Source organism: Xiphophorus hellerii, chromosome 7 (genome assembly GCF_003331165.1).
Source record: "Xiphophorus hellerii strain 12219 chromosome 7, Xiphophorus_hellerii-4.1, whole genome shotgun sequence".
Lineage (NCBI taxonomy): Eukaryota > Metazoa > Chordata > Actinopteri > Cyprinodontiformes > Poeciliidae > Xiphophorus > Xiphophorus hellerii.
The window spans coordinates 31959217-32103395 of NC_045678.1; the positions used below are offsets into that span (position 1 = coordinate 31959217).

A 144179-nucleotide genomic window follows, 5' to 3' on the forward strand; every position below is an offset into this window, starting at 1 on the left:
CATCAGAGCGGATAAGGACGTTGGTGACCCCAGACTGTTCCTGGATCGTTGGCGGACGTTTGGTTCCGACTGTCTGGTTCTAGGCAGACGTGGGAGGAAGCCCGGTCCTCCGGAGGGGAACCAACCACACTGGACCGGACCGGACCAGAACCAGGACGTTTCTGTGGAGGCGGAGATCCCAGGCATCAGGAGTTCTCATCACAGAAATCATCTCTGCTCCAGTCAGAGAACCAGAACAGGTCCTGGAGGCGGTTTGGACCCAAACCGTGCTGCAGAAGAACTTCATCAGAACCTGATTTTATTTTTCAGAAATTTGACAAATTAAACTGAAACTGAAGCTATTTATGACCTTCTGAGGATATTTAAAGTGTGATATTTATTATTATTCCCCTGGTTTGTGTCCAGATTAACAACGTTTTGCTACAACCTGCTTCTGCCTTCCGAGTTTAGAAAGTTTATAAATGTTATAAAATGTTTTATTCAGAAAATCTCAGGCATCGTTTCCTGAGCTGCAGCTTCACTTCGTATTCAGCTGCAGCTTCCAGCGTCTGAACGTCCAGATGGTTTCACCGCCGCAGGAAATGAAGAGGCAGCCTTCATCCTCCTCTTCCTCACTGGATCTGTGGCTGGTTCACAGGCCTTTGACTAGGCAGGAAGTTGAATCTCGGGAAGCTCAGAGGTGACGATTCGTCTCGATCCAGAATCAGTAAATCTGAAGCTGGAAGCTTCGGCTTTATGATGAATCTTCGTTCTTCTTCCTGTTTACATTATTAAAATTGGAAACCAAAGTTCACTCAGGGATTTTAGTGAAAATAAAAACATTTAGCGACGGACGGTCATGACGGGTTAAATGATTTCTGAGACATCAAAACGAGAACGGCAGCGACTCCATCCCAACATTTAATTTATCGATCTCAGCCCGTTTATCTCAGTACATAAAATAAATAATAATCAGGAGGAAATGTGACGTTAAAATCTGTTTTCACCTAAAAGAGGCATTTTAATGTATTGTTTTCTGAAGGTGCCTGTTTCTACATATTAGTATCACTTTAAGACAAAAAACTGAAAAATGTTTGCTTGCTCTGTTTTTCCCTAAAATAAACTGCTTTCTAAAGATTTTAACTTTGTTATTTGAAGTTTAAACCTGGACTTCTTCACAAGAAGAAAAAAGATTACCGTATTTTCCGGACTATGAGACGCTACTTTTTTCCCACGTTTTGAACCAGGCGGTTTGTAGCTTTCCTGTGGATTTTTCTTCCACCACCAGGGGGCTCTGCAGCAGGAAGTGAATCATTGGAAGTCAAAATTAGAAATCAAAGAAGAAAGCGCTGATTTTCATTTAGAACAAGCTCATGCTAGCAGCAGGAACGACGGAGAAATGTATTCAAACTCATTTCCTCTCACCATGGAAACAACAGGAAGACGTTCATATGATGCAGCTTTTAAGTTGAAGGTTATCGATGTGGCAGGACAGGAGGGGAAAAGAGCCGCTGCAGTAAACTCAGCGTGAACGAATCCATGGTTCGGCGTTGGAGACGGAGGGCTGCGTCTTTAACAGCAGATTATTAGGATGCTGCCCTCTGCTGGGCCCTTGAGGAAAACCCAGAGCGGCGGAGAGACCTGCGGCTTGTAGTGAGGCGCTTATAGTCTGGAAAATACGGTACTAGGATCTGTTGGCACTTCTAAGATATATTTTACTCTGAAGTTTCTGTTTTAATCTGAATAGTAATTTCATTTATTTACCTGGAACTTCTTTTAAAAATGGTAAAACAACTTTTGTTCGTCGTAAGGTTCTGATCGTCATCAGAGAAAAGGAGCAGAAAAAAAAAGATTGGTGTTGTGATCTATGTGTTTCTGTGTATTTATTTCAAGTTTCCTGGGTCTCTGTGTTGTCCTATCTTCCTTTTGATTACTCCCAGGTGTGTCTCGTTCCCTGATTACCTCTTGTGTATTTAGTGTCACCTGTGTCTCTGTGTCTTGGTCGGGCCCTTGTCGGTATTTGCCGCTCTTGGCGTTTGTTCGTTCCAGGTGCCCAGTCTGTTTTCTTGTCCCTCGTTTACCGGTTGCTACCGGCGTCGAGCCCTGGCTTCAGTTCGGCTGTGCTGCCCAGCTTTGGGACCGTTTTTGGGCTGTGTTTATTTCCTGGATTATTATTAAACCACCATATCTCATCTCATCCTGAGCCTGCTGCGTTTTCCTCACCACCATACACCACCATTTCATGACAATTGGAGGAACTTTAACTACATCGACCTCAGTGAGTTTTACTGAGCTCTGGTAAAACGCATCCAAGATGGCGTCGCTAAAAACGCATCCAAGATGGCGTCGCTCCAAAGTTTGGTTGCGTCTCATGGAGAGACGTCCCGGGTTCAGCAGAACTTTAATCGAAGGAGGAGATTTGGCCCACAGCTGATCGCCAGGCATCGACGGTTTGATGCGTTGCTTAGCAACAGACGGGGGAGCTCACCTTAAACGTCTCAGGTAAAGTTAAACTGCATCTTGACGACTGGCGTCAGATTTCATATTAAAATGTTTAAATATTAAATGTAAATCTGTATCTCTAGATTATTATATCTGAGCCTCAAATACAAACTTTCTGCACCAATCAACAGGCTCCTGGCTCATATCTGACCTTTGACCTGTTCATTTTTGAAGCTGCTTATGCTGATTGGTTTTTAGTTTTTATTTAGTCATTAAAAATGCTGCACATAAAGTTATTTTGTTTTAAAGCTCTGGTTCCATGTTAGAAATGTTAAATTAAAACCTGAACTTCCTCTGAAGCGGTTCTGAAGTTCTGTCCGGCGCCGGAGCAGCAGAACCGACCCGCAATCTGGAAATAAAATCCACAGGAAGGATTTCAGTGCTGATCAGAACCGCGCTCTCCTGATGAGGAACATGGCCGCCGTCATGTGACCAGAGGAAAACAGTTTGACCCTCTGCAGACCTCTGGACTTCTGGACCCGACCTCTCTGCAAAAACGCCATAATTCATCCCTGCTGGACGCTCACACGCCTCCCGGTTCTCTTCACACGCCGACTTCAGTGGAAAACAGACAATTATTCTCAGCTGAATTTTTTACTCTACATTTTTACAGGACAGGCAGTGAGGTCCAGAGGCCCGGTTTGAGTCCACTGATCTCTTAATCATTTTCATGTGGCTTCATGTTCTTTCAGGGGTCCAGGAAACGGGACGTCCTGTTACCATGGCAACTGATTCCTGGTGGTTAGCCTGGCGTCTTCATGCTGACGAAGCCTCAGCTACACATAACGGGATTTCTGGGAAACCAAATGGATTTTTATGCGTTTTGGCCTTTAATTCACATAAACTCTGTTTTATATCACTAAAATTAAAAATGAATAAAAACGTCGACCAAAGAGATTTGAGAATTTTCCTTATTTGTGTCTGAAAGAGGAAAATGGAGGCCAAAGGTTGAGAGGTCAGAGCCTGACAGTCTGCACCACATACTGCGACCATGACGACCGTTTGGCCAAGATGGCCGCTGTCAGAGGGCTGCTGATTTCTACGTTGGCTCAGCTTTACAAACCCAACTCAGAGCAAAATGACTGGATGAATTATACGGTTGTAAATTAACGGTTTTAATAGTTTCTACATGCGACCGGAGCGCTGCCTCCAACGTCCCATTTATTTAACCAACTAACTTTTTACAGTGTGCAATGTCAATGCTTTATGCTATTTTCTTCCCTAAATTTTGTTTACTTTTCTCAGAAGTAATAATCAACTTGAACACATTACCATCCTTCACTTTATTAATCCTGGTTAACACAATTTACAGTTTTTAAAGCTCTGACTGACTTTGACTTAATGATCAAATTACAAGACAAATATAAAATTAAAATGACATTATTCCAACTTTAACCTCTGAATTCCCACGCTTACTGAACAAAGAATAGTTTCTCTAGCTCACTTTACTCTCAGCTACTTTATGAGTCACTAAATAATAGAAACGGAATATTACTCAAAAACTTTTAAAACGAGTTAATCCTGAACCTCGGCTGATAAAAAATAACGCTGTTAGCAGGAAGGTGAAGAGAAACCGCGCCACAGCGCCACCTACTGATAAATAGGAAAACATCTTACAGAGAAGCTCTGGTGCAGGGGTCTCAAACTCCAGGCCTGGAGGGCCGCAGTCCTGCAGTTTTTAGATGTGCCACAGGTACAAAACCCTGGAATGAAATGGCTTAATGACCTCCTCCTTGTGTAGATCAGTTCTCCAGAACCTTAATGACCTAATTATTCTATTCAGGTGGTTCAGCAGAGGCTCATCTAAAAGTTGCAGGACTGCGGCCCTCGAGGACTGGAGTTTGAGACCCCTGCTCTGGTGTGTTTTTATGCTGAGCTGACCTGAGGAATAATGAAACAGGAGAGCGATGACGACCCAGCGCTGCCTTTAGCATCCATGTTGCGTCTGAGTCAAACAGGAAGTGCGCCCAAAACCGACCTGGAAGCAACGCTCCCCAAACAAAGGTTCCGCCTCGCCACTTCTGTTCCCCCATTAACCTCAGGAAAGCATTAATGCAAACAAAATATAAATCGTTCATTTCGCTCACATGAGCCAGCAGCCTGGATCCACCTGGATGTGATATTTGTGCTCAAGCTGTGTGTGTCTGTAGGGGTGTACTTATTTTTCATGGTGCTGTAGGGTTATTCTTCACAGATAAACTTTATACAAACTCCTTACAGCTGCTCTAACAAACAAACTCACCAAAACACAATTTTCCACTTTCCATAATTTATTGAACTGCTTTGATGTTTCAGTTTTAACTGGTTTATTTTTCTGTTAGCCTTTAATTTATTTTATTCTATTAGCCTTTAACTAACTAGGAATGTTTTTTGTGGCCAGTCGTCTGAACGCTCGACGTTTCGCTCAGGAAGATGATTGGTGGCGCGCTGCCTGCTGACCTGACACTTCATTGAGAAATGTAATAAAAGCTGTTAGTTTAGCTTCTAATATGGATTTTATTACTATTAATGCTTTCTTCATCAAATTTGGTGCAAATGAAGCCAGTCATTCATCTCTCACTGATTGATGCTTGAGTGGAAATAAGAGCTGGTGGAACCACACACAGATTTTCCTGGGCAGCTGCTGAGCCGTTTGTTCCAGCGCTAACGTCCTTCCAGGCTGGATGAATCGTGTCGTTATGCGGAAGCTTTTATTTGGGAGCAGAATAAACACCGACTCTGTGTGATGTTTCTTTCCCAAACCGAGATCCCCACCTGAGGCCCAGGAAACGTTTTACCTGCTTGGACGACGAGAAAACAATCATATCATCGATTGTAGCTGCTGTCAGTGCAACATTAACATCTGCAGACATAAACATCAGACATGAAATATTGGTTCTGTTTGGTCAACATGTTCCCTCTGCTGGGAGCAGCAGAGCTCTGAGGCTGAAACTGAAAATCAGATCTGATGGGGGAATGTTGGAGGATCTGCAGCTGCAGGCGGTGGCAGCATCATGGTGGGGGGTGGAGGTGATCTCCCGTCTCTCTGGGAGAACATGAGGTGTTTCTGTAAACCTGGTGATGTCAGTGGAGTACCTCAGGGCTCAGTATCAGAACTCATTGCATTTATTTTGAAAATTTCCCTGGAGGACAAATAATACAACTTTTTTCATGTGTTTTATCATTTCTATGTTGATGATATTCATCTATATTGTTCCTTCAAACCTTCTGAATATCTCAGGTTCTCCTCTCTGATTCTGTGATATTTTCTTAATTGTGAAACTTTAACTTTTGCTCCTGAGAACCAGACAGCAGAAACGCCTCAGCACTTCGCCTCTTCCATCAAACCAAACCTCAGGAAGCTGGCCGTTGACGCTGCTGCGCCGGTTCTGTTGGATTCATCAGAAACTGTTTTATCTTTTACTAATAAATATTTCTATCCGTAAATCTGTTGGATCCGGAGCAGAAACAGAGACGATTCTCCTTCCTCTCGTCTCGTCTGGATTGTTGAAACTGTCTTCATGTGTTTGAACCTGAACCATCAGCAGATTGTTTAACCATAAAACACAGAACAGAAAGAGATCTAGAACCTGATCTAGAACCTGATCTAGAACTTCAGCTCCTCTCCGAGACCTCAGGAAAATCCTTCAGACTTTGTGCTGCTTCTCTCTTTTCTTTTCTTTTGATTTAAACTTGGTTTCGCTCTGATATGAGCATCAGGAACATTTAACCTCAGCTTGTCACAAAAACAGAAAAACCAGTTTAACTCCAACAAGTCGTTTCACTGAGAGATGAAAAATATGGTTGTGCTTCAGGTTAGGAGCATTTTAATTCACAGGTCAAAGGTCAGAGAGTTAACAGAAATCTGACACTGAAACAGTTTTAGTTCTGAACCGAAACTGACAAAAACACAGAAAACCTCCAGAAAAACAGCAACGAGTGAGAGAGGAAACTAGAAACTATACTAAATACTATAGTACTACTATAGTAGTACTACACTACTACTATAGTAGTAGTACTACTAGTCCTATTACTAGTAGTCTTATTACTACTAGTGCTGCTGCTGCTGCTGTTTGTTTCTAAGTAACATTTTAACTCCTGAACTTTAAACTATAAAACATTAAATCAGTCTCTGAGTTTTCTTCATGGTTCTGTCTTCAGGGTTCTGGCGGGTCGGTCCAGCTGCTGATCATCATGTTTTCCCCTCACAGCTGGTTGCCTAGCAACACCATAACAGAGCAGGAAACCGGCGCGGTGAGTAATGGGCCTCAGACAGCAGAACACGGATGAACCGGGTCTCTGTTCTGAACGCGCTGCAGTCGCTTAATCAGCTGTCTGTGACCCGATGGGCCGACCCGTTTTCAGGTTTCAGGTTCCATCCGAGGTGAACTCGCGACCCGCTGACCTGTGGGAACCACAGAGAGTCGCCCGGTCTGTTTGGGCCGGCGAGGCGTCCTCTGGGTCAGAACCGGCTGCAGTCCAGTGAATGCGTCACACAGATGGTCGTGTTTACTTTCACACATGAAACGAGCAAAACCTCCACAGCTCAGCTAAAAGCCCAAACTGGATTTATCAGCGGCTGGTTTCACTAAAACCTCCAGATGATTTAACGTCAGCAGGTCGTCGTGATTCTGGATCCTCTGAACAGAACCAGCTGTTTCATTTGCTCTGAACCCACTTTAAGACCAGAGGGGACAAAGCTTGTGGAGCAGCAGGTTGGGCAATGATCAGTGGGGGCTACAGCTAACTGCAAAGCTAGCTGCGCTAACGCTAAAAGGCAAATCATAAGTAAATTCCAAGTAAATTAGTGCTTTGTAATTTATCTAGAGACTCTAAGTGCTAAATGTTTAAACATAAACTCTAAACAGAAAATTAGCTCTGCTGCTAGCAGATTAGCAGAGGTTCGCTCTTTGCCTCCATCTTGATTCTGTTGAATCTTTAAAGAGACGGTTCATTCGTACAGACTGGCTGGTTTGTTTTTATCTTGTGATTTTAATGTTTGTTTTTGAGATTTATAAAAACGTATTTCACTTCTTCTTTTCAGAAAACTGGAACATAAAATCACGTTTCCTGGGAAATCTCCATGTTTTCCAAAAGCTGCTCAAACCTCTGACCTCTGACCTCTGAGTCTGCAATCATCTGTAAACAGTTATTAATCCTTTTGGTCAGAAATTGGCTTCAGATCTGCCTGCTGCACACAACGCTTTGCCAAAGTAGCTTTACTCTTTAAACATTTGATATTTTGACACTTTTATTAATATTTTATGACAAACTGACACAAAGTCCTGCAGAACAAAGAAGAGGAAAGAAAACTAACTTATCTCTGCTTTGGATTCGAACCCACAACCTTTTCTCTGCAAGGCGGGGAAGGAAATGTTTCATGATTCCCAAATTATCTTTTACATTAACTAATCTAAAAGCTGCATTTGTATTCAGCCCCTTTACTCTGATACCCCGAAACAAAATCTACCAAGACCTGAGCATCAACCTGGGCTGACAGGAGATTCAACCTTCAGAGGAGAGAAAACTTCTGCTAATCCTCTGTTAGCTCATTCTTAGCTTATCGCATTAGCACTTTTGCTAACATTTAGCACACTTTGTTCTCCTAAATTAAATTTTCCAAAAAAATTCTTGAGCATAATTTACTTTGCTGGTCTTTAAACTTTCAGTTGAATGTCTGTGTTGAAGTTTTGATTGAACTGAAGTTAGCAGTGCGTTAGCATTAGCGGGACTAGAGTTTATGACTGCAGCGTTAGCATTAGCAGAGCTAGCTGTTTAGTTAGCGTTGCCCACTACGGTTACCTGGGATGTTTTAATCTCTTTATGACTTTTTCAAATCAAAACTGATCAAATCCTGATTCAAATAAAACAAACTCTATAAAGTCGGGTGAAAAAATGATTTGTGTAACGTTTTCAGGCTGCAGCAGCTTTTATCTGATTGTTCCATCTCCATCATGAACGGCTCTTCAGGTTCTGGTTCTGCTTTACCAAACTTCCTGCTTTAATAACTGGGCATCGTGTTAAAATGAGAATCCTGGAGGTTGATATGAATGAAGAGTAAAATGTGGCTCCCTGACCTCAGCCTGCTCTGCTCAGATCTTCACCAAACAGGGAGATGTGTCTGGTTTCATTTACCCCGCTCTCCCTCCTCTTCACATTTTTCCTGTTTCTGCAGAGAAAGTGGGAGGAGAGGATCAGGATGGCAAACCTCCAGGCCGTTGAAGTTTGTCCCGTCCCAGCCGCGGACTCTGCCCCACTCCTCCTCTGGCTGCAGAGCGGGACGCTGCTGCCTCCGTCTGTCTGCATCTTCATCGGCGCTCAGCTCCGTCCCAGCAGGGAGCCGCAGGATTTCACCAGGAGGATAATGACCACAGGTCCAGCCTGCTGCCGTTTCTCATAGCTCTGGTCTCTGTTCTTCACGAAGCGGCCCGGTCCGGTCCGGTGGAGCGGCTGTGCTTCGGCTCAGGGTGAGTCCTGCTGCAGAGCTTCGGCTCCGTGTGAACTCAGGATGGTTGTGATAATTACAGCTCTGAGACGTTTCTGGTTTATAGCCCATAAAAGACGCGGCAGCGACGTTTAGCGCTGAAAGCTGTACTTTGGGTTGAGCGTCAGGCCAAGAGGTGAAGAGGAGGAAGTTCTGCTGCGGACGGTAAAACCAGCAGATGGTTCTGCTGTGGCGCTGATCCGTAATGAGCAGCAGGAAAAACTCTGAGGATGATCAGGAACAAGTTTCCACAGCAGCAGCAGCAGCAGCTGCAGCAGCAGCCACACCCTGAGTCAGCGCAGGAAGACGCTCCCAAACCACTGGGATGGTTTTACTGGTTTTACTGGGCCAGGTTTGAGTCATGGACCCCCGGTTGGTCTGATTGAAAGCAGCTGATGGTCACAGAAGCTGAAAGTTGAACTGTTTCTGTTTTCAGAGGTCAATCAGCTGCAGCGTCATGATTAACCGTTTTCAGCTTTTCAGGTTTTGTGTTCATGGCGACGGCGGTTTCCACGGTTTCCATGTTTTGATGCAGCTGCAGTTTAAAAACAGGGCAGTAAAAATAGTTTTGTGTCTCTGCTGATAATTTATGATCCCGGCTCTGATTGGCTGCAGAACATCTGTCAGGTGTCAGACAGACTAACAGGCTCCAGATGTCAGCCTCCTCCTCCTCATCCTCCTCCTTCATCCTGCAGCATCTGCAGCACATGTGGCCCGGCAGCCGCTGGGTTTGTGGTTCATGGGATCAGAGAGCAGAGCTGCTCCGTTTCTCTCTGACTCGGTTCAGCAGCTTTTCTGTGACTTTCAAATTCCTGAAAACTGGAACACAAAGTTTCTTTCTCCTGGATTATCAGCGTTTCTGTTCCTCACAGATTTAATCATCCAATCACAGAGTTTTTATTCAAGAGTGACTCACAGGTCAAAGGTCAGGCGTTTACTGGAGAAGAAGCTGAAACTGGTCCTGGACCAGAGAGAAGCAGATCTGGATCCGTTTAAAGGAATAAAGACGGTTCGGCTGCTGGCAGGGAAAATCCAGAGTTCAGGTTCTGTTCAGGTTCTGTTCAGGTTCTGTTCAGTAGCTCAAAATCTTTATGCCATGAAAACGTTGCATCAGTTATGAAATAATAAAAATTTCACATCTCGTCAAATAAACATCAAAATCAATTTTTATTTATTATCAATAACCAGATAAACTCCGCCCAGCTGCTCTGTGTTTCAGCTGTTTTTCTGTTTTCTGGAAGTTTGTTCCAGATTTGGGTTCATTTGGTTCTGGTTCTGGAAGCAGAGCAGAATCAGAACCAGAACCAGAACCAGCCGTTTGATCCAGTTCTGTCGAGTCTCTGTGTTTGCAGCGGCTGCAGGAGCCGTCCAGCCTGAGAAAGCCTGCTGCTAGTGGGGCTGATGGAGGGGTGTGTGTGTGTGTGTTGGTGTGGGTGCGTGTTGGTGTGTGTGTGTGTTGGTGGGGGTGTGTTGGTGTGTGTGTGTGTTGGTGTGTGTGTGTGTTGGTGTGTGTGGGTGTTGGTGTGTGTGTGTGGGTGTGTGTGCGTGTGTTGGTGTGTGTGTGTGTTTGCGTGTGTGGGTGTGTTTGCGTGGGTGTGTGTTGGTGTGTGTGTGTGTTGGTGTGTGTGTGTGTTGGTGTGTGTGTGTGTCGGTGTGTGTGTGTGTTGGTGTGTGTGTGTTGGTGTGTGTGTGTGTGTTGGTGTGTGTGTGTGTTTGCGTGTGTGTGTGTGTGTTTACTCAGACACACAGCAGACATCCAGCTCTTCCCCTGCAGGACAGAAACTGATGTCGTTGTAAACCTGGAGGTTTCTGCTGTTCATGAATAAAAATGTTTGAAGTTGAAAGTTTTAATCTGACCAGATTAGAACCAACAACTGAAACAACCTCCAGAATTCCTGCTAACCCGCTGAAAGACGAGCTAAGTTTTAGCTTAGCGCCTTAGCGTGTTTGCTAACCTTGAAAACATTTAGCGCGTTTAGCTTACCCTAAACTTTATTTCCTCAATAAATTCTAAAGTTTGTGTTGAAGTTTAGATTTTAGATGATCTAAAACATAAACATTGAACTTCTTACTTTGAAGGGGAGAGGACTGTTAATGCAGCGGTTCTGTTCGACCCATTAGCTTTATAAAAAAGAAGAAACAAAACTGACAGTAAAGATATAAAATTAATAATCAGTCTTTGTAGTTTTTAGTCTTTCAAGGGCAGAAATAATCTGAACTGAAGTTATCGCTTTAGAATTAGCCTCCGCTAAGTACTGTGATGCTAACGTTAGCCGTGGTTTCCCATGATGATGTTGATTCAGGATGGTTCCGACCCGATGCAGGTCTGGACCAATGACCAAAATCTGATGGTTCTGGTTCTGGTGCTTCTGTTGGTTCTGTTGGATCTGATGGTTCTGTTGGTTCTGGTTCTGGTGGTTCTGGTGTGAATGAATGAATTCCTGCAGTGTGTGGATGTTTTGCTGACACTCTGACCCAAACCCGGATCAGAACCGCAGTTCTGAGGAAACAAGCAGCCTAGATTCCTTGAGACGATGTGGTTCCTGCGTTTGGACCGGCTGCAGCCGGGTCAGAACCAGTCTTCAGGGACAAATTGAAGCCATATTTGGTTTTCTTTTAGTTCTAAATTAGTTCATTTAATCTGCAGGTTTGGTTTTAAACTCCAATCAGAAATATTTTAATTTCACTGCAGCTGAAATTCTGCTCATAACTTTGAATCTCATTTCAGCGTTTACAGATTATTAATCTTCAAATTCTAAAGATTCTATTTGTTAAAAATTTGGTACCTTGCAGCTTCTTTCAAGATGCTGGTTCTTTTATTTTATTCAATCTTTTTCTATTTTCAGTGAACAGTTCTTTCTGGTTTGAATCATGAATCCTTTGTGCTTAAAAGGCTCCGAGCTCCAGGATGGAACCATGTTGTAGCCAAACATCCCAGAGAGAGCAGGCTCCGCCCGCCAGGCTGATGGACAGACCGCCAGGCTGATGGCTAGCTCCTGTTTCTGTAAATTAAAGACGTTCAGAGGAATCCTCCAGAGCAGATCTACTTTTCTCAAACATTGGAGGAAAATGAGACGAAAAGCAGCCAAACTGCTGAAAGCTCAAAGTAAAACCAGAAGAACAAAGCAGGTTTAAAACTTTTGCACAGTATGTAGGATAAAAACTGGCTCCTCATTCAGGATGAGGAAAGAAACAGAAAGCTGCTGCTTCCCTGAGTCTCCACTAGAGGTCAGCGCTTCTTTCTGAGCAGCAAATGGAAACTTCTCTGCTGAGAAACCAATAAAGATCCAAATCTCCGTTTCTCAGCAGACCGATGCCGACTCATCGTCCCGCAGCATCACTTTTACTGTGTGCTGTTACTGTGAAGCATCTTTACTCCCAAACCGTAGCCAACACTTTGGTTTTACTGCCTCATAAAAACTCCTCCTAATGGCTAAAATCACATGTCTGCTGATTACAAGCAGAACTTTGGTTTCATTTAGGAAGTAAAAGGAATAAATTTGTTTTAAAAAGTGTTAGAAATGCCAGGCCTTGGCTCTCGGTGTGAAGGTTTAATTTTGTCTGAAAAAGAAGTAGAAAGAGCCTCTTTTATTTCCTGGGACATGACTTCACATCCTGCTGTAGGAAAAAGTGAGTCTCCTGCAAGCAGCAGCGGCCTGCTGTCCTCCTAAAAAACACAGAATAATGTGAGAGGAAAGTGCAGCGTTTCCCCAGGAGAGCGAATTACTAAACTTCTCCATCTGGCAGCTCAAACAGCTGCTTCCAATCATCGCCCTCTGACTACCGAACCCGCTCCGCCTCACACCCACAGACTCCGGCTCAATGCATAAACGCCTGATTATAAGCAGATAAAACACCAAAGTCAAAGATTGTCATCTAAATCTCTCCAAACATGCAGCCGCGTTCCCCAGACTGACAGGTTCTCTAGGAATATCCTCCAGATACTTTCTGAGGACCAACAGGGAGCTTAGAGTTTCTGACCCAATCGGTTGGTCTGACGATGCAACGCCGCGTTTCCATCGTTTCTTTAAGCACGTTTTAGATTTCGCTTTAGAAAAGCTACATGGAAATGGAGAAATTTTAGATAACTGACTAAATTACACAACAAGGGTTTTATGTTTCCTTCAGGTTGTTTTTAGCTTTTCTGAAAAACATTTCATTGAAACTTTGCAGAATAAAATCTGATGTAGCGAATGTTTACGTCACATGACTGAGCAGCTGCTTCCTGTTCTCTGTACGTCTCCAAACATCCTGTAGCATCAGCAGCAGACAGAACGATTCCAGCCTGTCCCATAGAAACCTCTCTGTTGTTGTGAGCCGAGCCTCATGCTAACCAGCCTCCACTTCCTGTTTATCGGCGCCATCAGTAGCGATCCGCTCTGCCGCCTGCTTGATTGGCTACAGACCAGCAGACTGAATTCAGGTTATTTTATTTTTTGCGTTGTTTAAAAGGCTGGAAGCAGAGAGAAACATGGCGGCCAGGAAGAGCGGCGGGAAAATCCCGGTGACGGGAAACGGGAGAGACGAGGCTCTTCCTGTCCAGAAGCTCTTGAATCATAGCAGACATTACATTTTACAATCAGGTTTTCTTATCATGTGACACAGAAAATGTTACTTTCTGGAGCTTTCAGGTTCCAGGTTACCTTCTCTGAACCTTCAGGCCGCACCTGTAACCTGCAACCTGTTACTTTCCTAAACTTACTGTATGTGGCTACATTAGCCAATGGAGGAATCGACTTCTTCCCATTACTCTCAGACACTTTCAGGAAGCTGCAGGTTACTTTCTAGAGCCTTCTGTAACTTGCCAAACTAACAAAATACTTTCAGGTACCGTTTTAAGTGGAGAGACTACTGTCCAGAACTTACAGGATGTTGTAAGAAATATTAAAATGACATTCATAAAACTGCAGGATGCTGTGTTATGTGGCGACTTGCTGCTTTCCAAAGCTCTGAGTCTTTCTGAAACATGCAGGAGGTTTTGTTAAACATCTAACTTCCTGAAACTTACAGATCACTTTCTCTGAGACTAAAAGTGCAAAGTTACTTCTGGTCACTTATAATCCTTTTATAACTTATTTTCCAGAACCTGCAGTGTAGTTTTAGCGCTAGCTCTGCTATAACTTGCTACTTCCTGGCAGAAGCGTGTTGCCTTCAGGAACAAAAGGACAACTTAGTTTAATTTATGGAGCTTGAAAAGTTTCTGGAACAAAAAAATAGATTTTTTCTCTTTTGTTTGGACTATTGAAGATGATTTGCTTCAGGGTTGTGGGTTTAAATCTAAACAGAAATAATTAAAGACCAGAAACGTCTCAAGGGCCAAACTGAAAGCAGAAAATTAAAGTGAATATTTTGATGTTTCGCTCGGCTCAGTTTTTCTGTTTTTCTGTTTCTCAGGTGCGTGCTAGTTTCACCTGAAGATGGGGTGGCAGCGCTTGTTGCCCCTGTGTGTCCTCCTGGGGGCGCTGTTCGCAGGGCTCCCCACTGAACTCCATGCTCAGGACGGTAAGCTGAACCATCTCACCTTTTCTCCAAACAAACCTGTTTCCTCCCCTCAGCCATGCTTACAAAACGTTGATGATGAGAACTTTAAATAAAAACTTGCAGGTGCTGCATTTTATGAAACTGCATAAAATGCAGTTTCATAAAACTGCATTTCACATTTATTTCATGAATGTGAAATAAATGAACCGACTCAAACTGAAGTCGATAAAAACTCACTAGATCCACAAAGTCAAACCTGGAAACATTCAGAAACATTCCTGGCTAAATCATCTTGTTTTCATTTAAATTTTAATGGACTTTTTTGTAAAGCTGGTTGTAAAGTTTACCAAATTGATCCATATTAGCTGATTGATCAGATGATTGGGTAATTCTGTCCCTCTCAAAAAGAGCAGAGTGAACAGATCAATTTAATGTGAAGCCTTGTCACATAATAAACACACCCAGTGCCTTTTCTCGGTCGGTCTTCTGTCCTGTGAAGACTCGGCAGCTGACGTGTACTTTCTAGTGGACTCGTCGTGGAGCCTGGGGCCGGAGAACTTTGACCTGATCAGAACGTTTCTGTACAGCCTGATAAAATCGCTGCAGGCTGGAGGTTTAAGTTCGCCCTCACGCAGTACAGTAGCAAACCCCGAACCGAGTTCCACCTCAACACCTACCCAACCCTCGGCGGCGGCAGCCGGACCGGCCTGGGCCTGGACTTCCTGATCCAAACACACCTGACGTCTGCGGCGGGGAGCCGCGCGGCCGACGGGGCGGCCCAGGTGGTGCTGGTGCTGACCGACGGGCGCTCGCAGGACGACGTGGCCGAGCCGGCCCAGGCGCTGCGCATGGCGGGCGTGGAGATGTTTGCGGTCGGCGTTTAGGACGCGGTGGACTGGGAGCTCTGGGAGCTCTGGGAGCTGGCCAGCCAGCCACAGGAAACTCACATGTTCAATGTAGACTCCTTCCTCAAGTTGCGGGATATAATTCAAGATTTGGTAGAGAGTGTGTGGTGCAGTGAGCCGGGTGGGGGGCCCTCCGCTGGCCAGTGAGGCCCCAGTGGCTGGATGAGGGACAGGTAACCAACGGTCCCACCTCAACTACCACACTAACCTGCACACATGTGCAGGAAGAAGCTGCTGCTGAGATCAGGAACCTCCTATTAACACCACCCAGTTTTTAATTCCATTTTAGCACCATAACTTTTCCACCTGCAACATTAACCTGATGCTGAGTGCAACTCATACTTTCCTGGTGCTAACAGGTTATTTTCTGCAACTAACAGTTACTTTTACAGAGTTTACATGACACGGAAATTACTGGGTCATTTTCCAAAACTTACAGAATAATTCCCAAAACGTCTCAGAGGAACGGAGCTGAAGTGACTTCAACGTCCTTCAACCAGAACCCATAAGGTCTCTAAACGAAGTCCGGTTCCGGTACTGGAACTGACAGAAAATGAGACGGACCGCTTTAACCAACAGAACCAGGCAGTGCTTTGTAACTTATACTGAACTATTATCAGAAACCGTTTGCAAAATTACAGTCAAACATTAACAGCAACGTTTTCATAACAGGAAGAAGTTGGGTTTCACCAAGATATTCATTCATTTAGAAATGTTTATAACTGAATTTATAAACATTTAATTAGCAAACTAACTACCTATTTGGCTACAAACTAAATGTTTAGTTTGTAGCCAAATATTAAGAAAGTTAGCTAATTGTTGGTAATTTTGTTTGAAAAATGATTGAAGGAAAAACCCGAGTCAATCTGAATTAAATCTGATTCGTCGTCATTGAGCTTCAAGAAATTTTAGGCTAGTCAGGATTTTTAGTAACAAAGTGAGTTTGAAGAAAAATCTGCTGGGTTTTACTGGCCTCTAGAAAAAATAATCAGATGAAACATAAAAACGTTCCTGAAATTAGAAGAGAAAGGAGCAGAGGTGCGCCACAAACAAGTCTACTGCTTTTTGATAAAGTTCCAGTTTGGAGATCATAAACAGCAAAAAGATTTTTTAAACTCCTCAGATTAACACAACTTAATCTGACCAACCTGCGGATGGAAGCCTGATTTCCTGGATGCTTTTACTTTGAAAACGTCCCAACCTGAAATCATGGAGCTCCTAACCAAAGCTAACCACGCTCCACTGCTTATGTGTCCTGCACATGTTTGTCTGTCTTTATCAGCCACGATGTCTCTGTGAAACATGTTCAGGAAATGAAACAGCTATGAACCTGGCAGGAACCGACCCGACCTGCTGCAGTACTGGACCTGGCCAGTAGAGGGGGGGAGTTAAAATGTACAGTTATTGACAGGAAAAATGATTCTGAACAAAGCATCACCTGAACCAATAAGGTCTGAATGCAATAAGACTGAATCAGCTGTAAGGTGCTGCAGCAGGAAGCAGGGCGACCGCCGGTTCATGACTGGTCAGCTCACCTCAGGTCTGTAACAAGAGTCTGCATGAGAGGCTGAACGCAACGGAGCTCACAACGGGACAGGTGGTTACCCCGTCACGGGTTACCCCAGTCACAGGTTACCCTAGTCAAAAGTTACCCAGTCACAGGTACCCCAGTACAGGTTACCCCAGTCAAAAGTTACCCAGTACAGGTTACCCAGTCACAGGTTACCCAGTCACAGGTTACCCCAGTCAAAAGTTACCCAGTACAGGTTACCCCAGTCACAGGTTACCCAGTACAGGTTACCCCAGTCACAGGTTACCCAGTCACAGGTTACCCAGTACAGGTTACCCAGTACAGGTTACCCAGTCACAGGTTACCCAGTACAGGTTACCCAGTACAGGTTACCCCAGTCACAGGTTACCCCAGTCAAAAGTTACCCAGTACAGGTTACCCCAGTCACAGGTTACCCCAGTCAAAAGTTACCCAGTACAGCTTACCCCAGTCAAAAGTTACCCAGTACAGGTTACCCAGTCACAGGTTACCCAGTACAGGTTACCCCAGTCACAGGTTACCCAGTACAGGTTACCCCAGTCACAGGTTACCCCAGTCACAGGTTACCCCAGTCAAAAGTTACCCAGTACAGGTTACCCCAGTCACAGGTTACCCCAGTCAAAAGTTACCCAGTACATGTTACCCAGTACAGGTTACCCCAGTCACAGGTTACCCCAGTCAAAAGTTACCCAGTACAGGTTACCCAGTACAGGTTACCCCAGTCAAAAGTTACCCAGTACAGGTTACCCCAGTCACAGGTTACCCCAGTCAAAAGTTACCCAGTACAGGTTACCCAGTACAGGTTACCCCAGTCAAAAGTTACCCCAGTCAAAAGTTACCCAGTACAGGTTACCCAGTACAGGTTACCCCAGTCAAAAGTTACCCAGTACAGGTTACCCCAGTCACAGGTTACCCAGTAAAGGTTACCCCAGTCAAAAGTTACCCAGTACAGGTTACCCAGTACAGGTTACCCCAGTCAAAAGTTACCCCAGTCAAAAGTTACCCAGTATAGGTTACCCCAGTCAAAAGTTACCCAGTACAGGTTACCCCAGTCACAGGTTACCCAGTAAAGGTTACCCCAGTCACAGGTTACCCAGTACAGGTTACCCCAGTCAAAAGTTACCCAGTACAGGTTACCCAGTACAGGTTACCCCAGGACTCAGAATATTTTAGCAGCTGCCATCTGAAAGCCAAAATGGATACAAATATCTGGTGTTTAATAAAGTCACCAACAGCAGAACTTATAATAATAACATTTGTAATGAACAATAATCTGGCTAAGATGCAACGTGTTTGGGAACAGTTCAGCTGTGAGTTTCCACAGAAGGTGCACCTCAGAGTGTTGTGTTAGGAAACCTCTAAAATACTTTCTATGTTGTAGTTTTACACATCAATCTGTGGACAGGGATGTTCATCGCCATGGAAACGGCTAAACAAACAGAAATTAGCAGGAGGCCTTCAGATCTAACACCTTAGGAATCCTCCTTGGTTCAGCCTACATGCAGTATGATGTTTTGTTGTTGATTCATTCACTCTGAGTGTTTCGTCACACATGCAGTGATTTTCTAACTCGGTTGATGTCTTTGTCTCACTAGATTATTTGCTTTCACTATTTCCATTTGTTCTGTTTTTTCTCTTTCTCTCCTTAAAGCACCAGATTCAACTGACCTAATATTCTTAATTGATGGATCACTGAACGTTGGAGCAGCTAACTTCCCCTATGTGCGTGATTTGGTTACGAGAATCGTTGAGCGCCTGTCTGTGAGCAGGGACGGCATTAGGGTGGCCTTGGTCCAGTACAACGCCGACCCACAAATAAAGTTCTATCTGAATAGCTATTATGAGAAGTCGTCGGTCCTGGAGGCGGTGAAGGGTCTGAGCTTCTCGGGCGAGGATGAGTCCAACCTGGGGGCGGCCCTGGAGGAGGTGGCTGACAGCCTGCTGGGCGAGTCGGCCGGAGGCCGGGCAGAGGAGGGCGCGCCCCAGGTTTTGGTGGTCATCAGTGCCGGAGCGTCCAGTGACGACACCGGCGCCGGCCACCGGGCCCTCATCAGGGCCGGTGTGGTCACTTTAGGGGTGGCGGTCGGTGCCGATGCTGCTGCAGAGCTGGAAGAGGTGGCCACAGATAAAAGCTTTGTGCTGAAAGCTGACAGTTTCAGAGATCTGACCGCCGCCGATGATAATCTCTATGGCTACATTAACGGCTTGGCGACGCGCTCCATTATATTTCACAATGAATTCACTGAAGGTATGTAACTTCTTCTGGTGTTGGTGGGTTGGTGGGTTTATAAAGCTGGAGGGTTTCATGAACTGTTTGACAGGTTCAGGTAGGTTAAGATGAATAATGTCAGGATTTCAGTAATTCTGCTGCTGAAGCTTTTTAACATCCGTTCATAACTGCAGATTATTAATATTTAATAATCTGCTACATTAATATTAATGTATTAATATTACCTTAATATTTCAAGGTAATATCACTACTTTTATTTCCACATTAAGTTCACATAACGACCAGCTATGAACAGAGAACCTGGTGACAGCATGATGTCACTTCCTGTTTTCTGACTGCAGACAGGACAGCTGAGAAGTTTAATGGCGTCTGTTGCTCATGTGAGCAGGTAGAATAAAAATATCCTTTATCAGTCAAACACTGGCAAAATTCATCAAGGTATATGTAGGTTGTTAAAATATATATAAACAAGACGAATAATAATATTGATGTATACTGAAGATTAAAACACAAAAATACTGTACAGTTATCAGAAATATATCAGATTAAAGGTACAACTCAGAAGGATAACTTTTCTTAATTTAGGTGTAGAAAATTTGCAGACTCAGAAGTCAGATTATTTACAATATCTGAAAAACAGAAATTTTATTTAAAATGAATGAAACTGCAAATACAGCAGGGATGTAAACTTTGCAGCAACGCATTTAGAAAGGTCTGCATTCAACTGATGAGCTTCAGTATGAACACATGAATCTAAACCAGTTCAACCTTCACCAGTGAGGAAGAGGAGGATGAATCACCACAGGGCCTCGGTTTGTTCGGCTCACAGATGAAAACATTCAGACACAATGTGCCATCAGTTCATGATCTACGGGGATAAATAAATACCAAGAAAGAGGCAGCTGCACACGCTGCTGCTAAAACGCTAATTCCTCATTTAGCGCTTTTGCTAACACTGTAAACCAGAGGGGCCCAAAGTGGGTCCCTGAGGGCCGAATCCTGCATGTTCTAGTCTCTCCCTGGTTTAACACACCTGGATCCAATGATGGATCATTAGAGGCCGAAGGAGAACGTGGACCTGCTGAGAGGTTGTTACTAAAACCAGGACGGGACTAAAACATGCAGGATCCGGCCCTCAGGGACCCTTTGGCTCCCCTGATGTAAACGTTTAACACACTTCAGATCATTTTACAGATAAATTCAAAAGCACTAATTTGCTGGGCTGCTTTATAAACTTTCAGCTGAATAAAGTTCAAAATCTGTATTAAAGGTTGGATTGTATTAAGAATTCAAGTAGCTTGATGTTTATATTCATGCTCTTAATTTGAAGTGGCTGAAGACTGTATTTCTGTTTCCTCCCATTTTAAACAATAAACATACAAAAGCAAATTAAAATAGAGAAAAATATATAAACAACAATAAGAGCATTATGAAACATTTATATTATGTCAAAATTACATTAATTTTTAAAGGTTGTAGTTTTAATGGCAGATATAATTTGAATGGCTTCAGCATTTAAACCTGATTTTAAGAACGCTGAAGATATTAAAATACAATTAAATCTGTAAATTGCACACGTTTGGAGGTGTTAATAAAAAAGTTAAATTATAAAAGTTCTGCATCACATCTGCAGATCAACATTTATTCTTTTTTTCTGTTTTCAGTCGTAACGGTTGGAGAACGAGACATCATTTTCCTGATCGACAGCACAATGGGAACGGCGGTCATCAACACTGTGAAGGAATACATCAGGCGCTTCGTCAGCACCAAGGAAATCGGTCCGAACGCAGTCCAAGTGGGCATCGCCCAGTTCACCACTGACACCAGGCTGGTCATGGACCTCCAAACCCATGCGACCAAAGAATCGCTGCTCAGCGGTTTGGCGACTATCAGACCCAGACAGGGACAGACCATCAACATCGGAGCAGCCTTGGACTTCGTGCGGCTGAACATGCTGAGGCCTGAGAAGGGCAGCCGCATGGGCCGCGGCGTTCCTCAGCTCCTGTTGCTGATTGTCAGCAAGCGGTCCAGCGACAGCGTGGCGGGGCCGGCTCAGGCTCTGGAGAACCTGCGCGTTCTGACGCTGGCCGCGGGCTCCAGGGCCGCCGCTGAGGCCGAGTTGAAACAGATCGCCTTTCCCGAAAGCATGGTGTTCATATCAAAGGACTTCAGACAGCTGTTTCGCAACGCCAGGGAGATAACCGATGCCCTCTCAACGCTTTCTGGGCGGATGGTTGAACCTCCCACTGATCCAGGTAATTCCTCATTTTACTAACCACCTTCCCAAAATTGGTCAATTAGTAAAACTGTAACATCCCAGCCAATAAAACTGAAACAAAAGGCACATCGAAACATTTACACTTGAACAAAATTCACTTGGGTGAATCTGCATGGTTGTTTCCTAGTTCCAACAAATCCCTCTTAATTTGAAGTGTTTAAAGAGAAACAAAACTCCAAATCCACATTTCTTTGCAGATATGCTGACTACATTGGCCCTTCAGGGTTATACCTTCATCTTTATGTGCAAATTGTGCCATTTAAAAAAAAAAAATTCCAGTTCATTCAAACGGTCCAGCTTGGTTGATGTCATCGCTGCCCCATGCTCTGGACTAAAATATTGTAATTCATGATTTGCCCCCTTGTTCCTCCGCTTCATGTGTGATTGATTAGCAATATGGAGACGGAGTGGAACGGGTCCGCTCCGCTCCGACGGACCGACCGCGGCGCTGCAGGTCCAGGGAAGGGCTGGCGGCAGCACTCGCTGCTCGCTCAGCTGCTGCAGAGTCTCTGGTGCTTTCATGTGTTGTTGCCATAAAAGTTTCCAGTAACAGAAAAGATTCGTCGCTTGTCGCATTTGTGAAAATAGTTGCTAAACATAGCTACAAAATTGCTAAGTTGGTAACAGTGCTTTCCCTCATCTGGAGCACTGCAACACTAACCCCATCTCTCATCCCCACTATGTGGCTTGGCTCCGCCCACTTTGGTGGAGTTTTTTTTTTTATTTCTGCCTTGGTTTTCACAGGGGGTTTATAGTTACACTTTAAAATAACAAATCTCTATGCATTTCAATTAAACTAATTTTATTCACATTGCATCAAATTTATTAAAGAAAAGACAAGGCCATGAGGAATGACCTCACTGAGGACCACAACTGTTCATCAGTGGTATAAATGGGTTAAAAGTTGCTGATACCAAAGCTAGAAAAGTTGCCCTGAAATAACATTTGTGTTTTTGTGCTTTAGTGGTGATCACCACGGTGCAGACGCAGAGAGTGTTTCGAGACATCGTGTTCCTTGTGGATGGATCAAACTACGTGGGGAGCAACAACTTGCCATTTGTGAGAGACTTCATGATCAACATCGTCAATCAGCTGAACATAAGTCCTGAGCAGGTCCAGATTGGACTCATGCAGTTTGCGGAGGAGCCAAGGATCGAATTTTACCTGAACACCTACAACAACAAGCAAGACGTCGTGGAAAAAATCTCTCAACTCAGGCTGACTGGAGGCTCGGTGCTGAATACTGGAGCTGCCATGAGTTATGCTTTGGACAACATGTTCCAGACATCATCTGGGTCACGCAAACTCCAGGGCGCAGTGCAAGTGCTGATCCTGATCACTGGTGGCCCCCTGCAGGATGATGCTAGAAACGAGGCTGATAGATTGGCTGTGGGAAGTATTTTGACTTTTACAGTGAGTTCTGGGCAAGCTGACCAAGAAGAAATGGAAAAGATTGCCTTTATTCCCACCCTGGCCTATCACAAACAGAGCTTCTTTGAGTTACCAGCCTTGGCCGATGATATCATGCCGAGTCTAATATCTGTGGTTGGTGACATTGTAGTTGATCAACCAGGTAAGTCTCCAAATGTTCTTTTAACATTGAAAAGTCGAATACTAATGAATGCAAGACGCATTGGCTAACTGGCTTCTTTGCCTTCCAGCAGAGATTGAGATTACTGGAAGTGAAAGAGATGTTGCCTTCCTGATTGATGGGACTGACGGTGTTCGAGGAGACTTTCCCCACATCCGGGATTTCATCCTCAAAGTGATTGAACCACTTGACATTGGGTTCAACAAAGTACGCGTCTCTGTGGTTCAGCACAGCGAGAGACCCACCCCGGTCTTCTACCTCAACACTTATCAAACCAAAGAGGAGGTGATAAGAGCTATTCAGGGGATGGCTCTGGCTGGTGGACGCAGCCTGAACACAGGAGCCGCTCTGAGATACATGAAGGCCACCGTCATGTCTGACAGCAACGGCAGCCGCGCTGCTCAAAACGTCCCTCAGTTTCTGATTGTTTTGGCTGCAGACAGATCCATGGACAGCGTAAAGGAACCCGCTGGGGAACTGAAGACGGACGGAGTTGTACCGTTTGGTGTTGGTGTCAAAAATGCAGACAAGAAGCAGATTGAGGCCATAGCGCACAACCCTTCGTTTGCTTTCAATGTGAAGGAATTCAGGGAACTGGAACCCTTACCGCCCAGGATCAACACCTATGTTTCCCTTCCGAAGGACGAGCTGGCAGCTGCCCTACGGCAAGGTAAGACAGACAACCTTTCCTTCTCGGTGCGATGAAGCTGTTGTATGAAATGCTGCTTTTTTTTCTCATGTTTTGCTGCTTGACCAGAATAACTGAACTTTATCTGTGTCATAGTGCAAAATGATGCTGTAAAAAGAGATATTGTGTTCCTGCTGGATGGGTCTGATAACACCAGAGACGGATTCACAGACATAAAGAGTTTTGTTAAAAACATAGTGGGGCGCCTCTATGTTGACGAGGGCCTTGACAGAGTGTCTGTGGTTCAGTTTGCTGACAGACCCACGGTCGGCTTTCATCTAAATTCCCACAACACCAAGAGTGACAACATGAACGCCATTGATAACTTAGCACACAAAGGTGGGAGGCGACTCAATGTTGGTGCCGCTCTCCAGTTCGTAAGGCACAGGGTCTTCACGTCGTCCACGGGCAGCAGGAGGCTGGAAGGAGTGCCTCAGACTTTAATCCTCCTCACTAGCAAACCGTCTGCAGACAGTGTGAAAGGACCAGCATTTGCCCTTAAAGAGCATGAAATTGTGGCAGTTGGGGTTGGAGTGGCAGACGCTAACCTTGCAGAATTGGAAATGATTGAATTTAAACCTGGCTTTGCATTCAAGGTCACTGACTTTTCCAGTTTAAACTCAATCCAAACACAAGTTCTCTCTGCACTGAACATACATCAAGACAATCAGGAAACCAAGAATGGGATTTCTGACTTAGTAGGTAAGAACACCAAATGTAAACAATATTTTATTACTTTAAAACTATTGACGAGTGAAACCTCATTAAGTCAATCAAAGGTTGGGATGAAATCAGGAATATTTCTGTTGTTTCTGTTCAGGTAGTGATTATTCCCACTAAAACATCCAAATCATTGTTTTCTTTTCTTTTTAATTGTTCATCGATCTTCATGTAGTTCTAATATATAACAAAAACATAATTCCTAACATAAAGACAGAAATCCTCCATTTACAACCACCTTGTCTATCCATGTATCAACCAGTTGACACGTTCAGCAGTAAGAGGGACGTAGTGTTTCTCCTTGACGGATCAGACGATTCCAGAAACGGACTTCCAGCTTTCCGAGAGTTTCTCAGAAGAATGGCAGAAGAGCTGGATGTTGGCAAAGATGGCGTTCGGTTAGCTGTTGTGCAGTACAGTGATGATGCCACGGTTTACTTTAACCTGGCAACCCACAAAACCAAAAAGGCAGTTATCTATGCCATCAGGGCGCTTCGACATAAAGGAGGAAGAACTCGTAACACCGGCGCTGCGCTGGAGTTTGTGCGAAGACATGTTTTTTCAGCGACCTCTGGCAGCAGGCGCCTGGAGGGAGTCCCTCAGGTCCTGGTCGTGATGACCGGTGGTACGTCCAGTGACGATGTCTCCAGCGCTGCTTTGGACCTGAAGCAAGTTGGAGTTTTTTCTTTCGTCATTGGAATGAAAGATGCTGACCAGGAGGAACTTGAGAAAATTGCCTCCTCCTCCAGGTTTCTTTTCAACTTTCCTGTCTTCAGTGAACTTCTGTCCATTCAGCCTGAGATGGCTGCATTCATCCAGACTGAAGTACAAACTCAGCCTCCTTCTGGCGTGGGTAAGAAGCATCATAGATTTACAGCCTCCCTGCTAGTGTCCCGCTGCCACAAACTCTGCAGACTTTAATGCCAATGAAACTGCATCATCTTCTTCATCAGTCGATCAGTTTCATGCTTTTTGTTCCTTTTGGAAGATGCAACATCTAGGTTGCATTGTTTCTTGATTTGCTCTGAATATTTTTCTTCTCGGACCTTGGAGAAGATTTCTCTTGCTTCTGCAGCTCTTCCTTGAGCCAATGATAAACACATCATTGACTGATTATTATTCATGAATGGGTGAATGACTGAATGTAGTGTGAAGTGCTTTCAGGTCCGCTGGACTTAAAGAACTATGCAAGTACAGTTTCCTTGTACTGTTTATAAAAATATAAAATGTGTTGCTTCTCTCCATCTTTAATTTAAGAAAGAGGAATATTCCCTTCGTTTCACAATATTCTTCTTGATTAAACATTTGCCCAAAGTATTTAAGCTTTGAATACTTTTTTACTGCAAAAGCTTCTTAGTCTTTCACTCCCAACTGGTTTTGCTCTGCTAAACTGTTTGCAGCACATCTACAGCTTTTGTACATTATGTCTAATCGTAAAACTTGCATTCTCTTCTAGTTGAGCTAGAGTCTCCTGAAAGAGACATTGTGTTTCTGTTGGACGGCTCCGATGACACGCTGAGTGGCTTCCCAGCGATGAAAACTTTTGTCCAACAAGTAGTAGAAACCCTCAGTGTTGGTGAAAACAAAGACCGTGTTTCTGTGGTTCAGTACAGCCAAGATCAACAAACACATTTCAGTCTGAACACCTACACAGACAAACAAGCTGTTCTGAATGCAGTCCGACAGCTGGACCATAGAGGGGGCCAACCCCGAAATACTGGCGGAGCTCTGGAGCAGGTGAGGAGGAACGCTTTCGCAGAATCCTCAGGGAGTCGATACAAGGAGGGAGTCCCTCAGATACTGATTCTGTTGACTGGGGGAAGATCCGGAGACGATGTCACAAGAGCTGCTGCAGATCTGAAAAAGGAAAAAGTTGTTCCTTTCTGCGTCGGAACAAAAACTGCTGACATTTTAGAGCTCCAATCGGTTGCTCACAACCCATCCTATGCCTTCTCTGTTCTTACATTTGATGACATTGGAAGCATTCATCAGCAGCTTGTGTCTTTGGTGCAAAGGGTGCCACGGCAACAGCCCAGAGAAAGAGCACTTAATGCTTTAGGTAAGAACATGTACATTTCTGAATCTGAGTTTAGCAGGCAGTAGCTAACCCAACCATCCCTTAAAGAACTAAATCATCCCAAATTTGATTCCAAAAACTGGCGCTTCTTAGTAAAATAATGCACTTTTTTCTGTTTTTAAGTCAGTAAAAATATTTTTTCACATGTACAAAAAATGTTGTCCAAGGTTGGAATATGTAAAAGGGAATGCCGGGTCTGACAGCAGACATTTAATAAGATAAAGACGAGACGCATGACATCAAGACCTGAGTACGATGCTAACGGTTTCAGCTTTGATTTGCCGTTCTGGCCAGATGAGCAGACATTTTCTGAGTAGATTCAGACAAATAACTTGTGGAAAAGTTTTTACACAAGTTTAGCATCTAACTTTGTTCACCTAGAAACAATTTGCATTTGTAGGTGAAAAGGTTTGCTGCCAAGCTAACTGTAAGTGGAAGTGAACGCCTGAGCATAAAAACTTGAATAGAATAACTTTACTGTCTTTGCACGTCACACGTTCAAAGCAACGAAAAGCAGTTTGCATCCATCCAGAAGCGCTTAGCAAAAAAACCCAACTATATATTAAATATGGACATTGAAGGGTTTTTTAAAATATGCTGAAACTGTAAATATATGTATATACAGGCTATGAGTGTACAGACTGTAAACAGGACTAGATTATCTATACAGTATATACAGCAGTTATATACAGATAACTGCTGGATATAACTGCTCTTACTTACCTCTTGTAAATAAGAGGTACATAAGTACCTTTAGTTATTGCGCTAAAGGAGATGAAAACACATTAGCCAAATAAGTTCTGATGTAGTAACTTTCCCATCCACTGGTGGGTCTGCGTGATTTCTACTTCCTGTTTATTCCAGCCATGCGTAGAGTCGACCTCTGATGAACTCACGCTCAGCGTAGCCTCGATGATTCGCCGTAAACCAGTAGATGGAGACACACCTAACAGTTTCCTTCTTCTTCTCTTTTGCAACATTTCTAAAGTTTGCTTACAGTTGGCATGACAGTTGAAACATTTCTAGTGAGAGCAGCCATTTGCTCCCAGGGTTTGAGGCTCTGATCCAGGAGCACCTTCTGTTTTCAGAGTTCCCACCGTGACGCAGGGAACAGAAACCCAGCAGAGTCTTCCTGCTGGGTTTCTACAAATTACACTTTTTATTGTTATTATTTTTGTAAAGTGGTTATGCAGCTTGCATTGATTCTGATTTGCCACAAGTCAAATAATTTGGGATTCATAACAGAGAAATTTATTATCTGTTTGGATTGATAGGAGATGAAACAGAGCGGGTCCTACAATCATATTATTGATTATTAAAAGATTTGTATTGACTTAAAAATGGGGAACAAACTAATCAGTTAAAGAGTTTTTAAAGTTTAATCTACAAGACAGTTTGTGTTTTAAGGGACAAGCAGCTATCTCTGAGGATGAAGCTGCAGATCATGAAAAAAATCCACCAACTCCACGTTTTGTTTTCTGTTAAGGTTCCACGCAACAAAGAGAGTTCATGCAACGAGACATTGTGTTTTTAATGGATTCCTCTGATGAAATGTTGAGTGACTTCACACAAGTGCGTGGCTTTGTTCAGCAGATGGTGGAGAAACTCACTGTAGGTGAGAGGAAAGATCAAGTTTCTGTGGTTCAATACAGCAATGAACCTTCTGTTGAGTTTCTCCTGAACACACACAAATCACAGCAGAGCGCTGCCGACAGTTTAAAAACGATCAGACACAAAGGAGGCAGGTCGCGCAACACAGGTGCAGCTCTGAATTACGTCAAGGAAAATGTTTTCACACCTTCCTCTGGAAGTAGACGCCAACAAGGAGTCCCTCAGACTCTGGTTCTTCTGACTAGCGGACGGTCAAATGACGATGTCAGGAAAGCTGCGGAAAACCTAAAAGAAATTGGTGTGATGATGTTTGTGGTGGGAATAAAGAATGCAGACATCCTTGAGATGCAGTCCATTTCCCAGGAAGCCAGTCATGCTTTCCTTGCAGCAGATTCCAGTGACATGTCAGACACTGAACAAGAAATCCTCACATCCATTCAGACGGGTAAGAAGTATGTTGCCACAACAGCGTCTTATGGTAAGATTTTAACAGCTAGACTTCACACCTTTCTCACAGCTTGATGAATACTTAGTTTTAGTCAGTCTCCATTCACTGAATCAGCCAACTTGTCTGGTTCATCTGATTACAGATCCCAGCAGCAGAGACATTGTGTTTCTGATTGATGGCTCGGATGATTCTCAGCGAAGATTCCCAGATATCACAGATTTTGTCCAGAGAATAGTGAGAGACTTAAGCGTTGGTCCCGACAGCGACCACGTGGCTGTGGTCCAGTACAGCAGCACCGCTGAGATTAATTTTAACCTGAGTCGCTACGTGATTGAGGATGATGTTCTCAAAGCGGTTGATGGTCTGACTCACAAAGGAGGTTATCCTAAAAACATTGGAGCTGCTCTCCAGTATGTGAGAGACTATGTCTTTACTCCAGAGTCAGGAAGTAGGATCCAGCAGGGCGTCCCACAGATACTAATCCTGCTGAGCGGAGGAAGATCTGGGGATGACATAAGAACCTCAGTAAGGTTGCTAAAGGAAATGGGTGTTTCTATAGTTGCCATCGGGACTAGTGATGCAGACACCTTAGAGCTTCAGACAATATCTCATGAACCCAGATATGCACTCTCTGTTACCGACTACGAAGAACTTTCCACTGTCAAGCAGGATGTGATGTCTTTGTTGAGAGAGCCTTCCCAACATGTGGTGCATTCAGTAGATTTTGGTAAGATCTGCTCTGATTCTGATTTTGTTTAAAAGAATCAGACTGGAAAGTCAACATGAGAAAACCTGACTGCCTTTAATCTATGCTTCTTGTTTTTGTTGCAGATTCAAAGAAAAGTGATGTAGTTTTTCTAATTGATGGCTCATATGACTCAAGAAATGGCTTTGAAGAAATTCGAGCCTTTATTCAAAGAATTGTTGAAAATTTAAACGTGAGTCATAACGGAGACCAAGTAGCTGTTGTTCAATACAGCCGTGACGCCACAGCTAATTTCTACTTGAACTCCTATTCATCTAAGAGCGATGTGCTCAGTTCCATTAGAACGATGAGGCATAAGCTGGGACAGCCGCTTAACATCGGTAAAGCACTGGAGTTTGTCAAGGACCATGTCTTTGCTGCTTCAGTGGGAGGCAGAGGAGCCGATGTGGCTTCTCAGCATCTGTATTTGTTTAGTGGTGGTAGGTCTGGAGATGATGTTAGAGGACCAGCACAGATACTGAAAGCCAAGGGGATAAAGACTTTGAGTATTGGAACAAAGAATGCCGATACACTGGAAATGCAAACAGTGGCTCACACACCTGGACATTATTTTTATGTTCCAAGCTATGAAAACCTGCAAAGAATTTACACATCTGTGGAAACCAAACTGAGGGACTCACAAGTAACCACTGAGTTCACAACTGGTAAGAAGCAAAATATAAGAGTTCTCAAGATGGCTGATAATTAACTTTCTTTTCAAATTTATGAACTTGTCTATATGTGCTTGTATACATTTCAGACACTTCTACAGATGTAGACACAGATCATCAGAAAGCTGATATTGTTTTCCTTGTTGACGGATCCGATAACATGCAACCTAATGAAAGACTAATTTTGGAGTTTGTGACGGACTTTGTCAAGAAGTTAGAAATTGGGCCAAGTAAAGCACAGGTTGCTTTGGTCCAGTACAGCACAGAACCCACTGCTGACTTTACCTTGAATAAATACTCACTGAAGGAGGACACCTTGAATCACCTGAGCAATGTGCAACTGAAAGGAGGTGGCTCAGTAAACACCGGCAGAGCCATTGATTTTGTGAGGAATACGATCTTCACTGCTTCATCTGGAAGCCGGCTCCAGCAGGGAGTCCCACAGGTACTGATTCTTGCAAGTGGGAGAAAGTCTGAGGATGATATCTTACGCCCAGTGGGAATGTTAAAAAATGCTGGAATTGTTCTATTTGCTGTTGGAGTGGACAGTGCAGACAGGTTTGAGATGGAGCAGTTGGCCCCAGGGGCGTGGTATTTTCTCAGGGAATCATCTGATTTTCCACTGGTGAGACAACAGCTGTTGTCAGCCACTGCCACTCTCAGAGGCTCTGTTAGCCCAGGGATTGGTAAGTGAAACTCTTTCTCTCACTTAAAAGACAGAACATTCAACTATATTGACTATATTTTGGTGACGACTATATTTGGTTGTTCAGCAGCACTATCAAAATGTATCTGATGATTCACATTCTTAGGTTCAAGCTCCACAATGAAAAGAGATATTGTATTTCTCATTGATGGATCCGATGACGTCAGGAACACATTCAGCACCATTCGTGAATTTATTGCAAACCTGGTTCAAAATTTTGATCTAGACCATGAACAGGACAAAGTTGCTGTTGTGCAGTACAGCAACAATGCTGAAATCAGTTTCAGTCTCGATTCCTATGCCACAAAAGATGATGTTCTCCAGCACATTGCGAGCCTTAAGCCAAAAGGCGGCCGACCTCAGTATATTGGGGCAGCTCTACAGTTTGTAAAAGACAAAGTTTTTGTCTCAAACGCTGGTGGACGAAAAAATGAAGGGGCCAAGCAAATACTCGTTGTATTGGCTGGGGGAAGGTCAAGAGATTCACCTCGGGGCCCGGCAACAGCACTAAAACGTGGGGGCGTTGTCATATTGGCAGTTGGCTCAAGACAGTCGAATTCAGCTGAAATGCAGGCCATTTCATCTGACACAGACTACACCTACTCTGTCCCTGACTTTGTAAATCTGCCTCGTATTCAACAACTTCTGATGAGGCGACTTACTGGAATGAAGAGTCAGGAGACGACAGAAGGTAAGGGCGAATGTTTAAAAGTCACATATATACATAGTGGCGTGAAAAGTGTTTGCGCCTTACTGATTTCCTATTTCTTGCACTTTTGTCAAACTTCAGTGTTTCAGAACATCAAACCCATTAAAATATTAGTCAAAGACAAGTAACATGACATGAAGTTTTTAAATGGTGTTTTTAAACCTGTATGGCCCCCATTAAAGCAAAAAGTGATTTACCACACCTGAGCTCCAAGCCTGATTACTCATTTGTTCTCAAGGCATCATTTAAAACTAGGGATGCACCGATCCACCGTTTTCACTCCCGATACCAATACAGATATCTGAGGTTTAGTATCTGCCAATACCAAACCAATACAGAAAAACTGCTGAATTGACTTTAAAAGTTTTTTTAAACAAACAGAAATGTAGTGAATTACAAATTTATTTCATAGCTCAGTAAAACATACTTCAATATACCAATAGCTTTACAAGATTCAGTTGTTACTGAACAACTTTAATTTGTTCAGTAAATGCAATCAGGAGCATAACAGTAAATGTAACATAAAAAACCTGAAACTGACAAAAGCAATAGGTTAACTACCTTGGACACACATGCAAATATAAAATGCACCAAACCTTCGGTCACATGAGTCAGAAAGTGCAATTAAAAACATAATGTAAAATAGATAATAAATGGAGAAGGAAAGGACAGAAATAATATTTGTTTGAACCAAAATACAGAAACAAACATCCTCTCCTGCACCATGAAATATTTATATTCTCCACCCATTTGCACCAGTTGTATTTAAATAACATGTGAAGCATCATTAGCAAGGTAAATTGTAAAAAAAAACAAAGATTGCCATTCCTACCGTTCACGGAATCGAATTGCCCCATCACGCCTCTCAACAGGTATGATTTCACTTATAAATATATATTTTTGAAGTTTTGAGCTTTTGTTCCATCTTCCAACAAGGCTGTGAGTTTCTGTCCTGTTAGCCCTGTTAGCAGGCCTGGGACCAGCTAACAAGGGATTCCCTCATATAATGATAAGAAAATAATAAATATAACAAGTTAGAAAATGTTTTCTTCAACCCCAAAGGAAAACATAATAATTATTTTATTGTAGGTGTTACGAATGTAGCTTTAGCAGTGCAGCCCAGGAACGGGCAGACCTAGATATGTGTGTTAGTGGCATGCTATGTATTGTAATAATGTTCTAAAAGTAATACAATTTCTGAAACTCACCCTGAGAAACCGAAAAACATTCCTCCAGACATAAATTCCTCCGATCACATTTGTAGTTCTGGCACTGTGGTCTTTCCACCGGTATCTTTATCATGGATGTTGTCATCTCTGACGTATCTTCTTTTCCAACGCCCGTTACCGGTGTGGGTTGAGTGATGCGTTGGAGATGTTAATGAGCCATGTTAAAACTTCAAACTTGACACTTATTGACCAAAAGCAAAATAAAGTTTGAGTGGTGAATTAAGCCTTGTGTAACAGTCAGCTCTGGATTTTCCCTCCACATCCCCTGAAACTGTGCAGCTCTACAGTTAGGAGCCGGTGTTACGGCAGGAGACGTATCACAGGTGTTGGTTTTTCATACTGATAGTAATATGGGATCGGCCCATCTCTATTTAAAACAGGACCTGCCTGACAAAATGAAAAACACCAATAGATCCTCAACAGCTGGACATCATGTCGAAATCCAAATAAATTCAGAAAAAAATGTGGGAGAAGGTAATTAATGTCTATCAGTTTGGGAAATGGATAGAAAAGAATTAAAAGGCATTTCTAAAGTTTCGGAAAGTTTTAGACCAAAGTGAGAGTCGGTATCCAAACATGTTTAAACAGCAAAAATTTTTCCAACAAAGAAAAATATAAGGTTGGATATGTCTCTCACAATAAGAAAAAACCCAGTTAAAACTGTTGACATTATATATTTCTGTTCTCTATGACCAGTATTTTTAATTGATTAGTTGTTCTGAAGCAATGTCGGAGAAATATATGAAAAAAGTGAAAAGAAAAGAAGGATAAACACTTTCACATCACTGCAAACAGGGTTGAGCTTACAGTGAGATTTAAGTTTTTTTTTCCCAGGCTAGGTCAAAAATCTACAAACTGAAATACAAGAGTTTCACTAGCACTGATAAAATAACTTTGATGTTTGGAGATCAGCTTTTATAATCTGACTTACATAGGGGCAGAATTTGCTACTTCAACCTGAAATTGTCTTATGTTCCCTAGTGGTGAGACAGCAGCCAGCAGGAAGGGATGTGGTGTTCTTGCTGGATGGATCTGACGGCACTAGAACTGGCTTCCCAGCAATGCGAGACTTTGTCCAAAGGGTAGTAGAGACACTCAGTGTAGATGACAACAAAGACCGTGTCTCAGTGGTTCAGTACAGCAGGGATCCAGCTGTCCAGTTCTATTTGAACACGTACGCGACAAAAGGAGAGATCCTTGATGCTGTCAGGGGTTTGAGGCACAAAGGCGGAAGACCCCTCAATACGGGAGCAGCTCTCCAGTACTTGAGGGATAACGTTTTCACTTCCTCTGCTGGAAGCAGGCGGCCGGAAGGAGTTCCACAGGTCCTAGTATTGCTGAGTGGCGGAAAATCATTTGACACTGTTGACGCACCAGCCGCTGCCCTCAAACAGATGGGCGTCTTGATCTTTGCAATTGGAAGTAGAGGCTCTGACAGCAGAGAATTACAGAAAGTATCCCACGATCCCAATTATGCTCTGTCTGTGTCCGAATTCACTGACCTTCCCAGTGTCCAACAGCAGCTTCAGGCCTCTGTGGAAGCTGTGGTTGTTGACGTCACCCCTGAGTCACCTACTGTACTCGGTAGGTTTTCAAGCATGCTCCTCTGAAGGTGACCTAAGCAGTTGCCTGTCTTAATTCTAAACACAAGTAGGATAAGAAATTGTTGGATACATGCTTAGTTTCCAGTTTGCCTGTTGTGATGATCTATGCCATGTTTAGCTTCTGTAAGAAGTGAGAGACCTTAAGACATATTGTCATTTCAAAACAGTTCTCTAGTAGACAGGGAACCCGGGAGGCATCTTTGATCAAAGGTTTTGACTCTTTTGCCTTCCCTTCTTTTCTCAGTTGACACTGCCAAAAAGGATATTGTATTCCTCCTCGATGGTTCTGACGGCACAAGGAACGGCTTCCCTGCCATGCGGGATTTTGTCGAAAAAGTGGTGGAAAAGCTCAATGTGGGAGAAAACAAAGACCGTGTTTCTGTGGTCCAATTCAGCAGAGAAGCTGAAGTCCATTTCTATCTAAACACGTACAATACAAAAGAGGATACTGTGGATGCAATCAGAGGGCTTAGACACAGAGGAGGAAGACCCCTAAACACCGGGGCAGCCCTCCAATATGTCAGGGACAATGTCTTTACAAACTCCTCGGGGAGTAGACATCGGCAAGGTGTCAAACAAATGTTGATCCTGCTAACCGGGGGAAGGTCTTTTGACAATGTTGACGCCCCAGCCTCTGCTCTCAAACAGCAGGGCGTGTTTGTGATTGGTATTGGAACAAGGACCTCTGAGAGTAGAGAGCTGCAGAAGTTATCATACGAGCCTACTTATGCGCTATCAGTCTCTGAATTCACCGACCTCCCTAGTGTCCAAGCACAACTCTCCTCTGTCATGAGCACAGCGCTAGCAAGGGTTACACCTTTGCCACCAACAGTGACGGGTAAGAAAGTGATACATATGACATGACAAGGTTTTGAAAGATGTTGTTTGAAGTCATTTCATGTATACATTTCCCAGGCTAGGTCAAAAATCTACAAACTGAAATACAAGAGTTTCACTAGCACTGATAAAATAACTTTGATGTTTGGAGATCAGCTTTTATAATCTGACTTACATAGGGGCAGAATTTGCTACTTCAACCTGAAATTGTCTTATGTTCCCTAGTGGTGAGACAGCAGCCAGCAGGAAGGGATGTGGTGTTCTTGCTGGATGGATCTGACGGCACTAGAACTGGCTTCCCAGCAATGCGAGACTTTGTCCAAAGGGTAGTAGAGACACTCAGTGTAGATGACAACAAAGACCGTGTCTCAGTGGTTCAGTACAGCAGGGATCCAGCTGTCCAGTTCTATTTGAACACGTACGCGACAAAAGGAGAGATCCTTGATGCTGTCAGGGGTTTGAGGCACAAAGGCGGAAGACCCCTCAATACGGGAGCAGCTCTCCAGTACTTGAGGGATAACGTTTTCACTTCCTCTGCTGGAAGCAGGCGGCCGGAAGGAGTTCCACAGGTCCTAGTATTGCTGAGTGGCGGAAAATCATTCGACACTGTTGACGCACCAGCCGCAGCCCTCAAACAGATGGGCGTCTTGATCTTTGCAATTGGAAGTAGAGGCTCTGACAGCAGAGAATTACAGAAAGTATCCCACGATCCCAATTATGCTCTGTCTGTGTCCGAATTCACTGACCTTCCCAGTGTCCAACAGCAGCTTCAGGCCTCTGTGGAAGCTGTGGTTGTTGACGTCACCCCTGAGTCACCTACTGTACTCGGTAGGTTTTCAAGCATGCTCCTCTGAAGGTGACCTAAGCAGTTGCCTGTCTTAATTCTAAACACAAGTAGGATAAGAAATTGTTGGCTACATGCTTAGTTTCCAGTTTGCCTGTTGTGATGATCTATGCCATGTTTAGCTTCTGTAAGAAGTGAGAGACCTTAAGACATATTGTCATTTCAAAACAGTTCTCTAGTAGACAGGGAACCCGGGAGGCATCTTTGATCAAAGGTTTTGACTCTTTTGCCTTCCCTTCTTTTCTCAGTTGACACTGCCAAAAAGGATATTGTATTCCTCCTCGATGGTTCTGACGGCACAAGGAACGGCTTCCCTGCCATGCGGGATTTTGTCGAAAAAGTGGTGGAAAAGCTCAATGTGGGAGAAAACAAAGACCGTGTTTCTGTGGTCCAATTCAGCAGAGAAGCTGAAGTCCATTTCTATCTAAACACGTACAATACAAAAGAGGATACTGTGGATGCAATCAGAGGGCTTAGACACAGAGGAGGAAGACCCCTAAACACGGGGGCAGCCCTCCAATATGTCAGGGACAATGTCTTTACAACCTCCTCGGGGAGTAGACATCGGCAAGGTGTCAAACAAATGTTGATCCTGCTAACCGGGGGAAGGTCTTTTGACAATGTTGACGCCCCAGCCTCTGCTCTCAAACAGCAGGGCGTGTTTGTGATTGGTATTGGAACAAGGACCTCTGACAGTAGAGAGCTGCAGAAGTTATCATACGAGCCTACTTATGCGCTATCAGTCTCTGAATTCACCGACCTCCCTAGTGTCCAAGCACAACTCTCCTCTGTCATGAGCACAGCGCTAGCAAGGGTTACACCTTTGCCACCAACAGTGACGGGTAAGAAAGTGATACATATGACATGACAAGGTTTTGAAAGACGTTGTTTGAAGCAGTTCATGTCTGACGGCAAGGAACGGCTTCCCTGCCATGCGGGATTTTGTCGAAAAAGTGGTGGAAAAGCTCAATGTGGGAGAAAACAAAGACCGTGTTTCTGTGGTCCAATTCAGCAGAGAAGCTGAAGTCCATTTCTATCTAAACACGTACAATACAAAAGAGGATACTGTGGATGCAATCAGAGGGCTTAGACACAGAGGAGGAAGACCCCTAAACACCGGGGCAGCCCTCCAATATGTCAGGGACAATGTCTTTACAACCTCCTCGGGGAGTAGACATCGGCAAGGTGTCAAACAAATGTTGATCCTGCTAACCGGGGGAAGGTCTTTTGACAATGTTGACGCCCCAGCCTCTGCTCTCAAACAGCAGGGCGTGTTTGTGATTGGTATTGGAACAAGGACCTCTGACAGTAGAGAGCTGCAGAAGTTATCATACGAGCCTACTTATGCGCTATCAGTCTCTGAATTCACCGACCTCCCTAGTGTCCAAGCACAACTCTCCTCTGTCATGAGCACAGCGCTAGCAAGGGTTACACCTTTGCCACCAACAGTGACGGGTAAGAAAGTGATACATATGACATGACAAGGTTTTGAAAGATGTTGTTTGAAGTCATTTCATGTATACATTTCCCAGGCTAGGTCAAAAATCTACAAACTGAAATACAAGAGTTTCACTAGCACTGATAAAATAACTTTGATGTTTGGAGATCAGCTTTTATAATCTGACTTACATAGGGGCAGAATTTGCTACTTCAACCTGAAATTGTCTTATGTTCCCTAGTGGTGAGACAGCAGCCAGCAGGAAGGGATGTGGTGTTCTTGCTGGATGGATCTGACGGCACTAGAACTGGCTTCCCAGCAATGCGAGACTTTGTCCAAAGGGTAGTAGAGACACTCAGTGTAGATGACAACAAAGACCGTGTCTCAGTGGTTCAGTACAGCAGGGATCCAGCTGTCCAGTTCTATTTGAACACGTACGCGACAAAAGGAGAGATCCTTGATGCTGTCAGGGGTTTGAGGCACAAAGGCGGAAGACCCCTCAATACGGGAGCAGCTCTCCAGTACTTGAGGGATAACGTTTTCACTTCCTCTGCTGGAAGCAGGCGGCCGGAAGGAGTTCCACAGGTCCTAGTATTGCTGAGTGGCGGAAAATCATTCGACACTGTTGACGCACCAGCCGCAGCCCTCAAACAGATGGGCGTCTTGATCTTTGCAATTGGAAGTAGAGGCTCTGACAGCAGAGAATTACAGAAAGTATCCCACGATCCCAATTATGCTCTGTCTGTGTCCGAATTCACTGACCTTCCCAGTGTCCAACAGCAGCTTCAGGCCTCTGTGGAAGCTGTGGTTGTTGACGTCACCCCTGAGTCACCTACTGTACTCGGTAGGTTTTCAAGCATGCTCCTCTGAAGGTGACCTAAGCAAGTTGCCTGTCTTAATTCTAAACACAAGTAGGATAAGAAATTGTTGGATACATGCTTAGTTTCCAGTTTGCCTGTTGTGATGATCTATGCCATGTTTAGCTTCTGTAAGAAGTGAGAGACCTTAAGACATATTGTCATTTCAAAACAGTCCTCTAGTAGACAGGGAACCCGGGAGGCATCTTTGATCAAAGGTTTTGACTCTTTTGCCTTCCCTTCTTTTCTCAGTTGACACTGCCAAAAAGGATATTGTATTCCTCCTCGATGGTTCTGACGGCACAAGGAACGGCTTCCCTGCCATGCGGGATTTTGTCGAAAAAGTGGTGGAAAAGCTCAATGTGGGAGAAAACAAAGACCGTGTTTCTGTGGTCCAATTCAGCAGAGAAGCTGAAGTCCATTTCTATCTAAACACGTACAATACAAAAGAGGATACTGTGGATGCAATCAGAGGGCTTAGACACAGAGGAGGAAGACCCCTAAACACCGGGGCAGCCCTCCAATATGTCAGGGACAATGTCTTTACAACCTCCTCGGGGAGTAGACATCGGCAAGGTGTCAAACAAATGTTGATCCTGCTAACCGGGGGAAGGTCTTTTGACAATGTTGACGCCCCAGCCTCTGCTCTCAAACAGCAGGGCGTGTTTGTGATTGGTATTGGAACAAGGACCTCTGACAGTAGAGAGCTGCAGAAGTTATCATACGAGCCTACTTATGCGCTATCAGTCTCTGAATTCACCGACCTCCCTAGTGTCCAAGCACAACTCTCCTCTGTCATGAGCACAGCGCTAGCAAGGGTTACACCTTTGCCACCAACAGTGACGGGTAAGAAAGTGATACATATGACATGACAAGGTTTTGAAAGATGTTGTTTGAAGTCATTTCATGTATACATTTCCCAGGCTAGGTCAAAAATCTACAAACTGAAATACAAGAGTTTCACTAGCACTGATAAAATAACTTTGATGTTTGGAGATCAGCTTTTATAATCTGACTTACATAGGGGCAGAATTTGCTACTTCAACCTGAAATTGTCTTATGTTCCCTAGTGGTGAGACAGCAGCCAGCAGGAAGGGATGTGGTGTTCTTGCTGGATGGATCTGACGGCACTAGAACTGGCTTCCCAGCAATGCGAGACTTTGTCCAAAGGGTAGTAGAGACACTCAGTGTAGATGACAACAAAGACCGTGTCTCAGTGGTTCAGTACAGCAGGGATCCAGCTGTCCAGTTCTATTTGAACACGTACGCGACAAAAGGAGAGATCCTTGATGCTGTCAGGGGTTTGAGGCACAAAGGCGGAAGACCCCTCAATACGGGAGCAGCTCTCCAGTACTTGAGGGATAACGTTTTCACTTCCTCTGCTGGAAGCAGGCGGCCGGAAGGAGTTCCACAGGTCCTAGTATTGCTGAGTGGCGGAAAATCATTCGACACTGTTGACGCACCAGCCGCAGCCCTCAAACAGATGGGCGTCTTGATCTTTGCAATTGGAAGTAGAGGCTCTGACAGCAGAGAATTACAGAAAGTATCCCACGATCCCAATTATGCTCTGTCTGTGTCCGAATTCACTGACCTTCCCAGTGTCCAACAGCAGCTTCAGGCCTCTGTGGAAGCTGTGGTTGTTGACGTCACCCCTGAGTCACCTACTGTACTCGGTAGGTTTTCAAGCATGCTCCTCTGAAGGTGACCTAAGCAGTTGCCTGTCTTAATTCTAAACACAAGTAGGATAAGAAATTGTTGGATACATGCTTAGTTTCCAGTTTGCCTGTTGTGATGATCTATGCCATGTTTAGCTTCTGTAAGAAGTGAGAGACCTTAAGACATATTGTCATTTCAAAACAGTCCTCTAGTAGACAGGGAACCCGGGAGGCATCTTTGATCAAAGGTTTTGACTCTTTTGCCTTCCCTTCTTTTCTCAGTTGACACTGCCAAAAAGGATATTGTATTCCTCCTCGATGGTTCTGACGGCACAAGGAACGGCTTCCCTGCCATGCGGGATTTTGTCGAAAAAGTGGTGGAAAAGCTCAATGTGGGAGAAAACAAAGACCGTGTTTCTGTGGTCCAATTCAGCAGAGAAGCTGAAGTCCATTTCTATCTAAACACGTACAATACAAAAGAGGATACTGTGGATGCAATCAGAGGGCTTAGACACAGAGGAGGAAGACCCCTAAACACGGGGGCAGCCCTCCAATATGTCAGGGACAATGTCTTTACAACCTCCTCGGGGAGTAGACATCGGCAAGGTGTCAAACAAATGTTGATCCTGCTAACCGGGGGAAGGTCTTTTGACAATGTTGACGCCCCAGCCTCTGCTCTCAAACAGCAGGGCGTGTTTGTGATTGGTATTGGAACAAGGACCTCTGACAGTAGAGAGCTGCAGAAGTTATCATACGAGCCTACTTATGCGCTATCAGTCTCTGAATTCACCGACCTCCCTAGTGTCCAAGCACAACTCTCCTCTGTCATGAGCACAGCGCTAGCAAGGGTTACACCTTTGCCACCAACAGTGACGGGTAAGAAAGTGATACATATGACATGACAAGGTTTTGAAAGATGTTGTTTGAAGTCAGTTCATGTATAAATTTCCCAGGCTAGGTCAAAAATCCACGTTAGATGCACTAGCAGTATGAGATTAACCTTTGTCATTGAGGATCATTCCTCCTAATGTGGTCATTTATACATTAAGAGTAATGAAAACTAACACAGTTATTAACCCCTTTTTGACTATACAATATATCCTACAAGGCAAACTAAATTCCTTTTGCGAAAAGGAATTAAGACACCCACTAATTGTACGTGCAATTAGTGGGTGTCTTAATTTGAACAAACCACAGTGCTGTTTGCTTAGTCCGGATCTTTTTACACTGTTCACCCACGACTGTGTAGCCATCCACTCCTCTAACACCGTTCTAAAGTTTGCAGATGACACCACTGCAGTGGGTCTGATAAACAATGATGAGACCCTCTGTACAGAGAGGACGTCCAGAACCTGTCCCAGTGGTGTTGAGTAAACAACCTGGTGCTCAATACCAGCAAGACCAAGGAGGTCGTAGTGGAATACAGGCGGTCCAGGAGGACAGCACACCCACCTTTTAGTATACAAGGGGAGGTGGGGGAATGTGTAGACAACATCAAATTCCTGGCATCCACATCACCTCTGACCTGGTCGCTGAACACTTCTTTTCTGATGAGGACACCCAGCAGAAACTCTTCTTCCTCAGGAAATTGAAAAGGGCTGGACTCCCAGCTCAGTTGCTAAAAAACTAACACAGGGCTGTGACTTAGAACATCCTCTGCCTCAGCATGAGCACTGTGTGGTACAGCGACTGCACAATCTAGGTGGTGAAAACTGCCCAGTGGACTGTGGGGAGTTAGTTACCAAGTCTGGATCTAATACTGGCAGACTGCAAAGGAAGGCCAGTTGTATTGCTGCTGATCCAACCCACCCAGCACACAAACTGTTAGTACTGCTGTCGTCTGGGAAACGGTACAGATACATAAAATGCACAACCACGTGGCTAAAAACAGCTTTTCCCCAAGAGCTGAGAAATCTATCTGTCCATTTCCACATTCTCTGCCCCCTGCAGACACACCCTCACCCTTATGTTGCATCCTAAGGACAGTTTAAGACTGTATTTATCACTGAGGGTACCATTCCAATTTCATTATGATCTAAAAACATAATGATAAATAAAAATATTACGTCTTATGTCTTTGAAGGTTTGATTCAGCAGTTGACTGGTTCAGTTGCCTCATACAGTAACAAGTCGTCTTCCAGATCTTTTCAAAGGTTCCGCTGGACTTTCTTGATATCCTCACTTCAGACTGACGGCATCAAAAATATCATCATAATCTCTTTTTATCCATCAGTCTTTAAGTAATAATTTTCATAAGATTTAATTAATATTCAACAAGTCAAACAGAAAATCCACATGATGCCATCACAAATGAAGCAGCTGAATACATGTATTTTTTCTTCAGACTAAAACCACTGATTGTGGTCAGAGTAACTACATAAAACAATGAAATTAAATAATTGCACTTCAATTATGAACATAGACATGAATTGTGTGTACTCAAATGTGTTAGGGTTTTGATGTTGATGAGATGCAAAAGCATGATGTGATCCTTACAAGCATCACAACATCATTAGAACATTTTTCTAATCAGAAGTTGCAAGACTTTTGGACCGAAGGGCAGTGGAAGGAATTCAAGCAGAACGCACTCCCTCACCAGATGCACTCTAAAGTGCTTTGTTCATAACTGACTCAGATGGGATTTTATAAATTTAGGTACATCCATGATGTACTTTGTGCTTGCAGTTAAAATGTTTGGGTATTGGGACCAAGGGGTTGTGTGTGAATTCATCAGAATAACAGGTGGCCTTCATTTTTTTTCTGTCATTGTTTACAATAACCACTCAGAGACGAAAAGCATTCCATTAAGGCGGCTCCTTCTCAGATGAAACTTTTTATTATTCATTGACTTAAAAAGGCAAAGCTGAGGTAATTTTAAAGCCTCTGGGTTCAGCAGGAATTAGTTTGATTCCTGCCCACTGTGGAGGTGGCAGCCTTCTCAGTCTACACACAGCCAGGGCTGTGGTAGAACAGGTCAGGCTCTGTAGTGCAAAAAGGCCTATCGAGTAATATCTCAATGAGGTCCACAGCATTGAAATCAAGTCATTTTGATCACTCGCTTAAGATCACTTTGAATTTTGACTAATGCACTGTCATTTTGTTTTTCTTACAGCGGAATCACAAGGCCCAAGAAAAGACGTCGTCTTCCTTATTGATGGATCGGATGGTGTTGGGCGAGAATTTGCTATCATCCAAGAGTTCATCCGCAGAGTGGTCGAGAGTCTCAACGTGGGTGAAAACAAGATCCGAATTGGTGTGGTCCAGTATGGTGACTCTGCCAAGGCTGACATGCATCTCAATACATATACAACAAAAGAAGGAGTCCTAAACGGCATCAGAGAAATGAGACAGATTGGAGGAAGACAGCGGAACCTTGGCCAAGCATTGCAGTTTCTCAGTCAGAACGTTATGATACCAGCACGAGGTAGCAGGAAGCAAGAAGGTGTGCCACAGTTTGCTATCGTTGTGTCCAGTAGGCCCTCAACAGATGATATCACTCGTCAAGCCTCTTCCCTCAAGCAATCTGGAGTCATCTCATTCAGCATTGGCACAAGGGAGATCAACCCCACAGAACTACAAGTAGTGTCATATGTCCCAAATTTCTCCTTTACTGTTGATGACCTCCCCGGCTTGTACATAGTCCAAGAAAATCTCATCAACACAATAACAGAGTTATCAGACGAGGATATTGCAAAGTTGAGACCTCAATTCCCAATATATGAAGGTAAATAGTCTTTATTTCCTTTCTCTTTAAATCTCTAGTTTTTTTTAGCTCTGAAGGATGCTGTGCTAAAAGCTTACTTACTACTTACCAGGATTACAACAAGCTTTAGTGCTGAAACATCAGACTGTTGGGCCATTTCTAAAGGTGAACTTCCTGGTCCAGTGTAATCTGAAAGCGTTTCCTGTTCTTAACCGGGAAACATGTAACACATCCACAGCTAGAACAGCTGCAGATGATTTGGTGTTTACTTTAGGGGGAATGCTGATAATAATTTATGAATACATAGTTTTCCACCCTTTATGTTGAGTGCTGGCAATGCTTTAAAAGTATATCTATAGTCCCTTCCAAGTTAAAGATATGTTTCAAGCATTGCAACAGCAGAAAAGCGACTGATGATCAAAACATGTAAAGTAACACAAAGATAAAAATATTAAATACATAAAACAGAAGAATAATATACTGCATAGAAAGAGCAATATTACAACATGAAATACTGTGCAATTATTAAAATTAATAAACTGATCCAAAGGAATGTGAATCTGAGTAGAAAGAATACTTTTTAGAAAAGTATGTAAATGAAAGGGTCAAACACAAACCGTTATTTTTTCATTCATTCAGAGTATTTCTAGTAAATACTGCATTCACTTTGACAAGTAACCAATCACAACCAGTAGATCAAAATGCAGCACCAAGCTGCAGCCATTACTATCAGAACAGGTGGATTTAAGAGAACAAAAGAAAACTTTATACAATACTTTAATTTCGTCCTCTAGGAATATTTAGTTGAGCATACAAATACTTAATAATCACTGCTTGTTTTAAGTAATTTTTAAAAAATTTATATTTACTTATATCTGACCAGCATTAGATATATTAAGATATAATTTAAGATGACATATCGGTTTTAAAATCCACTCAATCTGGATGTAAACTGAAGTGCAAAAACTTATGCTATATATTTGAATTGTATTTCATTGTGTTTGCCTTTTTAAGACTCTCTATAGTTGTTTCTTTTAAGTATTGTCAATAATGTCTTCCAAAAGAATAAAATAATTATATAGTCAAATGTTCGAATTTCCTATTAACATTTTGTAAGACAACAACACAGTGGGCCACTGGAGGGGGAATCCTGATTTTAAGGTACAGAAATCTGAAAACATAGAAACAACTTTGGTTCCTGCAATGATCGAAACAAAATAGTTTAACGTGTTTCAATCATTTGGTCAACACAAGTACAAATACTTTAAATGTCTTGTTGGTCTCCTTCTGTATATGATTGTCATAGATTAGGGTTTCTACATGCCCCATGTTTTTAATCCTACATCCCAGTAAAGGAGCATTAATCATAGCGTTTTATTTTGCTTGTATCTTAACAGAATTCACACCACCAGCAGCAACAGGAGATAAGAGGGATGTTGTCTTTCTGATTGATGGCTCTTCTGCAACACGTACTGAGTTCCCATCCGTCCGTGACATGATCAGAAGAGTTGTGGAGCAGCTGGATGTAGGACTGGACAGGGTCAGAGTCTCAGTTGTACAGTACAGCGACGATCCGAAGCCAGAATTCCTCCTCAACGAACACTCCACCAAAGCCGAAGTCCGGCAGGCTGTGATGAAACTCAGAAGCAGCGGTGGAAATCGCCTCAACACGGGCCGGGCTCTTGAATGGGTCTCCAGGAACATCTACCAGAGATCTGCAGGAAGCCGCATCGAGGAAGGCGTGCCTCAGTTCCTCATTCTGGTCACAGGCGGCAGGTCTTCAGATGATGTGTCCACACAAGCCAACCAGTTAAAGAGAAATCAGGTTGCACCCCTTGCCATTGGTTCAAGAAACGCAGATCTAAATGAGCTGAGACAGATTTCCTTAAAGCCAGAGCTTGTGTACTCTGTTGACACTTTTCAACAACTTCCAAGAGTGGAACCACAACTCATTAATTCAGTCCAAACAATATCCACCACTGACATTATCAGAAGTTATATTCCAACAGTGGATATAGGTAAGAAATGTTATTTTTACTTTACGGTTAGTGGTAACCTGCTGGAATTCATGTTTTGTCACATTTTTGTTTACTTTGCAGCCACCCTAGATCTTGGGAAAAAGGACATCATCTTCCTCATTGATGGCTCAGACACCACAGGTCCCAATGGGATTGTCCATATTCGAGACTTTATCGTCAGCATTGTCCAACAGCTAGATGTGCAGCCTGATAAAGTTCGTGTTGCTGTTGTCCAGTACGCAGACAGAGCTAAAACCGAGTTCTCACTCAATACCCACAACAACAAGCAGGCTGTGCTGTCTGCTGTCAAACGCCTTCGTCAGATGGGCGGACGCTCCTCTCAGCTGGCCAACGCCATTGATCATGTCTTAGAGAACGAGGTCAAACCATTGGCTGGCGTTCGTCTGTCTGACGCCTCCCAGCATCTTGTGGTTCTCACAGGAGGACCGTCCTCCCAACCAGTTTCTATCTCTGGACCGCTGCTGAAGAACAAGAGGGTGAACTGCATTGGTGTTGGGACTGGCAACGCTGACAGATCTCAGCTAAGTCAAATTGCCACGTCGTCAGAAGATGTTGTTACAGTGCCTACATTCCCCAACTTACCGACAGCAAAAGACAAGGTTATTTCCAGACTGAGAGGCTCCACAGGGACTGTTTTCCCCACATATGTTTATCCAAGTAAGTAAGATAACTTCACGTGTGCACCTGGCTATGGGGTAGATTCATTAGAGGGAAAAATGGAACCACAAATATGGCCTAAAAACAAAAAGAAAACATCAACAAACGTAGATAATAGCCAAGTGTACAAAAGTATTTTGGAAGCTAGTACAACTTCAAAAAAGTAAAGTGAGTCAAATGCACTGCACTTATTCATAAAAAAGTAGATTATTTTTTTCTGCACAGATGCTGAGATAGGATAGTCTTTAAATAATTAACATTATTCTAAATAGGTTATTTATTACACTGTCTCTTTATAAATGATCTTAGGGTAATCCAGATTATTTACATAGCTCTAATTCACAACAAATGTCATCTCAAAAAACACACAATTCTTTCCTATCACACAGAATTTAAGCCAATATAATCAGACAGAAATAAATTCAGTGACACAGTTTAATTTGATACACAACACATTTAAGAGCCAATTGGTCAAACTGGATCAAGTCTCTGAGTTTCCAACAATTAGAATAAAAGGCTGGAAAGGAAAATAAATAAAACAATAAAAAGGAAAAATCTTTTCAGGCACTGGAGATTTAAGGGTTGATATGTGAACCTCTGTAGCCACAGCACAAGAACCGTTCAGATGTTTTACAGCGATGCATTCTGGGTAAAGCGTTTCTCATCATGACCATCATGTTTGAATCTCCGTCCAGAATTACTACCCTAATTTCTGGTGAAGATGTTTAGCATTAATCTGACTTCTGTATCATTTAGTTTTGACTAAATAATCTTTGTTCATCTAAAATACAGGCATGATTACATTTTAGCACAACAAAATACATTTTATTATTTCTTGCTAATGAAATAGCTTATTATTTAAATATTTTACCATTTCTGAGTAGATTTTTATCTTTTGTTATTCTGGGCATTTCTAGTTTTTATGTAGTCAAAAGTGAGATTCAGCTAAAAAACTAAATTAAACTTATACTAAACTGTAGCAAAACATAAGTATAAATAATATCTACTGCTTTGTGGTTTGAGTCAAAACTGACAGAAATTTAAACAACAAAGATTTGGATACATTCCCTGTTTTGCCTCATGTCCATTCTGACTCTTTGCTACATGTTTATTTCCTTTTAGCGGAAGATCTGCCACAACCCAAAAAGGCTGACATAGTATTCCTAATGGATGGATCCATCAACCTGGGCCAGAGCAACTTCAACAACGTCAGGGACTTCATCATGAATCTTATTGATCTGTTCTACAACGAGAGAGACAACCTACGAATCGGCCTTGCGCAGTATGCCACAGATGTGAGCGACGCCTTTTTCCTCAACACCTACAGCAACAGGGACAACGTCATCGAAGCTATCGGCAAGATAGAATACAAAGGCGGACGCAGAATCATGACGGGCGACGCCATTCGCCACGTGCAAGATGTCCATTTTAGCAAGCAGAGAGGCAGTAGGAAAGATGAAGGTACTCCTCAGATCCTCATGCTTGTCACAGGAGGTCGCTCACAGGATGACGGGAAGACGGCCGCGCTGGGCCTGAAGAACAAAGGTGTAAGGATCTTCGCTGTTGGAGTGGGCGACATTCAGGATGAGCTGGAAAACCTTGCGAGTCAGTCGTCTACTGTGGCCCGAGCACAGACCTTCCAGGAGCTGTCAGAGCTCAATGAACAAATCCTGGAGGCTTTGGATGATGAAGTGAAGGAGACATATTGCATTGAAACACAACCAGCCAAACGTAAGAGGAAATTCTTCTGGCCTTCATAACTAACTACCATAGAGCTGCTAAACCTAAAATTTGTTTTTCAGATTAGAATTTCAAAGTTTTTGATAAGAAAATATCTAAAATGCAAAAATGGTGTTTTACAGCTTGCAATGTCGAGGTGTTAGTTGGCTTTGATGTGTCTGGCCAGAACATCTTCAGCACTCAAAGTAACCTTCAGAGCAAGATGAACACCATTCTGCAGAGAATTTCCAAAATGGCCCCCATCAGTTGCTCCGGAGGGCAGAACCCCTCCATCCAGGTGGGCCTGCTGGCCTTGGACTCTGCCTCCAAGCCGGTCCAAATCGACTTCAAGGACAACCCTGATGAGCTGTTTGAGGCCTTCAGAGGCCTGCGGAGTCAGGGCCCCTTCATCCTGAATACTCAGACCATCCAAGCCTACATGAACCGGTTCCGAGTCAGACAAGCCGACACCATCAAGGTTGGTTCCTCAAACACTTGGAAACGACTTGCAGAGCTATTGGAAAATCATAAACTGATCATTGTTTCCACCTTGAACCTAAAGGTCATCATTCATCTGACGGACGGTCTTGATGCTCCATACGCTGAAATGAAGAGACGAGTTGAGGAGCTACATCGGTCGGGTACGGAGATCTCACAGGAGAAAGAGTCTGATTACCGTCCAGCTGTTTTTTTTAACAGGATGTTTCTGTACAACCTCAATCAGGAGTCAACAGTTTCATTCTGGTTGGGCTGGAGCGGGTGGAGCAGTTTGAAGAGGCTTTGCTGTTGGAATTTGGCCGCGGCTTTAGGTACACAAGGCCCTTAAAACTCAACGTCATGGACCTGGACTATGAACTTATGGAGGAACTGGTGTGTACAGATAAAACCCAACCAAAGTCTTTTCTGGAGGTTAAATGTCCTTAGAAAGTTCTTGAAAAAATATTTTTTTTTTCCTCCTTAGAGCAACATCGCAGAGAGGGAGTGCTGTGGCGTTCCATGCAAATGTACTGGGAACCGAGGAGACCGAGGGGGCGTGGGCCTGCCTGGGATTAAGGTACCTCAACTGGACAACGGTATATTTCTGCAACCCTGGGTTAGTTTCTTAAGGGAAAACTAATACTTTCATTGCTCTGCTGCAGGGTAGTCCGGGATTACCAGGAAGCCCGGGACATCCTGGTGACGAGGGTGGACCAGTGAGTCCAAATGTCTTTTTACATCAGCCACATTTCACATCTTTAATGTTTGTGTATTGAGCTTCCATTTCTTATAATCCCAGGGAGAAAGAGGTCCTCCTGGTGTTAACGGTACTCAGGGCTTCCAGGGATGTCCTGGACAGAGAGGTGTCAAGGTAATTTGAATTATTTTTTCACCTTTCAGCTGAATAAAGGAATAAGTTTTAATTAAATTACAGCAACAGTGAATCAAAGCTACATATTTTCTTTCCAGGGATCTCGTGGGTTCTCAGGAGAAAAGGTGAGGGTAATATTCCTAAGTAATAAAAAACATGTGATACAATATCTACAGCTGTCTAAGCATCTAATTCTGCTTTAGGGTGAATTAGGAGAACTTGGGCTTGATGGCATCAATGGAGAAGAAGTAAGTTTTTTCTGATATAGTGAATCAGTTGCATCATGTTGTGTTTTCAGTTCTCTGTTGTTTTTCTCCCAATGCTTGGCTTAATGGTGTGTTTAACATCTTTACAGGGGAAAAGTGGAGTTGCTGGACCTCCAGGTGACAGAGGAAACCCTGGCAGGAGAGTAAGAAACGTCACACAGTTTTATTTATTTCCTCTGATGTATTTAAAAAATTAATGAAAAAACAAAAACATTGTGTTTGTTTATTTTTAGGGTGCTAAAGGAGCCAAAGGACAAGGAGGCGACATAGGACAAATGGGAATCAGAGGAGACCCTGTGCGTATTATAACATTTATCCTGAGCTTTGTTTGCATAACTCCTGTAGGCTGACAGCTAGAAGGTGCTGAAACCTTCTCATGTCCTCACCGTGTGTGCAAGGTACTCTAGCATCCTCCCACAGTCCAAAAGACACAGATGTCAGATGAATTTGCCACTTCTAACAACCCAACTACAGCCATGTTTCCATCAACTTTTCTTTATCCACATTTTAAGGAATCGCATAACAAAAGGTTGGAGACGGCAAAACTCAAAAAAACTTCATCAGCCTTGTAAACACGTTTTTGCTTCAGGTGGTTTTTGGCTTAACCCAACAAAAAAAAACAACTGAAAGAGAAACGAAAGCACATTTACAGAATGAGGCAGTTTTCCTCCTGATGGTCCGGTCGACCCGGTTCTACTGGAACCAGAACATCTGCTCCACCTCCAGCTGCTGTGGTTCTCTGAGTGAAACCAACCTGTTCCCCTCCTGGCCTGTGGGGGCGCTGCACCAAGAACCACTGAAGACACTGAGCGCTACTTCCTGTTTCACCAGATGGAAACAAGATGGAGGCGTCAGATTTTAGTGTTGGAGGATTTCTCTTTAGTCTTTGGCTGAAGACCAGGAGCCATTTCTGCTGCTAGCGCTAGGCTAGCATGTTAGTTTGGGTTGTATTTACCCAGAATGCCCTGCACTGTAGTCCACTTCCTGCTTTTAGAGCGGTCTCCGGTCCGCTTGGCGTTCACATTAAAACCGAACCCAGACCGAGGTTTGGAGGACCAGAGGTCAGAGGTCAGCTAGCATCCACACCTCACCAACTGAACTGGACTTTGACTAGGCAAATGGACCGAAGTCGAGTTCAAGCGGACTGAACTGGGTTCTGACATAGTGAATACTTAGCTCACGTGACCCATCAGCTGTTTTCGAGGACGGCCTTTGATAGAATTGCATTTCTTTCTCTACATGTCCAGACAACACGAACCGTTGCCAACACTAGTTGACATGACAGAACAATTACATGTCCAACAGCAAGGGATTCCTGAAAACCCTCTCTCCATTGCCCTGCGATGTGCAGTTTCTGCCTCCACTTCCTGTTTATTACATTCATTCGTAATGTCAACATCCCAACGAAATGGCGCTCTGCGTAGCCTGGCTGGTTCACTCCAAACCAGTAGATGAAACCACCACTCATTAGTAAAATTATCCCAACAGTTTTATGGAAACATGGCTGGTGGATGTTTAGGTGTTTGTCTTCTTCTGGTGATGGGACTTGTTGTTCACTGAACGCCAGACATTAGGATGGAAGGAAAATGTCTCTGGTTCTGTTCTTGGTTTCTTTTAAAACTAAAAATAGAGTAATCATATTCCACTGATATTTTTTATAAACATGCCTTTACTTAGTTTTCTTAACATTAAGTGGAGGTAAAACTGAGGTAATTGTGTCTCTGTTCATTAGGGGACGAGGGGGCGAGATAACAACAGTCCGGGACCTAAAGGAGAGCGCGGTGATATCGGACCGCCGGTACAGCCCCATCTTTTTCTGCTCTTTTGGTTTAATTTCGATGTAATTATGGTGACAGGGATATCTGTTCCCAAATGACAGGGAGTTCCTGGTGAAGATGGGTTGAAAGGAACCCCTGGCGATCGTGGTAGACGGGTAAATGACTCATTAAACCACTTACAAAGTTTTCAGGTTTCTTGTGAACCTAGACTTGAGTGTATCCTTTGCTTTTTAAGGGACTTGATGGCAGAAGAGGCCAGCCAGGACAACCTGTAAGTTCCTTTCTGAAGAATCGCATCCCAATATCTGAGTAACTCTCACAGTAACACACCACTGTGCTGCTCATCTAAAGGGAAACCGCGGGCTTCCTGGAGACAGAGGCCAGGCCGGGCAGCCTGGTATCGCAGGCTCAAGAGTGAGTTTAGTCGCTTTACTTCTATCAGATGAATACAAAAGATCTCCTAATTTTCTTGTTTTCATTGGATCCCAACAAATCCGAACAAAGTTTTGTGTGACTGTAGCTGACTTCATTCATTAGTCATTAGCTGATGAGATGAATGAACGATGTAAAGACGTGCCCTGTCCTCTCCCAGGGTGCAGCTGGACCAGTCGGTACACGAGGACCCAAAGGGGAAGATGGCAACCCAGGACCCAGAGTAAGCCAACCAAACTCAGCTCTTCTGTGTCTAGGGTCATGTTGCTCACCTAACCCAAAATGTCCCGACGTTTCACCGTTCAGGGTCCTGGAGGTAATCCTGGTCCAAACGGAGAAAACGGAAGAAGAGGACCTCTAGGTCGCAAGGTACGGAGCGAATGTGACGAGTCTCAAGTTTCATTTTGAGACTGTTTGGACAACCAAGCTGCTTCACATGACTGGACACACAGAGACTGATTAAATCTGTGGAACCGAACCTTACAGCCCACAGAAACACTCCCCTCTTGATTCATTACTTTGGCATTTTCTCAAAAAATACTCCTGTCCTCATTCCCTGTATCTGGTTCTCATGCTTTCTTTGTAGGGAGAACCGGGAGAACCGGGACCCAAGGGTGTGATTGGACCGGTTGGCCCCCACGGAGAGCCTGTGAGGATAAAATCTTCTTAACCTCTCTGTCCCCACTTCTTTCACTGAAACATATTTATTACGAGCACATTTTCATTATTTTCTCTTTTCATGTTTTCAGTAGTTCAGAATATTTTATTGCATCACCTCTTAAAACTCGCAGCCGTGAATCTGGCAGTCATTCACGTTTCCAGCTCCGGATCATGGAGCTTCTATAGAAACGTGGCGTTAGCGTTAGCTGCTACATGTTTAGCTTTGAGATGCTATTTTAGGCTAGCACAGCTTTCCTGAGAGGCTAACTGCTAGATCAGTTCAGAAGCAGAAATTAACCCCCGGTGGGTCGAGACGCTGCTTCGGCGTCCAATCAGAGTGTTTGCATCAGAAACACACGAATGAGTAAAAGATGCAAATAATTGTGTTAAAATTTTTAATGCATTAAAAGCCATGAAATTCATCAAAATTAATGTGTGAAAGTCTTAGCCATATATTATTGTGACCCTCATGTGACAGACATACACAGTAACTATGGTTATGATGCATATTTGTTTCCTGTGACAAATAGGAAAAATCTTTTTCCTCACTCTGTGCAAGTTAATATTTTCAAACATCTTCATCTTGAAATGTTGACATAAATGTTAATACTGTGACTAAGAGATCATATTTTAAGGAATTTAATTCTTTAAAGATCAGTATGTTTACATAACTGTTTAAAAAAACACAGTTATTAAATATCAACAGAGACAGTTTGATCAAGCAGACAGGCAAACAATTTTTAAGGATAAAAATATTTTCAATTACATCTTTTGTCGTTTTAAATTATGAAATTTCTTTTTTATAAATATCTAGTAAATATAACGTATATTAATTTACATAAAGCTGAAGATGCTTGAAAATGAGCAAACGAGTCCATGAGGAAACCAGAAAGCCACGGCATCTCAAGGTCACAGCTTTTTGTTCCTATTTTCTATTCAGGGTCAAGATGGCAGAGATGGAATCGGTTCGAAGGGAGAAAAAGGAAGGAAGGCAAGTGATTGTTCAGGACACAACATGTCTGATGGTTCTGGTTCAGGTCGACGCTTTGATAAATTGATTTTATGTGTTTACTGTTTGGCTACTCACTGCTTCATGAAGACGTGAATTTAATTATTTCATACCATCTGCTCTTCTTTAAAGGGTGATGATGGTTTCCCAGGATTCCCTGGACTCAAGGTCAGGCGAGGTCACGTTTCCAGGTCACACTCTGGATTGTCTGCAGGATGTTTGATGAGTTTGATGGTTTCAGGGTGCAGCCGGAGACCCTGGACCCCGCGGAGGACCCGGACCCAGAGGGAACCGTGGACAAAGAGTACGTTCACATTCGTTCTCTGTTTCGCACTAATAAATCTTTGCAGCAGTGGAAGGAAATCACCTTGCATGCATCCTGACTTCATGCCGACTCTTTCCAGGGTGTCTCTGGGGATGTTGGATCACCTGGACAGAAGGGAGAAGTTGGATATTCTGGACCTTATGTGAGCATTTTAAACCCCTAAACTTCCCAAAAATCAAATCACATCATCCAAATGTGAAATTTTACAGTATTGCCATCACATGGGACCAGTTGGATGCTTTAGGGCGTTTCCCCTTCACACTGCTTGATGCCCATCGTTGATTTATATTCCAAGTGATTTGGATGCTAAAGCAAAGAGGAAATTTAGAAAAAGTTCAGGAATAACTGGCTCAATCCTAATCGATATCATCACAATATTCAGCAAGAGTAGCATAAATAGATATTTTATATGGTGCCACAAACAGGGCAGCATCAGCACAGTACACTGACCTTTGACCTGGAATTTGAATGTGGCCCAGTCTTTATCTTAAAGTGAACTATTGTTAACTTCAAACATCATTTCAGGATGTGTTGGCATGAATTAATAAAAATATTTAAATCAGAGGCAGCTTCAATCATAAAGCAAAGGAGCAGCCAGTAACATGATTAGCATCTCCAGTGGCTCAGGCTAACCATGATGCTAACCATGATGCTAACCATGTAGCTCATCACGGTTATCTCAGGCCTCAGTGCGTTATTGACTACTTTCGTTGCAATATTCTTTTACTCCTATTGTACAACATGATAAATTTGTAAAAGCACTATTTAGTTGTTTTTATAGAGAGCGTAAAAATCATAATAATTAGCTGCGGATACTAACATTAGCATCTGTTAGCATGCGCTGTTGTCTGAGGCTGCAGCAAATTCTGCTCTATTCTAACCAAGGAGCTCCGCAGCGCGCGGTCACAGACTGCCTGGCTCCCACAACAGCAGGGAAAAGGGAGCTCAGGTATTTCAACAGGTAGAAAATTCACAATGAATACCTGTGGATGCTAACTTTAGTGTCCTCTGTCGGCTCATGTCACTCTGCTTACGTCACACCAGTCGGGGGGGGGGAGTTTTACGGGACAATAATAAGACGGGAGAACGGCGGGAAAACCTGACAGCTATGGCTTACATGGTGATATGCAGATAAGATTCTGATTTATTCCAATAAAGCTTAAAGCCTTTAAGCTTTTGGCCAACTGACTAGCGGACATGTTGGATCAAAGCAGCTCAGCATTTTTCATTTTAATACATGAGGCTTTTTGGTATACGAGTTCTCATAAAATTACTACTTTATTCATGATATTATTCATTTATTCTGGTTTTATGTTGACTTTATTATGGTACTATTATAAATATATTGACAAGACATTTTATTTGTATCAAACAAAATTTAAAACGGAACACTTAAGTGCATCAAACAAAATCATACTCTTGTAACTTCAAAAAACAAAATTATTTTAATCTGGCCTAATACTCCATCTTAAATAAATGACCTTTTGATTTTTTTATAAACATCTTCTATCGGAAAGTTCTTATAATTTTTAAGAACCACTACTACATTTATAGTTTTAGGTTTTTGCAAGAGGATGGACATTAGTTGAATGGTGGGAAAAGACATTTTCCAAACTAACAAGAAAAATAGACTTAAAATATATGACACTGCTACATTTTGTGTCAGTGTTGTGAAAATGCAATGTGATTATTCTATGAAAAAAACTTAAAAACTGCTAAAGCCTAAATTTGTTGTGTCTATAATTAAAACATTGAGGTTTTTTAGCAATTTTAGCTAAAGTTCAAAGCCTTCGTTAAAGGACCCAGAGCTGCTGCGCTAATGAGGGAACATGATCAAAAACATTGATGTAGACGGAGATGATCCTGTTGTAAAGTGAGGTTGAGATTTGATGGACTTGTTTTTGCTCTACAGGGGGCCAAAGGACCAAGAGGACCAGGTGTTGTGGTATGTCTCCATTTTATCAAATAAATTGTACCGAGCTAATAAATCAAACTTTCCTCTGCATCTATTTAGTTCATTTTTAGCTTTCTAATAATTTATTGTTCATTTCAGCAATGTGACCTGGTCAAGAAGATCAGAGATAACTGTCGTAAGTTTTCATTGTTGTTTTTTTTAACCTATGGATGTGTTTTTGTTCCTTTACAATCAGTTTCTTACACTCTTTTCTTGTCTTTTCTTTCCTAGCTTGCTGTTATGGTGAGTATAGAGGATTGTTGATTTGCAGGAAATGCTTCAGGTGGCCGTGTTTCTCCAGAGATCCGGATGTCTTTGGTTTTAGGTAAGCAGGAATGTCCGCTGTACCCCACTGAGCTAGCCTTCGCGCTGGACGTCTCCCAGGCCGTAGACCGCCAGGTCTTCAACAACATGCGGGACACGGCCGCCCTCCTGGTCAGGAACATCACCATCGCCGAGAGCAACTGTCCAAGAGGAGCTCGCGTCGCTCTCACCTTGTACAACAACGAGGTGATCACCGAGTTCCGGTTCGCCGACTCCATGAAGAAGCGGTCGCTGGTGGATCACATCGAGGGGCTGCAGAAACCGCGGTCCAGTAAGGAGGCCAGTCTGGACACGGCCATGAGCTTTGTGGCCCAGAACACCTTCAAGAGAGTACGCAGCGGCTTCCTGATGAGGAAGGTCGCCGTCTTCTTTGTTGGTCATCGTGTCAGGCAGACCCAGAGAATCACCAACGCCGCCCTTCGCCTTCACGATGCCGGAATCGCCACGCTGCTGCTGGTGAACAGCGAGAGCAGAGAGCTGAGCCGGGCAGTTCAGGTACGACCCAACTAGCGAAAGGACGGACAGGTCCTGTAAAAGCAGCTCATCTCATTCACTCTCCTTAAAACCAGGTCAACAACACGGCGCTGGCCCAGGTCATCGTCCTTCCCTCCCCGGGAAGCTCCCAGTACAAGTCGGTCTTCCAAAAGATCTTGAGCTGCCACGTCTGCTACGGTGAGACGCTTCCGGCTCATAAAGGGTTAAACTGGGAGGCAAAGTACCGGTACATGTTCACCGCATTTTAGTTGGGAAAAATAAACTTTCTACACAAATTAAAGCATTTGATTATTTACATAATACATGTCACAGAAAATGACATGAAAATGTAGGAGATTAGCTTTTTATTTCATCCATTAATTTCTGAGTGACCATTTTGGAAAAAAAATGTCCAAGTGGCAGAAAATTGTTCAAAGATGTCGTCTTAATTTTTAAGTAAATTTTGTGAAAAGAAAAAGCTAAATGTAGGAATAAAGAACAGTTAGGTGGTGCTAAAGTTGGAGATCAAACCTCTGATAAAAACTTTTCACCACAGTTCAAATCCTTTCACCGTAATGTTCGCTAGCGCCGAGTTCACACCGACAGACAAGGCAGTGATCCAGTCAGAAAGCAAACATGGAGGGGAATCCAAATCAACGGATGTTTTCTCTGTTAAATATACTCCGTTAGCTGTCGGCCATGTTTGTTTACTCTGAACCATCTTGAGTGAAATCGTTTGTGTTGCTCCAATCACACTGTAAAACCAAACCTGTTACACCTGCGATGTTTTATGGTGTGAGCGCTCTCTCAGGCTTTGAAAACAAAAGTTTGAATGGTGCCATGTGAGCCAGAGTTTCTAATTATTGTTTCACACTCAATACCTCTGGACTCATCTGGTCTGATTCCCTCTGGTCTCATCAGAGCAGATCCCTGATCAGTCTCCATGTCGATCAGATTCATTCAGACATTTCCTCCAGCCAGTTGAACCACTGAGACATTCAGACTGTGTTTAGTTTGGTATAACTAGATCATTAGTAATAGTAATAATACTTTGTCTTTTCTAGATTCCTGCTCTCCAGACCAGCTTTGTGACTATCTGCCTCCGTCGGCCAGCCGCGATCGGCGATCTCTGACGTCTGATGTGGACATCGACATGGCGTTCGTCATAGACAGCTCCGAGTCGACCTTCCCGTCCACCTTCATCGAGATTAAACGATACATCGCTCACATCGTAGAGGCTCTTCACGTGTCTTCGGATCCCACCGCCTCCGTCCATCACGCCAGAGTGTCTGTCGTCCAGCAGGCTCCCTACGAGTTCATGCACAACCGGACCGGCCAACCCATCCGCGTGGACCTGGGCCTGACCGACCACGCCTCGGCTCAGGCCGTCGTCCGGTTCCTGCTGGACAAGACAGAGCAGCTGGAGGGCGGCCGCGCCCTGCCGGCGGCCATCGAGGCCACCGTGGATCAGGTGTTCGAGAAGGCGCCGCTGCAGCGCGACAGGAAGGTGATGGTGCTGTTTGTGACCGGCAGCGTGGAGGAGGACGAGGATCAGCTGGTCCGCATCGCCAACGAGGTCAAATGCAGAGGCTACTTCCTGGTGATCTTCGGCGTGGGCGAGTCGGTGGGGCCCAGGGACGCTCACGTCCTGTCGCGCATGGCGAGCGAACCCTCTGATGTCTTCTTCAAGCGCCTCGACCTCATTTCCCACTTTTATGACAAACACATCCAGACGTTTGGCCAGCTGTTTGCTAAGTATATCAGCTGTGAGTCCAACCGATTTTCCTCTGCAGCCTGTTGCACAATCCTTCTCCAGCCTGAAATTCATGCCATCTTCTCTGCTTCATAGTTGAAAACCGACCTGAACAATCTAAGACCTGTCAGTGGACGCAGAGCGACCAGCCGCTGAAGAGCCCCCTGCCACCTTCACAGCACCAGGAGTGAGCCAGAAAACCTCTGGATTAGTTCCCACCGTTAGCCTGTCTTTAATCGCTGTTTTCACCAATGTTCATTCCCTAGGAAACACCAGAAGCATCATGACGGCCACCAAGCAGTTCATGAGAGAAAACTCAATAGTAAGATGCACAAACTTCATATTTACTGATATTTCTTTTAATTATTCAAGATGGCCACCATGATTGTCATGGAAAATGAGTTTTTACCCTAAAATCGCCAATTAGATGAATTTTATGTCAAATTAAACATTTTGAACCATAGATATCATATATTTTCTTTACTTTGTGTTTCCTTTTTCTGGAGGACATTTTTCAAAATGGCTGACATGGTTGTAATGGAGGATTTATGTTTGCACTAAAATTGGCAGTAGGTACTGCCAGTTAGTGAAGCTAACCAAAAAGCTAACTTCACTTAGCATTAATTTACTTAATATTAGCTCTGCTAATGCTAAGCCGCTAAACATATAAAAACATGAGCAGAAGCTAATGCTAACACAAGAAATTATCAGAAGCAAATGCTAAACCACGAAATACAAAAGATTTAGTAACACATGAAACATTAGTCAAAGCTAATGCTAACATTAAGACGTCAGTTTCTCATGTCCTTCCAGGTCTGAGACTCGCTAACAGCAAAGTCCTCTGTTTCTGTTTCCACCCTCCAGACGCCGACGAGCTGCGCGTCTCCAACGTCACCGCCAGCAGCTTCACGTTGCGGTGGAGCAACCCCGAACCCAAACTGCTGGTCTACTTTGAGGTGGTGGTGACCCGACTGCAGGACCACACCCTGGTGGTGAAGACCAACGTTTCAGGCTCAGAGATCGCGGTGTTCAACGTGGAGAGCTCTCAGACGTATCACGCTGTGGTCACGGCGTACACAGCAGAGGGCCGGGTCGTCTCGGCCCGCAAGGGCATCGTCACAACCAGTAAGTTCAACAAACACAACTACAGACTGCGTCACACACATTTCTTTATAATTAGGGCTGGGACTAATTTTATTTAGTTAGCTACAGAGATTTAATGCATTAAAATTTTCCCTTTGCATTTTGTATAACTTTTGTATTTGCAACTTTCTGGTACGTTTATAAATCTGACGCATTAGCGACATTCGCAAACAAACGGTGTGGAAGAAGCTGCTTCTCTTGTTCCACTGGGGCATCATTTTGTTTCAAAGAAACAATCTAACATTTGAAAAACCTAAATAACAGATTAAAAACATTTATTCTATAACTCAGCTGCAAAAAGAGATTATGAGATGATGGTCCGGTCGACCCGGTTCTACTGGAACCAGAACATCTGCTCCACCTCCAGCTGCTGTGGTTCTGAGTCAAACCAACCTGTTCCCCTCCTGGTCTGTGGGGGCGCTGCACCAAGAACCACTGAAGACACTGAGAGCAACTTCCTTCTTCACCAGACGGAAACAAGATGGAGGCGTCAGATTTTAGTGTTGGAGGATTTCTCTTTAGTCTTTGGCTGAAGACCAGGAGCCATTTCTGCTGCTAGCGCTAGGCTAGCACGTTAGCTTGGGTTGTATTTACCCAGAATGCAGCGCTGTAGTCCACTTCCTGCTTTTGGAGCGGTCTCCGGTCTGTTTGGCGTTCACATTCAAACCAAACCCAGACCGAGGTTTGGAGGACCAGAGGTCAGAGGTCAGCTAGCATCCACACCTCACCAACCAGACCGGACTTTGACTAGGCAGACTGGAGTCGGATTAAACGTACTGAACCCTGTTTATACTTATGATTTCTGCTCAGTTTAGTGAGATTTCTCTTGTCTAAACTTGTTGAATCATCAAACTAAAACTTTTATCATCTTCAAATGCTGCTTCATACCTAAAGAACTGTTTGTAAAAGAGCCTTTCCTGAAGTTTCATATTAATTACCCGTAGTTTCATAAAGTTTGTTCCGTTATTGTAGCTTCATCGTTGCCTCTTTCCCCTCACAGAAGCAGCCAGCCTCGGCAGCAGCACTGTAAAAACTACGCCGTTGGACAGACCGAGGTTGGACAAACCGGAGCCTGGTAAGCTGGTCTGAAAACCATCCAGTAAGAACCAGTGTGGATTTAGTCAGCAGCTGCTGAGGTTCATGACCTGGTCCACAAAAAGCCTCTAAATTACTAAATAAACTAACATTTTAGCAGATGTAGTCATAACTAACTTTTCAGTTCACTTGTAAAAACTCCAAATTAATCCACTTTCATTCTCCTGACTTCATTTTGGATAACATAGCTGCTCTGGAGGTCATAGGTTCTTGTTTTTGTAGGAAAAACCTCTGAATGTTTATAAACCTGCTTGCATAGTAAAGTGACCTGTTGATTTTAACACACACGATCTTTCATGTTTTAAATTTAATCGTAACACAAACGCCTTCTCTCCCTGTCTGTCCTTCTGCACATGTGTGTGTTTCTGTTTCCCGTTATTTTTCTGTTGCATGTTGTAGCTAGTGGCCTGGCAGACACCTGCTCACTTGACTTTGACCCGGGAATGCCGTGCAAAGACTTTGAGGCTAAGTGGTTCTTTGACAGACAGAATGGGTTCTGTGCAGAGTTCTGGTTTGGAGGTTGTGGAGGAAATGAGAATAGGTTCGACTCAGAAGAACTTTGCTTGAAAAACTGCATGAGGTCAGGTGAGTTACGGCCGGAGGAATGCGTTTAAAACAAACTGGGATTATCTGTTAACACTCAGGGAAAAATATGACGATTTAGGTTTAACTTAAATAATTTGCCCAATTTTTGAAAACTAAATATTAATTCTTGTCCAAACTTCTGTAAGTTTTTCCAGAAGTTATTACTCATGTTTTTAATGGTGTGGATGCTGAACAAAATCAAATAATGTAATGCTAATCTAAAAATTAGCCTCGCAAGCTAATGTTAGCACTAAGAAACATTAGCATAGCTAGCATAGGGATAAAATCAGCATGTTGTCTTTTTCAATCAATCAATCAATCAATCAAATTTTATTTGTATAGCACATTTCAGCAGCAAGACATTTCAAAGTGCTTTACATCATTACAAACAGAAACACAAAGCAACATAGAATCAATCATTAAGTCAAGTTCCATCAATAAATTTGTAATTGATTACATTTCAAATACAATCCTAAACAGGTGGGTTTTCAGTCTAGATTTAAAGGAAGTCAGTGTTTCAGCTGTTTTACAGTTTTCTGGAAGTTTGTTCCAAATTTGTGGTGCATAGATGCTGAAAGCTGCTTCTCCTCGTTTGGTTCTGGTTCTGGGGATGCAGAGCAGAACCAGAACCAGAACCTGAGAGGTCTGGAAGGTTGATACAACAACAGCAGATCTTTAATGTATTGTGGTGCTAAGCCGTTCAGTGATTTATAAACTAACAACAGTATTTTAAAGTCTATTCTTTGAGCTACAGGGAGCCAGTGGAGGGACTTTAAAACTGGTGTTATGTGCTCTATCTTCCTGGTTTTAGTCAGAACGCCAGCAGCAGCATTCTGGATCAGCTGCAGCTGTTTGATTGATTTGTTGGACAGACCTGTGAAGACGCTGTTGCAATAATCAATACGACTGAAGATGAACGCATGGATTTCAGATTTTTAAATGTGCAAACAGAAATTTATAAGAAAATTAAAGAAAATATTTTGTGTTGTTTGTAAGCTAATTTAAGACTAAAAGTTTTAAATCAATTAAAAAGTAACTTTCTGACCTTTAAATTTGAGTTTGCAGCTAGCTAACATTTAGTTATAAATCTTTTTTTATTAAGAGATTGTCTGAAATTAAATATGTAATATTAAATAAATGAATAAAATATTCCTATAATAGCCAACATCACCAGCTAACAGCACTTTAGCTACTGTAGCGTTTCAGATCTCATTTTCTATTAATATTAACATTTTAATGGAGTTTAAGGAGATAACTGAAAATCTTTTTTTAACCTAGAAATGACAGCAAATCAAAAAAAATATCTTGAACTGTTAAAGTAGCCTTTGGAAGCTAAAAGTGCTAATAGCACAGGATACTATTGATTAGATATCATCACAGGATTATGGATCTATGGATTTTTAAAATTTTATTTAGGTTATCTGAAAACAAAAATGTTAATAAAACTATGAATTGCATGAAATCAAACTATATATTTTCCATCTTTCAGGCAGTCTGTCAGAGAAATGCTAACTCAGCTATTTTGGTTCAAACCTCGAGGAACTGAACAAACTTCATAGTTAGACATTATTTTTTATGTACTGTAACAATTTACCTGTACAGTGTTTATAAAACTCGATGAATAACATCAGTCACTCAATATGTTTATCTGTCGGTTGCTGTGAGTCAAAATGCTGACATTAAAATTAGCTTTAGTTAGCTAGAGGTTATTAATATGAACACATTTGCATAGCGTTATTGATTTTAGCGTGTTTTCAGAATATCTGAACTTATTTTAAAATGCAAATGAGAAAAAAAATCTATAAATCATAAGAAGTAAAACAATTTGAAACTAGGAGTAGCCTGAGCAAGCTAACCATACGCTAATGAAAATTAACCAGAAAAGGCTAAAGGCTGAATATACTCTGCAGAAAAACAACAAAAAAAAAGTTTTTATGCAAAATATCAGGAACAACAACAAAGTTTTTCTGGCTCCTCATAGCTCCGCCCACTGCAGCGTCCATCGGCTCAGATCGGTTCAAAGGTTTTCACACTGACAAAAGGAAAAGTTCTGCTGTGAATTTGTTTCATGAAAAGCTGCAGGAAGAAACTGCAGCTGGTCCTGATTTTAACGAGGAACGAACCCAAGGAGGAAGTTCTCCCGTTTCTGGGTCCTTCTCTGAATTCGGTGCATTTTGTGTCTCGGGTTTATCTCAAAGATTTTCATACAATGCAAACCATTTTATGAGAAAATCAATAAATGGAAATATCCATTTATATATATATATACATATGCAAGTATATCTTAAAAATTATGTTTTGAAAAATGTTATGGGTTGTTGAAGCCAAATGATCATGACCCAACTGACCAACGTTAAGTTTTCACTGAATAGAAAACAAATAAAAATAGCCAGTAACTGCAAGTTATTTCTACTAATATAAACTTTTTTAGGTATACTTTAGGCTAAATAAATGTAAGAAATATACATGAATTATTTATAGAACAGCACTTTTTAATCATGTCTCTCCAGTTTTGTTCAACCCTGTAACAACATACCAACCCCCCCAAATATTAGACTAATATTTGTTGGACTGTTTGCAAAGTTTAAAGAATGAGTCAAAAATATAAAAAAGCCTGATTTAATATTTATTTTAAAGTGTATTTTTATGATTTATAAAAAGCACTTTTACATCAAGTTGCCATATTCTACTTATCGGTCTAATTATTATGATTCACAATAAAATAAAATAGATTTACAATGAGTTATTTAAACAGGTCAAATCAAAGGAACTGGAAGAATTAGTTTAATTATATTATAGAGTTTCAGTCATAGAGGAATCAAATTTCCCCATAACGGGGTTGAACTTAAAGCATCCAAAAAAAACAAAGAAATTAGTATTAATGTTTGGATTTCATGCATAAGGTGGGGAAACATATTTTCTTGGAGGGTCAGAGAGTCCTTCAATAGATGCAGTGTTCAGAAACACAATTTTTTGTGGTATATTTTTAAGTAACCTGGGAGCCAAAATTCCTGCCCTGCTAATGTTTTCCTCTGTTTCTGCCTCTGCAGCGCCGCAGCCTGAGCCAGAGGAGCAGCGAGGCGAACAGCTGGAGATTCTCCCGGCTCCTGGTGAGAACTTTCATTATCGGGTTTATTGTTAAAGTAATTCATCCAAAAAGAGTAAAAAACCAGAGTCCAGATGAAACCGTGGTTTGTTTCAGACCTGATCTTCTCAGGAGCGACGCTGAATTACAGCTTCATCAGCCAGATTGTTTGTAAAATGTTTCTGTTCTTATGATCAGACATCAGAAGTTAAAACGATTCATCTTGTTAGGGAAGAATAATTTATAAATTAACTTTTGAAAAACAGTTTGGCTCTCTCTTCCTCTGGATCCCAGGTCCTCTCAGCGGGCGATGTGCGGCCACAAGGAAAACAACAATGCGTGTTGACGTCACAGAATTACAGAGTCTAATCCCATACAAAGCAACGTATGAATTAACAACAAAACTGCAGAGGAACAGAGATATACATTCATTACCTGAGACAGGAAAAAAATAGAGAAAGAAAAGACAAAGAAAAGGCAAAGACGCGTCTTTGGAGAGAGCTGATGCAAAAAAGCAAAATAGTGGCAGCTATCTGAATTATTACTCCTGTGCACGAACTCTTATACTGAAGGTGTGTCTTTCCTTTGTAATATATTCAATTAAGGCGTACCTCTGGTTGACCAACTGGAAGCTACCTTGGACCCTCAGAAAAACTTAGAACTCCCCCTAATTTACGCCAAAGATCAAAGGCCATTTGCTCTCTGGTTCGACAAAAGAGCCAACAGCTGCATCCTGGCCTCCTGGGTTCTACGGTCATTTGGGTAAAGAAAAACATAAGATAAGATTTCACAGATACCTGTGGAATCCGGAGTCTCTCCCGTTATCTCTCCTTACATAAATTCTCAGGACAAACTTAAATCCAGTAATTTGGTTCAAGGAAAGGTTATCTTCACAAAACCCAGTTTTGCTCCTCTGCACCCAGCACCTCAAAAGATTGAGTCTTGCCAAAAATAACACATAAAATCAACAGAACAAAATGAGGTATAATTCCTTTTCTAACCTATGAAACATAATATTCAATCCTAAGTATACAGGTTAACACAATCATTTTCCAAAACCCCATTTAGCATAAATCCTGAGCAATTTTCTAATACTAAACAAAACATTTTCATTCAAACAATTTCCATTTGATTCTGATATTGTCACAGATAGTACAATTTTCAAATACATTCATCATTTACTAGATTAGTAGTTCTAAAATTAGATAATACAATCTTCGTTAAAAACATGCTATTAGTACTTAGAAAAATGTCTTAGAAATTAAATGTTAGTGGTTTCAACATTCTATGTTGTATTCAGTTTTACACCATCCCAGATGTTGGTTCTGGAAGACTTTTGATCTTCTGTGAACCAAACAGACTTCTCTCCTCCAGGCTCAAGTGATTCTGCCCTGCAGGAGATGCTAATTTTACGGCCTCCTGTCCTCTGATAACACAGCAGGAGCCTCATTGAGAGATCCCCTTTGATCTGCATTTGGTTCCTGTACTTTGAATACTTACCCATCAATAGTTTAGTTTTAAATCCTTAACACAAACCTGTTCAAAATTAAGAAATTTGTTCAAAATACCTTTTACACATGCTGTAAGATTAACTGTATTAAGCACTAAAAATAATCATTTTTCCTCAACAATCTCCAATCGGTGGAGATGAAAGCAGCTGAGCGTGTTGCGCTGGCTGTGGAGCTGCTTCGTTTTTACTCATTTGTTCTTCTCTTCCAGCTGCCATTACGTCTGTGGACATTTGCCAGCTTCCCAAAGAAGAAGGAAAATGTGCAAAGTTTGTTCTGAAGTGGCATTTTGATGCCGCCAGCAGCAGCTGCAGCCGCTTCTGGTACGGCGGCTGCGACGGGAACCAGAACCGCTTTGACACGTATGAGCAGTGCATGAAGGCGTGTGGAGCCGCAGGTACGTGTCGCTCGGTGTAGTCAAATCCTCTGAATGAAGCCTCATTCACTCTCCGTCATTAATGCATAGAAACCTGAATTTAGTTAATGGCCCTTTAAAAAGATCTGTGTTGCAAATAAAACATTAGCTTCTATTAATATTGCTCAAACTAACAATTAGCCATTAATGGAGGCCTAGCCAAGCTGTAGCCGGATATCTGGGAAAACAAACATATTTTTATTTATTTCGACCGTTCATCCACATGAAACTGTTTAATATCACAAAAAAATATTTATGAAAACTGCAACCAAACTGGAGATGTGAGTAAACTCCGTGTTTATGAGTTCGTGTCTGCGACAAACAATAAGCCGATATTTCCACATCGTGGCGATGAGACGATTCCCGATCAGCATCATTAGTTCTAATAACTTTATATTCTGTTGCCTTTGATTGGCTGACAGGTTTTAGCTCTGCGCTACACTGCCCCCTGTTGGTTCTCATGTTTAAAACACACGGATTTCTGAAATGTGTACCATGTTTATTTAGACGATGTCTGACAAATCCACACGTTTAAAGGTTAGTAAAGTCGAACAAAACACAGAAACACATGAAGAAACATTTACACACCTGCCGTCGTTTCTGCTGCATGTTGACAAAGTTTTACATAAATTAGTTTTTAAAAAGCTGTTTTCAACTAAAACGTCAGGAGATGCAACTTCAACAGAAGAATCTGTTTAGCAAAATGTTAAACATAAATAGGAAGCTGCTGCAGCAGGTTGCTGCAGCTCGCTGCGTTTCCAGTTAACCTGACTGGTTTCCTCCCAGCAGGGAACCCGGGGCTCCTGGCCGCAGTGAGAACATAGGAGTGGCGCCTCAACCTCGTCTGCAGAAGCGAAGGGCCGCACTGTAAGGACGCCTTGCTGAAGCAATGGTGGCAGCACTGGACTCGACACACATGAACTTTGACCCCCGACTTCCTGAAGTAGTCTGTTTGACGACGAGATGTAAGGAAGACAGTTCGCTGCGTGAAAACTTTAATCTATTGGTGCTAAACGAGTTGAATAAATGCAGCAGTTTGTCTCGAACCATGAAGTAAAACAGCTTTTAATGTTTCTATGATGGATCTGTAATGAATCCAACAGCAGGACTTGAACCTCGGTGACTTTCTCCACTGCAGCGCCGCGCAGCTCTTTACATGCTCGTCACCCAGAAACCCGCCGCTCTGATGTCCAGTTCAAGTCACTTCCATTTCCGTTTCCTGCTACTTAAACAGAATGTAACGTCACTCTGGTTTTTGGTTTTGTTTTGGTTTTCATGAGGTTTGTCCGTCAGTCTGTCTGGGGGAAATAAAATGAAGTAGAGTTTGTAATAAACACGAGCGTCTGACTTTTCTGTTCAACTGTTTACTGTCCAACATTCAGAAGTCAAAGGAAAACCTTTAAATCTTCCTGAAAACGTTTGGAAGAAGCTGTGATTATTACTGAATTATTACTTCTGAATTAAAGTGGGTCTCATGAGGTCCGGATCCAGAGCGGAGCCGTTTTCCGCAGCGGTCTGGAGGAATCTGAGGTCGCGACCTGCGGGTCTGATGTTCTGGACGGCGAGCAGCTGAACTTCGGGCCGAACAAACGCTGCTGTGACGCAGCGAGGGAGACGAGTGAAACAACCCGACCTCAATCCAACATGAGGGGAAAGTTTTCAGTTTCCAGCATAATTAGAGAATTTCTTCTCTGATTTTCTGCCTTTTGGTTTGGCTTCGCTGCCACGGCCTAGTTAAAGTCACACAGACCAAATTCAGAGCCTCCCACATCTAAAGCGGCTAATTCTGTAATTGTGCTGAATATTAAAACTGAAAGTAGTTGGTGGTGAAACTGAACATGAAGTTATTTGTCTCTGTGTGAGATCTGGTCGTCATGGAGACGGCAAACCTTCAGTCTGCATGTTTATTCATTTAAATGGGAAACAATTCAGCCACCGGCAGCTTTTACCTAAAAATAACTTCAAATTATTCAAATTAATCATCATGAGGAAACAAAATCTGGATCTGTAAGATGAGTTCATTTGTTCTACAGTTATTTGTGGATAAAATTTTAACTTTATAAAATCAGATTCTCAAAATGGCTAACGCTATAAGGACCAAGAGTTACAGGACGTTAGGTTAGCATTAGCATTAGCTGAGGTTTACTGTCCCTCTTCTTAAAATTCACTTTGTTTTACTTTAACTCAGCAGCTCAGATAAAAGATTTAAATTAGCTCAACATTTAAAACCATGACGAATCCACATGCTACAAGCTAACAGCGGTTTCCCTCAAAAATGCTGGCTAAGCTAAGCTAGCATTAGCATCAGAGATGAACTCTAGATTCTTCAGGTTATGTTTACTCTGCTAAACACATCAACTTTATTTTCAGGATTTTTCTACTGCAGAATAAAACCAGGATATGAGAATAAAACAGTAGAATGAGGGAATAAAATCTTATGCTGACTTTTTGTGGTAACATGATTTTATTCTCATGACTTTTTAGCTTGAGAATGAAAAGCTGTTTTGAGATTAAAGACAGAATGAAGAGAACAGGAAAATCCCAGCGTGATAAATAAATACTGAAGCTGCAGATGTTTCAGATTTACCAGCCGCTTTGTGTTGGTCATGATGAGCCAAACGTTCCTCACAGCAGGAAACAAACCGTCGTCCAGTTGAACCACAACCAGGCAGTTTTTCCTTCCACCGCCTTTCTGGGCCAGCCGAAGGGCTTTCATCCGTCCAGGTTCACAGCTTATTAAACTCCGTCGTATTTACCTTTGGATCTTGATCTCCAGTCTTTCAAGAGACTGAAAGTATTTCAGCTGCAGCCGGCATCATGATGGCAACTTGCAACTTAGAGGAATCATGATGGCAACTTGGAGAAAACATGATGGCAACATGGAGAGAACATGGAGGCAACTTGGAGAAAACAAGGAGAAAACATGATGGCAACACGGAGGGAACATGAGGGCAACTTGGAGAAAACATGATGGCAACACAGAGGGAACATGGAGGCAACTTGGAGAAAACAAGGAGAAAACATGATGGCAACACGGAGGGAACATGGAGGCAACTTGGAGAAAACAAGGAGAAAACATGATGGCAACACGGAGGGAACATGGAGGCAACTTGGAGAAAACAAGGAGAAAACATGATGGCAACATGGAGAGAACATGGAGGCAACACGGAGGGAACATGATGGCAACATGGAGAAAACATGGAGGCAACTTGGAGAAAACATGGAGGCAACTTGGAGGCAACATGATGGCAACACGGAGGCAACATGATGGCAACACGGAGGCAACTTGGAGAAAACATGGAGGCAACATGATGGCAACTTGGAGGAATCATGATGGCAACTTGGAGAAAACAAGGAGAAAACATGATGGCAACATGGAGGGAACATGGAGGCAACTTTTAGAAAACATGGAGGCAACTTGGAGGCAACATGATGGCAACGCGGAGGCATCATGATGGCAACACGGAGGGAACATGGAGGCAACTTGGAGAAAACATGATCGCAACATGGAGGGAACATGGAGGCAACTTGGAGAAAACATGGAGAAAACATGATGGCAACACGGAGGGAACATGGAGGCAACTTGGAGAAAACATGGAGGCAACTTGGAGAAAACATGATGGCAACACGGAGGGAACATGGAGGCAACTTGGAGAAAACATGGAGAAAACATGATGGCAACACGGAGGGAACATGGAGGCAACTTGGAGAAAACATGGAGGCAACTTGGAGGCAACATGATGGCAACATGGAGGCAACATGATGGCAACACGGAGGCATCATGATGGCAACACGGAGGCATCATGCTGGCAACACGGAGGCAACATGATGGCAACTTGGAGAAAACATGGAGAAAACATGATGGCAACACGGAGGGAACATGGAGGCAACTTGGAGAAAACATGGAGGCAACTTGGAGAAAACATGGAGGCAACTTGGAGAAAACATGGAGGCAACTTGGAGGCAACATGATGGCAAATGGAGGCAACATGATGGCAACACGGAGGCATCATGATGGCAACACGGAGGCATCATGCTGGCAACACGGAGGCAACATGTTGGCAACTTGGAGAAAACATGATGGCAACATGGAGGGAACATGGAGGCAACATGATGGCAACGCGGAGGCATCATGATGGCAACACGGAGGGAACATGGAGGCAACTTGCAACTTAGAGGAATCATGATGGCAACTTGGAGAAAACAAGGAGAAAACATGATGGCAACATGGAGGGAACATGGAGGCAACTTGGAGAAAACAAGGAGAAAACATGATGGCAACACGGAGGGAACATGGAGGCAACTTGGAGAAAACAAGGAGAAAACATGATGGCAACATGGAGAGAACATGGAGGCAACACGGAGGGAACATGATGGCAACATGGAGAAAACATGGAGGCAACTAGGAGAAAACATGGAGGCAACTTGGAGGCAACATGATGGCAACACGGAGGCAACATGATGGCAACACGGAGGCAACTTGGAGAAAACATGGAGGCAACATGATGGCAACTTGGAGGAATCATGATGGCAACTTGGAGAAAACAAGGAGAAAACATGATGGCAACATGGAGGGAACATGGAGGCAACTTTTAGAAAACATGGAGGCAACTTGGAGGCAACATGATGGCAACGCGGAGGCATCATGATGGCAACACGGAGGGAACATGGAGGCAACTTGGAGAAAACATGATCGCAACATGGAGGGAACATGGAGGCAACTTGGAGAAAACATGATGGCAACACGGAGGGAACATGGAGGCAACTTGGAGAAAACATGGAGGCAACTTGGAGAAAACATGATGGCAACACGGAGGGAACATGGAGGCAACTTGGAGAAAACATGGAGGCAACTTGGAGAAAACATGATGGCAACACGGAGGGAACATGGAGGCAACTTGGAGAAAACATGGAGAAAACATGATGGCAACACGGAGGGAACATGGAGGCAACTTGGAGAAAACATGGAGGCAACTTGGAGAAAACATGGAGGCAACTTGGAGGCAACATGATGGCAACATGGAGGCAACATGATGGCAACACGGAGGCATCATGCTGGCAACACGGAGGCAACATGATGGCAACTTGGAGAAAACATGATGGCAACACGGAGGGAACATGGAGGCAACTTGGAGAAAACATGGAGGCAACTTGGAGAAAACATGGAGGCAACTTGGAGAAAACATGGAGGCAACTTGGAGGCAACATGATGGCAAATGGAGGCAACATGATGGCAACACGGAGGCATCATGATGGCAACACGGAGGCATCATGCTGGCAACACGGAGGCAACATGTTGGCAACTTGGAGAAAACATGATGGCAACACGGAGGGAACACGGAGGCAACTTGGAGAAAACATGATGGCAACTTGGAGGCAACTTGGAGGCAACATGATGGCAACACGGAGGCAACATGATAGCAACTTGGAGAAAACATGATGGCAACTTGGAGGCAACATGATGGCAACACGGAGGGAACATGATGGCAACTTGGAGGCAACACAGAGCCAACATGATGGCAACTTGGAGGCAACACAGAGCCAACATGATGGCAACATGTTGCCTCCATGCTATCTTCGAAAGCAAAGAGCCTCAGCGGCTAGCAGAGCGTAGCTTCATCCCGTTAACAGAACAGCTAGCAGACTCATCCAACCATCATCTCTTATCTAGAGGTCAAAGGTCAAAGATCCCAGTAGATTCATTCCATCCTCAAATTGTTCTCAGGTTTTTTTTTTCTCTTGTTCGTCTTTTTATTTTCTGTCTCCAAGGAAACATCTCTATTATGGTCTGTCTGCAGAGCTGAACTCTGGAATGTTGTTTATTTTACATTCAACCTTATAAAAATGGTTCTGCTGCTGGTTCTGCAGATGCAGCAGCTCAGAGCGGAAGCGTCTCTCTGGGTTTTTCCTGGCGTTTCTGTTTCTGGTGAATTAATTGCTCTGATTGCTGATCTGGTAAATGTGTCTGTTATGAAGCTGCAGCTGGAAGACATTAAATTGTTCTGATGCTGCTGAGCTCAAACACTAAAAGCATCTTCAGAGCAATAAACAACGTGAGACCAACTTTCAATCCTCTGGGATACGACACCAAATAAATCAGCTGATAAAACTTTTTAAAGTGCAGATCGTTTCCTGGTGGCTCTGAGTCAGAGGGAAGGAATGTCATCCGTCTGTTTTTATCATCACTGACCGAGGATCGGTCCGCATCCTGCTGGGAATGTTTCAGCTTCTGCTTTTCAAACCAGAGTCTCCACCTGGAACCAGTTCACCTGCTGATTAGCTCCCAGCAACCAGCAAACAGCTGGAATTATTTCTCGCTCTGCAGAATCTCAGCATTCAGGTTTCATCATTCAAGGCTAAACGTTTAGCTGCAAACTGAACGTTTAGCTGCAAACTGAACGTTTAGCTGCAAACTGAACGTTTAGCTGCAAACTGAACGTTTAGCTCCAAACTGAACGTTTAGCTGCAAACTGAACGTTTAGCTCCAAACTGAACGTTTAGCTGCAAACTGAACGTTTAGCTGCAAACTGAACGTTTAGCTGCAAACTGAACGTTTAGCTCCAAACTGAACGTTTAGCTGCAAACTGAACGTTTAGCTGCAAACTGAACGTTTAGCTGCAAACTGAACGTTTAGCTGCAAACTGAACGTTTAGCTCCAAACTGAACGTTTAGCTGCAAACTGAACGTTTAGCTGCAAACTGAACGTTTAGCTGCAAACTGAACGTTTAGCTGCAAACTGAACGTTTAGCTGCAAACTGAACGTTTAGCTGCAAACTGAACGTTTAGCTCCAAACTGAACGTTTAGCTGCAAACTGAACGTTTAGCTGCAAACTGAACGTTTAGCTGCAAACTGAACGTTTAGCTGCAAACTGAACGTTTAGCTGCAAACTGAACGTTTAGCTCCAAACTGAACGTTTAGCTGCAAACTGAACGTTTAGCTGCAAACTGAACGTTTAGCTGCAAACTGAACGTTTAGCTGCAAACTGAACGTTTAGCTGCAAACTGAACGTTTAGCTGCAAACTGAACGTTTAGCTGCAAACTGAACGTTTAGCTGCAAACTGAACGTTTAGCTCCAAACTGAACATTTAGCTCCAAACTGAACGTTTAGCTGCAAACTGAACGTTTAGCTGCAAACTGAACGTTTAGCTGCAAACTGAACGTTTAGCTGCAAACTGAACGTTTAGCTGCAAACTGAACGTTTAGCTCCAAACTGAACGTTTAGCTGCAAACTGAACGTTTAGCTGCAAACTGAACGTTTAGCTCCAAACTGAACGTTTAGCTCCAAACTGAACGTTTAGCTGCAAACTGAACGTTTAGCTCCAAACTGAACGTTTAGCTCCAAACTGAACGTTTAGCTCCAAACTGAACGTTTAGCTGCAAACTGAACGTTTAGCTCCAAACTGAACGTTTCGCTCCAAACTGAACGTTTCGCTCCAAACTGAACGTTTAGCTCCAAACTGAACGTTTAGCTGCAAACTGAACGTTTCGCTCCAAACTGAACGTTTAGCTGCAAACTGAACGTTTAGCTCCAAACTGAACGTTTAGCTCCAAACTGAACGTTTAGCTGCAAACTGAACGTTTAGCTGCAAACTGAACGTTTAGCTGCAAACTGAACGTTTAGCTCCAAACTGAACGTTTAGCTCCAAACTGAATGGTTAGCTAGCACATTTAAATACTTGCTAGCTAAAATGCAGCTAGCAATTTAGCTTGCTTGCCAATATAATAATAAATGTATTTGTGTAGCCTGGTTAGCCCAAGTAGATGAAATAAGATAAAACACAACAGATGATAGAAAAAAGTGAAAAGAATAAAAAATGTCAGAACATGTTGAACATGTCCTGATCTGAAGAGGCCCAGGTCAGAGGTCAGAGGGGAGTTTCAGAGAGAAGATCGACTGGTGATATTTTTAGACCCGGTTCCTCCAGCAGGCGCTGATTTACACAAACGGTTAAAACACCATAAACACGGCGAGGCCAGAACATGAAGAGGCCTAAAAATAAGCGCTAAAAGTTTAAGAGGAAGCCGCTGATCGTTCTGCGAAGCTAGAAGACACTCAGCACACATCGCTTCATGCCAAATTATTTGCAGATTCAGCTGCAAAGCCATAAAAACATCTCAAAGTTGTTATAATTTAAAAACATTTTAGCTTTGGTTCGGAGTCAAAGAACCTTGTAAAAGTACCATTATTTATGTAGCACCTTTTTCCATTCTATGTGAGAAAACTAAAATGGAGGGTGCTTGGGCTTGATATCAGTCCGGTTCCCCAATCGGTGAGCGGCACCAATGACCCAGTTTATGACAAATATGACCCAGGGAAACATTAGAATTTTAGGTAAAATGATTCAGCTTAACTTTATTAAACTAAAGTGACAGAAAACCTATTATTTAGTCACCACTGTAACTTTAGAGTTAAAAGACCCTTCAATAAGATTTAAAGAACATAAACCTCTTTACATAAGGCAGAACAAATAAAATATTAATGGCCACCTTTTTCCCCGAACCAGGACACAACAAGAAATGTCCAATTATATCAACATACAGTCCTAAACAAATGTAACCCAGTCAGTTTGTTACTCACGACCTCCAGGAGAGGGAAACGTTTCAGGCCTGTTAGGAAAAACCAGGAGTTGAAATCCCAGAGGAAAACATTGAGAGCGTTGAAATTCACTCGTCCTCTCCTCCGCAGGCAGTTGCCACGGTAACAGGTGTGCTTAAACTACAAAGAGAGAGAGAGAGAGAGTAAAAAGGTAGGAGTGGTTTTGAGTTGATCACCTGTTCAGGTTATTTTACCTTTGTTTCCCTTTGCTGTGGCTCATTACAGCCGCTGTAGTTTCTAAACGTTGGACTAATTACCTCGTTGTTTGTGAGTTTACGTCATTCACAACAAACATCAAACAGAACAAATATATTTCATAAAGTTTTAACAAACAAATGGCTTCTACCGCGGTAATTATGTGAAATTAAATTAATTATATCCCAACTTCAGAAGATTTGCCTTTACCTTTACAGAGCTCTTTGGTTCCTCCTATCAGTCTGTAGCTTCTCATATTGAGGTCAAAGTTCAGATCTACCATAACTGACTGACACCTGCTGGCCTCAGGTTTGCAACCAGCTTGTGACTGAGAAACCAGTAACCTGCTCCCAGTTGATGACATGAACTTGTTAGTTCCTCTGTCCATGTAGTAGCTGATATATTGTGAAAATCCGCTAGAAATGACGCACTAATCAGTCATGTTACCTAGAAACAACCAGGCTTTGTTTGTGAGACTTGCGGTCAGGTGGGTCGGTTGTGGGCGGAGCTTGGTAAGGTCCATTGATTTACATTGTATTTTGTGGCGTCGTGTTTCGCTTTTTTCGTCGCCATGGTAACTCCAAATCCCACTAAAAGTAATATCTCCCTTCTCGGCATCGAGCCGCACGTTTTGATACCACTTTTGTGGAGGTGATGGAAAAAAAATCAAATAAAATAAAGATATAAATAAAGAGACATTCTATTGGGTGTAGAACAACAGGTGGACAGGATATGTAACATCCAACTCGCTAAATTAGCTCTTATCAGTAACACTGATGAATTACACTGCAAACTTACAAAACACTCACAACAAACACTGCTGCAGGAATTACATCATAACATGACATATCATATCAACATCATATGAAACAACAGAAACTCACGTTTTCAGTCACACATACAAACTTCCTTGCCTGCTGGGCTGCAATACAGAAATGACACTGCACGAAATAGCGCAGGTTAAGGACCCCAATATACAACTAGCTGTCCTAGCTGTTGCCTGACCCAATATTATCAGTCCAACTACGCGCTCTAGTGGGGATCCAGAACAAGAACAGCTGAATATTTAGTTGGACAGCAGGTTGAGCTGGTCTTCAGTCAGAATGTTTGACTGGGAATTATTCACTCAATTTTCTGTAAATAGATAATCAAACTGAAATATAGATCTATGAACATAGAAAGTGAACCTGGTGCCTTCTTTAGCGTAGAACCTAAATAGAAATGCATTTCCTATTTGACTCTTTAATGACTGGTATAAAATCGTTTGACCTCCTCAGTCTGGACCACAGAGCAGTGGAAAGTTTCACTTTAAGATTTCTTCTGGTTTTGATTTCAACAAACCTGAAAAAATGAAACATATCTGAAAAGTTGATTAGATCAGATCATCTTGAAACACTGAAACGTTTCTACCTGCAGCATCATGTCACTTTCAGGCTGCTTGGTTGTAGCTTTCTAAGGACTCCTGGGGGCTTCTGGTTGCTCCTGGGAGCCTCTGGTTGCTCCTGGGGGCCTCTGGTTGCTCCTGGGGGCCTCTGGTTGCTCCTGGGGGCCTTTGGTTGCTCCTGGCGGTCTCTGTTTGCAACCAGAGGCCCCCAGGCCAGAGGCTCGGTCCGGCTCCTCTGCAGCCGTAAGGCATCAGCAGGAAGGAAACCAGAGGAGAAAAAGATTCAGTTCAGGCAGAAAAAAACGTGAAAATGAAACTTCATGGCGGCTGGTTTACCAGTCAGAACCCGTCCAGAACTGCAGCAGATTTGACCAGATGAGGAACCAAACCTGACGGGCTGCAGGTCAAATTTCCCTTAGGGATCAAAAAATTATTTCCTAGTCTGATTAAATTATTTTCTAATCTGATTAAATTATTTCCTAATCTGATTAAATTATTTCCTAATCTGATTAAATTATTTTCTAATCTGATTAAATTATTTCCTAATCTGATTAAATTATTTTCTAATCTGATTAAATTATTTCCTAATCTGATTAAATTATTTCCTAGTCTGATTAAATTATTTTCTAATCTGATTAAATTATTTCCTAATCTGATTAAATTATTTCCTAATCTGATTAAATTATTTTCTAATCTGATTAAATTATTTCCTAATCTGATTAAATTATTTCCTAATCTGATTAAATTATTTTCTAATCTGATTAAATTATTTCCTAATCTGATTAAATTATTTCCTAGTCTGATTAAATTATTTCCTAATCTGATTAAATTATTTCCTAATCTGATTAAATTATTTCCTAGTCTGATTAAATTATTTTCTAATCTGATTAAATTCTTTTCTAATCTTAATAAAGTATTTCTGAGTCTGAATCGGCTGCAGCTCAATAAATCAGTTGGTGCCTGTTAGCTTTAAGACGCTTCAGTGGAAAATGTGAGTCTGTGGTTCTTCTGCACATGTTGGATCTGAAATGTGCCAGTTTCCTCCATTTTGTCCTTCTGGAAGCTTCTGTTCGGCTCTGATTGTAAATTTGCTGCAGCTCATTTTTTCCTGCTTCAGCTTCCAGAATGTGAAACATCAAATTTATGTTTCTGTTATTCAAACAAACTGAAGCTGGGAGCAGCCGCAGCGACGCCGCTACTGGAAACCAGCTGGCTGGCTAGCTGGTTAGGCGGTTAGCTGGTTAGCTGGTTAGGCGGTTAGCTGGCTAGGCGGTTAGCTGCAGCTCCTCTGTGGTTTTGGGTTGTGCTGCAGGTTTCTGGCTCTGATCCTCCAGAGGTTTGAACTCTTTGTCTTTGTGCTTCGGCCATGAAAACTCAGAGTTTGATTGGCTGAAGCTGCAGACCAGGCGGCCATGTTGGCTGCAGAACAAGCTGAAGTTTTTCTGCTGCATCAAACCTTCATATGTTTCACATCATTTTCTGAAACATTTCATGTCCACTGAAGTTTGACCCGTTCAGAGTTGAAGATCTGAGTGTAACTGGTGTATATTATTAGTGTTCTGTACTGATAACCTAGTCTGATACAGTCGGTTAACCTGATAACCTAGTCTGATACAGTCGGTTAACCTGATAACCTAGTCTGATACAGTCGGTTAACCTGATAACCTAGTCTGATACAGTCGGTTAACCTTGCCCTGTTCTGCGTTGTGTTCAGTTGAAGAAGGGAGTCGGACCACAGGAGTTGCTGGTTGCTCTTTCATGCAGGTTGCTGCCAGAGGCCTGCACAAATAGAAATAAAAATCACTAACAACAATATCTGCTCTAACATTTAAGAAAAATGTTCTTAACTTGTCAAAAAGAAAATTTCTCTGTATGTATTAAAACTAAACATTCACAGCTGCATGTACTTACAATTATTTTATATATTTCATAAAATGTGAGCGTAACCAAAAGCAAAGAACATTTCCTACCTCTTCTCAGGCAGCCTAGCGCCACCTGAAGGTGGAACAGTGCTGACGTCATAAGACACTCTCTTAAAGTGACAGTACAGGTACTAGTGCTGATAGATAGATAGATAGATAGATAGATAGATAGATAGATAGATAGATAGATAGATAGATAGATAGATAGATAGATAGATAGATAGATAGATAAATCTTTATTGTCATTGTCACAAGAACAACGAAATTTAAAAGGTGCCATCAGTCAGTGAATATGCTTAAAAACAAAAAATAACTGTCTCACAATTCACACACAATGTAAGAATTAACAAATAACTGGTAAAAAAAACAACAAAAAAAACAACTAATAAATCAGAACAGCCACATTCTCACATACATCATTTGTGGTGGGATGGTGTTCCACCCTCCCAACTATGTGCACCAGGTGTATCAAGTAGCGTGCAGTTGATTGGTGGGCGGGGCAAATAGCTTTATAGCTGAGCAGGCCGCTGCGAGGTGTGTGTCTTTGTTTCCCCTACTACATGACGGCTGCCCAAGTGGCTGGTGTGCTTGATCCGCTCATCTGAATTGTAAGTGCTATTTTGTACCATCTGGCTGGGATTGTGGTTGGGTTTTGGTGCTATACCTGCCGTGCGTTTCTGCAGCGTTGCTCGGCTGGCGTTAGCGGCTACAGCTGGAGGTTGTTGCTGCGTGCGGCTTCCATCTAGCCCTCGCTTGCTGATCCGCTCTCTCCCTGGGTCGGCTGTGCTACTACTGCTGGGTAAGCTACCTGTTTAGATTTTAATTTACTTTACCTGAATCCACGGGTTTTCTAATGCATTTTTTTGGTTTAGGATTGTTTGGAGTTGCAGCGCTTGGACGCTCTGCTGTCTTGTCTTGGTGTTTGTTTGGGCCGCTCTGAAGGCAACCTGTTGCTGATTGGACAGGCTGAGCGAGCGGGGCAGGACTCCTCTGACCCATTTGAAGGGCACTGAAATTGGACAACGACGATTTGTTCCACCGTTTAAAGTGTTTGTGTTTTTTCCTTTTACGGTTTGTTTGCTTATTATTGAATTTACTAATGAGTTTGCTTTCTTTTGTTTTGATTTACTAATTTGTTTTCTTTGGCATTACATGTTTGTTTGTTCATTTATTTTTTTGGAATAATTCAAGTTGTCACTTTTATTTCACATGATCCCTTTTCATTTCCAGGGACAGAGTAGTGGGCCCGAAGCCATGCTTTTAAAAAGAAATGTTTTAAATGAAATTGTTTAAATAAAATATTGTGAACTATTCTGTGTTCTGGTGCATCTTGTTTTAAAAAGAACCCCCCTGCCGGGTCACACATTCATGATGATTAATGGTTGTTTTTGATTGCATTTAGTTTTGTTATTGCTGTCGGGTAGAAACTGTCTCTGAGACGGTTGGTTCTGGTTCTGGTTGCTCTGTATCTTCTGCCTGAAGGCAGCAGTGTGAACAGAGAAGGTCCGGGGTGAGAAGTGTCCTTTGTGATGTGTTGTGCTTTTCTTAGACAGCGGTCGCTGTGAGGGGAGAGGGCAGCCAATGATTTTTTGGGCTGTATTCACAACCCTTTGGAGAGTTTTCCTTTGAGCCGCAGTGCTGCTGTTATACCAGACGCAGATACAGTAGGTCAGTATGCTCTCTATGGAGCACTTGTAGAAGGACACCAGCAGCTTCTCCTTGATGCTGTTCCTCCTGAGAACCCTCAGGAAGTTCAGTCTTTGCTGGGCCTTTTTTATCAGCTCCAAGGTGTTCATGTTCCATGTGAGGCCCTGCTCAATGTGGACCCCCAGGAAACGGAAATCAGCTACCCTCTCCACACATTTTCCCCCAATGGTTAGTGGTGTAATGTCCGTTTTATTCCTCCTGTAATCTATTATGAGTTCTTTTGTCTTATCAAAATAAGTAAAATAATAAAATTCTTAAAATATAACAAAAAACTAGGATTCTTCAATGTTAATCAGGATTTGGTGAAATTTCAAACATTATAATAATAAAAAATAAAAGCACATTTTCTAAAGTTGTTACACGAGCGACGGCTCGGCGGTTCCGGTACCGCCAGGATGAAAGCTTAAAGTTACACTGTTAAAAATGAACAGCTTATATTTGGTTTATTTAGTATCTCATAAAACAAGATGGGAGTTCATTTTTTAGTCATATTTTCACCAAATTATTCATTTATTATCAGTTTCAACACAAAATATTAAATTGGCCAACTAAATATTTAGCTAATTAAATGTTTAGTAAGATCCATCCATCCATCCATCCATTTTCTGCCTCTTATCCGAGGTCGGGTCGTGGGGTCAGCAGCTTCAGAAGGGAGGCCCAGACTTCCCTCCCCAGCCTCTTGTTCCAGCTCCTCCAGGGGAATCCCAAGGCGTTCCCAGGCCAGTAGAGGAACATCGTCCCTCCAGCGTGTCCTGGGTTTTCCCCTCCTCCCGGTGGGACCTGAACTCCTCACCCGTCCAGGAGGCATCCTGACCAGATGCTCCTCAACTGGCTCCTCTCGATGTGAAGGAGCAGCGGCTCTACTCCTGGATGACTGAGCTTCTCTCTCTAAGGGAGAGCCCAGACACCTTATGGAGAAAACCCATTTCTGCCGCTTGTATCCGCGATCTTGTTCTTTCGGTCATGACCCAAAGCTCATGACCATAGATGAGGGTGGGAACGTAGATCGACCGGTAAATCGAGAGCTTCGCTTTTTGGCTCAGCTCTCTCTTCACCACGACGGACCGGTACAGCGCCCGCTTCACGGCAGACGCTGCGCCAATCCGCCTGTCGATCTCCCGCTCCCTTCTTCCCTCATTCGTGAACAAGATCCCGAGATACTTAAACTCCTCCACTTGGGGCAGGACACCTCCCCCTGACCCGGAGAAGGCACTGTACCCTTTTCCGGCTCAAGCCATGGCCTCGGATTTGGACCGATCCTCATCTCAGCTGCTTCACACTCGGCTGCGAACCGCTCCAGCGAGAGCTGCAGATCATGGCCTGATGGAGCCAACAGGACCACATCATCTGCAAAAAGCAGAGATGAGATCCAAGGCCACCAAATCGGATCCCCTCAACACCTTGGCTGGTCTAGAGATTCTGTCCATGTCATGTGCTGTGGTGGTGGGTGGTGAGGCAGACGCGGTGGAACCAGGTTGTAGTGAAAAATGATGATATTTAATCATGAGAATCCAACAAAAAGTCCAAAAACCAGGCAGCACTGCTGAGCGGAAAACCAGGGCTCAATACAGTTAGCAACTGGCTACACAAATGGACATGAATACAATAGACAAGCATGTAGACAAACAACTGCTTAGACAAGGACCCGACAAGGAACACAGGTGGGGTTAAATGCACAGGGGGTAATCAAGGAAATGAGACACACCTGGGAATAATCAAGGGGAGACAGGACAACAGGGAGACTCAGAGACAGAAACTCAAAATAAATACACAGAAGAACTCAAATCAACACAGAGAAAAACACAGATCACAACAGTTCATGAAAGTGATGAACAGAATCGGTGACAAAGGGCAGCCCTGGCGGAGTCCAACTCTCACCGGAAACGAGCCCGACTTACTGCCGGCAATGCGGACCAGGCTCTGACACCGGTCATACAGGGACCTGACAGCCCGTATCAAAGGGCCCGGTACCCCATACTCCCGGAGAACCCCCCACAGGGCTCCCCGAGGGACACGGTCGAACGCCTTCTCCAAGTCCACAAAACACATGTAGACTGGTTGGGCGAACTCCCATGCACCCTCCAGGACCCTGCCGAGGGTGTAGAGCTGGTCCAGTGTTCCACGACCAGGACGAAAACCACACTGCTCTTCCTGAATCCGAGGTTCGACTATCCGACGGACCCTCCTCTCCAGGACCCCTGAATAGACCTTGCCAGGGAGGCTTAAGAGTGTGACCCCTCTATAATTGGAGCACACCCTCCGGTCCCCCTTTTTGAACAGGGGGACCACCACCCCAGTCTGCCAATCCAGGGGAACTGCCCCCATGTCCATGTAATGTTGCAGAGTCGCATCAGCCAACACAACCCTACAACATCCAGAGCTTTAAGGAACTCCGGGCGGATCTCATCCACCCCCGGAGCCTTGCCACCGAGGAGCTTTTTAACCACCTCGGCGACCTCGTCCCCAGAGATTGGAGAACCCAACCCAGAGTCCCCAGGCTCAGCTTCCCCAATGGAAGGCATGTTGGTGGGATTGAGGAGGTCTTCAAAGTATTCTGCCCAACAACCCACAACGTCCCGAGTAGAGGTCAGCAGCACACCATCCCCACTATAAACAGTGTTAGTGCTGTACTGCTTCTGGAGTCCCACAGGCCAAAAAGGCCTGATAGGACTCCTTCTTCAGCCTGACAGCAACCCTCACCGAAGGTGTCCACCAACAGGTTCGAGGGTTGCCGCCGCAACAGGCAGCAACAACCTTGCGGCCACAGCTCCGATCGGCCGCCTCGATAATGGAGGCACGGAACACGGTCCACTCAGACTCCATGTCCCCCACCTCCCCCGGGACGTGTTCAAAGTTCTGCCGGAGATGGGAGTTAAAGCTCCGTCTCACAGGGGATCCGCCAGACGTTCCCAGCAGACCCTCACAACACGTTTGGGCCTGCCAGGCCTGACCGGCTTCCTCCCCCACCACCGGAGCCAACTCACCACCAGGTAGTGGTCAGTGGACAGCTCCGCACCTCTTCACCCGAGTGTCCAAGACATACGGCGACAGATCTGATGAAACAATGACAAAGTCAATCATCAATCAATCAAGATCAATAAGTTAAATGTTTAGTGTGAAGCTAAATGTTTAGCCTTAGCTAATCATTTAGCTTTATAGTAATGGCAAATATTTAGATATTTTGCTTCAAGAGAGTGTTTATATTTTTGGTCTCAGTTGAATATTTAGTTTGAAGTTGAGATGTTAATAAATGAATAACATGAAAACATGGATAAAAAATGAAATCCCATTTATGTCTCACAGGTTAAATAATCCAGATTACTGCTGTTCATCTGAGACCAACTTTAAAATGGTGCCTCATAAAAACGTGACGTCAGCAGACTGTCGGTCACTGATTCAGAGTCAGGACTTGGACTAGGCTGCTCCAGAACTTTAATCTGTTCAAATTGTTTTTTGAGTTGATGTTTTTATTTGGTTTTGTTTTTGTTTGAATATATTTTTGGGATAAAAGATTTTATGAGATTTTTTCTTTTATCTGCTGCCTTTCATTTTATCAATTTGTATATTTTCTCAGTTGTATAATTGTTTTGTTTGCAATGAAATGAATAAATATGAAAAAAAAACAACCTGCCAGGGTGTGAAGACTTTCATGAGCGATTCTGTGTCCTAATTAAAGTAAACTTTGTGGATCCTTGCCTTTAATTTCCTGTCGGCTCAGTTACCGTCTGCATGTGACTTCTGTGGATGAAGGCTGCCTTTCAGGTCCGAACCGGACCGGACCGGAACCGAACCGCCTCCTGCTTTCATTAGCAGGTCAGGAAATCTCTGGGATTAGAGAAGCAGCAGAAACTGAAACAGGAGCTGCAGGTGAGGAAGAAGATGATGATGATGGTTTTAGACTCCAGTCTGTCTCCCCTCGGCGTCCATCTTGGAAGGCCTTCCTCCTCCATCCCACCGGAGTCTTCCTCATGACTCATCCGTCTCCATGGAAACGGGCTGTCCGTGGACCTGAGCGACGGCCATGATGCCACCCTCCGCAGGGGAACAGCGCCCTCTGCTGTAATCAGCCATCAGTCACAGATTATAACCTCAGAGAGCCAAGTCCACCTCGCTGCAGCAAACAGAAAGGGGCGGGGACGGACCTTTCCGTCAGTCCCATACCTTATATGGAAATGGGACTATTTCATTCCGGAAATGAAGGGGGCGCTAGTGACACTATTTCCTGTACCGACCGTGTTATAATAATTATACTAATAATAACGTATTTTATTTGACAACGCCTTTTAAAACACCCAAGAAGACTTTCAACATTAAAAATACAAATTAAATAGTAAAGAAATGGCTACAAAACGTGATATGTCACGTGGTATGTCTGTCACGTGGTAAGTCACTTTTTTTATTTTCAAATCTTTATTAAATCTTTATTTAAAATTATATTAGTAACAATCTAGAATAAGCAACAATAAGGAAACATTATGGAGATGTATTTATCTATCCTTACACCCAATCTATCTCAAACAAAAGTAATAAAACATGAATCAAATCAATATTTTGGAGACAAATGTACATTACATTAAGAGCACATTTATCCATCCATTAATTATCATGAATTATCCCTATAGTGGGTCATGAGGGCTGCTGACCCTGGACAGATCGCCAGTCCGTCGCAGATTAAGAAAACAGATATAAACAAATGAAGTTCAAATAATATATTTTGATGTTGTGAATGGTACTCTTAAAATAAATAAGTTACAATCTAAAATATAATAGCCTCTGGCTTATTAAATAAGAACTAGATGGAAAAGAGGTTTGGTCTGTAAAACATTTAGTCAACAATTTTGGCCAACTTAGTACGTCCATTCACAGCGCACTTTTGTTGTTTATTTGCCAAATATTTTTCTTATTATTCACATTGTGAATATAATTTACAAACAAACCAAAGGACTTCTGAACTTCTAACAAGTGCCATTCAGAAAACTAGAATATTTTTGGTTGCAGGTGACCTGGCTCAGCTATTATCATTGTTTACCATAATGTCTCATTGGAAACTTTTGCTATAAGGACTCCAGTTCAACCAGTAAACTGATTGGTGTCCCACTATTCCATTTAGAAATCCCATATCAATTCTATCAATTGCAATCAATTCATAAAATAAAACCCTTAAATATCCAATTGTTGCAAAACCCAAAGAGATTAATTAAAACTTTAAATGTAGCTTCAACCTGGAAAGACTCACACAGAGAGAAAGTTTTAGAAAGTTTATTTGACAAGAAATAATCTTTGGCGCTCGGACCCCGGCAGTAGACACTGCGCTGGTAACTGCCAGAGAGAATGATCTTTTTTCTATATGAAAACCTTTTTGAATAAAGTCACTGGTTGCATAAATTAAACCAATGTGTAAATTCTAACTATAACTGTCTTCATCTCAGCTGCTCAGCCAATCACCTGATCATGTGTCTCCATCCCAGCCTAACGGCGCCGGGCTCATCTCTCTTCATAAAGTCCGGCTCAGGATACCTTTAGTCTTATGTTTGTATTATGACTCTGTAACTGAACAATATGTTTCTGTATGTGCTTACTTTATTACAAAAAACCCAACAGTTGATTCTGACTGTTAAAACATAAACAACTTGGCTGTATGTCAGGAAACATTGTATTTACCAGAGGTGTGACCAAGTCACTGTGTTGCAAGTCTCAAGTAAGTCTCAAGTCTCTGTCCTCAAGTCCGAGTCAAGTCTCAAGTCAGGAACCTTTAATTTCAAGTCATTTCGAGTCGTTTTTATTTTATTTTTTTTATAATTTGCAATTATACATAAAATTCAAATAATAGACCATTTGTTCTTTTTAAAATATGTATTTATCTCGAATGATAAAAATCTGGAAATGGGTTCTGTGCGACATGTGACAGTCACGCCGGTCATTAAGTCAAAAACAGTTGACTTAATGCACTGACTGCAGTAAACAATATATTGTCAATATAATTTCCCAACGTAGATGTCTTCAAATACACCAACCATCCTTAGATGATACTAGACCCGGCTCATCATCATGATGGGACAGAGAGACTCTGTTCCCTGTGTTCAGGTCCAGAATCTGCTTTCTGTTCCGGAGCCCCGCTCACTATCCACCGGCTTCCTGAGCTAACACGGTGCACATTATTTGTGGAGGCATTTGAAGGACCGGATTTATGGTAAATCATCACCAATTTAACCCGGAGTACACATGCTAACACGAAGTTAGCTAAAGTCAACTATCTTACAGCAAAAGAAAAGTGCCACCTACCGATCTTTGTGAAGCTTCAAATGCCGGACAAAGTTGGACGTCGTGGCATCTCCATCCGATATTCTCTTCTTGCATGTTTTACAAGTTGCAGTTCGTTTTTTAGTCGAAAGTTCATAACCTACATAGCCAAAAGAAATTACTCGCGGAAGCATATTCGAGCGGTTATTTCGTATTTCGTTCCCTGAGCTCTGTAGCTTTGCCGCGTTTTTTTAAACGTCCAAATCCTGTTAATTTGATTGGTTGTGCTGCAGCTACGTACACATACATACATAAGGAGAGAGGAAAAACATAGTGACGGTCTGCGCATATTGATACGGAATGAGTGAAATTAATTAATGACGCCACTTTATAAATAATGTGTTTTAAATTTTAAGACTTTGAGTAAAAAATATCAAGTCTTTTCAAGTAAACAGCTTCAAGTCGAGTCAAGTCCCAAGTCAATGGCATGAAAGTCAAAGTCAAGTCCGAGTCTTTGAGCATTTTTTCAAGTCAAGTCTCAAGTCGTGATTTTAACGACTCGAGTCTGACTCGAGTCCAAGTCATGTGACTCGAGTCCCCACCTCTGGTATTTACACATATAAAATATTGCAAGTTATTAGCTTTGCTTGCATTTAAAATTTTTAAAACAAGGTTATCCTATTGTTAAATAACGCTGTTACAATATATTTACAACTACTTTATTGGTTCTACTCTCTCCAACAAATTACAGCCACAAAGTAACTTTGTGTGGAAACGGCACCATTTCTATGAAAACTAAATAATGTAAATCAACTGAGCTACAACAAAAGGAACATTCAAAAATGTAAATAATTTTGAAAGAACACATTATTAAAAAGGATGACTGCACAAGTCAAAAGGCAAATATTATTTAGCAGAAATGATTTAAAATGGCATGTCACAAAAAAAACTAACAATGTGTGACAACTGAAATGTGTGAAAGACTGTGGAAAGCAACTAATATTCTCCTTGCATTCAGTATTGACAGTCAGTGCAGTGTCCAGGTCGGCCATCACAGTAGTAACCAGGGTACTCTCCTCGTCTTCCATCGCCGGTGAAGCCCACAGTCTTTATATCACCGGTGGGAGGAAAAACACGTTACAACCGCAAAAGGAATCCGGTTTTCTGCCTTGAATGTTTTTGAAAATTTTCCCCAGTTGATCTCACCTGTTAATGAAAAATCGATTTCATGTAGTTGAAATCTAATTTCACATGTTTTAGGTGAAAAAAGTCAAAGGTCCTTACCATCCAGCCAAGCAAAGTGAGTCTTCTTCCTGAAAACTGGCTCAGACACAACGGCTTCAAAGCACCTGCAGGTCAATGCCAAGGTGAGGTAAGCTGAGTCTCCCTGTGCCGGTATCACCTCCTGGAGAACAGCTTCAAGAACATTCAGAGGCATCTCAAAAAAACAAACAAAATAAAAAATCACATTGCACATTATGATCAGTAAAACAGTAGTTAATAATAGCCATTTCACCAAATACTTTGTTACTCTTACTAGTGTAGTTTATTGCAGTTACTTACTAAAACTATATTGAAGTAGTGCTACTCGTCATTAGAGTATCACATCTGGGTACTACACCCAACTATAATGGCTGCTGTTAGTTTATAAAATATATTAGACTTTCCAGAAATTTAACATTGGTGAACAAAACATATTTAAAAAAGATCAACCTTTAAAAATAAAAGAAAAACACTAGAAAACTGGTATGTATGTAAAACATATTTTATATTTTTCAAGTGTAGTTATACATACCGTTATGTTGAACCATAGCAGTTTGTGCTAAATGGTTCTGTAGCTTGTATGAGGGGACAGCAATATTTATGTTCATGTTGCAAATAGATACGTGGATCTGTATAATGAAAATAAAATAAAGTTTGAGAATAAAATACATTTCTCAATTATACATGTTATCTACTTTTCTATTTTTATCTAATGGTGCCCTGCGGGATAATAACTAGCTATGCTACATGCTAAAACTAGCCTTCCCCTGTATGAATTACGAATGTCACTAGTTTACAGCTGTTAATTATATTTTCAACCTAATCTAGAAAAGCGTATTGATTTACTATGTGAAAAAATTTTAAGTAGGTAAAAATACCTTTTGTTGACTTTGTGAGTTTTGCATTGTTGATCGTGTGCCGAACACCAGAGGAAGAACCTCTCAAACTTCTTTCTTTCTTCTTCTGTTCCTCTTAACTCCGCGTCTTAAGGTATTTATACTAGTGATTATGAAAATAGCGCCCCCTTCATTTCCGGAATGCAATAGTCCCATTTCCAAATAAGGTATGGGACTGACGGAAAGGTCCGTCCCCGCCCCATTCTGTTTGCTGCAGCGAGGTCCTTCTCGATCGGTGGGTGAACGCAGGGAGGCACCAGAACCGGAACCGGAACCAGAACCAGGACCGGAACTGGAACTGGAAGCAGGACCTCTCATCTTGGTCAGCTCCACAGTTTGGACTGGTCTGCTGGTTCTGCCAGTCGGTTGCTATGGTAACTGCCTGTTAGGTTTCCAGAAACTTTTTCTAACTTTAAAACGATTTTCTAAAATCAATTAATTTAATTACTCCTCAAAATTTGACCCATAAAATAATAAAGTAAAAACTGTTTATTAAATAAAAATAAATTACATTTTTCTTCCTGCAGCGTCTCCTCTTGCTCTCCGGTCCGCTCGGGCCGGCGGTTCTGATCCGGTCCAGATGTGGAAACTCTGCGATTGATGGAAATCTGTCATCAGATGGTTTATTAGTAAACCGGTTTGAGAACGTTCCTCATTTCAAAATGGTTCATGAACGTTTTGAGATTTGTTTTCCCTCCATCTGGGCCGGGGTTAAAGGTCACTGTTCTTCCAGATGGGATTCCTCCTGGGTTTCATTTACTCACTCCCTGTGGTTCCGTCCAGAATCAGATCAGATTAAATCCAGAGTTGAATCATCCGGGACGTTTTTATTAGTTTAATTATCCACAGAAATATTCCAGAACCCGACCGGACCGGTGACTCATATCTCAGATAAACAATAATAAAAGGATTAATGGCCCGTACGGGGATCGAACCCGCGACCTTGGCGTTATTAGCACCACGCTCTAACCAGCTGAGCTAACCGGCCTGATGACGACACCAAGTTCCCGCTGTGCAGTTAAATATGAGCATGCGCAGTTGTCTGTGGTCAGCTGGACGTTTACTGTGTTTCTGTTCGGCTCAGCAGGTTTATATTTAGTGTGTTTTCAGCACCGAGCTGACCCGTTTCCTCCCGAACCGACCTGCTGCTACGGTCAGCTATCCCACACCGTGAACCCGAACTGCCTCAACACGCTGCTAGAAGAAAATACTTTATATTAAAGAAAAAAGAAACAAAAAGCTGAAGGAGAGCAAACCCAGAGTTCTGGTTCTGGTTTCCTTCCGAGTCTCAGAAACATCTGCAGCTTAAAGACAAAATAACGCAATAAAATCTAAATAATTAAAAACAGGATGAGGCTAAAAATAAAGATGTTTCATGAGCAGCAGAAGGCAACAGATGAATTCATGCCCACATGTTCTGGTACCAGACCGGTTCCTCTAAACATGGACCGGGCCTTGTAGGGAAGGAAGCTTTATATAAATACAAACTGCAGAACCTCAGCAGCTGCTCCGGGACGTTTCTGGACCCGAACCGAGTTCAGTTAAACACGTGTGATCTGAATGGAGATCCTCAGGGTCATAATTATACATACACCCACTGATCCATGTCTGCATTCCTCTGATGGGTTGGTTTCCTGTTCAGCTGGGTGTGTTTGGATCACAGTTCTGTTGGAGACCCATCAGGGTCCCAACTGGGTCCCTACACACCATGATTAGCGTCATGGACTGGGAGGGTTCCGACCCGGTTCAAAGTTAACACCTCGGGCTGGACTGAGACGTGTGGGTGTCCCCATGGACGAGACCAACGTCCTCTGGAGAAGATTTGGACGAGTCAATATGGACACACAGCAAAATGAGCTGCAAACACACAAATGATGCAAACTCCAAAACAGAAAAACACTGAAATCAAAAAGGAAACGCTCCGAATAAAAAATGTTGCAGCAACAGGAAACAAGCAACAGAGATTCAAACGTTGCACAAAACAGAAGTCCTCCAGACCACTAGGGGGAGCCTGGAGCAGGTAATATCACCTTCATGAATATAATACAAAATACAAGAAGTACAACAGGCTGCACAGTGGTGCAGTCGGTAGCACTGTTGCCTTGCAGCAAAAAAGTCCTGGGTTCGATTCCCGGCCCAGAGTCTTTCTGCATGTTCTCCCTGAGCATGCTGGGTTCTCTCCAGGTTCTCCAACTTCCTCCCACATGACAGAAACATGACAGTCAGTGTGTGCATGGTTGTTTGTCCTGTCTGTCTCTGTGTTGCCCTGCGATGGACCGGTGACCCGTCCAGGTGACCCGTCCAGGTGACCCAGCGGGGTCCCTAACTAGGGGTTGAACCAATTAGTCGACTAGTCGACTCTAAGACGTCTCGCGAGTTTTTACATTTCATGTCGACTAGTCGCAGTCATGTGATTGCCGGTGGTGACAGCCTGTGCTGATCTGACAGCACAGTATACGTCACAAGACACAAGAAAAATAAGTTAATACATTAGTTTAAATGATATGTAGATGGATGCATATTTGTGGTTTTACAGTGTTTTTAAAAGGAGATGGAGTTGCAGCTGCAGTCCACTACAAAACACGAGCCGTCTAAAACTCGCCCCCTTCCCGCTAAGGATGTCACTTAGCCGGCTCGCGAGTGTCTTTGTCACGACGATCTAACTAACTAACTAACTAACTAACTAACTAACCGCAGATCCCCACCATGGCGAACCCGCTGCAGTGGTGGGCCAGCAACCAGGGCAGATTTCCCCGTCTGGCAAACCTCAGCAGAAAATATTTAGCTGTTCCGGCAACCAGCACTCCCAGCGAGAGGATTTTCTCTCTCGCTGGGAATACCATTACGAGAAAGCGGGCAAGCCTTCATCCGGCTCATGTTGATGTCCTTGTTTTCCTACATGTCAACCAAGAAAAAACCCCAACAACTCTTAGCGAAGAGAATATTGACAGCGAGTGAACTTTATTTACCCCCCCGCCCCCGTGCCACCTCTTTTTATTGTTTTTACATGCCATCTAAAAGATGTGCGTTTCCTTTTGAATGTTGGTTTCCCAGCAACTTATTATTTATCATAAACTATCCCGATGTTTTGTTGTTTCACTTGTTGCTGTTCTGTGTAAATAATAAAGCCTGTACGTTACTCCAAAGCTTTGCGTCTTGCGTTGCTATGACGTCACAACGACTAGTCAACTCGACATCGACTCGACTTTTATCATGTTGACGTTGACTAGAAAATATCTTAAATCGTTCAATCTGCTGAGTCAGCAGAGCTTCCTGCCGCGCATCGGGCGGAGGAGAAGCAGGTGGTTTCGTTGAATTCAGCTGCAACCAAACGGGATCCGTTCATAACAAGTTTGGCTTGTGATGTTCCAAAAGCTCCATGTAGTCAGTGTGATCATTTGACTCCTATAGTAACTATCCAGAGATCATCAGCATCAGCCGGTGTTTAGAAAAAAAAAGTCAGACCCGACTTTGTGCAACAAACTTTTCCCCGCTGCTCACGAAGAATCTCCATAATAGACTTAGTAAAAGCAGGAGAAGGGGAGTGTGTGTGTGTGTGTGTGTGGTGGGGGGGGGGGGGGGGGGAGGGGGGGGGGGTCAATATTTGCCGTGAAAATAGCTAATAAAGCCTCCAAGTAGTTGTGAAGGGTTTTTGCGCTTACGTCACTATGACGTCACCGCGACTAGTCGACATCGACTCGACTATTATCATGATGTAGTCGACCTTAAAAAATATGTAGTCGTTCAACCCCTATCCCTAACCCCCTCCCAAAAAGAAAATGGATGGATGGGTGAAGTGTAACTCACCTTTGTTTCTCCGGGTCATCTTGTCTTATCCTGACCTCTGCAGCTACAGAAACATGATAATCACCACCGAGGGTCCGGTCCACGCCATTAGTTGGTCGGCTCCCCCTAGAGGCCTAGAGGACTTCTGATTGGTCAGCAGGGTTTCATACTTGTGGATCAAGTAATAAAGTAGAACCTCCAGATTCTTCAGCCTGACCTCACAACCAGCAGTTAGTTGGACCCAGCTTCTGAGGCGATCCAAACGGATCAGAACTGGTTCTGGAATGGAGAATGAAGGCTAACACTGATCATCTGGAGCCGAGTAGAAACTCTGGTCTGATCCAGGAAAAAAACCCAGTTGAGATTAGCTGCACCGCAAGCTGGCTAATGGCTACTTTAGCTGTCTGAAGCCTGTATGTAAATTTACGAGCTTGTATGGATCAAAGTGAATGGAGACCCGGTTCCGACCCGCAGAACCTGATTACCCGCATCTGATGGAAACAGAAGCTCAGCCAACCAGTAGAAACAGAAACACGTTTATTCAGCAGCCAAAACAGGAAGTCGGGTGGAAACTGGACTGGGTTCTCTCCATGTTTGTCAGAAACAATAATAATCAGAGCTATTTACACATCAGGCGGCTGGAAACAGCCAATCATCGTCGCCGTCTGAGCGTGGGCGGGGTCATGGGATGAATCTGGAGGTCAGTCCATCAGGAGGAGCGGCGGCCTCTCCTCCGGCGGAACCAGGGGAGCCTTCAGTTCTCTAGGAACGCCACATAGTCGGTAAGGCGGGCCAGCTGCTGCTCGTTAGGAACCAGCGACACCGGGGGCGGGTCTGGAGAGAGAGAAGGGCGAGCAAGTCAGGGGGTTTCCACCATTTATCTGAGCTCTATCTGCAGCCCCGCCCCCACCTGTTACTGCTCAGAGCAGGGGGGTTGTGATAAATCCAGCATATGTTCGCCCTCTAGTGGCTGTTTTAGACACTGAATCCTAATAAACATATAAATGTGTGAAAAGGAGCCAGAGGAGAAGTGTGTGTGATTTAATGGGAAACGGCGCCCCTACCTGGCTTCTTGGGCATTACCATCCTGGTTGCTGGGTCGGCCTGCCAGCCTTGACTCACCACACCTGAGAGAGACGAGGGAAAGCAGGATGAGTCCATGAAAACCCGACAGACTCTACAGGAAGTTGCCTCACCCTTCACCGCCTCCTCCACCGTGTAGCCCACGAAGGCAGCGAAGTCTTCAGCTGTGATGGAGGTGTAGGCCTGCGCCACCAGGCTGTAGGCCCGCTGCCTGCTGCTCTCTGTGGACAACATCATGGTGAGGAGGAGGATGGCCATCATCTTCATCATGTCAGCTAAACGAGCCGCAGCTCGTCACTGATCACAGCCAGGAGCCGACAACAACTCAAATAGTTAATTTCACAACTTTAAACAGATTCAGGCCGCTTCCTGTCTGAGACCGCTTCCTGTCCGACAGGCCGCTTCCTGTCTGAGACTGCTTCCTGTCCGACAGGCCGTTTCCTAACTGAGACTGCTTCCTGTCCGGCAGGCCGCTTCCTGTCCGACAGGCCGCTTCCTGTCCGACAGGCCGCTTCCTGTCCGGCAGGCCGCTTCCTGTCCGACAGGCCGCTTCCTGTCCGACAGGCCGCTTCCTGTCCGGCAGGCCGCTTCCTGTCCGACAGGCCACTTCCTGTCCGACAGGCCGCTTCCTGCCGGGCAGGCCGCTTCCTGTCGGGCAGGCCGCTTCCTGTCGCTAAAGTGAATCAGAAGAAAACAAGAAGTTTAAACTGAACTCAGGTCAGTTTTGGTTTGGCTAATATGTTAGCATCCAAGAAGCTCCTCCCACTTTTAAACCGGTTTGTGTTTTTAACCAAGCTTTAGAGTTAAAGGGCCAGATCACATTATTTAATCTCCTGAAGCCAAAGTTTCTTCATTTAAGGTCATTATTTCCACAATAAGTCCTGATAGAACTGAATGTTTTTACCTTGAATGCTGATGTTGATATTGTTCAGTTTTGGCTTCATTAGTTCTGTTCTCTCAGCAAATGAGATTCATCTTTACTCCAGGTAAAGATGAATCATTTCAGGCTCATAATGATTCTGAAAATGATCTTTTGACCCCCAGTTGGAGTCTGGCGGCCCTCCAGAGGGTCCCTGCCCCCCATGTTGGGACTCTGGAGGCAGCAGTGGATTTTATTCAGGGTTATCAGAGAAAAGAAGGATAAACATATGCCGCACTTATCAGATTTTGGAACAGAACCTGAACCTCAGGAATGGGGTCAACGGGGTCACCTGGAGCCTCAGCTCCTAATCAGGTGAGCGTTGAGGCTCCTCAGACACGCCGACATGTTCTGCTGTCACCGTGTCAACGCCGTGGCCTCTCAGCCTCTGTTGCCTAGCAACGGCTGTCTGTGTACCAACAGAGATCTGGCAGCCGGAAAGTTTTCCACCAGGACGATCAATAAGAGCTGGCCAGAGCCGCACTGAGCATGCTCAGAACAGAAGGTCACTCTGCGTGTCACTTCCTGTCTCTGAGCTCAGCGACCAGCTGGATGACGATTTTAGCTCAGAGTCAGTCGGGTCAGAGCTGCTGAGCAAGAAGAACTCCATGAGAGGAACCGGACCGGCCCGGCTATTCCTGGACGCTATCGCGTGCGCGTACACACACACACACACACACTCTTCCTGAAATAGCTCAGATGGTTCTCCAGCAAAGGCAACGCTGCTGCAGGCTTTTAATAACCTGCTTTGGTTCCCAACAGAACCAGAACCAGAACCGGGCCATGGATCAACTTCACACAGCTTTATTTCCAGTACAGACTGACTGGGACTCCAGCAGCGCATCAACAACCACAAGCTACAAACATTTCTAACCTTCAATACAAAAGTATAAAAAGACGTAAAGAATCAGAGTCTGTCTCTCAGTCCTGATGGACGCCTCCGTCCTCCTCCGTCCTCCATCCTATTCTTCCTCCTCCTCCTCTGCGTCCTCGTACTCCTCATCATCCCCGGTTCCGAAGTCCATCTTGGCCAGTACAGCCTCCACCGGCTCCGTGTTGAGGGTGAAGTGGTCCATCTTCTCGAAGCCGGGTTCTGGCCGCTCTTCGCCCAGCGAGGCCTTGGCGGCGTCCCGGGTCCGGCCGATCAGGCCTTTGGAGGCCAGCAGGAACTCGGCGGCGCCGCTCTGCTCCAGGGCGCGCACCGCCGTGTCCGTCAGCTCGGAGCTGGCCTGCAGCCGCTCGCCGTAGCGCTGCGCCAGCGCCCGCAGCGCCGCCACTTTGTCGTCCTGCTCGCGGCCCAGCTGCTCCAGCAGCACCGCCTTGCGCTCCTCCAGCACGGCGTACAGCAGGTCGAAGCGCTCCGCCAGGCCCTGCTTGGCGCGCTGTGCGTTCTCCTGCACGGCGCGCCCGGCGTCCTCCATCTGGTGCAGCAGCGCCTGCAGCCGGCCGTTGCTGGCCACCAGCGCGTCGATGGCGTTGCTGAGCTCGGCCTTCTGGCTCTGGTAGACGGTGGCCAGCGGCGCCACCTCGCAGTCCTTGTGCTGGCCGAACACCTTGCACATGGAGCAGGTGGGGCGCTGGCAGCTGATGCAGTAGATGTTGATGCGCTCGTCCTCGTGCTCCGGGCAGCGAGGCTCCTTGGCCTCCTGCGTCTTCAGCGGCTCGCCCTCGCCCTTCCCCTCCTGCTGCTGCTTGTAGATGTCGATGATGTTCTCTACCAGCAGGTTGCGCTGCAGGCCGTGCACGCCATGGCGGTCCAGCACCACCTCGAAGCGGCAGGTGGGGCAGCGGAAGACGCCGCCGGAGAAGCGGTAGGGGTTGCGGGAGTCATAGAGGTCGCTGGCGCAGCCGCGGCACAGGTTGTGCTGGCAGGGCAGGATGACCACCGGCTTGGTGAACATGTCCAGGCAGATGGGGCAGCTCAGCTGCTTCTCCAGGCTGTCCATGGGGCTGGGCGGCCGCACCACCGAGCCTGTCCTCTGGAGGTCCATGTCCTTGGTTCTGGTTCTGGGAGAGACGAGACGCTGTGTTGCTGCTGCGGCGCTCCGGGTCTATTCTGGTCCGGGGGCCGGCCGACCGGCCTTTATATGAGCCTTCAGACAGACACCCGATCCACCAGAGCGCATTCCTGCCTGGACATTTTCACAGAACCCCCCCTGCTCCCTCTGTGTGTCACCGTGGAAACAAACAAGGGGGGGCGGGCGACGGGGACAAACAGCCAGCATGTGACCAGAGACGCTCAGCGATAAACACGACATGATGTTTTCCAAAACAAAACACCTACAGGAAATGTTTCCAGTCTGAGCAACAAACAAGTTGAACCACAGACTGAACAACCAACTACCAACCAAACACAAACCAACTACCGACCAACCACCGACCGACCAACCACAAACCAACTACCAACCAACTACCGACCAACCAATTACCGACCAACCACAAACCAACTACCGACCAACCACAAACCAACGACCAACCACAAACCAACTAAAAACCACAAACCAACTAAAAACCACAAACCAACTACCGACCAACCACAAACCAACTACCAACCACCAACCAACTACCAACCACAAACCAACTACCGACCAACCACAAACCAACTACCAACCACAAACCAACTAAAAACCACAAACCAACTACCGACCACCGACTACCGACCAACCACAAACCAACTACCGACCAACCACCAACCAACTACCGACCAACCACCAACCAACCACCAACCAATTACCGACCAACCACAAACCAACTACCAACCAACTACCGACCAACCAATTACCGACCAACCACAAACCAACGACCAACCACAAACCAACTAAAAACCACAAACCAACTAAAAACCACCAACCAACTACCGACCAACCACCAACCAACTACCAACCACAAACCAACTACCGACCAACTACCGACCAACCACAAACCAACTACCAACCACAAACCAACTAAAAACCACAAACCAACTAAAAACCACAAACCAACTACCGACCAACCACCAACCAACTACCAACCACAAACCAACTAAAAACCACAAACCAACTACCGACCAACCACAAACCAACTACCGACCAACCACCAACCAACCAACTACTGACCAACCACCAACCAACTACGGACCAACCACCAACCAACTACCAACCACAAACCAACTACCGACCAACTACCGACCAACCACAAACAACTACCAACCACAAACCAACTAAAAACCACAAACCAACTACCGACCAACCAACCACCAACCAACTACCAACCACAAACCAACTACCGACCAACTACCGACCAACCACAAACCAACTACCAACCACAAACCAACTAAAAACCACAAACCAACAAAAAACCACAAACCAACTAAAAACCACAAACCAACTACCGACCAACCAACCACCAACCAACTACCAACCACAAACCAACTACCGACCAACTACCGAAAAACCACAAACCAACTACCAACCACAAACCAACTAAAAACCACAAACCAACTAAAAACCACAAACCAACTACCGACCAACCACAAACCAACTACCGACCAACCACCAACCAACTACCGACCAACCACCAACCAACTACGGACCAACCACCAACCAACTACCAACCACAAACCAACTACCGACCAACCACAAACCAACTAAAAACCACAAACCAACTACCGACCAACCACCAACCAACCAACTACCGACCAACCACAAACCAACTACCAACCACAAACCAACTAAAAACCACAAACCAACTAAAAACCACAAACCAACTACCGACCAACCACCAACCAACTACCGACCAACCACCAACCAACCAACTACTGACCAACCACCAACCAACTACCAACCACAAACCAACTACCGACCAACTACCAACCAACCACAAACTAACTACCAACCACAAACCAACTAAAAACCACAAACCAACTACCGACCAACCACCAACCAACCAACTACTGACCAACCACAAACCAACTACCAACCACAAACCAACTAAAAACCACAAACCAACTACGGACCAACCACCAACCAACTACCAACTACGGACCAACCACCAACCAACTACCAACCACAAACCAACTACCGACCAACCACAAACCAACTACCAACCACAAACCAACTAAAAACCACAAACCAACTACCGACCAACCACAAACCAACTACCAACCACCAACCAACGACAAACCAACTACCGACCAACCACAAACCAACTACCGACCAACCACAAACCAACTACCGACCAACCACAAACCAACTACCAACCACCAACCAACCACAAACCAACTACCGACCAACTACCGACCAACCACAAACCAACTACCGACCAACCACAAACCAACTACCGACCAACCACAAACCAACTACCAACCACCAACCAACCACAAACCAACTACCGACCAACCACAAACCAACTACCGACCAACCACAAACCAACTACCGTAGTTGGTTGGTTTGTGTTTCAGGAAGTGAGTCTTTCCACTCCTGCTTCAGTTTCTAGTTGTTGAGTTTTGCTAACTGTCGCAGATTTAGCCTGACTGACAACGATGACAGTTAGAAACCACAGAATATCAGGACATTTTAAAATGTTCACAACAGAACTACAGCAATGCATTCTGGGTTCAGAATATACGTCATTTGCTGCGCCGCATCATAAGAACGTAAGGAAACAACGCATCTGCGTAATCAGACTACACCCACTTCAAAATAAGAGCATGAGTAGAAACGTCCTGAAGGATTTTAAACAGTCAATAAGCAAAACTTCAAAACAAATATTGAACTTTATTCATCTGAAAGTTTAAAAACAGCCAGGTAAATTAGAGATTTAGAATTTATCCAGAAAAATGTATTGAGAGGAAGCTAAGGTCGCTAAGCGTTTTCAAAGTTAGCAAAAATGCTAAACATAAATTAGCTCCACTGTTAGCGGACGCGTGTCCACTGCTGCTGTGGCGTCTACAGGTGAGTTAGCACAATGCCAGGGCAGAAAGGCATCGGCAACGACCTCAGAGGAGCAACTGTTGCTGCTCAACAACCTGAGAGGCTTCAGTTTAGAGCAGGGGTCTCAAACTCCAGGCCTCGAGGGCCGAAGTCCTGCAGTTTTTAGATGTGCCACAGGTACAAAACACTGGAATGAAATGACTTAATGACCTAATTATTCTGTTCAGGTGGGGCAGCAGAGGCACATCTAAAAGTTGCAGGACTGTGGCCCTCGAGGACTGGAGTTTGAGACCCCTGGTTTAGAGCATAGGTGTCAAACTCTGGCCCGCGGGCCAAATTTGGCCCGCAGTGTAATTATATTTGGCCCGCGAGGCAATTTCAAATTAATATTAGAGCCGGTATTATACGGTGGCAACGCTGTGACGCCGCATTCACCGCTTATACTACAAATCCCATAATGCTCTGCTGTTTTTTTGGCGCGTCAATCAGGACAGAGGCAGACACGCCTCCTCCTCTGTGTCAGTAGCACTTATGGTAGCGGACATGGATGTATTAGGAAGGTGGTGATCCGTCTTCTTGCGCAGTCCTTGGGTTGAAAGCCCCGGCGCACCCCGCATCCCCGGGCCTCTCCCCCAAACCTCACTGCGACCTCAAACTACAGCCATCACTGTGTTACCCTACCAAAACATGGCGAAAGGAAAGACAGAAAATAAAACTTTTCTGGACAGGTGGGAGACAGAATATCTGTTTACATATTTCCTGTATGTGAGCAACTTTTCTCCTCAGTGAAGATGATGAAAACGTCTCACAGGAGACGTCTGACTGACGAACACCTTTGTTCGATAATGAAGGTTTCCTCAGCTCAGACCCTGAGCCCCGACATTGATGAACTGGCATCCAAGAAAAGATGCCAGATATCTGACTTGGCTGCATCAGAGTAGATCAGTGTGTCGCAAAATGAGCAATAAATAAGTTTTCTATGCACCTTTTCTTGTTACTCCAAGGCCTGAATGGTTTATTCATAGTTTATTTAATGATTTATTCATAGTTGTTATGTTATTTTATTTTCAAATTTATTAGTCTGAGTACGAAGCTCATTTTGACATTTACCTCAGAAAGGAGGCTTTCAATTTTTATTTAAATTTTATTTAATATGCCATTTATATGTTTTATTATTATTATTAGCAACTCAATTTTGCACGCCTGCACTTTTAAGTTATATAAGCCTTTCTTGTTCAATATTTATTGTTAAATCAAAACTTGTTTGGGTCCATATTAAAAGATTCATTTGTCCAACCTTGGCCCGCGGCTTCGTTCAATTTAAAATTTTGGCCCACTGTGTATTTGAGTTTGACACCCCTGATTTAGAGGAAACTCATCCTCCCAGAAACACAACGATGATCAACAAGTAAAATCCTTAAACGTCTGAAATGAGTCAAACTGTGGAATAAATTAAACAGAAACTGTAACATTAACAAATCCAAATGTTTACTTGAACAGTTTTATTAGAGGTGCCAGCTGTTACCAAACCGTCTGATGAAACTCTGTTTATGACATCAACATCAGATCAACATCCAGAGAAGTTATTTTAAACTGTTGCACAACCAACAGCAGCGCCACAATCACTCAGGAAGCAATAAACTCCTGCTGACGTCTGCAGGAGAAAACCCCGAGATCACAGCGCCAAGGCAGGAGGCTAGCCCTGCAGCTAGCTGCTGTAGCTAACCCTGCAGCTAGCTGCTGTAGCTAACCCTGCAGCTAGCTGAGTAGCAGCTGCTCAGTGATGTGTCTGACATGCTGAAGTGTTTTCTTGCATGAAGTTACCTCTGAGGGCCTCCATGACAGGAAGGATATTCTCAGACCACTGGTGGGCTGCGATGGTCGTGTAGATCCCTGGGAAGTCTCTCTGCCAAATGCGCTGGCCGACGGCCCAGATAGCTGCTAGCTCAGGGTTAGCCTGCAGCCAAAAACAAGACGGAAGCCTTCAGCAATCAGAGACACGTCTCTGGGAGTATTTAGGATTTTCACTGCTGTGTCTGACAGCTGCTCTGCTCAGCCTTACAGGACACAGAGGACAGACATCAGCACTGCTGAGACACCTGCAGTTTCCACACAGCTGCTAGCTTAGTTTGAAACTTACTTTCCAGGATTTGGGCTGAATATTCATGTTTTTAATTTCCTCCATTTCATAGTGAGCGGCTCTTCTAGCCTTTACGGTAATCCTGTTCAGTGGCTTTTCCTAATATGGCTCTCTGCCCAGGGTGGGACATCACTGGGGCAGCACGAGCCTTCTGCTGTTTCCACAAATGTCAAAATTTATTTTGTGCAGATATTCAAAAACACATTTTAAGTAGGAAAATTTTATTTTATTTTTCCTGTTTAAGTTTCATATTTCATATTCAGGATTTACTGATAATTTGCAACAATTTGTACTTTATCGCTATTGTTTTTAATGTGTCAATCTGTTTGTTTATAACAGATTGTTGCAGCTGCAGTAGCACTGGTTAGCAGGAGTTAGCACCTGTTTAACAGGAGTTAGCACTAGTATAACAGGAGTTAGCACTGGTTAACAGGAGTTAGCACCTGTTTAACAGGAGTTAGCACTTGTTTAACAGGAGTTGGAAATGGACCAGTGTCCTGAGTATAGCGACAGGTCCAGCAGAACTCTGACCAGAACCCGGTCTAACAGACGTCTGAGCAAACTTACTGATTTTATGGCCTGAGGAATCCTCTTCCACAGATAGCGGGCGTTGTTCCTAGAGGCCAGAAACAACAGGACTCAGTCAACAGGAAGTGGAGCAGGAAATACAGGAAGCTCCACTGGTTGATGGGCAACGATGCAATCCAGATGCTTAAAGGTTTGGTTATCAGGAATATTCTGATTTGGACCTGATTCTCTCTACATGGAGAGAGCAGGTCGCCATGGAAACGGTCTGACTTACACGCCCATTAGCCAGCGGGGGTAAATCCCAACATCACCAGTCTAAAGGAGATGCTTGCACAGCGGCCATTTTGCTGTACTTACATGTCGTTGTTCAACAGATACAGCGCTAACATCTGAGCGTAGACCTGGGGAGTTGCGATGCCTCCTGGAGCCTGGGGAAGGTAGTGCAGGTGGTTATTTCTGTAGATCTTCACTCATCAAAGATATTAGTGACCAAAGTTCCCCAAAAAAACGACATATAAAAGAAAACAGGTCTAAAACAAGGTGGATGAGACAGGAAGTGACACGTTTTAGGCATTCAGCGCCCGCCTGAATGAAAAGTCTTGAAGGAAGATCTGGTAAAGCCTGATTCCTGGGTCCACGTCACATCAACGTATGAACCGTCATTAAAAACAGCTTTTATGCGTTACCGTGGGTTACAGGTTCCAGAATACCAGCTGAGAGACAAACAAATGACATTAAATTATTTCCTCCCCAACATAAAATGAGCTGAATCAACACTTTAAGTGGTTTCACATGAAATCAGACGCTCATATGCTCATCAGGTTTCCATGGAAACCAGGAAATAATCTCTGCCTTCATCCCCCTAGGATTCATCTGAAAATGAATTATTTAAGCTGCATGTCTTGCTGTTCAAAGCCAAATGTTCTTTATAGAATAAAGTTACATCATTAACAAGATGATTGTTTGGCTAATAAAGACATTTTCTGTGATTTTTGATCCAAACTTTGGGTTCCACGTAAACAAGGGAAAATAATTTAGTTCAGAATTTTTTATTTTAAACAGTTATAAAAACCTTATACTTTATAAAGTTTTTATTAGACTTTTACCTGTATGTTAGTATCTCATGTGTAGGTTTTGTGAAGCTGTATATCATTTTCTTTAAGATATAAACAAACAGATTTGAAAAATGGTTTAGGAAAAACAGATGAAACGTGGATTGAAAAACAGATTGGGACAGAAATCTTCTGAAAGAAAAACATTTTGAACTATTCTGATCCATTTTCATGGAGTAGCAGCGCCATCTGCTGGCAGCTGTAGTCAGTGTTGATGGTTTGACTGGTTAGTAAAGGACCTGCCGCTAGTTATTATTCTACCAACAGGTTTTACCAGAACAAGCATTAATAACCTAGTTAACAGTCTTAAGTTCAATCAGTTTTCTGAAATAATTAATTAAGAATAAATTAAGACGTTTTCAAAGAGGGTCTTTAGAGATTATTTGCCATTTTTATTTAGTTATTATTCATTAGTTATCAGTGTTTAAAATCAGGGTCACGCAGTCCAGTTAGCGTCACGCAGTCCAGTTAGCGTCACGCAGTCCAGTTAGCGTCACGCAGTCCAGTTAGCGACAGGCAGTCCAGTTAGCGACACACAGTCCAGTTAGCGACACGCAGTCCAGTTAGCGTCACGCAGTCCAGTTAGCGTCACGCAGTCCAGTTAGCGACAGGCAGTCCAGTTAGCGTCACGCAGTCCAGTTAGCGTCACGCAGTCCAGTTAGCCTCACGCAGTCCAGTTAGCGTCACGCAGTCCAGTTAGCGTCACGCAGTCCAGTTAGCGTCAGGCAGTCCAGTTAGCGTCGCAGTCCAGTTAGCGTCACGCAGTCCAGTTAGCGACAGGCAGTCCAGTTAGCGACACGCAGTCCAGTTAGCGACACGCAGTCCAGTTAGCGTCAGGCAGTCCAGTTAGCGTCACGCAGTCCAGTTAGCGACACGCAGTCCAGTTAGCGTCACGCAGTCCAGTTAGCGACAGGCAGTCCAGTTAGCGACAGGCAGTCCAGTTAGCGTCACGCCTCATGCAGCGCAGTTAGCAACACACAGTCCTTTTCTCGGCTGTATTTCGCCCTGTTAGTGTTAGAGCTAACCGGAACACACCTCTGGGTCAGAACGGCCTCCAGAACCAAAGTAAACATGTAAATACAGGCAAATCGGATTCACTCCAGCCTCATTTATAACCAGCCGGCTAAAGATAACTGACAAGCTAACAAGCAGCTGAAGCTGGTGTCCAAAGTGACACCGGACACCGTAGTTACCTTGCTCCGGTTTGCTCTAATTAGCTTCTAGTTATTTTATGTATTTTTCAGAGTTCTAAACAGTGCAGATAAATTTAGCTCCGACTGCTGAGAGTTTCAGGTTTTAAACCTTAAATCTGTGAAATAACTCTTTACTGAGGCGACGAGTCGGAAGCTAACTTCACCCGCTCGGCTCTCAGGTCTCAATCAGAGCCTCTACGATGGTCATTTATTGATAATGATTTTCAGCGATTGGTTTTAGCATCCTTCAGTGTTTGGATGCGAAGTAATGCAGAAACGGACTAAGTAGGGAACCAAATGTTCGGTTCTACCTTCAAACTGAGCCGTAAAACCCGGAACGACTGAAACCCGAACCGTTTCCGCGGAATTCAACCCGTCCAGCTCACCTCCAGCTCCTGAGCTTCACACTGATCCAATAACTGATCAAAGTTCTCCTCCATGGTCTCAGCAACGGGCATGATGCTGGCCAGCCGGACTTCTTCCTGCTGTTATTATCTGGACGGTGACTGGCTGCAACAGCGCCTCCAGGCGGCACGGGGGGAAACAACAGCCCGGAAGTACAACATTACAACTATTTGCTGTAATATTATAACAAAAGCAAGTCATTGTTTTTTCAGACATTGTTTAACTACTTAAATTAATCATCTTTTAAATAAAGGTCTTCCATCCATAATTATGAAGTTTAGATTACAGAATTAAATGTATTTTTATCTGAGGTTGATAAACTAGAAGAAAACGTTTGGACTCATTAACTCCTGAGTTTAATGGCTGAAATGACCAATTTGTGTTGCTCTGTTGAATAAATCTGTTCAATTTGTGTAGAAAACGTAACAGAAAGTAGAAATAAAACACATGCAGCTTAGTCAAATATTAGCTTCTAGTTTTCAACTATTTCTAGTTGTTCAAGTATTTTAACTTGTTTATTTTCTCCAGTAAATATGCAGGTTAGTTGGTTTATCTCTGGTTTCTGCTCATGAAGGATCATCAGATCGGTTTACAGTTCTTGAGTTTAGAGCTTTTCTCAGCATGTTGTTAGGGACTATCCTCATAAAAATGAAATAATTTAACTCAGAAATGATAAACCCATTAAAATAATAAGAAACCCAGCATTCCCAGTGCAGGTGGAACCATCCCTGCTGGTCTAGATGGTTTTTCTCTGGTCATGCAGTCAGACTGTTGCCAGGTGGTTTCTGCCTCCTTCCAGCTTCAGCTTCAGCTTCTATCTGTTGTTAAGTCTTTTGATCTAATCTCTTCCTTTGAAGTCGCCTGAAAGCTGCTGCAGCTGGAGCTGCTGCAGCTGCTGCTGCTGGAGCTGCTGCAGCTGCTGCTGCTGGAGCTGCTGTTGCTACAGCTGGAGCTGCTGCAGCTGCTGCTGTTGCTGCTGCTGCTGGAGCTGCTGCTGCAGCTGGAGCTGCTGCTGCTGCTACAGCTGGGCCTGCTGCAGCTGCTGCTGCTGCAGCTGGAGCTGCTGCAGCTGCTGCTGCTGGAGCTGCTGCTGCTACAGCTGGAGCTGCTGCAGCTGCTGCTGCTGCTGCTGGAGCTGCTGCAGCTACTGGAGTTACAGCTGCTGCTGCTGCTGCTGCTGGGCCTGCTGCTGCAGCTGCTGTCCACATATGGAAAGTCTGTACAGAAACATTCGGTGAAAACTCTTCCACCTACAATGACACAGGCAACCATATCTGTGTTGATGAAAAAAGATAAAGATCCACTTAAATGTGAATCTTGGTGCCCTGTAAGAATCACTTTGTTGTGATTCTAAAATACTCAGTAGGATTCTGTCTGCCAGAATCCTACTGTGAGTTTTGAAAAATTTGCATATTTAGGAGTGAACATAACCAGAAATTATAAAGATCTATTCAAGCACAACTTTAATATTGCCTTCAATCAGATAAGCAGGATATGGAGCGTTGGTCGTTCCTGGCAGGAAGGATAAATTCAGTAAACTGCTTCATGTTTATTCCTTTTTCAGACAATTCCATTATTTATTCCTAAATAATTTTTTAAAAAGCTAGAGAAGATGACCTCTATGTACCTTTGGAACAGGAAGATTCCTCGTATCAGAAGGGACATCTTGGAGAGGCGAGGAGAGGACGGAGGACTGGCCATGAATATTTAGATACACTTTTACTGCTAATGTCTGTAAACTTTGTTTCTGCCTGCAGAAAATGAAACAGTGCCCATTTGGTCACTGATGGAACGAAACTCTTCTAACAAAACTGTAGTAGGAGAAGTTTGCTGTAGCAGCATGACTACAGAAGTAGCTCCGGACGACCAGAACCGGCAGAACCAGATTTAATCTGATGAATCTGAAGGTTTTTATTCTAACAAACATTTTGAATTAAAAGTTGAAACTGACAGAATGAAAAGATTCTCAGTTAATCTGAGACAAACTGGAACCAAACAACATTTTCTGTTAAACAGGCTGCAGACCTGAGGAGGAATCTGCCAGATTAACGCCTATAATCCCATAATCTGACTCAGTTCAGGTTCAGGTTTATTAGAGTTTTCACAGAGAGCTGATGCATCAAACCTCATTCAGTTCATAAACATCATGATTTATTATCAGGGCACCGATGCTTTATAAAATCTGCTTCTGGACTTTCTTGATTTTTATCCTCCTTTAATAAATGAAAGTCATATTTCAGTCTGAGCTCAGATTCGCTCCCAGTTCTCCAGATCGGATCAGATTTCCGGCTGTTGAAAAGTGAACAGCAGCAAAAACGCCCAAAGATTTCAATGCATTTCTGTTTGTTAGAACGTTTCAGTTTTAACAAACAGAAATGTTTTAACATGTTGTTTTTATTCTGTTTCTGATCAAACTTTATGATCCGGTTGGTTTCATCTGACGACACGACGCAGATTTTTAGTTAGTTCTCCACAAACTAATCAGTTCAAATCAGAGTTTTTAGTCATGAAGTTACATTTAAATGATTCAATTTTGAGTTCAGAAAAATAAAAATATAAACACATAAAGCTAAAATGTGTTCACTTTGTTTTAATTCAACAATTAAAAGGAAGAAAAATTTATGAACATGAATATTCTGCTGCAGGTAGAAAATGAACAGAATGACTTTTTTTATCTCAGGAGAACAAAAAACTTCTTCATGTTTAGATCAGAGAATTTAAAAACTTCAGTTTAGCAGCAAACAGAAATATTCATCTGAAAAAACAAATTCAAAATAATAAAATAAAAAGTTTATTGTTTAAATAAAGAAATGGTGAAAACAGAAGATAAGTGCTGAGCCGGTCAGAGTGTAATCTGCCCGGCAACAGGAAGGAAAGGACGACGGAGATGCACAGAATAATTTATTAATGATCCTGCTGCTGAGTGTGAGGTCAGGGCAACGCAGCAATGCAACACGGCAACACTCTGCAGCAACACAGCAACTGATGGCAGATGAAGGGAGCAGGTTGTGTCATGGCAGCGTGAAGCCAGAGATGAAACCGATCAGTGAGGTGGAACAGAGACGGCGAGCTCAGAGGGAGAAATAATCTGTTACATCAGTCCAGCTGCTCTCTGCTCCCAGATTACCACAGGGATTATCCACTTAGCCAGGTTAGCCACAGCTGCTAGCCGGCCTGTTTCTGCCGAGCTCGGAGAGCTAACATGCTAACCAAAGCTCGCCTGCCAAAGCTTCCAGCAGGCAGCAGGTGAAGTTGTGTTGGAGAGCTGTGCTTTAACTAGGCCAGGTGTTTTTTAAAAGAGGTTCTGTTAGGTCCAGATTAAACTGACCAAGCAGAAGGAAAAAGTTCTGCAGAGCCCAGAAACACTTTTAGTGCATTAGTGAGATTCATCACAAATTAATGTCTGTAATATTCTTAGAAACATTGAGTTTTATACAAATATATATTCAAGATAATTCAGACAAATATTTCCAAAACTATTCCACAGAAAATACAAAATAAAAATGAACAAGGAAACAAAAAGTTCATCAAATGAAATGTGTTAATATGGAGTTTATTCCAGCTGTTAGGATCTGAATTATTTTTGATTTTTGATGATCTTGATGGTCTAACAGACTTTTTCTGTGTATTTTTATAAAATATACTTTTCCTCTGAACCATAACTCTGGCTCCCTCACTTAGAAAGATTTATTATTATTATTATTATTATTATTATTATTATTATTATTATTATTATTATTATTATTATTATTATTATTATTATTATTATTATTATCTGTTGTTTTCAGAGCTGAAGTCACTTATTGTTTCAGATTATGTAATCTCTCTCTGTGGATCTCTCTGTTGTTCTGGTTCTGATCCAACAAACAAACACAAACCTCTTCATGGACCTTAAACCTTTCCGTGTGATTTCATCTACAGCTGAGGGAACAGCTGGCGCAGCGGCATTAACGCTCCGCCGCTCCGCCGCTCCGCCGCCCCGCCGCTCCGCCGCCCCGCCGCCCCGCCGCTCCGCCGCCCCGCCGCTCCGCCGCCCCGCCGCTCCGCCGCCCCGCATCATTGGCTGCGTGAGAGCGCGGGCGGAGGCGGAGCGTCCAGCAGCGGCTCCACTCCGAGCTGCATCCCGAACCCCGCAGCAGCATCCGGAGCAGCGCAGCGGCGGAACCGCGGAGCCATGAACCAGAGCGCCGGAGCCGCGCAGCACACCGGGAGCTTCTCCCTGGACGAGAAGGTAAGCTGACCTCTGACCTCTGACCCTAAGGTGAGTTGCTGCAGGCCGCTCCCTCAAGTCCCAGAAAGTTGCTCAAAGTTCGATTGAAGGCGGTGAATGTGTCTGGTGGGTTCGGTTCGGGTTCTGCTGACCCGGGTCGGGCTGAGAGGAGAACATGGAGAACTTCTGCGACTGCATCAATAATTCATGGCTCTGCACATATTCAGATTTAATATTGACCTGCTGCCGCTCTGACCCGGACCGGACCGAACGGAACCGAGCCGCTGGAAGTTCGTCAGAGTGGAGGAAGATTTCAGACTGAAGTTCTGAGGATTTATGGTTTAAAATGGAACATCTTAAAGTCGCTGCTGGTTTTTCTACAGACAGAGACGCTGACGGTTCTGATTCTGACGGTTCTGATTCTGACGGTTCTCACTCTAGAGGTTCTGATTCTGACGGTTCTGATTCTGACGGTTCTGATTCTGACAGTTCTGACTCTAAAGGTTCTGATTCTAACGGCTCTGATTCTGACGGTTCTGATTCTGACGGTTCTGATTCTGACGGTTCTGATTCTACCGGCTCTGATTCTGACGGTTCTGATTCTGACGGTTCTGATTCTGACGGTTCTGATTCTGACAGTTCTGACTCTAAAGGTTCTGATTCTAACGGCTCTGATTCTGACGGCTCTGATTCTGACGGTTCTGATTCTGACGGCTCTGATTCTAATGGTTCTGATTCTGATGGTTCTGATTCTGACGGTTCTCACTCTAAAGGTTCTGATTTTGACGGCTCTGATTCTGACGGTTCTGATTCTAATGGTTCTGATTCTGATGGTTCTGATTCTGACGGTTCTCACTCTAAAGGTTCTGATTTTGACGGTTCTGATTCTGACGGTTCTGACTCTAAAGTTTCTGATTCTGATGGTTCTGATTCTGACGGTTCTGATTCTGACGGTTCTGATTCTAACGGCTCTGATTCTGATGGTTCTGATTCTAACGGCTCTGATTCTGACGGTTCTGAATCTGACGGTTCTGATTCTGACGGTTCTGATTCTACCGGCTCTGATTCTGACGGTTCTGATTCTAACGGCTCTGATTCTGACGGTTCTGATTCTACCGGCTCTGATTCTGACGGTTCTGATTCTAACGGCTCTGATTCTGACGGTTCTGATTCTAACGGCTCTGATTCTGACAGTTCTGATTCTGACGGTTTTGATTCTAACGGTTCTGATTCTAATGGTTCTGATTCTGATGGTTCTGATTCTGACGGCTCTGATTCTGACGGTTCTGATTCTGATGGTTCTGATTCTGATGGTTCTGATTCTGATGGTTCTGATTCTGACGGCTCTGATTCTGACGGTTTTGATTCTAACGGTTCTGATTCTGACGGCTCTGATTCTGACGGTTTTGATTCTAACGGTTCTGATTCTGATGGTTCTGATTCTGACGGTACCTGAGGTTTTTTTCGGGTTCCAGCCTGTTGGCGCTCTGGGTGAAGAACGTTAAATCATTTCCTCCATGTTTCTACCTGATAAATTCTGAGGTTTGTGGTTTTAAGGAGACAATGGGAAAAGTCTTTAAAGGGCCGGCAGCGCCTTACATCTTCATCATGTTTTATGTTTTTCCCTGTTTTGCTTTGATTCTTTCATGTTTCCTTTAATCTCCATGGCAACCATTCAGCTGCTAAACACTTGGGTGGACCTAGCTCCGCCTCCTCTCAGTTCCTTCAGACTAGCCAGCAGCAATTAGCAAACATCTGCTGAGCTCATCATAGGAGGTGCTGGTCAGAGCGACGCTGGTAAAGGGTTAAAGAGGAGACCTGTTGGGATAATTTCCTGGAGGCGGAGCTTCAGAAAGAGCAGGAGCTTCTTAAAGAGACAGAGGCCGAATTTCAAGGCTTTAAATCATATATGATACATACGGCATCTCAACTGACAGGACGTTCCCTCAGCTGGAAACTTCTCTCTGATTCAGACTGTCAGATTCAGCAGCCGTGCTGCTGCGGCGGCCATGCTGCTGTTGCGGCCGTGCTGCTGCGGCGGCCATGCTGCTGTTGCGGCCGTGCTGCAGCGGCGGCCGTGCTGCTGCGGCGGCGGCGGCCATGCTGCTGCGGCGGCCTTGCTGTTGCAGTGGATATCAGAATAAAGCAGATAAACTCTGATCTTTTTTTTACAATATGCAGCAGTGTATCTTTGACCTTTGACCTCTTAGTGTTTCTCTACATAATTTGGATCAGTAAAGTTTCTCTGCTGAATCTGAGGAAAAACCAAATCAGTTCTACAGAATAAGGTCCAAACCAGAGCGACACTACGCACTGATCAGCAGTTACTGAAGCAGGAAGTCGGTATGCACTTCATGCCACCTGCAGGGGGCAGCAAAACGAAGGCAGAATAACAATATCTGGTATTTCTGTTTAGCAGCGCTTGAATCGGCACTCAGACGATGAAAGAGGAGATTTTCTGTTAAGCAGATAAAACTTATTCTGTTTAAATTAAATCAATTAATCCTCATTATCAGAGTTCAGCTTTTTACTCATGTTGGTTAAAAAGTTTCTTTAGAGAATATTTCATAGAAACTTCATGAATAAAGTATTAAAACTTTATTTGTAACTGAACAACTACAATAAAATAACGAGATGAAATCATTTAACATCAAGGTAGAAATGCTCTTTAATGAACAAGTTCATTTACTTTAAACGCTTTAAATGGAGTTACATTTCAATAAGGATCATTAACATGCTAACAGCATTAGCCTCCCTCAGGCCGCTGTTCAATAATCTGCTGATTATCGATGATCATCGGATGATCAATAATCTGCTGATGATCGATGATCAGCTGATGGTTCTAGTGGAGGATTATTCATGTGTTGCTGCTTCATTAAAGTGGTTCTGCTAATTAAGAAACTCCCCAAAGCCGCTTCTTCTTCTCTGATATTAAATTTCATCTCTGCAAACTTTAAATGCAACTTTGATTTTAATTCCTCTGATTTCATTCAAAACGGTTCAGCTGAAGAGACGAATAATTCCTGACGTGGATGAAACCTTCAGGAGAAATGTTGGATTTTTCAGTAACTTTGGGTGTTTTAATTAAAATGCATCAATAATTTAATTCAGTTTATTTCTAATAATGTCTCAAAGAACTTCCAGTTTATTATTCAGATTAGTAAAAGGTTTCTATAGAAACACTTGACCCACACACCAGACCTCCTGACCAGCAGGAGGCGATGGTGGAGAGGAAAACCTCCCCTTTAACAGGAGCAGCCCTGAACCTGAACCAGATCCAGAACCGGGTCAGTCCCAGCAGCCTGGTATCACAGACAATCAGATTCCAGATCAGAAGCAGCAGGAAATAAAACATAACAGGAAATAATAGTAGAGCAGTAGGAGAATAAAGTGAGGACAGATCAGGAGAACCAGAGTCAGACGCTCATCAGAGGAAAGTTTTCAGGCTCAAATTGGGAAACATTCTGGAAAAACCTGAGAGAACTGATCAGGATTTGACACGTTAGAGTTAATAATAAAAGTAATAATATTTATGGTTCTCTTCCTGCGGTTCAACTCAGCTCTTCATGCTGCTCTAATAATAGAAACTCTTTATTTCCTGAATCAAACGCAGAAGCAACAAAAAAACAATCGTTTCACTTCAGGAAGTTTAATTTAGCAAACCTCAGTTATTTTTACCAGCTTCAGAAAACAGAAATATATTCATAAAGGAAGAAACTGTCACAGTGCAGGCTTTGATCCAGACCAGCTGCTGGTTCTGATCAGCAGAACCGGGCCGGGTTCGGTTCTGTTCTGAACTAGGAATCTGGGCCAAGCTGGGAGGATCCAGGAATGAAGAACCTGCACCGACTAGAAATTAAGCTTCAATAATCAGGTTTCACACAGTTTGGTGGCAGCAAGAAAACCAGAGCTAAAAAACCACAAAACCAGTATAAACCAGTATAAACCAGTATAAACCAGTATAAACCACGAGTTCTGTGAAAATGTCTCTTTCCACTGGTTGTGTCCAAGGTAACAATTAATCGATCCGACGCCCCGACAATAATCTGGAGAAAGGTTTTAACATGTTCGCCTCGTTATACACAGATACGAAGGTGAGTTTTACTTTCTTTAAACTTTGTGGCTAACATTAGCTTTAGCTTATGCTAGACATTTTTTTTGTAAAAATGTGCTATTTAAGTATCTAAACATTTTTCATCATTCATTAACGGACAATGTTTTTACCTTGTGTTCAAGTATATTACGTGGTTTATTGTCGTTAGTGTCAGAGACCAAGTAACGGGGATTTTACGGTTCAGGCTTTTTGCTTCTGAAGCCTGAGGAACAACAAGCCCATAGCTTAACAGTAGAGCAGCTCTGGTGTCAGAGTTCTAGTTCAGCTGACGGTTCAGGTTCAGAGTTGGTGCTTTTAGAAAAATATGGCCGTGTTCCTTAAGGTCTCTGTGTTACTTCGCTTTATTAGTTTTGCATGTTCTTGTGAAGCAGGACGGTGTTTACAGCAGTGTGTACAGGCGGGTCAGTAGCTCGGCTGTCTGGCTCTGGTCTGCTCTCTGGTTCCCATAAACTCTTTCAGGCTGAATACAGAAGTGATTCCATGGAAATAACACAGGAGGCTCCTTTACCTTCTGCTTTAGGCTGAAGAAGTTGATCCAGAGTGAAGTGAAGGCTGTAAACTTTGCTGTGTGGTGTTAACTTTAACTGGTAGCGACGAATATTTACAAGCCACCGTCTTCTTAATTCAGGATCGCTTGGAAATCCATGAAAACTTAAAAGCCCATTATATTAGGAAGACAGCAATGTTCATAGTATTGTTTTATTTGCGTCTGAAATAAGACTTTGTCTTTTCTAGCTGTCATGGTAACTCAAAGCGGAAAAAAGAGAGCTGCATTTGCTCATGGGTTGTGACGTCAGCGCGGCAGGTGCAAAGAGTCTATTGAACATTGAATGCATAAAGCAGCTCTATCTGCTGAGCGGGAGCATGGTGCCCCTTGCTGGTGGATTCTGGGTAATGCGAGCTCTTTGCCTTCAGAACAGTCTCAAGCTTTGACTAGGTCAGTTCATCAGGGAGACAAACAGAGAAACATACAAAAAACAGGCTGCAGGTAAAATTACACATTTTAAAACTTTATTACAACAAAAATCCTGAATATTTTCAGAGTTTTATAGAAACGGCTAGAATCTGAATAAACACGTCTGGAGTCAGACGTTCCCATGGCAACACAGACTGAATCATGTTTGACATTCAACGCTAAAGCTGAGTTATTCACCTCAGCTAGCTAGATAGCAATAATCTGAGTCTAGCTAGCAGGCCAAAACCTTACTAGCAAAATAATCCAGCCTACAACGCCAACAAATGTGTCACCTTTAACCTTTGATCATTTTTCTTTTTGCATTTTCCTTTTCTTCTGTTTTTCTGGGCCACTAGGCGTGTCTTGGATGCCACTTTGTCAGCTAATAGGAATGACGGCCAGCTGTCAGTCATTTGACCAGGACCCAGAAACACCCGGACTAGTTATCGCAGTTTGTTTTATTTGCATTCAATGTTTATTTTTTAAACATATAAAAGATGTAATAAATATATAAGATAACTTCAGATAAAAATAGAACATTTTAACTTTTCTGAGATGAGGCTGAACGGGCAGTTTAGAGCCCCCTGGTGGCTAGGAGGTCCTAAACAGTCGCCTGGTTAGCATTTAGCAAGAAAGGACTTTGCATTAGCGTGACCCCTGGGTTAGCTTCAGCGTGACTGCTTTGGTTAGCGTTAGCTTGACCCCTGGGTTAGCATTAGCTTGACCCTTGGCTTAGCGTTAGCGTGACCCTTGGCTTAGCGTTAGTGTGACCCTTGGCTTAGCATTAGCGTGACCCCTGGGTTAGCGTTGAGAGCTAGGAGTTTCTTCTTTAATTGGTGGGTTGTCAATTTGAATCTTCACTTCGTCTGTCTCCATCGTTGCTGTTTTCCCATTTTAGACCCTGAACCCGCCTCGCTTGCTGCAGGTCCGGTTGGGTCTGGTCGGTTTCTGTCAACCTTGGTTCTGTTCTGTGAATCATTTCCAGGGATCATCGAGGCGCCGTTTGTCTCTGATGTTCTGTGGCGGCGAAGCGTGAACTGTTGCATATCCAACATGGCCGCTGATGTTTCCTGCCAGTCATGATCAGAGCTCAGGAGTTTCTCTGCTGGTGAACAGAAACCAGCGGGATGGCTGCCATGGCGACGCCGAAAACGACAAAAAAAAATCCCAGAAAACAAACAATGAGAAATAAAATGAGATAGAAGAGAGCAGCTTTAGGAGTTTCTCTCTCTTCACTTCAGAAGATTTCTGAATGTTTAATTAGAACCAATCAAAGAAAATTACACTTCAATCAAAAATAATGGGAAAAAACAACTGGGAACTAAATTAATCAAGAATATTTATTATTAATCAAATAATGTAAAAATGAAAAACAAAAACGTTAGAAACAGAAAAATGTAAATATTATCAAAGCTGATGAACCAAAGCAGAACCACCAGAACCATCAGAACCAAAGCAGTACCGGTCCTGATTGCCGTCTCTCCCCTGCAGTGTTTGATGAAGCCGACCTGCAACATCTGGCCAGATGTAGGTCAGTGTGGAGGCGGTAATGACGTGGCGCCGTCGGCAGGGGGCAGCGTCATTCTGGATGAATGCAGCCCAGAATCTGAACAGTTTATTAATGACATAATGTTGTTTTACTGGATAATCAGCAGCTGTAAACGCTCATATTAGACCAGATGTTCATGTTCAGGTTTGTTATGGTAATCCAGATCTAAATCTGAATCAGATGTAAACATACAGCAGCAGTTTTATCAGTCTTCCTATCAGGTTTCTACGGTGGCCCTGAGGTTCAAATCACTTCAACATTAACATAGCACAATTACAAATTAGAAAAACACAACAATATTAAGGAAACAGAAAGGGTATGTCCCAGTTGGAGTTCTGGGAGATCGCTGATTGGACCACAGTGCTTTTGAACCAAAAGTTATCACTTGAGCGGGTTGGCCCGTTGTTGCGATACGTTTTAGCATCCGCCATATTGAAGTGGCTTATCTGCCAGCAAGCTAATGCAAGTAAATGGACCGAACTCCGTAAAGTGTCGTTCTGCAAAGTATTTTTATGTTAATGAATGTCACTGACACAATCTCTCACACATTATTATATAGGAATGAAAAACAAAAACAATGGATGTTTCAAACTTTTTGACGTGATTATTTCATTGTTTTGTGGCACAATAATTACATTTGATACAGCTGATTCTGATAAATCGTTTTTATTGATGAACACACACACACCTTTACAGTGATGTATTCATGAACATATTAACACAATTCCATAATTCAATGTGCATTTGCTATTTCAAGATATGAATTAAAAAACGTAACTTCATTTAAATTTTTAGGCATTTTATTGTAAAGACAAACTTTGATAATAGTTGTCAAACTTTAGCTACATATTTTTACTTTAAAAAAAATATTTATTGGCGTGCTGTGGTGGCGTAGGGGGTAGCCCGACCCACGTTTGGAGGCCTTGAGTCCTCGACGAGGCCGTCGCGGGTTCGATTCCTGGACTCGGCGATATTTGCCGCATGTCTTCCTTCCCCTTCCTGTCAGCCTGCTGTCATATAAGGGACACTAGAGCCACAAAAAACCCTGGAGGGGAGAAAAAAAAATAAATATTTATTACAGTGTAATATGTCAATTGTGCTATAGACAGCAGTGTGAACAAAATCTAACAGACTAAATTATTTTTCATTTCTTTACATAAACTGTCATAATACCTTAATACTTCAAATGAGATATTTCACTTAAAATACACAAAAAGTGAAAGAGAAAAGTGTACAGTACATTACAAATGTATTTATATTATACTGGCGACACAGAGCACAGGCAGGGTTCAGCCTGCTGGTCAAACTGGGAGCAGTTCGGTGACTGGGCTTTCTGAGACATCTGGCTAGCCACAGGTTAAAGGAATGACAAAAATGATCTAACAGTGTAATAGAAAATACATCCCTGATTTATTCACATTCAGGAAAAAAAACATATCTGCACCATATGGGGCTTTGACTCAGCATCTAAACACAGACATTGTGGAGATGAGCTGCAAAACAAGCCTGAAGAAAAACAGCTGCAGCTCTGATCTTTATGGACCCGTCCTGAGGAAATGGACTCTCAGTTCACTTCAGGTTCAAACAAATTATTTCAATCTACATAAATTATAAGAAACATCTTACAGACACCTGACGTACCTTAAAGTAACCATGGTTGACCACAAACAAACAGCGACTTGTCTTGCGAATGTCTAGGTAACCATGGCAACAATAAACAAACGGCAAAAGCGGCGTTACAGGTTTCTCATTGTATCTCAATCTTTAGAAAAACTACACAGTGTAAAAAAAGAGAGAGCGAGGCCTCCTGTTTGATGTGAGGATCTATTATTCATGTCTGAGCTGCCGACCAGCAGCAGGTTCTGCTGGGAGGAACCGGCCCGCTTCCCGCTGCAGGAGCAGATCAACAGCCATGATGGTGATGCAGCAGAACCTTCAGAATCTTCAGAACCACAGCTTGGACTTTTATTCACATGAATTTGGTCAAATCTTGTCTTTATGGTCTGCTGTTCCAGAATCCGCTGGGAGTTATTTACTGGATCATTTCAGATCTGCCTTCAGAAGCTGCGGTGGTCCAGTTAATCGGACCTTACCGGGTTCTGCTAGCCGGCAAACCTCAGCCTCATAGAGCTAAAACAGAAGCTTTGGATAAATATAATGGCTGCCAAAGGAATTATTATTAACATTAATTCAGACTAAAGGTGTTACTAATATGAAAATCTGCTTAAATAATAAATGATGGAAGAATTTCAGACCTGAAAGGAAATTAACAATAATTTGGGCGGAAGAGAAATAAATGTCACAATTTCTAATTAAATATTAAGTTAGCATGTTAGCTTTAGCTTCAAGCTAAATGAATAGCTCAAACTAAACAGCTAAATAATTATGCTAGCTACTTAGTTGAGCTCTGAGCTAAATATGTTGTCAAAACAAAACATGATTTTAATTATCTTTCATGTGAATAAAGTGAGGTTAGGTTATGAACCATTTCTAAATATTTAGTTACAAGCTAAATCTGTCCAAGAAATATTATTCCAATTTTTAATTCAGAAATAGTTAATTATTCCATAAAGCTGCGCTAAATTTATAGCTAGTATTGACACTAGCCAATAACTTGGTAACTATTTCTGAGCTAAATTAATATATAGCTCTATTACACAGGCCCGCTAGCTCAGGGTTAGTTAGCTTGAGCAAGCTAACTATCTCTGTGCTACATGTTTAGTTCAGAGCTAAACATTTAGTGTGGAGCTGAGATGTTTCTAAATGAATGGTGAAAATATGACTGTAAAATGAATCTCCATTAGTATTTTTACGTCAGCCTAAATAAAATAAATGCTGTTGGTTTGTAACTGCTCTGTTTTCTGCTTATCACTCCTGCTGTCCACACGGGGGCGCTGCAGCGGGGCACGTCTCTGAAGCTGCATGTTGAATAAAACTCACCTGCTGGATGGAAACTCAGATTTAGACAAGCATTTTAAAACCTTTTAAACCCTTCAGCAATAACATTTAAAATAAAAACTGACATTTTAGTGGAACTATAAAAATGGAGGTGATATTTTATGCTGCAGCTTCGTCCCATAAAACATCAGTAAAACTTTTATCTTTGTGTCTCCATAAAGTCGGCGTTTGGTTCTGCTGATTCATTTTCAAGAGACGAAGCACAAACAGAAATCTGCTTTTTCTTAAAATATTTCAGAATCAAATCCATAAATAGGTGAGAGTCCACTGTTAAAATCCATGCAAATGAAGGCTTTTATTGTGAAAATAATTAAATTATCATAACTCCGACCTCAGTGAAGTCATTTTCCTGGGAGACGCTAACTGAGCTACATCATCTGCTAAGCTAACGCTCTGATCTCCTCCTCATCACTGCAGCTCTGGGTTCAGCGATGAAGGCTGTTTCCTGCTGACCCGTCTGACCTCAGCAGCTGGAGGTCACCAGACGGAGGAACGTCTCCTCTGCTCCATCAGATACCTGAAGCTTTCATTCTCCAGGTTTCCTCAGTCAGTGATGATCCTGAACAGAATCAAGTCAAACATGTTTCTGTCAGTCTGAACGTGTGAGCAGAGCGCCCCCTGGAGGCCCGAGGCGGCGCCACAGGAGGCATCAGACCACAGAGCAGATGAAGGAAACAGGAAGTAGAGTCATGCTGATGGAGGAAGAGGAGAACAATGAAGATGACATGTTTCCTGAAAGCTTAGCTGAGCGTTAGCTTAGCGCTGCCGGCCTCAGAGGATCCGGCAGGAATAATTATGTCCACATTAACTGGAATCAATCAGTTCTTCCTCCAGGCTGTTTTCATAGAAACTGATGACTTTAATTGATTGGGTGAATTGATCGGCGGGCGACTGCCTGGAAACGAATCCCTGAGTGTTTGTGTCAGAGCAGATCAGAAAATGATTCAATTATGGGATGTTTAAATGAAATGAGTGTCTTTCTAACAACCAGATGGCGAGTTAACCAAATACCGTCCATCTTATAAAAACCATGACAATTTATAGTTCACAACAGACCACTAGATGGAGACATTTTCAACTTTCCACTCAGAGAACATTGTGATGATAACTCAGTCTGGTTTCCTCCTGATGGTGCGATCGACCCGGTTCTACTGGAACCAGAACATCTGCTCCACCTCCAGCTGCTGTGGTTCTCTTTCTCTCTGCTCTGACCCAAACCAAAATGTTCCCCTCCTGGCCTGTGGGGGCGCTGCACCAAGAACCACTGAAGGAAACCACACAAAAACCTCTGAAGACACTGAGAGCAACTTCCTTCTTCACCAGATGGAAACAAGACGGAGGCGTCAAATTTTAGTGTTGGAGGATTTCTCTTTAGTCTTTGGCTAAAGACCAGGAGCCATTTCTGCTGCTAGTGCTAGGCTAGCACGCTAGCTTTGGTTAGATTTACCCAGAATGCCCTGCGCTGTAGTCCACTTTCTGCTTTTGGAGCGGTCTCTAGTCGCTTGGCGTTCACATTCAAACCGAACCCAGACTGAGGTTTGGAGGACCAGAGGTCAAAGGTCGATTAGCATTCACGCCTCACCAACTGAACCGGACTTTGACTAGGCAGACGGACTGGAGTCAGATTGAAGCGGGCTGAACAGGACTGGAGGGAACGATGCAGCTGGATTCATTTGATGAGTTATGAATTCGATTTAATATGCAAGATATTCAGCAAAATGAATGAATGATGAACAGATGAAATGATGGATCATATTCAAAATACTTTATTGATCCCAACTAATAATATCTGCTGCTGTTTGTCCTGACCTTTCAGCCATTTCTGTCCTGAAATGAATTTTCTCTGCAGAAATCCTCCTTCAAACGTCTGTTTGATTTCCCAATATATTTTTTCTCAATTATTGCTGCAGATTAATCAAATGATATCCGTCCTGGAAACAGATTTAACTTTCAGTTTCAGGGAAAGAGAAAAGCAGCTTTTAATTAAAAAGGTGGTTGGAGAGGCGGCAGGCCGATAGCATCTACTGACCTCAATCTGCGCCGCTCACCTCTGCAAATGAGTCTGGAGGCAGAAACTCACTTTGGGAGGAACGTCAGATTAATTCATTAAACCTGGACCCAACTTTTCCTCCCACTGATCCTCTGGACTGTTCACACTGCAGCCGGAGACGGAGCTGCTAACAGGAGCTGCTAACAGGAACAGCTAATGAGAGATGCTAATAGGAGCAGCTAACAGTAGCGGCTAACAGGAGCTGCGATCAGGAGCAGCTAACAGGAGCTACTAATAGGAACAGCTAATGAGAGATGCTAATAGGAGCAGCTAACAGTAGCTCCTTACCAGCTAAATAACCATCTTCCTGCTGTTATGTTTGGCAGTAATGTTTCCCCTCAGGCTCTCAGATCAATGTAAACTCGTCGTTTTTTCCTGTAGTTAATGAAGTCCTTCCTTCCTGTTCATCAGGACATCGGGCTGATCGGACCCGACAGGAACTGGAAGGGGATCGGCATCTCGCTGATGGTCATCATGGCCATCCTCTTCTGCATCGGCCTCTCCATAGTCCTGCTGTCTCAAGGTGAGTCGATGGCAGCAGCCGCTTCTCTCCTCTGCTGAGCGCTCATTTCTCCTTCCTGCTCTCAGATGGGTCAGGTAAGCCGCTGGTCACGCCGCTGGCTCTGGATGACCTTTTCCAGAAGAGCTTCCAGATCCACGATCCAGAGGCAAAATGGATCAGCGGTAAGTTTTAATCAATCAGTCAATCGATCAGTCAGCCATGAAGGGGGAGCAGCAGATCAGACAACAGCAAAGATGTTTTCCAAAAATTATCATTTGAAACTTTAAATTTTAATTTATTAACAAATTAAAAATTTAATGCTGGGCGTGCCGTGGTGGCGTAGCGGTTATCGCGACCCATATTTGGAGGCCTTGAGTCCTCGACACGGCCGTCGCGGGTTCGACTCCTGGACCCGACGATATTTGCCGCATGTCTTCCCCCCTCTCCTTCCCCGTTTCCTGTCAGCCTGCTGTCATATAAGGGACACTAGAGCCACAAAAGACCCCCTGGAGGGGTAAAAAAAAAAAAAAAAAAGTTTAATGCAATTAATCGCTTTACTCTTATATTTTTACATCCTGAGGTCCAGAACCGAAACCGTTGCATTGTGTTTCCAGTACGGCCATAAATCTGACGCACAGCTACATCCACTAACAGCAGCGATGGAAGAGACTTCCCTGGCTTAATTTCTGCTTCTGAACGATCTGATTGGATGCTGGGCAACACTATTGTCATGTTCAACTTGTGCTAAAAAGTGTTAGCCTATAGCGAATCTATGCTAGCCTTAATTAGCATCTTAATATAAACATGCAGGAGCTAATGCTAATGTCAGCGTAAAGAATAGCAGCGTATGCTAATGTTAGGTTAGGTTAAACTTTATTAATCCCATAGGGAAATTAAGGTTATCTGTTGCTCACACATTAATTCACATCCACACAACATTAAAATCGTACATCTGGAGACATCCATAAAAGATACAAGAATATAGTAAATAAATACATTCCCACTAAAAGAAGTCTAGTAAAAGTGCTTAAATATGTTAAAAAACTAGTTGCCCCGTCTCCCTCCTTTCCCCCCCCACAAATAGCAGCATTGTAAAGCCTAATGGCCCGTGGGACAAAGGAGTTTTTAATCCTCTCGGTTGAACAACCCAGTGAGAGGAACCTGTCACTGAAGGAGCTCCTCTGGTTGGAGAAAACAGTGTACAGAGGATGGCTGGTGTTCTCCAGGACTAGACTGAGTTTAGACAGTGTCCTCTGTTCCACCACCGTCTCCACAGACTCCAGGCTCACACCGACCACAGAGCCAGCTCTGCAGATAAGGCGGTTCAGTCTCTGTATGTCTCTCTTCCTCGCATTGCCCCCCCAACAAACAGTTGCATAGAATATAACAGTAGACACAATGGACTTATAAAACATGTACAGGAGCTTAGAGCTCACATTAAAGGAGGCCAATCTCCTCAAAAAGTACATTCTGCTCTGTGCTTTCTTGTACACATTATCTGTATTGGAGAACCAGTTCAGCTTATTGTCTAGTTGTAGGCCCAAGTATTTGTATGTGCTGACCACCTCCACCTCTATACCATCGATGGTAATAGGCTGAGGAGAGGGGGGCACCCTACGGAAGTCAAGAACCATCTCTTTTGTTTTTGAGATGTTCAGTTCGAGTTTATTCCTGTGGCACCATACCCCGAAATCCTTCACCAGGCTCCTGTACTCCCCCTCTTCACCCTCCTTTATACACGCCACAATGGCAGTATCGTCCGAAAATTTTTGCATGTGGCATGTAACTGAGTTATATTTAAAGTCTGAAGTGTAGAGGGTGAAGAGGAGGGGCGAAAGAACCGTGCCCTGTGGAGCACCTGTGTTGCTGGTCAGAGTGGTGGACCTACAGCTCGCCATCCTGACAAACTGTGGTCTGTTGGTCAAGTAATCTGTTATCCAGCACACCAGGTGGGGGTCTACAGCCAAGATGTTCAATTTCTCCTGTAGAAGAAGGGGCTGGATAGTATTGAAGGCGCTAGAGAAGTCGAAAAAAAGGATCCTCACAAAGCAGCCCCCTCCATCCAGGTAGGAGAGGGAACGATGAAGCAGGAAGAGAACAGCATCCTCAACACCCACCCTCTGTCGGTAGGCGAACTGAAGAGGGTCCCGTACGTTCTGCACCTGGGGTTGCACCATGTTCAAGACCAGTCGCTCTAATGTTTTCATGACGTGGGACGTCAGAGCAACTGGCCTGTAGTCATTTGGCTTACTTGGGCGACCCTTTTTTGGAACAGGGACTATGCAGGATGTTTCCATAATGTGGGAACCACACCCAGTCGCAGACTCAGGTTATAGACCTGCTGCAGAGGTTCTCCCAATTCCGCAGCACAGACCTTTAGAACCCTCGGACACACCCGATCTGGTCCTGCAGCCTTTCTAGGATGAAGTCGTCTCAGCTCAGTCCGCACCTGGTCAGCAGTGATGGAAGGAGGATGAGTGGTAGGAGCGAGTGGAGAAGGTGAGAAGGAAACAGAGGCAGAAGGAGGAGAGATAGACGTGGAAGGATGGTGGATAGGAGGGCTGGAGGAGGATTTCAGGAGGGAGGAGGTGGCATGAGGGGAACTGAACCGATTGAAAAAAGAGGTTCATTGGCTCTCTCAGGGTCCCCATCCACTGCGCTGCCCCTCTTACTACTACAGCCTGTTATTGTCTTCATACTGTTCCAAACCTCCCGCATGTTGTTATCACTCAAGTATTTTTCCAGCTTCCTCCTGTATGTCTCTTTAGCCTCCTTCAGGCAGAGTTTAAGTTCCCTTTGTATCCTCCTCATCTCTTCACGGTTGTTGTTCCTCCTGAACGCTCTCTTTTTCTTTCCACAGTTAGCTTCCACAGTGCCAGCTAACAATAATGTTAGCTTCCACAGTGCCAGCTAACAATAATGTTAGCTTCCACAGTGCCAGCTAACAATAATGTTAGCTTCCACAGTGCCAGCTAACAATAATGTTAGCTTCCACAGTAGCAGCTAACGCCGTGCCGAATGTTTCAGTCAGGGCCTTCAATAGACGTCATACCCAGGGGTGTAAATTAGCACCCCCCACTGGCCAGATGCGGGTAAAAGTCTGAAGTGGCGTGTAAATTGGAGCAACTCACCGCAACTGTGGCGGGTTGACAAGCTGAATAGAATAAAAACTGATCAGTTTTAGCTTCTGTCCAGGTGAAGACTGACCGTCTGGACTACAGACTGATACACATACTGTGTGTGGGACGGCCCTAGGCTGTCATAATTTAACAAAAAAATATATTAAATATAATTTTTTTATCGACCGCGAAAGCCCATTGGTTGATTTTATTGACGGACATTGAGATTATCCAATGAAATTCCTCGGTTCTCCTTGGCCCGCCCCTCCCCTCCGAGGTTATAAATAGCGCCATTTCAGCTAACGGTTAGCTGCTAGCCGGAGTCCGAGAAAAGTGAGAGGTTGAGAGACGGGGCGGGTCAGAAAAACTGCAACATTCAGAGATACGTGTCAAACTATCCGATATGTTAATTACCACACACACATTACTATGTTAATTACCGCTGGAGCAGATAATTAATTATTATTCAAGGGATTTATTATCGTCAGAGGAGGATGATGAGAGAGACGTCACCAGGGACAGATTGAGGAAGAGTTCAGATTAGCTGCTGCTGCTGCCCGGTGTTGTTGCGCAACACCCCCCCCCCCCTCCTTTCTGTCTCTAATCTCTCACTCTCTACTTCCTCTTCTGAGAGGGGAGATGTGCTACCAGCTCTCCTTCTAACGGGTTAATTGAGTTTCCTAAATCTGCTGGGATTTACCCTGTCCAGAACTGAAGTAAACTCTGTTTAAGCTGGTTTCGAGAAACGATTCGCCTGGTTTTCTGACGGCCAACATCCAGGTGTCCCACCCTTCTTCCCCCTGTGAATTAGCCAGACTGAGCAGCCTACAGCCAACTAGTTTCACAGAGCACACCTGTTAACGGTCGCTCGTTCTCTATTTTACAACTTGCATTTGTTATTGAACCAGGTAGGTTTTAGTGACTCAGTGAGTCCCAAGGATGACGTTTTAAATTTGGGCTACCAGCAACCTAAAAACATTTTCCACTTCTTCCTCTCCAGAATCAAACATCACAGCTATTTTACAACCATCAAAGAACTTTAAGGTGACTCATTAACTGAATGTCCACAACATCTTTTAGATTTTCTTTATGCTAAATATTTTATTAGTAAGGCAGTTTTGCAAGGGTCAGTACAGCTTAATTCAGTAGCAGAAATAATCAAATAAGTAAAATCAATCATCTAGTCTATCTTTCCCTACTGCTGATACTGAGAACTAAAAAAGGGAACCTTTGAGAGAGACGGACGGAGTTTGGCGTTTCGAACCCCAGACCTGGCTTGATGATGAAGAAGGTGCTGCAGCAGGAGGAAGACGCCGATCGATGAAGGCCAGGATCTCCGCAGGTCTGATGAGCCTCCTCTCCGCAGGGATGGTGAGGTCACACAGGACTTGGTGCTGGAAGGAAAAAAGGCACCAGTTCTTCTTCTTTGTCTTTGCCTTTGTCTTTGTCTTCATCTTTGTCTTTGGGGTCTGAACCCAGCTGATGAGAGAAGTGCGATTCAAAGCCACAGGTTGTGGGCCTGACCGGTTGGTCCCCATGAGCAGGACAGTCTTCGGCTCTGTGGCCCCGGCTCTTCTTCAGCTGCAGAGTTCTTTGTCCATCTCTTGGCTCGAAGCTGCCCTCTTTTGCACCCACCTTTTATAGGGTTTATCCACCTTTTGCTGCGTTTTCATTGGCTGTCTGCTTAGACAGATGATCTCATATCCATCACTGTCTTACAGACATTTCCGGATGTCTGTGCTAATGTCTCAGGGTTGCTCAACCTCCTATGTCCATTGCCTGCACGACTTTTTCTCTAAATAAGGCGTTGGTCATCTCTGCTTCTCCTGTTAGTTCCCCTTTTTCCCTTCCTTTCACCTTTCACCTACCATCTACCTCCAACATATCAGTGATGTTTAATTGCAGTTACACCTTTTACACCATTTCAAGTTCAATGTCAAAATCACATTTATATCACATTTATTTTCTTTAGCTTCTCTGATTTAGCATTCATTTATAATTTTATAACCAAAACTTATTAGTTACTCTTATTATAATCTTAATGTGAGTTATTACAGATGTTTTTCTGAAAAGAAACCAAGAATAATCCATGATTCTAATTATTTAATACCAAAGTTACAGTTACTTGTTTTTCTTGTAAGTGTTCTCACAAATGTACGTGTAAGTATTATTACAAGTAAACCAATATTAATATAAGTATTTTACTTTGAATCTTATCCAATTACTAATAATGTTTAGATTTCATTCTTTAAAACTTTCATGCTTTGAAATAAGGAATAGTCTCAGCTATTTTTATAAATCTGCAGGCTGGAAACTTCCTCTTTTTCCAGGAAACCTGCTTTTCCTGTTTCATGACTCTCTCTGTCTGACTATGATTTCTTATGATTAGATAGAAAAAAGTAGAATTAAAGCAAAGTTTGCTGGAGACAAAAACAACACACACAACCAGATTTATTTTATTGACACCTAAGTCTACTGTTGGGCCTTGATGTCACTTGAGTGATTCATTTTAAAGATAACTTTATTTATTATTACTGTTAAACTAAAATCTCCAGCATGGGGAAGTGGGATGAGCTCGGATTTTCTTGACACCGGTAAGAAGGTGAGAAAATGTTCCCCATGAAGAGGGAGTGTTTCATGCAGGTGTGTGTGTGTGTGTGTGTGTGTGTGTGAGAGTCCGGGAGGGGGAAGCTAACACTAAGCTAGCAGGAAGTCACAACAACACTGGGATGACACAGGAATGATGACGGCGCGTGGAATTTCAGAGATGTTTTTAGTAATAAGAAGAATTGTGAATTTTAATAGAAAACGTAATAAGTAAGGGGAAATAAATACAAGACTTAGAAAACATCTATTGATACCATTTTAAAATGTTTAAAAAATGACTAGACACATCTTAACTAAATACTATCTGGGGCAGTTGTAGCTAAAATGGAAATGTTGGCTGTTAGTAATTACTGCACTACATCTCTGTTAAGGTGTCCATGCTTTATGTTAAATTATTCTGTATAAGTACATACAGAATAATATGTATGTACATATTATTATTTACTGACAAGAAGTATAGCAAACTTCTTGTCAGTAAATCAGTTTTCATAGAGTTAATACTAAATCATGTTTTATATAATTTGCTTGTTCTGTGAACAATGTAAATTGTTCACATTTAAATTGTTCACATTTTAAATGTGAACAATTAAAATAAATAACTGTTCAGTAAAGTTTGTATGAGAATGTAACACAAAAGTATCACTCGCCCATTACTTGTAAATAACATCCAAATGTTGTTGTGCTCAGTGCTAGCTGTTAGCCACTCGTAGCGCTCATAGATACAGTCTTTTAAAGGCCTCACAAAGTTCTTACTGGTCTGTTAGTGAATCCAGGCTTGGTGTGGCTTTTCCATTTTTAGTTATTTATTTTTTATCAGTGAAAGAGCGTCTTTAAAAAGGCGATTTTGATAAGTCAGCAACTAGTAAACCGGAGCTGAAGCGGAGCCATTTTGTAAACACCAGGTTCACAACAGCGATGGGAAAGCAGGAAGCTCTCAGCCGGGCCTGCGGGGCGGACCGTCACTGGATGTCAGCTCTGATTGGCTGATTAGTCTGTCAGTCATGCCATTGTAGAATCAAAATTAAATTATAGATATAATTAAAGATGATTGAAACATTTTACACTTTTTCTTTTCAATTTTATAGGGGTAGCAGAGAAGCCTTGACAGCCCACCACTGAGTAGCAGCTAATGCTAATGTTAGCATCCACAGTAGCAGCTAATGCTAATGGCAGCGTCCACAGTAGCAGCTAATGCTGGCGTCCACAGTAGCAGCTAATGCTAATGTTAGCGTCCACAGTTCACATTTCTGAAGGATTTGAAGCTGAAATCTTAAAGATAAACACAGTCTGGATGTTTTAAAAAATCTTTTATTGAGACAGAATACGGAGCAATAAAATACTTTTAATCTGAAATTTTTATGAAATAATAATTTTGAACAGAACCAGCAGAAACCCAACAACAGAATAAAAACCAATAAGCAATTAAGCAGTTGATTTTGATGGACTCGGTGCAGCGCTGAGGTTCAGCTCCGACATGACAGGAAATAATATTTAATTACTGTTTTTAAATAAATGTTTAGTGTTTCTGTCGCTGCAGCGCGGGAAGTCGTCTACCGCAGCTGGAACGGAGACGTTTTCAAACTCAACGTCGACAGCAACGAGACCGAGCTGCTGCTGAAAAACTCAACGTTTGTGAGTCAAACTAACAGATTCAGATAAAATAATAACAGTAGCTCTTATTGTGGAGGGCTGGTGGCTCTAACCCTGCTGTTAAACTTCCTGTCTTCCACCAATCAGCTGTTTCCAGTAAACAATTAATTTGCTGTTTTATTTCTGGCTGATGTTTTTATGTACAGCAGAAAATATTTAATTTCTTTTTCTGTACAGGCAACGTTTAAGGCTACTAAGTTTGCAGTTTCTCCAGACAAGAAGTTTGTTCTGCTGGGATACGACGTTCAGCCGGTGAGTCTCAGGTCGGGTTCTGGTCCAAACACCGGACCAGTTAAAGTTCAGACATGTTATAACAACATCATCAGTTATTCCTAATCAGATATTAAAACTTTAAATCAGATAGTAAAACTTTTCCTGTTTCAGTAACTAAATAGAATAATCTGTTTTGCTATTTATCACTAAACCTTTTAAATGATCTGAGGAAGACCAGATGATGATGTCACGGCTCTTCACGTCCCTGATTGGTTCCTTCATATCATGTGACTAAACCCTACATCTGGCTTCTAAGAATTAGGAAAAAAATGATTTAGTGTTTAATTTGCAGGAACTCAGCAGTGTCCCTTTGGAAGGTCAAAGGTCAGGTAATCAGTGAATCTGAGGTCATGATTGAAAGTTTGGATGGAGCCGTTTGGGAACAATAACCAATAATCATCCTCCCCCCTCAGAATGCTGCTGATTAACGTCTCGTTTTAACGTTTAACCTCCAGGGGGAGTAAAAGATGGCCGCCGGGTTCTGCTCCATTAGAACCGATCCGATGTTCTGTAAGCCTCAGAACACGGCTGATTAACGTTGCCCTGGTAGAGACCGAACGGGAACAATCGAGGGAAAATGTCTGAATTCAGGAGAAAGCAGATTTAACTTTCCTTCAGGAGAAATGAGAGGAAACATTCTGCTACTATAGTTTATAGTTCAGAAATAAACTGTTTGTTACTAAAATCACAATAATCTAACAAAACAACAGCTGCTGGTTTATTCTGGTTATTTAGAATATTTCTAGTTTGGGCTCGTCTGCATTAGCGGGCCTCCTCTGGGCATTTTGGCAAATTATTATTATTATTCGTGTTTTTAAATTTTATTCAATTAATGACACATGCTAAATCATTTAATTGGTTATCTATTTAGACTTGGCACTCTTCGCTCTCCGTACTCTTCATTATGTTTAACATAAAAAATGATAAACAGGCCTGTGACCAGGGAGAAGCAGCAGTCATCAGGCTGTTTCCATCCTGCAGGATTAAAGTATCTAGCAGTATGCTTGCTATGGCAAAAGATCCATAGCATTAGCTAACAGTTAGCATTAGCCCATCGCTGGGTCTCCTCAGGCTCATACCCAGTTACCTGGATACTCCACACTGTGCAGTTCCTGCTGACTTTGGCCAGAGAGTCAGGATGATGAAACGTTTCGGTCGTGTCGGCCTTCGATCCAACTGGAAAAACTTAATTTCTGAAATTATTGTATTAGAGAGATTGAGATATTGTCTGAATAGGAAAGGTTTTGCTCTTAAAAAATAGGAACGTGTTCTTGAGTTCTCAAAATGAAAAGGCCAGTAATGCGAACCTGAATGATTTATATCTTTAAGTTTATATACAAGTGGGTTACTTTTTTCAAATTGCTGTTAATTATTTACACGCCTCCTGTTTTTGTTTTAGTTTTCTATATCTGTTCTGCATACGTTCTGTCCTGTTGTAGTTCTTTTTTCTGTCTAAATTTTCAAAACTATCTAACAAATATAAAATTAAAAAAAACATAAATATATAAATTATGCAAAGGTCAGCAGTGATGGGATATTATAAGAAAACCTAAAAGTTAAAACAAAACCTCCCGACTGTCATGAAGCATACATCATCACCAGTTACTGCACATATCTGCAGCTGTTTATGACGAGACATAATAAGATGATTACATTCTGACTCCTCATAATTCCCATTAAAGATACTTTAAATGTATTTTGGATCAGAAATAAATCAGCAAATTTATCTGCAGACTCAGATAAATTAACTCATGATTCCTTTAAAGGTTTCTCCAAAACATTCAGAGATATCTGGAACATTTTGAATCTAAAGGGTTTTCATATTTCACATATCTTGAATTAATATTCTGACTAGTCAGTCACTGATATCTTGAATAATTACTCTGTCAAAACATTTCACAAATGGAGATTTACATTTAAAAAATGAAAAGGTTTTTGAAACTGCTCCACTGATCCTGTCGCCAGCAGCACCTTTTCTTTTTAAAGCCGTTTAAAATGTTTGTGTCTTGGTAGAGAACAAAAACTTCGTAAAGTTCAGGAAGTTCTCGTTCTGTTTTCTCCCAAACTGCTCAGCTGTTTCTGACCACTTTGAGCAGGAAAACACAATTATCCTGCAGGCATCAGTTTGGACAGTTCAATAAGGTGCCATCTTCTTTGCTGCTGTGTGTTGGGGAAGCAGCATCAGAGCCAGCGACTCTAATAGACTGGACAAAATCATCAGGAAAGCTGGCTCTGTACTGGGACTAAGGCTGGAGTCCCTGGAAACTGTGGTGGAGAGGAGGACACTGAAGAAGGTTCTGTCTATTATGGACAATAAACAGCACCCTCTCCACCACATAGTGGACAGACAGCGGAGCACCTTCTCACATAGGCTGCTCCAGCTCCGCTGTCGTAGGGACAGATACAGGAAATCCTTCCTGCCACAGGCCATCTCACTGTACAATAAAAGCTAAATCATTGTTCTGCACTAATCAGTCCGATTTTGCACAACTGCACTGTGGCACACTTGCTGTACATATATTTACATATACATATCTGCATTTTTTAAAAATCTTTGCAAGGACTGCTCTAAGTTGCTTTTTATATTAACAGCATTTCATATTTTACAATTCATAGCATTTTATATTTTATTTTATCTACAACTACTACTCAGTGGTAGTTGTTATTGGGTCTTGTCTCTATGCTGTAACTGCGAAGTAAGTACTTCTATTCTATTCTATTCTAATCTGGGTAATTTCTTAAATCACATATTTATGAAAATGTCATCTTAACTCATCATAGTTACGTTTGAGATGTGTGACTCTTTAAATGATGAATCTGACATTATTTCAAATATCTTGAAAATGTTTTTGATCCATCAAAATGTAACAGAACATTTCTTCAATTATTGTCACTTGTCAGAATGTAGAAGCAGAAATCTTATGGCTTCTGTGTTTAACAGCTGTTGATAGAGCGAATAGTCTGCAGAGGAAAAACTCAGCTGGTTAGCTGTCAAGATGGCTGAAGGTCAGAACAGCACACTGCTTCACCTGACATGGAGACGGGTTGATGATGTTGTGTTTGGGTTCCAGGTCTACAAGCATTCCTTCCTGGCGTCCTTCCTGATCTACGACCTGTCCACCAGGTGAGCCGCTGCCCTCATGTCAGACACTGCAGCTGCTCTGGATGCTTCATGCGGTGCGTTCACTGTCCAGGGAAGTGTGGGAGCTCAACCCGCCCGAGGTGTCAGACTCCGTCCTGCAGTTCGCCTCGTGGGGCGTTCAGGGCCAGCAGCTGGTGAGACATTCAGGACAGTCTTACACTTTTTATGTTTTAATAAAAAAATATTTTTTCTGTCAGATGCATGCTGAGTGTAAACATGAGAAATAATATAACCTTTTGATTTTAGCAAATGGCTGCAATAACCCTCGTTTTTCGCGGGGTTTGCGTTCCGAAACGACCAGTGATAGGCGAAATCCGTGAAGTTATTACCTTTATTTTTTACAATTATTATAAAGCATAATTAAATACTCTACATTGAAACCAAAGAACAAAACCTGTTTTCAGGTCCCAGCATGTTTTAAACAAATAGAACGATTTCTTTCAAATAACTACAGTAAAATAATCATTTTAATCATCAATACAAAGTACAGTAGGACAAATTGTGACTGGCGTATTTCACTGATCCTCTGACTGTGACGCTGCGGCCTGACTCCGCCCTCTACTGGCTTTTTCTCCTGAAGCCTGAGCGGCAGGTGAGTTTTTTCAGAAGAACATAGTTATCGGTAGTTGTTGTTGCTCTTTTTTATTCTGGGCAAAAATATTTGCCAAAATTTGCCAAGCTCTATTACGTATATTTAAATACTGTAACGTTATTGGCACGTTACGGTATATAGAGAAGAAGGGCGGAGACTGTTTAGCCAATCAGGACGCAGAACACAATGCACTGTGAAAGAAAACTGCACAAACAAATCCGCGAAGCAGCGAGACCGTGAAAGGTGAACCGCGTTATAGCGAGGGTTCACTGTATATCCACCTTATTCCGAGCCCCCATGAGGCTTTGCGTGATTTATGGGCGCGACTTCCGCCTCTAACCGGAACTGCCATTTGTTTACATGTTAGCAACTCGCTAACATGTAAAGGCTATGAAATATGTGGGAACTCCAGCTATCACAACTTACATGTGGCAATATTGTTTTACCGCTACCTACAGCTAATGCGAGGAGGGATGGCGACTTGAAGAAATGGCCGCAAATAACCCGCACTAGCATAGTTAGCTACCCGCACTAGCATAGTTAGCTACCCGCACTAGCATAGTTAGCTACCCGCACTAGCATAGTTAGCTACCCGCACTAGCATAGTTAGCTACCCGCACTAGCATAGTTAGCTACTTCACTGACTCAGTTGCTTCGGATGTAGACGCGGGTTTTCTTCCACACATTGAAATGATCACATAAAGCATTTTGGGTTCTCTGTTCAAGTTTACCATTTTTAGCCGAATTCTTTTTGTTTTTACAATCTTGTTAACAGCGCTGAAATTCAATATTGTAAAAATACAAACAAAAAGCAGGAAAATGAGATTACACAACTTAAAACCACAAATGCCAAGCTGACAAAGAAGATTCAAGAGATTGAAAGAAAAGCGGCAGAATCAGAGCGCTACAAAAGAAGATGGAATCTGCGCATTAACGGCTTAAAAGAGGAAAAGGAGGAAGACACAAGACAGAAAGTCGCGAATGTTATTAAGCAGATTTTGCCACAATGGAAAGAGAAGATGGACTTCATTCTCGACACTGTACACCGCCTCGGCCCGAACGACACCAACCGCCCACGGCAGATTATTGTCCAGTTTACTGGTCGGATCTTCAGGGATGAACTCTGGAGATCCACTAAGCAACACCCCATCTGCAGGGAGATCCACATCCGGTTCTCCGAGGACCTCAGCAAAGAAGACCGAGAAGCACGACTGGCTGTGTGGCCCAAAGTAGAGCAAGCAGGAGAGCTGGGATAAAGGCGGTTCAAAGGCCCATATGCCTTTATCAATGGACAACGAGTTGCTCCTTAACGTCACAATAGATCTACACAACATTTCTGACTTCAGATAATTTGATCAGTTCAGGAGTTTTTGCTACCTACAGTTCAATTTATTCTCAGGTAAACCTATTCAAATACTGTTCAGCCTTTTATTTTGTTTTTTAAATTTTTTATGTTTAACTTGAAAAGTGAACTTTCGTTAATTTCTATTAATGCAAGGGGCCTAAGAGATTTAACTAAAAGGAAAAGTTTCTTTTTATTTTGTAAAGGGAAAAATGCAAATTTAATATTCTTACAGGAAACTCATTCTAAACAAGAAGATGGCATCTTTTGATCTAAACAATGGGGAGATGAAACTTATTTCTGTCATGGCTCTTCAAGATCAGCAGGGGTCGCTATTCTTCTTAAAAACTTCCAGGGTCAGATAATATCAAGTAAAATGGATGAAAATGGTCACTGGCTATTTCTCCCTGTATGTTTGGATAACGTAATTTTTATTTTATTAAATATATATGGTTATAACAATCAAACCCAGAACAAATTATTACTTGAAGAAATAACCCTAAACTTAGATCACCTAAAATCTTTTTATTCAACAAACAATATTATAATTGGTGGGGATCTCAACCTTGTTCATGATGAATTTTTTGATAAATGGCCCTCTAAACATAACTCAAGTTACCTTAACAAAATATTTTACAATTTCTGCAGTGAACAAAATCTAGTTGACGTATGGCGACATCTTAATCCCAACTGTAATCAATTTTCATGGTTTGGCTCAAATAGCAAGTCAAGACTTGATTATTGGCTTATAACAAATGAATTATTGTCCAATAAAATTAACTCAGACATCTCTGCAGCACCTTTGACTGACCATAGCCTTATTTCTTTACAAATGAAACCTCAAAACTGGAAATCAGATACAAGTAAATATTGGAAATTTAACTGCAGTCTCCTTAAAAATGATACCTACTGCCAAAAATCAGAGATTTAATCCAAAATATTAAGGACTCTGAAGAATTAAGTAACTCTGTCCAAAAATGGGAATTCCTGAAGTACAAGATCAGACAATTTTCTATCTCATTCAGTAAACAAAGTTAAAAAGAACTCCAAAAAAAAGAACTAGATATTGTACAACAACTAAATTTATATTGCAATAAGCCCAATCCTTCAATGGAAGACAAAGAAAAAGTACGAATCCTCCAACCCAAACTGGATGAAATGTATATCCAGAGGCCAAAGGGGCTTTTATTAGATCAAGAGCAAAATGGATGGAAGAAGGAGAAAAAAACACGGCCGACTTTTGTAATCTGGAAAGAAGAAGACAACAAAAAAATTCTATCAAATCCTTAATAATAAATAATGTAGAAACCAACAATGAAAAATTAATATCAATTGAAATTTTTAAATTCTATAACAAATTATATACCTCCAAATTCTCAGAACAAAAATCTCACAACTTTTTAAAACAAATTGAAACATTTATCCCTAAAATAGAGGATGACTACAAAAAAACTTGTGACAACAAAATTACAATAGAAGAACTTGATAAGGCTGTTAATCGCTTATCAATAAATAAAGCACCGGGTCCAGATGGGCTTACGGGAAACTTTTATAAACATTTTTGGGAAGACATAAAAATATTACTGCATCAAGTTTTTACAGAAATTTTTAAAAATTATCCTATACCTACCACAATGAATCAAGGAATTATTATATGCATCCCCAAACCAGACAAGGACCCAAGATTTATTGAGAATAGAAGACCTATTACACTCAGAAATTCTGATTATAAATTACTAACATACATATTTACCATGCGTCTCCAAACAGGAATCTCAAACATTATTGCAGAATCACAATCTGGCTTCTTAAAAGGAAGGTCAATCCACAACAATATCAGACTGGTGAAGGACCTGATTGAATATAGGGACATGATCCAAGACGACGGCTTTATTCTTTTTCTTGACTTTTATAAAGCCTTTGACTCGGTGGAACATCAAGTCTTATTCTCAGTTCTTGAACATTTTGGTTTTGGAGCCAATTTTATTAACTTAATTAGAGGTTTATATCAAAACATTAATAGTTGTGTAATACTACCTAAGGGCACCACAGCCAGATTTAACATTAATGTTGGAGTTCCTCAAGGGTGTCCCATCTCCCCATATCTTTAATTTGGTTGCAGAAATGTTAGCAATCTATCTTAAAAACTGTGTAGTCATTGAGAAATTAGATGTTTTTGGTGCAGAATTAATCATTAGCCAGTTAGCAGATGACACCACCGTTTTCTTCAAAAATCACAAGCAGGTTTCAATTGTAATTGATAAAATTAAAAAATTTTCTGAGGCTTCAGGACTAACACTAAATTTAAAAAAATGTGAGCTTATAGCCATTCATGACACTCCCCTAAAAGAAATATCTAGCATTCCAATTAAATCTGAAATTAAATACTTAGGAAATGTTATAACCAAAAACCAAGAATCAACCTTAACTATTGAAAACAAGATCAAAGAATGTAAATCCAAACTTAACTCATGGCTCCAAAGAGACCTCTCTATTTTAGGACGCATTTATTTAACTAAAATGGAAAGTTTATCAAGATTAATTTACTCAACTTGTAGCACTGCTATCCCAAATAGTTTAACTAAAACTATTAACCAAATGAACATGAACTTTATTTGGAGGAACAGCTCACACTACCTACGGAAAAGTCATATGGTGAAACAATTCAAAGATGGCGGTCTGAAAGTAATTGACTTTGAATGTCTTAACGGAACCCTTAAGATTAATTGGTTGAAATCCTGGGTTAAAAATTCTCAGTTATTTTGGTATTGTGTCCCTAATTATGTATTTAACAAAATAGGTGGTTTAAAACTTGTACTTCTAGCTGATTTCAATATAAATAAATTGCCCATTAAACTATCAGAGTTCCATAAACAAGTATTACTATACTGGAAAATGCTCTATGTACATAACTACTCGCCTCACTCCTCTATAATATGGAATAACAGATTCATATTACATCGCAATAAATCCTTATTTTACAAAGATTGGATGGAGAAGAATATTTGGTCTATTATACACTTAATGGATGCTAATGGTTGCCTGTTAAACTACGAACAATTATGGGCACAATATCAATTCTTTCCCCCGAGAGCTGAATTTACCAAATTATTTAATGCCTTTCCGAAACAATTTATTAATCAGGTAAAAAACTTGATAATAAATAATCCGATGACCCCACAATTACCAAATTTATTAATTAATGGAATTTCATTGACTGACCAAAAATTCAATAACCACACAATTAGAAACTGTCTTAACGAAACTCTGTTCCCTGGGAAAATTAATAAAAATAACATTCTTTCCAAGTTTGATAATAAATCAATTGAAACGTTAAGAACTCTTTATTTTAAACTCCCCATACAACCAAAAGCTAAAGAAACACACTTTAAAATTTTAAATTTACCCTGCAAAAGAACTATTAAGAAATGGCTTTAATATCGATGACAATAAGAGCTCATTTTGTGAACGTGATATTGAAACGATAGACCATATCTTCTATGAATGCAACCAAACCAAAACATTCTGGAATTGCTTAGAAAGGTGGATCAGTTTAAAAATCACACTTCCTGAATCTATTTCTAGAGATATGGTAACTTTTGGAGTGTTATTAATAAACAAAACTACAGAACTCTGTTGTAACTTAATATTTTGTTTGGCAAAATTCTTTATTCATAAACAAAGAGTGCTGAGATCATCCCCAGTTTTTAACATCTTCTTATCTGAATTCCAGTTATATTTGAAATCCTTGAAATGTATTGAATCGTATGAATCCCTGGCTGAAATATTAATGGAATTGCCCACTGATGTATATTAATCCTAATACATGAATCCCCCTTTGCCTTTTTTTTTTTTTTTTTAGTTATTGTTTCACTATTACTTATTGTAATACTAATTTTCTATTATCAATATTACTCTGTATTCCATTTTAAATATGCCTCTTCTATATGTGCCTTATACAGAATGCCACTATTGTAATTGCCTTATTTGTTTCTGATTAATTTGTTTAAAAAAAAAAAAAAATGTGTTCATGTAACGTCATGGTGATGTACCGTATGTGTCGGTGACACCTAGCAGACATTTCTGTGTTTGTACTGTTATTATGTATTTTGTATCTCAATAAAGATCCATTAAAAAAAAAAAATCCTCATCTTCCTCTTGTCCGTGGGATATTTCAGCCCAAAGTGCTGACTGACAGGAGACTAGCAACACTTGCTCTTATCTTTCGCTTAAAACATAATGACTGGTCTGTTTTCTTTAAAACCAAATCTGAATCTCCTCATTGTCTGATGCAATAATCTGTTTATTCTGATATTAATTCCAGTTATAAATAGTATAAAAAGAGGAAAATCAAACAGGGACATTAATGAAAATAAAGACTTTCTTTATACATGATGAATTAAAATATACACTGCTCAAAAAAATAAAGGGAACACTTAAACAACACAATATAACTCCAAGTAAATCAAACTTCTGTGAAATCAAACTGTCCACTTAGGAAGCAACACTGATTGACAATCAATTTCACCTGCTGTTGTGCAAATGGAACTTTGTACAGAACAAAGTATTCAATGAGAATATTTCTTTCATTCAGATCTAGGATGTGTTATTTGAGTGTTCCCTTTATTTTTTTGAGCAGTATATTTAATCCCATTAACAAATGGAAGCATATTGGCTCCTTCTGATGAATATTCAGACATTTTTTAATGTTTTTTGCTCATTTTTATGTTGTTTGTCTTATTTTGTCTGTTTTCAAAAATCAGTATTTTTCATTATTTTCCAGAGCGAGCAACAGAGCAATCAGAGGAGCAGATAATAAAAACAATTAGCAGAAAGCAGCATAAATCAATGTCTGATCCAGTTGCTGTTTGGTTTCATTCAGCTGTTTATGGCTCATATTTAGTCTGAGCTTCAGAAAACGATTCAGACGTGAGAGCAAAGGAAACGTCATTTCTCCAAAGTCAGAGTGATTCTGTAATCCGTCTGCTGGTCTCACACAGAAAATTAAACTTTTATGATTAGTTTAAAATCCTTAAAAACTGTTTAAAAAGTTTCAGCAGAAATGTAAACAGCTTTTATCACTTTAACCTGCCTGCAAGAAGATGATAATGATGGTGTCTCATAGCAACAGGTACGAGAGGCTGAAACCTCTCTGATCACCTTTAACCTTTGACCTTTACCAGAGGCTGTCTGCAGCATTAATCCTCCAAGTTTCTGAAACCACAGAAACAGAAACTTTAAACACAAAAGAGTCTGATAGTCACTGCAGCCACTGGAAGCCGTGTTGGACGCTGGTCAGTCGGTGTCTTCCTGTCTGATCAGCTGATAGATATATGGCTGGTAGATATGTTACTGTCTCTGCTTCTCCAGCTCTACGTCTTTGAAAACAACATCTACTACCAGGCCAACAGCCGAAGTTTCTCCTGGAGGCTGACCTCGTCCGGACAGGAAGCTGCCGTTTTCAACGGCATCGCAGACTGGCTTTACGAGGGTAGGGCAGCTGATTGGCTGAGACTACGCCGACCCGGCTCACCTGATTGGCTGAACCATTAGCAGCAGAAATAGGGAAGCTAGTAGCACCAGAACTGTTTCTATTAATGCATATTAAGGTAAATGTGTTGTTATTAAAGTTATGAACATTTTTACAGGAGGGATTCCAGTCATTATTGTAACTCCAGAAAAAGCTGAGATTCACTGAAATCAGCTACCTGAGCTTCTACGGAGGGCTGAAGCTGACAAATTTAGAAGATACTGTAGAAATATATAAATATTTTTAAATGAGTTCCCGACAGAAAATGTAACAAATATCACTTAAAAATCAATTCAAAAAAAGTTTGAAAGATTGTCTTTATTGCATTAAATCAAAATTTATACAAAGATGTCTGTCTCAATTTATTTATGTTGATCTTTAATTTTAAATCAGATTAAATTCCTTTTTTTTCCCATCAATTTCCATAAAATTATTTATCTGCTTTTAATTTAGGTTTTCTAGGTTATGCTACGCTACGCTAGGCTAGGCTGTACTAAGTTATGCTATGCTACACTAGGTTATGCTACTCTAGGCCATGTTATGCTATGCTAACTCTGCCTTGCGTGTCCAGAGGAGGTGCTGGACTCCCCGGTGGCCCACTGGTGGTCCCCTGATGGCTCCAGGCTGGCCTACCTCACCATCGACGACTCGCTGGTGCCCAGCATGATGCTGCCTCGCTTCACCGGCTCGCTCTACCCACGAGGGACGGAGTACCCCTACCCCAAGGTGGGCTCAGACCCAGCTGATGTGTTAGCTTACATCAGGCTGCAGCAACATTTAACGTCCTGGAAACTAGTCCAGGAAGAAGATCTGCAGATCTCCAGAAGTATCCTGGAATCCTGGAAGTTTGGTTGAGATCTGACTTTCTGAGGCGTTTCATCAGAGCAGTGTGTTTATTTCAGCCTGTCTGAATGAGGATCAGAGAAAACGGTCAGAGCAGCTCTCAGGTAGTTATCAGTTTAATCGCCCCTTCTGCCTTCTACCAATAAAACTGCTTCATTAACATAGTTAGCATCAGCTTTACCTCCAGAAGAGCAGAAGCTAGCAGGCTGAGCGGCTCTCCACTGGTAAATAAAAACATATATTTACAAAGCAGATTCTAATGTTTTTGATAAACAAGCGTTTCCTCAGAACCCTAGGGCAGAAATAAACTCCCATCTTCCCCAGACGGCCGTGGAAACCCTGCTCCTACCTTTACTATCATCTCATTAAGTCCTCTGCTGCTAATGCTAATCCTGTTTTTGTTTCCTGCAGATGGGGCAGATCAATCCCAGCGTCAGCCTCCATGTCGTCTCTTTAGACGGCAGCTCTGCCTCCATCCAGATCAGGCCTCCTGACAGCCTGGAGAACAGGTCTGACCTTTAACCCCTGCTCCAGACACACAGGACCACTCTAACTGCTACTGGGCTAGCTGCATTAGCATTAGCTTTGGAGAGGCTGCTGACTAGCTTTCTGAGGCTGGTCACATACTGGATCACACAGCATGGATAGGCTAGCGTTAGTTTTGAATAGCATTAACATTGGATAGATGAGTGTGTTAGCATGGATAGGCTAACACCTAGCATACCAATACTGGCCATCTCTACTGTCTACTAGCACAGATAGGCTAGCTTTAGCTCTAGCTAGCCTAGCCAAGGTTATTAGCCTTGGCTAGGCTAGCGTCAGCATTAGATTCTCAGGCTACCTGAGACTTGTACTTTATATTATCTGTAGCGTCATACATCAGTGATGTTGACATGAAACGTGCTTCATCACGGAGCTGAAGTTAGCTTCTGATTGAGTGATTCTAGATAATGTTTCACAACTTTTAGCATCTTTCATTAGCTCTAGTTTGCAAACTTCCATAGACATGAATACGCAGACGCCTTATGGAGCGGGTCGGCCCGTTGCTGCGATACGTCACAGCGTCCGCCATATTGAATGTGGCCTATGTGACGGTAAGCTAATACAAGTAACCGGACCGAACTTCATAAAGTGCGGTTCTACTAAGTATTTTAAGTTAATTCCTGTCATTGACACATTTTCTCACACACACTAATATAAAGAAATGACTAAAGTCAGTTTCTAACTTTTGATATGATTATTTAATTGTTTTGGGGGATTTCTGAATAAAGAGCACAATGTTTTAATTTGCTAGAAATTATTCTGATAGTTTTTATATTGACATTGATGAACAAACACACTTTTACAGTGTTTTATTAAAGTACATATTTACATGATTCCATAATTTAATGTACATTCAACATTTCAAGACAAGAAAAAAAATAATTTTCTTGTATTTATTTTTTTATATATTTATAAACATTGTCAAACATTAAACTGCATATTTTTCTTTTTTCCAGAAAAAAATATTTATTACAGTGTAATATATCAACTCTGCTATAGACAGCAGAGTGAAAGAAATTCTAACAGAGTAAATTATTTTTATTTCATTACATAAGCTGTATTCATTTTTTTCTTTCGAAAAAATTGTATTGTTACTTGGGACATTTTTAAAACATGGCAATGTACAGTTATACAGAAATGTTTACTTTTCTTTTAATAAATACAATTCCTCAGTTAAATTAAACTAAAAGAGGATAAGAACAAGAATATTAAAAGAAAAACTCTGTATGTTAAAAGTTGAGCAGGACCGGGGTTACGAAGTTCGGAGCCGTCCCGTCCTTCCAGGCAGCGCTGGTGCTCAGAGGGGATCCCCTCCCCGAAGCTCCTTCCCTCCTGCCTCACCCGGAGAGCCAGGCCGCCGCCACCGCTGGGTCCTCTGTCTGTGGAGCGCCCGCTCCTTCGTCCACGGAGGCGCGGGCGATTCTTCTTTGTGGCTGTGTCCTTGGCACTCCACCTGCAGCTCTGGATGTTTCTCTTCTCGGTGCCGCCATTCGAATCACAGCCTCGGGGGGCGTCTGCCTGCGCCTGCTTACCAGCCAGTTTCTGGAGGTCTATATGGCGTCTTTGATGGTGGCGAGGGTGAGCCACGTCTCTGCGAAGTCCTTTTTCGCCATTTTCCGGTGGCTCACCCCGTACAGCAGTGGTCCCCAGCCTTTTTATTACCGCCGACCGGTCAAGACTTTTCAGTTTTGCTGCGGCCCGGTGGGGGGTGTCAGATATTGCTTCTGCATGTTGGTGTTCCCACTAAAGCCTTTTTATTTTGTCTCGATTTTCCATTTACGACAATCTTACAACATCCTGTAGTGTGTGGTGTGTTACGTGGAAGGGGAACTAACACACTTCCTCTTCCATGAAAGAGGAAGAATACGCCCGATCTAAAATCGTTCGTATTCAACATTGTCTTGGCCTGATTATCGCAGCCTGTGGGGTTTTTACTGGCTGGGAGCGAAACGCAGCCTGTTGAATGTGACAGGTAGCCAATCAGAAAGCGCGGTGACGTAAAAATGGAGGGAATCCCAAAAGGTCTTTAATGCACTTCCTCTCTAACAGCGGTTTCTCATCAGCTCTCTCTCATTAAAACAATATGAAAACGTAGCTACGCTAACAATCAGTGGTTACTTCGGGCCAATTTAGCTACATAGGAAATATTTCTCTGTTGTTTAGAAGCGAGTTTCTGGCTGCAAAGTGAAGTGATTCTGCTTTTTCATCCTTACCTGTGGAAGGTAATGCCAATGAATTCAGTTTGTTTTGTAAAACGGTTGAAACAAGTCCACACAGCACAGGACTTGGAGCTCCGATCGATCTGCTGCCACACACAACATGGCGGCGACATAACGTAGGACTCGGCGCTCAATGAGGAGTCTACGTATTCATGTCTATGACAAACTTCAAACATGAACTAGATTATTCTAGATATTAAAAACATAGTTTGTGATTTACATCATGATCAGTGAAGGTCCAGATTACTAACATGTAGTCTGATGTGTCCAGAGCCGAGTGTCTCTGTCTACAAACAGAACAACCTGGGATCCAGTCTGCTTCTGTTTGCATCTCTGTGCAGCGATTTCTACGTCACCATGGTGAAATGGGTGACCCGGCAGAACCTGAGCGTCCGTTGGGTCAATCGAGCTCAAAACATGTCGATTCTTTCTCTGTGTGAAGCGTCGTCAGGCGCCTGCGTGACGGTAGGAAACCTAACGCTCATCAGTCACCCAGGAAGGACAAACATGGAGCTCCAGTGACCCAACTTCTTCTCCTTTACCCAGAAACACTTGATGACATCAGAGGCGTGGCTGGACCGGCAGGTCAGGGTTCTGGATGGTTCTTCTCCTCTTACCCGGGTTTTAATGCCACATTTTGATAAATCAGCAGCTGGATGTGGATCTTTCCTGTTCCTGAACAGATTCTTCCTTCAGAAAGGATCCAGTATGAACATTATCTGGATCACCAAACTGGTTTCAGAACTGAACCAGGACCAGAACATTCTGAACACCAGTAAAACCAGCCCTCAATGGTGGACAGCGCAAACAAAAAGCTAGCTGTGCTAGCCCTAAAGTGCTACCTATAAACCATAGGTGTCAAACTCTGGCCCGCGGGCCAAATTTGGCCCGCAGTGTAATTATATTTGGCCCGCGAGGCAATTTCAAATTAATATTAGAGCCGGCCCGCCGGTATTATACGGTGGCAACGCTGTGACGCCGCATTCACCGCTTATACTACAAATCCCATAATGCTCTGCTGTTTTTTTGGCGCGTCAATCAGGACAGAGGCAGACACGCCTCCTCCTCTGTGTCAGTAGCACTTATGGTAGCGGACATGGATGTATTAGGAAGGTGGTGATCCGTCTTCTTGCGCAGTCCTTGGGTTGAAAGCCCCGGCGCACCCCGCATCCCCGGGCCTCTCCCCCAAACCTCACTGCGACCTCAAACTACAGCCATCACTGTGTTACCCTACCAAAACATGGCGAAAGGAAAGACAGAAAATAAAACTTTTCTGGACAGGTGGGAGACAGAATATCTGTTTACATATTTCCTGTATGTGAGCAACTTTTCTCCTCAGTGAAGATGATGAAAACGTCTCACAGGAGACGCCTGACTGACGAACACCTTTGTTCGATAATGAAGGTTTCCTCAGCTCAGACCCTGAGCCCCGACATTGATGAACTGGCATCCAAGAAAAGATGCCAGATATCTGACTTGGCTGCATCAGAGTAGATCAGTGTGTCGCAAAATGAGCAATAAATAAGTTTTCTATGCACCTTTTCTTGTTACTCCAAGGCCTGAATGGTTTATTCATAGTTTATTTAATGATTTATTCATAGTTGTTATGTTA

The 144179-nt window shown here is 42.8% G+C and overlaps 5 protein-coding genes, 1 long non-coding RNA gene and 1 other non-coding gene across 17 annotated transcripts in view; 3 read left to right on the forward strand and 4 right to left on the reverse strand.

The window, feature by feature from the left end:
• Positions 1–2605, forward strand: part of LOC116722861 (uncharacterized) — a 16102-nt gene extending 13497 nt beyond the window's left edge. For all 3 annotated transcript variants that reach the window (XR_004339846.1, XR_004339847.1, XR_004339848.1), the window contains one exon: positions 1–2605. This exon is cut by the window's left edge. The gene's annotated coding sequence lies outside the window, so the exon portion shown is untranslated.
• Positions 2606–8747: 6142 nt separating this feature from the next.
• col6a3 (collagen, type VI, alpha 3) lies at positions 8748–67423 on the forward strand. Of its 8 annotated transcripts, none has more exons than XM_032567205.1 (61): positions 8748–8927; positions 14339–14446; positions 18531–19127; positions 20774–21364; positions 22352–22960; positions 23049–23648; positions 23763–24368; positions 24649–25239; positions 25843–26445; positions 27950–28552; positions 28665–29249; positions 29354–29932; positions 30028–30624; positions 30751–31335; positions 33564–34166; positions 34431–35024; positions 35249–35851; positions 36116–36709; positions 37547–38149; positions 38415–39008; positions 39233–39835; positions 40100–40693; positions 42930–43541; positions 44918–45538; positions 45620–46216; positions 47339–47947; positions 48079–48413; positions 48498–48576; positions 48660–48805; positions 48897–48989; positions 49075–49128; positions 49212–49283; positions 49382–49408; positions 49487–49531; positions 49639–49692; positions 49783–49845; positions 51282–51347; positions 51429–51482; positions 51563–51598; positions 51679–51741; positions 51920–51982; positions 52066–52128; positions 52346–52408; positions 53360–53410; positions 53561–53596; positions 53670–53732; positions 53833–53895; positions 55666–55698; positions 55807–55843; positions 55939–55950; positions 56033–56526; positions 56601–56703; positions 57570–58271; positions 58355–58445; positions 58525–58580; positions 59123–59383; positions 60402–60476; positions 60896–61081; positions 64132–64191; positions 65886–66071; positions 66876–67423. In XM_032567205.1, exons 2-61 carry the CDS (start codon positions 14362–14364, stop codon positions 66911–66913), a joined length of 18381 nt encoding a protein of 6126 aa, XP_032423096.1. In that variant the 5' UTR covers positions 8748–8927; positions 14339–14361; the 3' UTR covers positions 66914–67423. The 8 variants fall into 8 exon arrangements, with proteins under 8 accessions (XP_032423096.1, XP_032423097.1, XP_032423098.1 ...); XM_032567206.1 differs by having other exon boundaries at positions 66879–67423; XM_032567207.1 differs by having other exon boundaries at positions 23052–23648.
• A 20105-nt stretch (positions 67424–87528) lies between these two features.
• Positions 87529–88433, reverse strand: LOC116722530 (uncharacterized). Its single transcript, XR_004339775.1, has 3 exons — positions 88276–88433; positions 87930–88026; positions 87529–87572 (listed from the first exon to the last, which is right to left on the reverse strand). It is a non-coding gene; the product is annotated as an uncharacterized LOC116722530 (long non-coding RNA).
• Positions 88434–89207: 774 nt separating this feature from the next.
• On the reverse strand, positions 89208–89281 carry trnai-aau (transfer RNA isoleucine (anticodon AAU)). Its single transcript has one exon. It is a non-coding gene; the product is annotated as a tRNA-Ile (tRNA).
• A 3315-nt stretch (positions 89282–92596) lies between these two features.
• On the reverse strand, positions 92597–104479 carry cops8 (COP9 signalosome subunit 8). 2 transcript variants are annotated; one of them, XM_032568078.1, is made up of 7 exons: positions 104351–104479; positions 102017–102087; positions 101699–101747; positions 100816–100948; positions 93276–93437; positions 93144–93206; positions 92597–92913 (listed from the first exon to the last, which is right to left on the reverse strand). In XM_032568078.1, exons 1-7 carry the CDS (start codon positions 104420–104422, stop codon positions 92834–92836), a joined length of 630 nt encoding a protein of 209 aa, XP_032423969.1. In that variant the 5' UTR covers positions 104423–104479; the 3' UTR covers positions 92597–92833. The 2 variants fall into 2 exon arrangements, with proteins under 2 accessions (XP_032423969.1, XP_032423970.1); XM_032568079.1 differs by having other exon boundaries at positions 92718–92913; positions 93276–93383.
• trim63b (tripartite motif containing 63b) lies at positions 94870–96429 on the reverse strand. Its single transcript, XM_032568077.1, has one exon. It carries the CDS (start codon positions 96070–96072, stop codon positions 95044–95046), a length of 1029 nt encoding a protein of 342 aa, XP_032423968.1. The 5' UTR covers positions 96073–96429; the 3' UTR covers positions 94870–95043.
• A 3891-nt stretch (positions 104480–108370) lies between the features above and the next one.
• The window catches only part of LOC116723340 (inactive dipeptidyl peptidase 10-like), a 46914-nt gene continuing 11105 nt past the window's right edge, over positions 108371–144179 (forward strand). Inside the window, exons 1-12 of the mRNA XM_032568163.1 lie at positions 108371–108600; positions 120617–120728; positions 120794–120889; positions 127971–128065; positions 128261–128335; positions 131428–131480; positions 131551–131632; positions 138803–138923; positions 139534–139688; positions 140217–140314; positions 142909–143032; positions 143114–143152. Of these exons, the coding sequence (XP_032424054.1) occupies positions 108544–108600; positions 120617–120728; positions 120794–120889; positions 127971–128065; positions 128261–128335; positions 131428–131480; positions 131551–131632; positions 138803–138923; positions 139534–139688; positions 140217–140314; positions 142909–143032; positions 143114–143152 (1107 nt within the window). The 5' untranslated portion in view covers positions 108371–108543. The remainder of the gene's footprint in view (positions 108601–120616; positions 120729–120793; positions 120890–127970; positions 128066–128260; positions 128336–131427; positions 131481–131550; positions 131633–138802; positions 138924–139533; positions 139689–140216; positions 140315–142908; positions 143033–143113; positions 143153–144179) is intronic.

Bases quoted from the DNA above. Each gene is read 5' to 3' on its own strand.
- trim63b (XM_032568077.1), bottom strand. From the start codon at position 96,072: ATGGACCTCCAGAGGACAGGCTCGGTGGTGCGGCCGCCCAGCCCCATG.
- cops8 (XM_032568078.1), bottom strand. From the start codon at position 104,422: ATGCCCGTTGCTGAGACCATGGAGGAGAACTTTGATCAGTTATTGGAT. The intron at 101,748-102,016 runs GTAAGTACAGCA...TCTGGCCTCTAG, and splicing joins TATCTGTTGAACAACGACAT to GAACAACGCCCGCTATCTGT. The intron at 93,438-100,815 runs GTAACTTCATGC...CGGCTCGTTTAG, and splicing joins TGTCATGGAGGCCCTCAGAG to CTGACATGATGAAGATGATG.
- col6a3 (XM_032567205.1), top strand. From the start codon at position 14,362: ATGGGGTGGCAGCGCTTGTTGCCCCTGTGTGTCCTCCTGGGGGCGCTG. The intron at 24,369-24,648 runs GTAAGAACACCA...TGTATCAACCAG, and splicing joins TGGGATTTCTGACTTAGTAG to TTGACACGTTCAGCAGTAAG. The intron at 38,150-38,414 runs GTAGGTTTTCAA...TTCTTTTCTCAG, and splicing joins TGAGTCACCTACTGTACTCG to TTGACACTGCCAAAAAGGAT.